Source organism: Chiloscyllium plagiosum, unplaced genomic scaffold (genome assembly GCF_037043375.1).
Source record: "Chiloscyllium plagiosum isolate Xiang-an unplaced genomic scaffold, Cpla_swu_hap1 HiC_scaffold_10, whole genome shotgun sequence".
Taxonomy (NCBI): Eukaryota; Metazoa; Chordata; class Chondrichthyes; order Orectolobiformes; family Hemiscylliidae; genus Chiloscyllium; species Chiloscyllium plagiosum.
In genome coordinates, this window is record NW_028270148.1 from 63115571 (window position 1) to 63259749 (window position 144179).

The 144179-nt window shown below is 40.6% G+C and overlaps 1 protein-coding gene across 3 annotated transcripts; it reads right to left on the reverse strand.

Moving 5' to 3' along the window:
• Nucleotides 1–4268: 4268 nt before the first annotated feature.
• LOC122552885 (EGF-containing fibulin-like extracellular matrix protein 1) lies at nt 4269–113672 on the reverse strand. 3 transcript variants are annotated; one of them, XM_087991399.1, is made up of 11 exons: nt 113166–113672; nt 112519–112606; nt 112145–112193; nt 104780–105025; nt 27351–27473; nt 21765–21884; nt 19114–19233; nt 17855–17974; nt 11602–11725; nt 8126–8318; nt 4269–4891 (listed from the first exon to the last, which is right to left on the reverse strand). In XM_087991399.1, exons 2-11 carry the CDS (start codon nt 112597–112599, stop codon nt 4730–4732), a joined length of 1338 nt encoding a protein of 445 aa, XP_087847525.1. In that variant the 5' UTR covers nt 112600–112606; nt 113166–113672; the 3' UTR covers nt 4269–4729. The 3 variants fall into 3 exon arrangements, with proteins under 3 accessions (XP_087847525.1, XP_043551961.1, XP_043551962.1); XM_043696026.2 differs by lacking the exon at nt 21765–21884 and having other exon boundaries at nt 113166–113671; XM_043696027.2 differs by lacking the exons at nt 21765–21884; nt 27351–27473.
• Nucleotides 113673–144179: the final 30507 nt, after the last annotated feature.

Below are 144179 nucleotides of genomic sequence, written 5' to 3' on the forward strand. Positions count from 1 at the left end.
ACCACTGTAATCCTGACTGTGATCTACATGGACTTCAGCAAGGCGTTCGACAAAGTTCATCATGGTAGACTGGTTAGCAAGGTAGATCTCATGGAATACAGGGAGAACTAGCCATTTGGATACAGAACTGGCTTGAAGGTAGAAGACAGAGGGTGGTGGTGGAGGGTTATTTTTCAGACTGGAGGCCAGTGACCAGTGGAGTGCCATAAGGATTGGTGCTGGGTCCACTGCATTTCATCATTTATGTAAATAATTTGGATGTGAACAAAGAAGATATAGTTTGTAAGTTTGCAGATGACACCAAATTGGAGGTGACGTGGGCAACAAAGAAGGTTACCTCAGAGTACAATGGGATCTGATCAGATGGGCCAATGGGCTGAGGAGTGGCAGATGGAGTTTAATTCAGATAATGTGAAGTGCTGCATTTTGGAAAGGCAAATCAAAGCAGAACTTAAACATTTAACAGTAGGGTCCTGGGGAGTGTTGCTAAACAAAGAGACCTTGGAATGCAGGTTCATAATCCCTTGAAAGTGGAGTCGCAGGTAGATAGGATAGTGAAGAAGGCGTTTGATATGCTTTCCTTTATTAGTGAGAGCATTGAGTATAGGAGTTGGGAGGTTGTGTTGTGGCTGTACAGGACTTTGGTTAGGCCACTTTTGGAATATTTACTGCAGTTCTCGTCTCCCTTCTATCAGAAGGATGTTGTGAAACTTGGAAGGTTCAGAAAAGATTTACAAGGATGTTACCAGGGTTGGAGGATTTGAGCTACAGGGAGAGGCTGAATAAGGTGGGGCTGTTTTCCCTGGAGCATTGGGTGCTGAGTGGTGACCTTATCGAGGTTTATAAAATCATTAGGGGCATGGATAGGATAAATAGACAAGGTCTTTTCCTTGGGGTGGGGGGAGTCCAGAGCTAGAGGGCATAGGTTTAATGTGAGAGGAGAAACATTTAAAGGGACCTAAGAGGCAATGGTTTTACGCAGAGTGTGGTGTGTGTATGGAATGAGCTGCCAGAGGAAGTGGTGGAGACTGGTACAATTACAACATTTAAAAGGTATCTGGATGGATGCATGAATAGGAAGGGTTTAGAGGGATATGGGCCAAGTGCTGGCAGGTGGGACTAGATTAATTTATGATATCTGGTCAGCATGGACGAGTTGGACTGAAGGGTCTGTTTCCATGCTGTGTGCCTCTATGACTCTATGTCTTGATATCACATGGAGCAAATCAAATTGGCTGATGGCTGGTATCTGCAATGCTGGGGACCATTGGAGGAGGGCAAGATCGTAGAATCATAGAATCCTGACAGTGTGGAAGCAGGTCATTCAGCCCATTGAGTTCATACCAACACTGCAAAGAACTTCCAATCCATACCCATCCCCACTACCTTATTCTGCATCCCTGCATTTTCCATGGTTAATCCACCTAGCCTGCACAACTTTAGATACTACAGAACAATTTAGCATTGTCAATCCACCTAAACTGCACATCTTTGGATTGTGGGAAGAAACCAGAGAAAATCTATACAGACTCAAGGAGAATGTGTAAACCCCAAACAGACAATCACCCGAAGATGGAATCAAACCTGGGTCCCTGGCACTGGGGTGCTAACCACTGAGCTGCCCAATGTGGATTATTCCCTTGGTACTTTTGACTGAAGATTTCTATGAATGCTTCAAGCTTATCTTTTGCACTGATGTGTTGGACTCTCCTATCATTCAGAATGGGATATTTGTGGACCCTCTTCTTCCAGTGAGTTGTTTGATTGTCCTCCACTATTTGTGACGATGTGGTGGGACTGCAGGGCTTAGATCTGGTCTGTTGGTTCTGGGATTGCTTAACTCTGCCTATCACTTGCTACTTATACTGTTTGGCACACAAGTGGCCCTGTTTGATAGCTCAACCACATTGACACCTCACTTTTAGGTATGCCTGGTGTGGCTCCTGGCATGCCCTTCTGCAGTCTCCATTGAACCAGGATTGATCCCCTGGGTTAGTGGTATTGGATGAGTGGAGGATATGCCAGGCCATGAGGTTACAGATTGTATTGGAGTATAATTCTGCTGCTGTTGATGGCACACAGTACCTCATGGATGCTCAGTCTTGAGTTACTAGATCTGTTGGAAATCTATCCTGTTTGGCATGGTGATAGTGCCACAAAACACGTGGAGGGTATTCTCAATGTGAAGGTGGGACTTTGTGTTCACGAGAACTCTTACTGATACTGTCATGGACAGATGCATCTCCAGCTGGCAGATTGGTTAGAATGAGGTCAAATATGTTTTTCCCTCATGTTGGCTCACCACCTGCTGCTGACCCAGTCTAGCAGCAATGTCCTTTAGGATCTGACCAGTTCTGTTAGTAGTGTTGCTGCTGAGCCACTCTTTGTGATAGATGTTGGAATTCCCCAGAGTACATTTTATGCCATTTCCATCCTCAATGCTTCTCTATAAGTGTTGTTCAAATGGAGGCATACTGGATCATCAGCTGTGGGACGGTAGTATTCAGCAGGAGGTTTTCCTTGCCCATAACTTGAATCCATGAGATTTCACAGCATCCAGAGTCAGTGTTGAGGACTCTGAGGACAACTCCCTCCTGACTGTATACCACAGTGCTGCCACCTCTGCTGGTTTGTCCTATTGTGTGGGATAGAACTTATCCAGGGATGGGGATTGTCTGGGACATTTCCATGAGTATGACTATTGTCAGGCTGTTGCTTGAGTTGCCTGTGAGACAGCTCTCCTAATTTTGCCACAATCCTCAGACGTTAGTAAAGACGACTTTTCAAGATTGACAGGGCTTTTTCTAAAACTGTCTTTTTCGGTGCCTAGGTAAATGCCAGGTGGTCCGCTTGGTTCCATTTATTTACTGAGACTTCATAGTGATTGTTACAACTGAGTGGTTTGCTAGGCTATTTCAGAGGGCAGTTGAGAGTCAACCACATGCTGTGGGTGTGGAGTCACATGTAGGCCAAACCAGGTGAGAACAGCAGATTTCCTTCCCTGAAGGACATTAGTGAGTTAGATGGATTTTTCTGATAATTGACAATGGTTTCATGGTCACCATTAGACTCCATCTTCCATGGCAGGATTTGAACTTGGGTGCCCAGATCATTACTGGGGTTTCTGGATTAATAGTGGAGTGATAATACCATTAGGTCACCATCTCCCCTGGTTGTGTGACTGCACCAATTGTCACAGCAAGACATGGCTGCGCAAGGCAAAGAATAGCAGGGCAAAGCATGGCATGCATGCTGCTGGTATGTATTCTGATCCAAACTGTGAACTAGGTACCTTTCTCTGTGTGGTTCTAAACACCTGGTTGTCAGTATGCCATGCTAGACCAGAATGACTTGCAGGGCACACTGCCAGTGCACCGGTTGATACTAGAATTGTGGCAATGAAGTCAGTGGAGTACTAATGGCAGTGACTGAAAGGTACATGTAACTGGTGGATTATGCTCTGCTCTGCAGTTTAATCATGGGTAAGATGGAGGGCATTTGGAGGGGACAATGAGTTGACATGGTCAAGAAGTTGCTCAGGTTTCCACGCTGAGTTTCTCCAAGAATTTGTTTGGTAGGTTTAGTAAAATAGCAACAGGAATATGAATAGTTGGGCTCTTAAGACAATATAACAAACAATGAGTGTGAATTGGGTTTTCACCACTGCCTATTGAGAATCGCACCACACTACTTGAAAAAGGCATGAAAGATGCAGTGAGATGATCTCAATGTAGAGGTATCCTTTGCTGAATATTTTGATCGATTCTGTGCAATCGTCCATGTTGCTCAGACTCACGTAAGATTCTTCCCTGGATCTTTGATGCTGGCATCCCCCAAGAGTGGCTTGTCAGTTCCACTTCTCCAGTCTCTAGTGATTTTTCACTTTGTGCCAATACTGGCATATAAGCTCACTGTGATTTGGCAATGCGTTGACCCTGATCCAGATACTCCAATTGGTCCAGTAGCAATGGACATTGAATGGGGTTCTGGTTCTTGTTTTGCTAGTTACACCAGCACAGCAGTACCAAGGATTCTGAGGGCTTACATGGCAAAGGTATTCAATTGCCAAACTACTACCATTTATAGCTATCAAATTTAGAAGTTTAGAAATTTTAGAAGTTGTACAATGACCCCATGATCATTGTTAACAGAAAGTTTATTATTAATAAAATAGCGAAACTTCAACTTGAAGTTGATTGAAGACAGTCAATATATTAACCCTTACAGGAATGAATGTTAATGCAAGAATCAATTTAATTCAAAATTAGTCCTGTTTATGAAATTTTAATGATAAAGGCAAATGCTTTATTATCATAATATTGTAATTTTATTTAGTGGTAGTAAAATTATTTCAAAGAGAAGAACACAATGGGTGGAAGGGGCCATTTCTGTGCTGTAGATCTCTATGACTCTGTGACAACAAATTAATATATGAACTACATTTTATTTGATTAGAAAACAACTTTGTACATCATGATATTAGGTAATTTTGGGCTGGATAGCAGACATTATAGAACTTTATGTAGCTTTAAATATTAATTTGTAATGTATATTCATTTCAGTAAGTTATCTCTACACACAATATTGAAGGCACTTTGTACAAAAAGACAAAAAATACAAATGTGAAAGTTAAACTGAATCATAAAGCAAATTACGTAAACACACCAAAATGTTAATTGCTGTGGTAATCAATGCTTTACTTTGGCTATTCTTGTCAGTATTATATTAACTAAAATGAATAAGGTCCCACTACTATTGTCAACCGCAACACAGAGGAAGTCCGGTAGTTCATTACGGCATTGACTGTTAACATCTCCAAATCCACGATGTACTCCTTTGGTCCTGTTAAAGGCTTCACTAAGACCAGCATTGCACTCACATTGCTTGTTTGCTGCAGGAATACAAAAATGGGAAATAAGCAAACAATAGAGATTATAAAAAAAACTTCACCTTTGAGGAAGCAGCATCTGAAATGGGAGCGTTAAATGGGGTAGAACATCTCTCCAGCTGGTTATCTTGTAAATCTCTGACTATGGGATTCTGCACTTCTATCTGCTCTTCCCCTTCCAGAGGCATTCCTGCAAGGTGGTGTATGGGGTGTGGAGGAGGGCTTTCTGGATAATCATTAGATATAACTCTAGGATTACCAATGGTATTTATGTGTGGAGCTGCAGCCATATGTCACATGAAGTGATGCAACTTAGTGAATACCATTAAGTAGAAGTAAAATTACATTTGAATCCAAGGAGATTAATTTGCATTTGAATTAAGAGGAACCAGCCAGAAATCAGTTGTATCTTTTTTTTTTAAACTCCCTCACTACCGTTAAACAGCAGTAGTGCTTATTTCTCCGCAGCAGCCATGTCATGTTCGACTCAGTGAAGAAAACTTCATTCATATTCCACCATCAGGTAGAAAAGAAACACTCGAGTGGCCAGTGACAAGCAGTGCCCTTCTTTAGGGGCAATGCCTATGTGATCAAAACGTGAAGGGAGGCTAGTGAATAAATCAAAATAGAATTGGAGGGGGAAATAAAGCACTCCAGACATTGTGGCCCCCACCCTTCCCTGAAAGCCTAAAGGGTATTGGTAGACACCGCATGTTCCTTCTCCAGGGATACCTGGGCCCGAACGTAACCATAGAAGAGGGGCAGACAATCGGCCATAATGACCCCCTCCACGGCCTGTTGCCTGGACCTGTTTATGGCCATCCTGGCCAGGCCCAGGAGCAGACCCACGAGGAGGTATCAGTGGTATAATTTTGGATCACAGAAATCTGTGGCACATGCAACCTGTAAAATTTCGATTCAATGTCACTGTATTTCCAGCTTAATGGAAATATCAGAGATTGGCTACTCAACAGTCAACAGCGACAGAAGTACTGGCATGCAAATTATATCCCACCACTGCAGCGTACGACATACCATTACTTAACCAACGTTTTAATAAGCTATTACTGTCTGATAACAATGATGTAGAGGCCAGTGTCACCCGGGTCTCCCAGCCTAAGTGCCAACCTATTTAATGCAGTAAATGCTTTTTAGTATGCAAATCTAGAATTTCAACTACCTTTTAAAGTCAGAACTGTTGCATTATGTGCCTTACATTTGCTCCCATTCCATGAGTGATGCAAACACAAAGTTCAACCGAGTTAAGTATTAGTTTTGTGGGGCTCGGCGTAGAAAGGTTCCATCTCTGGGCTTCACATAAGTACTCCTGGCCACCACTGCTTTGGATCCTTACCCTCAGCAATTGCTTATCCTTTGCTATGCTCTCCTTTTTGGCAGCTGGAGAGACCTAATATTGAGATACCTCAATCTAGTAAATGGCATCAAAATATCCAATTTATGCCCCAGACATTGCAGGGCCAATGTAAAAAAGGTACACCTTCAAACTCCTCACTGCTTCTTGGCTCAGACATAATAGACTTCCCTAGTTTGTTGTTTAAATAAAAAAAATTAATCCTTATGGCCTCAATTTCCACACCGGTTGCCGTCATGTCTTTGGTGGGAGACTAACAGACCCTATGGGGAAATAGTTTGCTTGAAAGCCACATACAAACACATTTGAACAACTTCCCAGTAGGCTGATGGTTGTATGTAGACTACAGAGGCTTTTGTGATTCAACTAGGTGGCTCACCATCATCTTTTCAAAGGTCACTAGGAACAGGCAATGAATGTTGGCCCTGCCAACGATGCCCAATTTAAAAAGCCAATAACAATTAGTAATGCAGTTTCAATATAACATGGAAAATTGGTACAATCCCTGTGACAACTGAGGGCCAATGTATTCATTTTATATTGGCAAGAGTGAGGGCAGAACGTCCATTAGGTTACAGTGACGGGTGGTGAATTCTGGACCCAAATAAACTTAATGGAGGAAAAACCTGAGGGATTTATATGCCAGTATTTTAATTTGATACTTTTAAGACATACTTGGGCCAAAATGTATTCAAGAATTCTGGCAGACTCCCACTGTAGCACTGTGGAATAGGAATAAGGCAAAAGGCTAGAGACCCAGTTTCTGCCACATAAAGTACAGAAAGTATTCCAAGGCCATGGATATTGAGAACAGCCCGGGCCAGGGGTTTGCTTTGCTGATTTTACTCTTGCTTCTTAGAAGATACCAAGTCACTTCCACATGGTGGACTCAGAGGGTTTAGTTGTAGCAAGAGGCTTGCATTGCAAAGGAAAGGTTACAGCCTTATTGTTAATGAAATGCCAGCCTGAGACAGAGGGGCAAACAAGACCTTGGTGGGACTCGGGTTTGGCCCCTGCTTCCACTGGTATCAGAATTTCTGGTTGAGTAAATGGACAGCAGAGTTGTACCTTTATGGAATGGATACCTCAGATTGACTGGTGTCCATGCTGGAGGGAACTGGTGGATGTGATGTGGGAGTAACCACTGAGCAAACAGGGGTGGGTGATGGTCTGAGCTAGATACGTAGATAAAATATAGACAAGGCAATTGTTACAGGTAACTATGTGAGTTCCAAGAGTAAGGGAGTGGCATTGTTGTGAACTTAAAGTAGAAAGTTGTTAGATTCCGGCAGCAGATGGAAATTACACTATTTGTTTAGCCTTCTGAATGAAAATAAAGATAGCACTTTAGTACATTGTTTTTGATGGTAATTTGATTAGAAAAAAAAACACGCTGATTTTCAACAATTTCAATCAAACACCATGGAACTGAAAAAAACCTACTCTTCTGCCATGGTTTGCCCTAAACCTCGCAGGATGGTATTTCAGTGAATGGATCCTCGATGAGCCCCAAACCTGGGAGCTGGCACAGGGATGGACTCTGTTCTGGATCCAAGGCTTTTACTGGGCCCCAGAGAGTACTGCTAAAGATACACTTGGTCAGATCAGGAGTACCTCTATGACATCCGGTGACTGTGTTGTGTGGAACCTCAAAGGAAAGTTGCATTTTTTTTACTAAATTTTAAAACTGTTCTCTCCAGAAAGGGAATGAGAGGAGAACAAATATTTTTTTCTAGGGAGACACATACCCCCAATTTTCCACACTCCATCCTCTCTCCCTTCTTTAATCTAGGACCAGATAGTGATATGTTAACTTCTGGCATCAAAAAAAAAGTAGTTGATAGGGAAATGTAAATATGACTCACCCTCAGATAGAACTCGCCTTCATTTCCAGAGATGATCTGGAAGGTGTTGAATGTATTGGGGTAAACACTTGTTGCTTGAATTTGGAAGATATCAGAGGGGACAGATCTGTCTGATCGAACATTCATGTATTTATACACATAGGAATAAGGCTGGTCACGACAAGCTGCATTTGCTGCTGGGCAGACACAGCGACTGAATTTTAAAAAAGGAAGCAAAACAGACATCATTAAGCATCTTAATACTCAGCATATTCTGCAGTTTTCTAGGAATACTGCTATATGTCTAATTGTTACCTATTGTGGAATTGGGTTATGGTGCAGTATGTCTATACAAATTAAATCAAATATCTATAGTAAACCGTAGTCCCATTTCTAAAATTCCTTCCCTCTCTAAAATCTTTGAACATATTGTCACTTACCAAATCTATGCCCAGTTTTTCCCTAATTCTATATTGGAATACATCCAATTAGGTTGCAGTACTGGAACTACTGCTGTGAAATTCACAAACAAAAAACATTCTTTGTAACAGCGATCATGATAAACTGTCCCTTTTGTCCTTTTCAATTTTTCTGTACTTTTCAGCACATACCATCCTGCTCCAGCACCGCTCCTCTTTGGTCTAGCTAGGTGGCCCTACTCTAGCCTGATTTCATTCTTATATTTAAAGGTTGCCAGAGAGCCCCTGAGAAGGTTTCTTCTAACCCTCTTATACTGTTAGTCCAGAAATGCACCGAGGATCTTGCCATTATTTCAGTTCTGACCTACACACAGATCCTTGATGGTCATATCTGAAGATAAATCAGTTTCCACAGATAGGCCAATGGCACCAGCATGTCTTCAGACTTCACCATTAGCTGATTTGTCAGACAAACTGTCTGACATCTAATTTGGAAAAACAGAACTCTCATCTGTGTTATATTAAAGATACTGAAGTCATTGTCTTTGTTCACCACCACATAACTCTGTTCATTGCCCAGCATTAATACCCCTGGCAAGTTCTTTATTCTGAGGAAGTCCATTTGCAACTGGGTTGCTGTGCTTGACCCTGAGCTGAGTTTTGGATCACATAACTGCATGACGAAGGTCACCTACTTTCAGCACCACAATATCACTCTACTTGAATCCTGCCTCAGCTCACCTGCTGCTGAAACCCTCACCCATACCTTAATCATCTCAAGACTTGGTAATTGGATGCTTTGTTGGTTGTCACCTCACCTTCCACCTGGGAAATAGCATGCTTATCTAAAATCTGATATTGGTATTTAATTCCACTCCAAATCACATTCACTGAGCCTTCACTGGCTCCCCATCGGACTATACCTCAATTTTAACACCTTATCCTTGTTATCGTTGCCCTTCATTACCTGTGTAGCCTTCTCCAGCTTGACAAGCTGGTTTAATCCTGGCTATCCCCATATCCTGATTTTAATTGCAGCCCTGCTTCTGATTGTGTTCTGCAGTTTGATCCTAATCTCCAGAATTACCCTCTGTAACCCTTGCTATTCCTCTCCTTTCAAGGTCTGCTGTTGAACAAGCTTTTGGTTATCTGCCGAGCTGCTTGCTTTCTCCCTCTGTGGCTTGGTATAAAATATATCTTGATTTGGTGGTTTTCATTAAGTTCCTTGGGACATTTTTTTATGCTATATATACCTTATGTATGTAAGTTGTCGCTGAAGAAAGCTATATAGTTCTTCTAAGTGCCAAAAATACACGCTTCCCAATATCACGAGACATAAAGGTACTCACTTATAAGTTGCATTTCATGGTATTTGCTGACAATAATTAGTACAGGTTAGCTCCCTCTCCTCAGTTCTGCTTCTGTTTAAGTCCAGCACTACTGGACCAGACCAAATTTTGCTCCTTAGATGCTGCTTCTGCTGCTAATGGAAGTGATTCTTTAGACTACATACAGTGACTGGGAATCTTTGCAAGGACTGATATTTCTAGCTGTAGTGTGAAGTAACTATACCCTTCTACAAATTGGTAACAGTGTAATCATGGTTCGTTATTGATAGTGCTAAATTGGAATTAAGGAAAAGGAGAAGGGGAAAGTGGATGCTAATGAAGATGGTGAAATGGCTGATAATGAAGTAAGATAGCATTGCAGGAGGGCAAATGGGTGGCCAGAGAAGAGGAAGATTGGGTTGTAATGAAGCCGCAAAGGAAAGGGAAAGGATGGCAATTAAATTTAAAGGGGAGGGAGGGATATGTGAAAGGGATGGAAGGAAACAGAAGTAGGGAGTGATCCATGGTAAGGAGAGTAAAAGAGGGTGAATCTGAAAGGGGGCATGGTTTGGGGTCTGAAGCCACAGATAGGAAACAAGCTACCAATGCTACCTGAGAGAGGGAAAACAGACTGTTTCCCAGAATGGCAGAACTGACAGATGAAGAAAGACTGTATCGACTCGGCTTGTACTTACAGGAATTTAGAAGAACAAGGAGGGATCTCAGAGAAACATACTCAACCCTGATGGGACTAGACAGGCTAGATACGTGAAGAATGTTCCTGACGTTGGGAATGTCCAGAACTAGGGATCACTTAAAAAGAATTTCTTCACTCAGAGTTGTGAACCTGTGGAATTCTCTCCCACAGAAAGATGTTGAGATCAGTTCATTAGATATATTCAAGAGGGAGCTGGGCGTGGCCCTTGCAGCTAAAGGGATCAAGGGGTGTGGAAAGGAGGAGTGGGATACTGAAGTTTCATGATCAGCCATGATCATATTGAAAGGTGGTGCAGATTCAAAGGGCTGAATGATCTACTCATGCACCTGCTTCTATGTTTCTATGTAATCTCAGCATTAGCTTGGAATGGGCAGTAGAAGAGAGCCAGCTTGAAACGTGAAAGTAATCATTGTGAATAGCTTAGAGGGGAGAAAGGGCAAATATAAAGTGGGAACACTGGAGGAGAATCGGAGGTCCTGCTCAAATGGTGATCGACTAGACTGGATAATCTCCATGCAAACTGAATTAGGATAAATGAGGGATTGTTGGCATCATTTTCAGGTCTCACTGATCTCTCAAAAACCTACCCATCAATTTATTCATGTTTATTAAATTAAGAATTTATTAATTGTGAAAGAAAGTGCTAAACATTAATCAGAATGTAATGTTCTTAGGTCAAATATTAAAATGCTTTTGGGGACCTCCTATAAACTCGGTAGAAAAACAAAATTATTTTATATAATAGATATGATACTATATGCAGTTAGGAAAGTTGAAAATTGGTTGGGATTAGCTATGTCCATTTTGATTTAGATAAAATGTGCACTTCAAAAGAGTAAATGCTCACTTGAAGATGTGTTTTGGGATGAAGTAATCATTATCACTTGTTTGTGACACTTACACTATTTCTAAGAAAGTTTATAACTCAACTGATTTTCAAATGTTGGATGTTCACTTTCATCTTAATTTGTTTTTCTCTTGTATCATGAAATCAAGACAGTGTTAAGTGAGTTGAAATCTTTAAATACTCACTTTTCAGACATCTGATTGTAAGGCTCATGGCATGGATTTCGAGGATAACATCTATATCCACCATGATAGTTCCAACACTTCTCTTGTTCCAGACAAGCATTTTCTGTTTCACATTCATTTATATCTATTTAAGGGAAAAAGAAAATTGAAAACTGAAAGTCTCAGCCTGTGGTTGAATTTTTATTCCTGAATTCCAATAAATCCTTGAAATGCTGTAGTGGCAGTGACCATGGGTCAATTGTGAGTTAGCAATTGTTGTAAAGATAATTACTGCAACGACTGAATATAATAAAGACAGGAGCACCCAATTTGGAAACTATGGAACTGATAGTGCTGATTTGTCAGCAAAAAAGAAAAGAATATTTCCTTCACATGTTTTCTCATGCTCTGGGCTATTCTTTACCAGTGATCCATATGGCCTTCACAGCTTCACAATGACGCAACTCCAAAAAGATTGAAGTTCTGACACTTAAATCTTGCTCTATACTCAGTCCCTAGTAAGGATATAGGAAGGAGCGGGCCATTCAATCCATTGAGCATGGCTCATGGCTCATCAGCTGCCTCAATACCGCTGTACTGCATTATCTCCATGTCCCTTGTTGTGATTACAATCCATTTCTGTCCTAAACAACCCTCAAAGATTGAGTTTTCGCAGCCCTCTAGAATTGAGAATTCCAAAGATTTATTACCTTCTAAGTGAATAAAATTCCTCCTTGTCTCAGTCTTAAATGCCCTACAATTTACCTGAGACTATATTCTCTGGTTCAAGACTCATCAGGCAGGGGAAATATCTTATCTATATCCAACCTGTCATGCCTTATAAAAACTTTGTAGGCATCAATGAGATCACCCCTTAATCTTTGAAACTGTTGAGAATACAGGGCCAATTTATTCAATCTCTCCTGATAAGATAATCTGCTGATCCTGTGGCTTAGTCTGTTGTGTTCCCTCTATGGTATTATTTTCTCCTTCAGATAAAGAGATCAAAACCGTACAAAATGTTTTGGGTGCTTTCCGAATTGCTTGCTACACCTACATGCTAGCTTTTAGTGACTTGAGAAAAAGGACACCCAGGTCCATTTGGATATCAACGTTTCTCAGCTTTTCATTAGTTACGAAGTATGCTCTAATTTTTAATCTAAGTGGATAACTTCAGATACACTGTATTTCATATTATATTCCATCTGTGTATGCTTACCCATTCACACAGCCTATCCAAGTCCCATTGAAGTCTCCTTGCATCCCTCACACAATGCATGTTTCCACCTAGTTTCATCTCTTCAGCAAATTTGGAAATTATATTTATTCCTGTCAGTGACATCATTGACATAGAATGTTAACAGCTGTGGACCAAAGAATGATCCTTGTAGTACTCCACTAGTAACAGCCTGCCATTCTTAGAATGGCCCATTTAAGCCTACACTGTTTTCTACCTGTTAACCAATTCTCAATCCATTCCTGTATATGACTCCAATCTTATGTGCCAAATTTGTTTACTAAACTTCAGTGCAGAACCTTATCAAATACCTGGAAATTAAAATACATTGCTGGTTCTCTATTATCTATATTGCAAATAATATCCTCAAAGAACTTCAGTAGGTTTTTCAAACATGATTTCTCTTTCATTAGTCTTTGTTGACTTTGCCAAAACATATCTTTTTTTTTGGTGTTCAGTTATCTCATTCTTTATCACCAATTCTAATATTTTTTCCAATACTAGTGTCAAAATAACAGGTCTGCAGTTCTCTATTTTCTCTCTTCCTCCATTCCTAAATAATGGAGTTACATTTTCTACATTCCAGTCTGCAGGAATCTTTCCATAATCTATAGAATTTTAAAAGATACCCATCAATACATCCATTATCTCTAAAGCCATCTTCTTAACCATACTTGGATGTGGCTCATCCAGTCCATGGACCTTCAATCCATTTTATATTTTGAGGAACACTTCTTTAATGATATTGATTTTATTTGACTACTCATTTTTAACAACAACTCTGATTCCTTAGTGTTTCTGGAAGGTTTACTGTATCTTTTTTCATGAAAACTGACATAAAGTACTTGCTTTGTTTCTCTGCCATTTATGTATTCTCCATTACAAATTCTCCTGCTTCCACTTGCAATGGACCCACATTTGTCTTTGGCAGAAGTGGGTACTGTAGATGCTGGAGATTAGAGTCAAGATTAAAGTGGCGCTGGAAAAGCACAGCAGATCAGGCAGCGTCTTAGGAGCAGGAAAATCGACGTTTCGGGCAAAAGCCCTTCATCAGGAATTCCTGATGAAAGGCTTTAGCCTGAAATGTCAATTTTCCTTCTCCTCAGATGCTGCCTGACCTGCTGTGCTTTTCCAGCACCACTCTAATCTTGATCCACATTTGTCTTTGTTAATCTCTTTTCACATACCTAATGAAGCTTTTACAGTTCACCTTTGTTTCTCATTTTTGTCTTGCATTCATTTCCTCTTTTACCTTTATCAGTTTCTTAGTTATCCTTTGCAGGATTTTAAATTGCTCCCAATCTTCAGGCTTATTGATGTTTTTGGTTACCTAATAAGCCACTTCCTTTGATCCAGTGCTCCGTTGACTTATTTTCTTAGCCATTTGTTCAATGTTCCTGTTGCATGTCTTTTTAAAATTATAGATGCATATAGACATGTTACAGTCCATGTAATACTTACTTAAATATGAACTATTGTCTGTCTCTCAGCAAATCTTTTAGTGTACTTTTCCAATCCACATAATCCACTTGCCTCTTTTAGATTCATGGTTTCCTTTGTTCAGATATTAAGAACCCCATTTCAGAATGAATTATATCACTTGCAATATAAAATTTTATCATACTGTGTTCACTTTTTTCCCAAATGTTCCTTTCAGAAAGATTATCAATTAGCACTTTCTTATTACATATTTGACATGATCTCATCTTTACTACTTTTCTTTATTGTAGAACACATGGAAAAGGATACTGCTTTAAACCAAGAAAACTGTGGAAGGAGATGTAGCAGTTTTAATGCAATTACTGAACCCATTGTCTGTTATATTTATGGTGTACTAAAGAAGGGTCACTGGGCCCAAAATAATAACTTTTCTCACCACAGATACTGTGAGACCTGCTGAGTTTCTCCAGCAGTTTCTGTTTTTGTTTCAGATTTCCAGCATCCGCAGTTCTTTGTTTTATTTTATTATATATTTACACTGTTGCCTTGCTCAAGCAGTGTGGGAGGATTGCTCATCAACACCATGCCTGTGTGTTTCAGGCAGTTTTGCTCAGAGATAGTCTGGTGTCTGAAATCAGGAATGGGTTAGGAATAATCAGCATGACAACAACTCTGAGAGGCTGTTTATCTGCCCAGAAGTCAATGTGTGAACAATACAGGCGCAAAAGGACTCCAGACTCCAAAAGGACTGTAACTCTCTCTCCTTGTGAAGAAGGAATGCAGAATTGGAAGATAGCTAGTTATTCTCACTCTTGATTTGCCCTTGAGCTGCCTCTAACTGGTGAAAAGCTGAACGATTAGTATATCAACTGCCCTTTGCCTTCAGTAAAATACCTAAGAGACTTGGAAAGAAAAAGAGGTGAGATCAGAATGACTCAGAAGAAGCAAAAGGACACCACATTGAACCCTGTGGATTGGTGCAATTGAACCATGTTCTCTTTTTTGTTTTTCTCACCATCCGTAATACCAGAGCTTTTTTTTGTTTGTCGGTGTCCATGTGCCTCCATGTATAAGGATTTAGGAAGGATCAGAATTTAAGTTAAAGTGTTATAAGTTGATAAATTTTACTTTGTTTACCTGTGGTTAGATCTGATTTATTTGTAATAAGTAGTAGTTTCTTGAATGATGTATTCGATGAATTGGCATTTGACAGCAAGTAAAATGAAAGATTTTGAATAATTTAATTAAAATCTTTCACTTTTGTGATCACTGCAGGCTTAGTGGAGCTTAAGTGTCATTATACTTTCCCAAGTTGGTCAGGACATATTACAAGATAACGTTAACATTTTGGAGCATTGATTTTCAGTACTGACTTGAAATCTTGACCCAACGAGGTGTTCTTCAAAGTGCTGTTCCAGAAACCATCCTCCACAGCAACATGATAGATTAGGTTTTGCCAGTCAATATGGAAATTAAAGTTGTCCTTTATTACTTCAAGTGATGCATATCACCATTTTCCCCTCAAAATTCAATGTTTATCAATCTGACAAGAAAGGCTGAGATCCAGGATTTTAATGATCCAACTTCATTTGACTTTCTTTACTCAGTTTCCTTCACAACAGCCATTCAGATTGAGAGACTGATTGACTTCTGTAGAAGAGCCTGACCCACAGGGCTAGGCTGAGGTGTCAATTGCAGAGATGGGTTCACTGACCACAGGAAGAAAAGCAGATCACTGCTGGTTAGTTTGGGATGCTGGGAGTGGAGGTAGCATCCTTTGTGAGGCTGTGCTCAATTTTACAAATACAAATTACTGTTACATTAAACAAGAGCAAAATTCAGCAAATGCAAGAACCCTGAATTATAAATGTATAGTACTCTAAAACACTCAGAGGACTGGCAGCTTATATGGAGCCTGAAACAAATATAGTATTTCTAGTTGATGATCTTTTATTTTTATATGCTTTCTATGTACTAATTTCAACAATTTCAGTCCTTAGTTGTATGGGTCTTTACACTACTGAAAATATAGATGTGGAACACACAGATTGATGGCATGTGGTGTAATAATGTGTCAATGACCATTGTAATGACACTAGTTCATGATAAATATTACAGCATTGAACTAAGAACAGGAAAACATTAATTAAAAGTTACATACTAACACAGCCAACATCTGGAGAGAGAAAAACGAAAGAGTAGTTTGGAATCATTTCGACCATCAGAACTGAAATTAAAATGTGAACAAGACATGTTTTCAATCTTTCTTTCCCCTTAGTTCTCTTTCTGCATCTGATTTAGTTGAACAAACCCTCCTCATTCACCCTCTTCCTCCTTAAACTTTTTGATTCTGAAATTTTATTGTATAATGAGTCACACTGTTGGTTTGATTAGTCACCAATTCTCAGACCTCCCCACTGACCCCAACACACACACACACAGCAACTATCTGGACAAAATGTTTCAAAATAAAATGTCTAACTAATGGGACAGATTGAGAATTTTTCACAATGCACTATCTGGCCCAATTAATATGTTTACAAATTATTTTTAACAAATTCTTTGAAAATTTATTTCTATACTGTTGTACACGATAATGATTCTGAAAGGGTTAATATTGGAAACCACACACAATCTAATTTTGCCATGTTGCCTTGGGTGGGATGACAGAAAATCTTAGGACCTTATGAACTGCAGACTTATATTCAAAGTCTTAATAACAGTACCTAATGAACTAATGTAACTTGTGCTTTTCTGATATCATGCAATAAACTACATCCTGTTAAGACAACAGCATCTTCTTCTTCAGGCATAATTATGGTTGATCCTCAACAATAGAAACCAATCAGTTCTTTGGTCCCAGTCAAAGGAAAGAAGATTGGTGATCTCGTCCTCATACCTACAAATACCACACATATTATTTACAAATTAATCTGATGTGTATATATTTAATGCTATGAAAGAGATGTGATAATTGAAATAGGATGTAATATCAATACCTGAATGATAATCAGTAATAATTTTTTTTAGAAATCAAGAGAGACTTCTTTACTCAAACATCAATTAGAATGAAAAACTTGGTATTGCAAGGAGCAATTGAGGCAAATGTTATATATAGGAAGAAAAGAATAAAACATATTGCTAGTAGAATGATTTGAAGTACAGTGGAATATAAACACAGGTATAGAATAGTTGAGCCAATATTGAGCATAGCTGCTGTAATTCTGATTAATTTGATTAAATAATTTTGTATGGCTTTGAAAAATTTAGCAATTTTGGCTGTTCAGCTTTGTGTTGATTACTCAGTGATAATTAGCAGCTTTTATTGCTGACCTAGTGAATACAATCACTTTTGAGATGTTAGTATTTTGTCAGTTGAACATTAGAATCTACCAGCCTGGTAAGTTAATGTGTAATAAATTATCAAAGCTGATGTTTGACATTTTTAAGGATTTATGGTGTCTTTGAGGTGCACTGCTTTGAGGCAATTATTAGAAGCAAGCTTAATGCAAGTCACAATTTTAGATTTTCAACATCCAAATATGATGTAGCTTTTCCAATATAAGAAAGAAGAAATTGTTGCTTGGGTTACCATACCTTGGCACATCCTGGAACCCAGGAGTTTGTATCCTTCAGGACAGAGGCATGAGTATCGTCCTGGTTCATTTATACATTGGTACTGACACATGTAGCTCGAGTAGGCACATTCATCAACATCTGCCATTATAAAAGATAATTTTATAGCTTGTAAAAAAAAATCATACAATTTGCAGCATAAGTTAATATTTTCTTGCCAATGATGCCTGGACACAAACATTTGCAGAAAATGTCTTTGGAATTTATTGCATGTAATAATTTACATGTAATAATTTATTATGTGTAAATTCTTCAAAATTTCTTGAAACATTGAGAAATACAGTGTGACCAGAATGAGAACTGAATTTATTCATACCAAACTGGCATGGAATATATTCTGTATTTGGATATAGTGAGATCGTTACTATGTACCTAACTATAGTATACATCATCTGGCACTATGTAGTCTTGCAATGGATAACCGAAGTAGAAAATTCCAACTTTCATCAATGACATCTTGGCATTTTAGTAAAGTTTAATCAAAGCAATGAAATATTTAATGAATAACAAAATCATTAATGAACACAAACATGCTGAATTCTGCTAAGTTCCACTTGCAGATACAATGCTTGAGTGCTTATATGGTTACATGGTTATTTATGGATCTTTCCCATAGATGGCGCGTAAAATAACTGTAGTGTCCTTCAGATGCATTAAGTGAATTCCTTGAGCTGTTGGCAATATTGGAAATACAGTTGAATTTTAGTAGCTCTCCAGGGTTAGACTGGGAAGTCTGTTTACCTGCCAGTGCACCATTGTGTCACTGGAGGGAAAAATGGCAGATTACTCTCCTGCCAAAGCCCAATTGAGCTATTCATGTGACCAATTTAGGCCCTCCTTTCATTGTTGATAGCATTTTACAAGTGACTGGTGGACCCTCCACTGCATGGACAAATATCAGGTGATCTCTAGTGGGCTTCTGGCAGGCCCTAAATGGGATATCCTTTTTGACCCATAGAGGGACACCTCCATTGAAAAATAGTTGCACATGGTATCAATGCTTGAGAATCTTCCAAGTGAAGATTCTACCCAATGTCATTGTATATTTAGCGCCAAAATTGGACTCTATGTAATGCGAAATAGCACAAGCAATTTTGTTATTGATTATCAACATTATTAAATGGCCAAAATGATAACATATTAACAAAACAGGAGAAAATAAAACTGTTGCACATTTGTTACAAATTATCCTAAATAATGAAAGAGCATTCACTAATTACCTCTGCATGTAACTTTGTCAGGATTTAACTCATATCCTTGGTCACACTGGCAGATGAATGAACCGACGATATTAAAGCATTGGTGATCACACGGGGCACTTGTCTCACACTCATTAATATCTAAAGGGGAAATGGAAATATATTTAAAACATTAACTCTGTTTCTTTCTCCATAGTTGTTGTCAGACTTGCAGGGTTTCGCCAGCATTTTCTTTGTTTGTTTAATTCCTATCTGTCTAGGTGCTGTTCCAAAATATACCTTGCCTTACATTGAAGCCAAAATTGCTTCAGTATCATGTAAAATATACAACATATATCACAATGGTCTGAATTCTACCTTTACTGCTTCACCAGACATTTGCCGAAGAAACTGTTCTTTACTCACCCACCTCACACGTACAACTGGGCAGGTCACGGCAGCCATCTTTAATAGTGATGTCCCTTTTCTCATTAGGAATATGCATACTATTTTTAAAGGCACATTTACACCGACTGACTTTCAGGCCTTTCATGGAATTCTTTCCTAGTACCTTTATATCCATCCAAGTATAATTTGATTAATATAATTTAAGAAGGCAGTGTAGTTATGAACATGGAGGGTACTGAGTGGACGTTATACCCTCCTTTGATGGTGAGGCAGTGTGACTGATGGGGAGCTTTCCAGTGCAAATGTAATTTCAGATCAAGATGAAAGTCACTCTGGAAAAGCTTGACCTGGAAGTGGCACACCAACGTCAAACAATGCAGTTTACCCATTGAGTAGCATAGTTTCCTTGGATGGTAATGGACTACAGTGGCTTTCAGATCTGGATGAAGTTGCAACCATTGTACATTTTTTTTATGGAGCCACTTGAAGTGACGAAGTATCCTAACAGAGAGGGAACACGATTTGTGGGGGCCATGATAACCGTGCAGAGATTTTAAGCCAATGTTAACATGGACACTTTTATCTAATGTTCCCCTGAGACTTTTTTTTTCTTCAAAGCAGTCAATACTTTACATAAACAGTAGACTTTCATTCCACTTGAGTAAGTTCTGACACTTTTTGAATATTGCAGGAAATTATTACATTTTTCAAAGGATTGCTGACTGTTACATTTGGCACACAAAACCTCTCCACTTTAAATAGAGATTAGCATTCATAACAGTGTACATTCAGACTGGGATACCCTAAAGAGAAAGAAAGCCAAGTGTTAATTTATCCAGTCTATTTATCCAGAACAGTCCACGAGGCACAGTAACAATCTCCAGATTCCCTCAGGTTCTGCCTGAAATATTGTTTCATTTATTTTGATTTTTCCTTAGTAGCACTGAATTGTCAGTTTAAGAAAACAGTTTTTATAGGTGTCCAATGAAAATATCTACTGTAAAGTACAGAATGCAATACAGTAATCAAGGTCAAATCTGTGTTTACTCCTAAAGGAAAAAGCCAAAATCTAAAGATTGACTTGACATCCCTCAGCCAGAGGCAAGTAACAATAAAGCATCTGTTAAGAATGCTCTATGAAGAAGTTTGCTCTTTCCAAATTCTCTTCTGGACTCACTAAGGTTCAGTCTCATAAGCCCTGAGATTCATCCAGGACCTACCCAAATGGCCATGTTTCAGCTAAAAGTGTCGGCACTGGCCCAGATTTTCCTTGGTGCCTCACCTACTCCACCACTTGTGGAAGTACGATGCAGACTCTGTCAATGTGATAACTGGAGTCCCTACTATGCATTTGGTAGAGTTAGGATGACAGAGTGGAAGCAGCTCCCAAGAAATTCTAGACCATTGATCCTTGGTGAACAACATGTTCACAGTGATATGTCTGCCAAATTGTGCCCTGTTAGCACATGTGTATAACAGATGGCACTGAACTGCAGTCAGGAGTGAGGAGTCGAGCTATTTTATTCCATTCTCAGGCCAGTGGTCCTGAGGCTAACTAAAAATGCCGTATTGTCATCCAGCATGAATTAACTGGAATCCAGATTGAACCCCTGGTATTCCAGATCTTTATGGCTCAGTGCCATGACTGGCAATGCAATTACTCAGTAAGCCATCAGGGGAGCTAATTAGAAGTTCTTATTACATTACACTTTTAACATAAAGACAGCTTGTTTCATATGCCTACACGAGAATTTTTTTTTTTAAGTGGAATTACTGGAACACCAAGAATTACTATGACCTGTGGCTTTAGGCCAACCTGGCAAACACAAGTAGGAAAGCATTTCCGTGGGGTATTGCTCACAGTGTAAGAAAGCAGTTCAAAATTACTCTGGTATAGTGACTGCCAGTTTCTAATGATGTCACTATGGAGGTTGAAAGATTCCTTATTGTTGAAGTGACTGAATAAACGTTCAAAGAACAGAACTTCGCCCTAACTTTAGGTTACATGTGAATCAATAGACAGTGTATTCCATTCAACAGTATAAATGGCTGTGTATCTTTACAGAGTGAAGGAGAGGGAGGACCTAGGAGAATTAAAATGAAATATTCTGTAAAACCTTAATTATGTTTTTAAATGTAAGAGAGACACTTTTAAAATAATCTTACGGTAAATGAAAACAGACGGAAAAGCTTCCTTATACTAATACTGAAGTCACTGTAGGTGATTCTTTTATAGTTTTCTGCACGGTATCCTGAAACTTTGAGTAGGAACAGTGGATGCTTACCTCGACATGTGCGATTATTGCTTGCCAGCTGAAAACCTGTGTTGCACTGACAGTAATAGGAACCGGGTGTGTTGACACATCCATGATGGCAATAGGTGACTATGTTACATTCATCAATGTCTGCATAATCATTGAAAAATACATTACACAACTGCTCATATTTAAGAAAATCATTGCCAGACACCCAAAATGATTAATGCCAAGGGCCATTGCCCAATGATGTAATATTATCACAGTAAGGTTGCTTTTCTCCCCCTGTTTAAAGTCATATTTTATTGTTAACACTTGGATCCATTCTGTCTTTAGTAAGTTACCTACTAATCTTCAGCAGAACCCAAAAGCTGCAGTCTGGTAGCAATTTGAATTTGGTTATTTCCTCTTTCATTTCAAACTATATTAGTGCTGAACAAACACATTTATAACAGGGGTATTAGGCCATTGGATTAGTCAGCCCAGCAGCAGCCGTATTGCTAACTATAGATATGATAAAATCATTTTACCAGAGTTTTGAGATGAAATCAGTCACTTCCTCAAGCTATGTTGAAACTTTACATCAGCGTTTATCATTTAATGTTGACATGGCAATTTTCAGAATATGTAAGGCCAATATACACTGACTCACTTTATTGGTTGGCCTTTCTGTTATACTACAGTAATATCTGTGGTGCTTTTTTTTTAATGAACATAGGAACTTGTAACTTAGGAGCCAAGTGCATTTTGCCATTCAATATTGTAATATATTGTGGTCTCAATTCCATTTTCCTGCCTCCTCATCCAACCTGTCAAGTCTCCTCAGGACCTTTTAATGTCTTATTTATAATAGATATAAATCCAAATGTCCAACATTTCCTCATTTGTCTTAGGAATCAGTCAAGTGAACCATCTTGGGCTGCTTTTAATGTAGTTATCTCTTGATGTGATTTTGTAGTGGCTTGCTACATTGAGAGATTTGCTTCCTTCAGTAGACAGTTATAAGTCAACCAAAATGGTATGGGACTAGGTTGGGCAATGTTGCAAAGTTATCTTAAGTAAAGGACAGCAGGGACATATCTGAATTTATTGTTACTAGCTTTTGATTTTAATATTTTCTAAAAATACCCAAATTGTCAAACAGGCATAGCAACATTAAGATATGAGGTTCTATTTTTGTATCCAGTTAGATTTGTGAGGATGAGAAGTTAAAATTTAACAATCTAAAATCTGATTCCAATCTACTTCCCCAATTCCTGGTTTAATTATGTGTGACAGAAGCAGTCCGCAGTTAGGTTGGCCGGCAATTTAAATCATTCAATATATAAGAAGTCTGTTGAGCTCGGACTTAACCTGTTTAAAGGTGTGACTGTGATCAGTTAGGTTTCAGAGACCTGGGGAAACCTCAGAGTGACAAATCAAGTTCATTAACAGCTTTGTAGGAGCAAATTACTGCAGATGCTGGAATCTACACTGAACACAACAAATGCTGGAGATCACAGCAGGTCAGACAATATCCATGGAGACAGAGCAAGCTAATGTTTCCAGTTTAGATTACTTTTCATCAGAGCTAACTCTAACCACCTGATTACTATCTGTGCCTCCCCTTCAACCTTCCCCAATGCAACTTCTCAACTCCTAGCGAGATCAACCATGAAGTATTGAATTGTGGACAATGCTCAATGAGCCGAACAGCTTGCTCCTGCTTGTGTTTCCGATATTCTTGAATTTGTATGTTTTCCGAGCCTCAGGAAACCTGACAGCTGAAAGGAGGTTAGGATTGCTGCATGTAAGTGATAAGTACTTCTTGCCACTACTTTTCGGCTGAGGAGGAGGTGTTCTTTTCCCTAGGACTCATCATCTTCAGTTATTTCCCCCTGCCCTGCAACTATGATCCTCAGCTCACCAGAGGATCTCCATGATACATCAGTTTATTTCCTTCATGCCCTCCCCAGATCCCTTGCTATCTCCTCACTTTCTCCCCCAATCTTGCCTGCCCATCTGACCATGACCCTCGCTCCCTTAAACTTTGTGACTTTTCCAGTGATGCACCCACACCTTCCTTGATCTCTTACTCCCTTCTCTTAACTTCCTAGCATCTAACATACTACCAGCCACCCAACCTGACTAGCTGCAGCCAGAAAGTAGAATGTAAAAACTGTAATTATAGTTCACAGAATCCCTACAGTGTGAAAGCAGGCCATTCAGCCCATCGAGTCTATACTAATCCTCCGAAGAGCATCCCACCCAGACCCAATCCCTATCCTATCCTTGTAACCCTGTATTTCCCTAACACTGAACACTATGGACAATTTAGCATGGCCAAACCACCTAACCTGTACATCTTTGGACTGTGGGAAGAAACCCACAGAGAAACAGGGAGAATGTGCAAACTTAACACCAATAGTCACCCAAAGGTGGAATCAAACCTGGTCCCTGCTGCTGTGAGGCAGCAGTACTCACGACTAAGCCACTGTGCCACCTGGTTCTTACCAAAGAATTTAATAGAAGGGAAATTTGTATTTCTGCAAAAGAAAACCTAGCTATGCTTTCCTTTAAGTTCAGAGCCAGTCTCTGTTCTCTAATAAAAATTCCAAATCTCCATGTGTAATAACGAAGGCGGTCAGCTGGTATGGAATAAAGGTATGTGAGATTGTAGTTTAAAGCTCCAGTGGAGTTATTTATAAACTGTTTGATTTATTAAGCATAATCTCCACTGAGCTTTACAGCACACTGTAGGTCAACTGTTATTCTATACATTCAAAATGCTCTGTCAAAGAGTAAGTGTTGAAATATGAGCTCAAAGAACTGGATAATTTAGTATTTGGAAAGTTGTACTCCTGGATAGATATCTGTTTTGCTTTTGTTGATAACAACATTTCATCGGCAACATTTGTTTGTCATTTGACATACGGAATATGTTGAATGCAATTCTTTTGATTTGAGCTAAGAAGTTAAATTCAGTCCATTTCCAGGAATCTAGATTGTACTGATGATATAATGACAGCTACAACTTGGAAACACTGTATTGAAACATCAATACAATGCACAGCTACTGGTGTGGATAATACTAATTCCATTAGGTTAACTTTATTGTAACAAAATTATTTGATCAATTGAATTTCATTTGATCCTAGGTATTAAATTTGATGATTACTTCCCATTCTACATATTGAAGGATTTAAAATACATACCTGCATGTATGTGCATTAAATTTACATTCTTGAAATAATTTACTTTCAATCAAAAGTTTACCCAAGTGAATTAAAGGATATATTTAATTGAAATCTAATTTATATAAATGAACTGCATTGAAAAATTGGACAAGTACTGATAAATTGGTTATAATTCAGTTAAAGTTAGATTTCAGTAAGGATCTAAGCTGCAAATATTAGAATGTCATATATTAGAGTTGTAGTATAATGTAATGCCTTTTCACCTCTCAGTCTTTATTTGATTCCAGATAAACAGATGCAGTTACATTTTCTTGTCTGTTACTTGCATCTGATTTAGATTTTCTCAATTTAGTTTCCAGCCGATAAAGGTTTTAAATCATTTTATGTATGAAATGGCATGAATTGGCAATCTTGCTTGCCTATTGACTATTGAAATTGACTGTTGCCACACCCCCCTCCCCCCAAATGGTCCAAAAATGCCTGAAACATTTCCAATTGAATCAGGCCCTTTTCTAGGTGTATAGGATCTGTTAATACAGTGTTTTGCTACTTTTCTATGACCCCTCTGGGAAAGAGGGTTGTTCTGCTCAGTCTTCTAGACACAAATGGGGTTCACCTGTAGGCTGCACCAAGAGGGGAATTTGTTTTGATTGAAGGAGAGCCAGAAAAAGTAGGATCCTCCTCCTGACACCACATCATTCCTTACATATGCTGATTGGTTCCCTCCTGCTATTCTCTCCCCTCAACACTTATCAAAACAGCCCTGTCAGTGAAATAGCTGAGAAGCTAGGAAGATACTGGCAACTTGCTACAATTATTTAAATGAGTTCTGAGGATTATGTTTTAAGAATGATAAAAATCTTAAGAGCAAGAAGAACATTTCCAACAAAAGGACTTTACTTTGTCCCACATTTTAGACCTGAATGTTAGTTAGTAAAGAGGGTAGTAAATTGAAAGTCCAGCTGCAACATCTTTACCACTCTATTCTTGCTGAAGTTCTTTTCACTATGATCTGGGAATGGTTTCAGTAACAGGAAAGTAAAGGAGAAGCCTATTTACAACATTCAAATTCAATTCTTGAGCCACACTTAGGATCAGCTGCAGGTCTGGCCCTCAACTGAAAATAAAACTCAAAGCCGAGGGGATCGATCAGTATTTCTTAAAGAATAATTGCAGGCCGATATAAAAAGATTTTGAACTTTGTCACATCTCGCCCAATGCTAACTCTCTGTTACCTGCTTTTCCTTCATTGAAGCCTCATGTCCTACTTGTGTCAAAAGAGGATACATCAGTTTCTCCCCTCCCCCAAGCAGCCTATCAGTACTTGTTCAGTGATAATATTCTATATTTTGGAGAAATTAAAGGAATTTTTTTTTGTAAAACCACTTAACCACGTCAAACTATGAATTCCTAACATTATGTGTAAAATTGCCCATTAATTTATTTCCTAGGCTCCTGTCAAAACAAAAGCACTGAAGTCTGTGTCTCCAAGCAGATTTCTTACAAGCCTCTTGCCAATTTCTTTCAATGTACCTTTCATTACATGTACAGCCTTTTCCTGGCAACTGCATAACCCCTGATTCATCATAAGAATTGCCATTGACAATATGCTTGATAAAATAGCACTCGATATTAGTTAGCAGAAAAGTTACTTAATGAACTTTTAGAAGTCTAGTTAATCAAATCCATGTTTAGATTAGATTTTGGTTGCAATGTGCCACATGGTTCAGGCAGATGTAACTGCTGGTATTTAAAGATAGGTGATAAATGAATTGCAAAATCTCAAAGTTTGACTGGAGAAATAATTGACAGTTATAGATTGCTCTATGCAAACAATCATACGCAGTTCTCTTAATTATTTACAGATTTACTTTTGGATATTTCATATGGTGACAATTTACAATATAATGTAGGATGTTTCTCTATTACTTTAAGGGATCATTGCATTCCAATAGTAGCTATTTATAAATTTGGATTTGAAAGAAATCCTAAGGGTGAAGTTACCTTTGGTGGATGTGAAATCAGGCAGTGGTGAATGAGCCTCCCATTTTATGGAGACCAAGTCTTTGATCAGCTACTGCCAATATTATACCCTCTTTGAAGTTAAATTTTACCCCCTTGATCCTAGCAGAACATTTCTTGGCAAACTAGTAATGTGTATATTAGAGCTTGCCTACACTGACAATTTACTGTTAAAGTTTTGGAAAAAAAAACATGTATTTAATAAAAAAAACTTTTAAACTTGTTATTAGAAGTAATTTTCCAACTTTACAATTTGATTTGATTTTAATGAATGAGCAGAAAATTATGTTATGCAATGTGTCCACACCACCTTCTAGGATGGATTACTCGTGAAATGACACAAAGTTAGGTTACTCGAGAAACTCATAAATCAAAGTAACAACAAAGTATGTTCCAAAAGTAGTTTTACTGTACTTACCCAAACACTGATTTCCACGCTTTTGATAGCCTGGTTTGCAGCGACAAATGAATGACCCTCTTGTGTTTACACAGATTAGTTCTGGCCCACAATTATGACTTCCTAATGCACATTCGTCAATATCTGTTTCAATAAAGTGAAAAAAACCACAAATGCTTGCATTTCTGTAATACTTTTTATGATCATCAGGCATCACGAAGTGTTTTATACTTAATTTAGCACTTTCAAAGTGTAGTCACTGTTGTAGGAAACAACTTGAACACAATAACCCCCGACAGACAATAATGAATAATACCCAGATAAGCTGTTTTTGTCTAAATAAGTATTGGCCTGACAGTCCCCTCATCTCCCTTGAAGCAGTGCTATGGGTTATTTCATGTGCACCTGAGATGAATAGTCAGGCCCTCATTTTAATAGCTCATTCAAAAACCAGCATCTCCACAGTGCAGCATTCCCTCAGACTGGAGTGCCAGTCTTAATTTTTGTGCTCAAGTCCTGGAGTAAAACATGAACCCACAATCTTCTGACTCAAAGGCAAGTGTGCGAACAATTGAGCATTGGCTGAGAGCTGTGTTATGAATCATTTTGCCAAACAGTCTTGGGGTGTGGGTGGGTATCAAACCGACATGCATGCAAGTGAGTCCCTGCTCTTTCATAGACTTAGACTCCAACAAATGATGTTTCATATACTTGTGAATGTTTCCTGACTTAATGTGACTGTCAGATGTGCAGCAGCACTGGCTGCACTGTACTGCTTCATGGCCATCATGGATCTTGTCTTCAGCATCAGTGGTGTTATAATTAGTCTGTATGAATCAGGGCAACACAGTGGCTCAGTGATTAGCACTGCTCCCTCACAGCGCCAGAGACCCACCCTCTGATTTCACCCTCAGCCAACTGTCTCTGTAGAGTTTGCACATTCTCCCCATGTCTGCGGGGTTTCCTCTGAAAACTGAGACTCATCACAAATAATAATCTTTTCTACTGATATAAATATGGGGTTAATATTTGAAGTCCTTAAAGCTTCCACCACCCTAATAGGGAATTCAATCAATCTGTGAACACTTATTGCTCTGTCTATCATCTCGGCAGGCCCTGTGTTGAGGAACAAAACTGAGCTGCTTTGGCAAGGGTGCATGACAGACTTGCCTTCTATATGAAAGAACAGTTATTTGGTTGTCCTGGGGAGAAAACAAATCCCTTGAGATTATTTGGAAGGAGCTTGCTGCATCAAAGTTCAAAGCTGTCTGTTGTACTATACTACTGACTATGGGCTTTCACAGCTTCATTACTGACTTGCCTGCTCCAAAAATCCATCTCATCTGAGACAATTTGTGCCTGGGTCTATATATCTTTCTGTATCTTTAATCCTAGGATGATTTGCCATTTCTTTATATCGCCTGATTAATCTGTGTCCTTTTATGGTCTCTTAATAGCTCTTTTGCGGCCTTTGATCGTTGATCCTAATTACTCTTAATAAATTAGGCCCATTAAATTTGCATGTAATCATGCAGTTTTCTTTCATAAACTTCACTTAAATTATGAGTACACCCTGTATATTAGATCTGTTATGTAGGGAGGAATTTTGTACCAGTGATGGTGAGTATGTTGGCCAATCGCATAGCGGGCAGTTACTCACCATGCTGTTATCTCATGGAGTTGAAGGTCTGGACCAATTATAACCTGTATTTGTACAGGCACCTGCTCCTGTAAGCCAGTGGCATCATTCTACCTGTCTTAGATGACATTCTTGAACTCACACTGTGGCATTATTGCATACATTCCAGACTAGACTGGCAGTATACATTTAACACAGTTGGATGACATGACGATATATTACACTCCATATACATATAACAACTGCTGGTGGCAGCTAGTTGTTACTAAAAGATAAGAACAGCCTTGGCAGACATGAAGATTTTTCAAACTCATCTCTAATCACTTAGGTGAGTTCAGAGCTGAGGCTCACAACCAACGAACTGAACCAAAGTGATCTGATCTGTTCTGAAGGGAAGTAACATCAGCTGAGAAGGAATATTAGTGGGCACTGTCTATCTGTTGATCCACCAATGAAAGCACAATCCCACCAGATTAACAATAAGCTTCAGTGCTAGACCACTGGGAGTTTTGCACATGGTGCAAGTTCCACTCTGGAAGAATTCCTCTGGAAAAGCAGAGTCGGAACTGCAAAAATAGCCCAATCTCTAAGCTGTTGGAGTTCTTTCCGCATCTGACATTAGTCAATTCCACCATTTTGCTTTGTAAGAAACAGCATCAAAGCCACTAAAAAAAACCAAGTGACATCATCTCAATTTCTATTTTGGCACGAGCCCCATAAAAGCCTACCATTTCTAAAGCAGCAAAAAGGGAGAGAAACCAACAACAAATAAAAAGCATAAATTACAATTCAGATTTTTTATATTTAAGGGTGCAGAATTTAAAGAGTGCAGAAATACAACGAAATATGAAAAACAAACTCTGTAATGTGTGGCAATCCATTGAAATCCTGTCAAAGTTTCAGTTATTTCATTGATCAACAAATTGTTGATAAAGGAATGGTAGGTAATCAAACAACTTATTAATTTGGAAACAACAAAGGCTGAAGAGTCAGTTCCTCAAGTATTTCTGATGGTGACTCCAAAAGAGCAAATTAAAGTCTGAGTTAAATTCGCAATACAGAGATTTGTATTCATGTCATACTGGCAACAATCAAATGAAACAATCAATCAGTTGAAATGCAGTTGTTGATGCAAAGGAATGGAATGTGATTTCACTTAGTTCTAAAAGCCTTATGAAATTAGTCATTGCCTCTAAACTCATTAAACCCTAAAGAAAAATATTTCTAGATAAACACAGAATATACCATCAATGAAGCTATTATTAAGGCCAATGGCATAGAGTCATAGAGATGAACAGCATGGAAATAGACCCTTCAGTCCAACCCATCCATGCCGACCAGATATCCCAACCCAATCTCGTCTCACATGCCAGCACCCAGCCCATACCCCTCCAAACCCTTCCTATTCATATATCCATTCAAATGCCTCTTAAATGTTGCAATTGTACCAGCCTCCACCACTTCCTCTGGCAGCTCATTCCATACACGTACCACCCTGTGTGTGAAGAAGTTGCCCCGTAGGTCTCTTATATCTTTCCCCTCTCACCTTAAACCTATGCCCTCTAGTTCTGGACTCCCTGACCCCAGGGAAAAGCCTTTGCATATTTGCCCTATCCATGCCCCTCATAATTTTGTAAACTTCTATAAGGTCACCCCGCAGCCTCCGATGCTCCAGGGAAAACAGCCCCAGCCTGTTCAGCCTCTCCCTATAGCTCAACTCCTCCAACCCTGGCAACATCTTTGTAAATCTTTTCTGAACCCTTTCAAGTTTCACAACATCTTTCTGATAGGAAGGAGACCAGAATTGCACGCAGTATTCCAACAGTGGTCTAACCAATGTCCTGTATAGTTGCAACATGACCTCCCAACTCCTGTACTCAATACTCTGACCAATAAAGGAAAGCAAACCAAACGCCTTCTTCACTATCCTATCTACCTGCGACTACTTTCAAGGAGCTATGAACCTGCACGCCAAGGTCTCTTTGTTCAGCAACACTCCCTAGGACCTTACCATTAAGTGTATAAGTCCTGCTAAGATTTGTTTTCCCAAAATGCAGCACCTCACATTTATCAGAATTAAACTCCATCTGCCACTTCTCAGCCCATTGGCCCATCTGGTCCAGATCCTGTTGTAATCTGAGGTAACCCTCTTCGCTGTCCACTGCAAACTTTTGGTGTCATCTGCAAACTTACTAACTGTACCTCTTATGCTCGCATCCAAATCATTTATGTAAATGACAAAAAGTAGAGGACCCAGCACTGACCTTCAGATCTTCAGCATCTTCAGATATCTGACTCTGTAATAACTATTGCAGTGTCATTAACTTCTAATTATTGTATGAGGTGCAGTTGTCTCATCCACTAAACCGTATCCACTTTTTGTGGCCTATGCAAGCTGTGATCTAGTAGAGATATTGGGTTAAAATGTGCTTCAATGTTCCCAGAGGAATCCATGGTTAAGCACAATGTTCCACAGTGGTGTCTGAAGATGAGCCAATCAAGGATCAATGTCAAGAATGTTTCCAAAGTTCCATCCATGACACACAACGATGTCAGGAGACAGTGAGGTCTCTCAGATACTGGAGATCAAACTTTTTGCTGGAAAAGCACAGCAGGTCAGGCAGCATCCGAGGAGCAGGAAAATCAACATTAAAGACAATCTGTAGTTCCCAGCGGCAAGCAATGGGAATCTATTTTTAATACATTTAATAGGGGCGGCACATGGCTCAGTGGTTAGCACTGCTGCCTCACAGCACCAGGGTCCTAGGTTCAATTCCATCCTCGGGTGACTGTGTGGAGTTTGCACATTCTCCCAGTGTCTACGTGAATTTCCTTCGGGTGCTCCGGTTTCGTCCCACAGTCCAAAGATGTGCAGGCCAGGTGAATTGACCATGCTAAATTGCCCATAGTGTTAAGTGCATTAGTCGGGGGGGGGGGGGGGTGGATTACTCTTCGGAGCATTGGTATGGACTTGTTGGGCCGAAGGGCCTGTTTCCACACTGTAGAGTATCTAATCTAATCTAACAAAAATATTAACATACTCATTAAAACTTAGTCACCAGATTGAACTCAACCAGGGCACCATGGGGAACATATTTGGAATCTCTCAGTTTGCTACACACACACATGCATTAGGAACTTCATCAATGCAGTGCTTAAATACACCAATGATATTGTGCCATTCACAGAGGGCCCTAAGAGCCAGGCAGCCAGACAGTCAGATTTGGTTCCATAGCTGGAATTGATAGCTCCTTGAGAACAGCCATCATCTTTCACTGAAAATAAATCCCAAAAGTGTTACTCACTTCTCAGGATCACCTGTGATTTATGCATTATCAGTCACTCTGAGGTAGAACCACAAGGATGGCTCCTGGGTGACAGGTGATACCCTCCAAAAGAACTGGCTGATGATATCTCTTCAGATCCCACTGGAGAAGTCATATAATGCTTCCCATGCCACAAGGAGAAAGTGAGGACTGCTGGAGATCAGAATCAAGATCTGTTGAACAGCTTCCTCATTTCCCCTCCCCCCACATTATTCCAGTCCCAATCCTTCAACCCAGCACCACCCTCTGGACCTGTCCATCACTCCCCCCTCTAACCTATCACCTTCTCCCTCACCTTCATCCACCTATTGCTTTCTCAGCTACCTTTCCCCAAACCCGATCCCCTCCCATTTATCTCTCAGCCCCGACCCACACGCCTCATTCCTGATGAAGGGCTTATGCCCGAAACTTCGAATCTCCTGCTCCTTGGATGCTGCCAGACCTGCTGTGCTTTTCCAGCACAGACTCCAACTTCCCATGCCACAACAAAAGCAACATCAAAACAAAACCATTGGACTGCTGAAGGTGAGATTCTGCTTTCTAGTCTGCTCAGACAGAACACCATAGTGCTACACAGACCTCCAAGATCACTTGGTCTCCTGCACCATACATAACGGAGCACAAACAGCTCTGAGGCAGATGCTGGTGCGCTTTGTCCTCTCAATGTGCAATGGCTCCTCTCTGACCACAGCAGAAGCAAGGACACTGGAGGGTGGTCTAGATAGCTAAGCCCTTCCTGCCTATCCAATATAAAACCCAGAGCCAGAACGATGGGATGTGTAGACGAAAATGAGGACTGCAGATGTTGGAGATCAGAGTCAAAAAGTGTGGTGCTAGAAAAGCACAGCTGGTCAGGCAGCATCCAAGGAGTAGGAGAATCAACGTTTTGAGCATAAAATCTTCATCAGGAATGTGGAGTGGGCCCAAGGGGGCTGAGAGATAAATGAGAGGGAGGGTGAGGCTGGGGGGGTAGGTAGCTGAGAATGCAATAGGTGGATGGAGGTGGGGGGTGATGGTGATAGGTTAGAATGGAGGATGGAGCAGATAGGTGGGAAGGAAGATGGACAGTTCAAGAGTGTGGTGCTGGGTTGGAGGGTTTGATCTGGGATAAGGTGGGGGGAGGGGAGATGGGGGAAACTGGTGAAATCGACATTGAGTCCCATATGGTTGGGGGGTCCAAGGCGGAAGATGAGATATTTTCCTCCAGTCGTCGGGAAGCTAGGATTTGGTGGTGGAGGCGGCCTAGGACTTGCATGTCCTTGGCGAAGTGGGAGGGTGAGTTGAAGTGATTGGCCACAGGGTAGTGGGGTTGTTTGGTGGGACATTCTCTGAAACATTCCGCAAGTTGGGATATGTATCCAAGGCATATTCAGGCAGCCACTGAATGTTCTGCGAGACCTGGCTTCCTGTGCCAATCACCACCCTCTCCACGGAGGAAGCCACGACAGAACCCTTGGCTTAGATGGGCTCCACAGTTCTTTGCTGAAGACAGTGTATAGCCGTAGGCACCTCAGCCAGATGTTCTCCTGCCATCCACAGTAGGTTTCTTCTGGTTGTATGTAGCAGCCTACCATTGGCACAGCCTTGTCTCCAGGTGCCCTCTCAGTGCCAGAGTCCTCCGCTATCACATTCTCCACCAATTGCTGTGACATTATCAGTGATGTGTTCCCCAGATTGAGAATATAAGTCTAATCACTAATATATTGTCACCATGGAGGGATGATGTATCCTATGAATGTTCTTCTTCTTCAAATATGGTGTTCCAGCTTGTTGGAGACTCTGAGAAATATAAGAATTAGCTTTCTGTTACATATTATCCTATTTTCCATTACATGTACGTATCTTCTCTATGCCTACTTCTTGACACCAGGTTAGAAACAACTCTGTTTTCTTCTGTCGATACTTCAGCCTTGCTGCTCACAACTGAGTGTCCATCTTGCTGTGCAGCCAGTTCGACTGCTGCCTCCTTGTAAGCATGAATGTTTAGAGGACATGACACCCACCCTCGAGTACTCTCTGATGTTTCATGCTCTTTTGTCCTGCACGCAGATATAAAGATTGACCTTTAAAAGCACGCAGACCTACAGCAGCTAATATTACCTCACACAATGATCCGCAAGCATTCTCCTGACACCAGTACAACTGGCTGCAAGACATTCTTTCTACATATTCCGACTGACCTTAAAGCCTGGAACCCAAACATTCGCCTCCTATATCTTTCCATGTGAATTTTTACATTGCTTATTGCTGTATTGCGTGCCACTTTGCACACACATCCTTGCAGAGTGCGGCGAGGCATTGAGCTTTTTACGACATTGAACCCAGTTGTGCTTGTGGCCTTGGTGACTGCTCACTTCCACTGCGAGCTCCATCCAGGCTACCTTGGTCAGATGGGAGAGACTCCTGCTGTCATCTGTCTTTGAAATAAATTGTTTTGACGAATGTTAATATGACATTTATTTACTGTTGGAAACAAAACCATGTTTTTGTGCCACTGTCGTGAGCCAATGGAGGTTTAGGGCATGCTCATGTTTATTTCTTCTGGGGGCTGTAATGTCATCTTGGATACAGAGAAACCTTGGTAGATTCTTTATGATATGATCCATGTGATGTTTGAATATTATTTTGGCTGATCCAAATAATAGTCTGAGGAAATAAAATTTCACTGAATGGTGTTTCTGTGACTCCAGAGCAAGTTTACTAACCATAATCCATACTTGGCATTGAGCTTTAGAAATATACTTGGCTCCTGGGAAGCTCATCCAGTGTATAAATTTTGTACGGGCATCTCTTTGTTGTGATATGTAGCTGACTTGGATCAAAACATACATGTACGGTGCCACTTTTCTTCTAAACAAAATGGACGGGTTGGACCGAAGGGTCTGTTTCCATGCTGTACATGTCTATGACTCTAATAGAGTGTCAAAAGCTGAAGCTGCTGAAAAAGCTCAGCATGTCTGGCAGCATCTATGGAGAGAAATCAGAGTTAACATTTCAGGTCCAGCGACCCTTCCGTGAGTTCTGAGGAAGGATCACCAGATGTGAAACATTAACGCTGATTTCTCTTCACAGATGCTGCTAGACCCGCTGCGCTTTTCCAGCAATTTCTGATTTACAGCATCCATAGTTCTTTTGGCTTTTCTTTAGTAATGGAGTGTCACAAGTCAGTATGATACGTGACTTTGTAGACAATGTTGCTTTATATTATGGAATCCAGTTCCAGGCTGGGTTTGCCTTCAATCTGGATACTGCATTTACAAGGAAGGCCTAGCCTGGGTTGGTCATCAATCTTTCAGGTTGCTGATAAGATCAAACCTAGCTGGGCAAAGATTTTAATTTGTGTTAATAAATATTCAATTTAGCATAGAATGTATGTCGTCCATTTGCTTTACGGTATATTGCTTGGATGTAGTTAAAGGCTTAGGTTTTTCTGATAGTGTTCATATGATGTGTCAATTCAACCACATGTACTGTCTGACTAGGCTATTGCCAGCTATAACATCGCAGTTAGCTCTTGAACTTAATTGACATTGTTGTGTTGAGAGTGTGTTGCTGGAAAAGCACAGCAGGTCAGGCAGCATCCGAGGAGCAGGAAAATCGAATTTAGCAGCATTTAATCCACTGCTAAACTACTTCACGACTTGCAGCTCACTGTCAGGGAATAGCCACTTTGACTCCCACACAATTAAGTATCTGTGGCTGCCTTTTTCACTGCTTATCCGCAGCTTCACTAGATTCTAACCATTGTAATGGACGATCAGAAGGAAAGAGGGGAAGGCAGCAGACACAGAAGTTAGCTTGATGCCATTCTGCCCTAACTCCACATTTGGTTTAGGAAATGCAAATGGATCTAGGCTGCACCTAAAATTCCTGCCCCCAAAAGGCACAAGTTCTGACTTACAGCCTATCCCAACCAAACTATTTTTTGTTGTCAGTCAATTTTTTTCTTCAAATACACAGTCTTATTTTGTATTTTTCTTATTTGGTACCGCATAGTCAAAACTCCAAGACTTAGGTCTGGCTCCGCCCTCTGTAACTGATTCCTCAGCTTCCTGGACCACTGCAATCAGTGAAGATAGACAACATCTCCTTCATGATAATCCTCAACACTGGCGCCCTGCAAGGAGGTGTACTCAGTCCCTCACTGTACTTCCTGTACACTACGGCTGTGGCGCCAAATTTGCTGATGACACCGCATTGTAGGCTGGATATCAAACAATGATCAGTCAGAATACAGGGCTTGGTGTCATGGTGGAATAATAACAAACTTTCTCTCAATTTCAGCAAGACAAAAGAACTGATCATTGACTTCAGGAAGCAAGGGAGGGGACATGCCCCTATCTACATCAATAGAGCTGAGGTGGATACGGTCGAAAGCCTCAAGTTCTGTGGAGTGCCAATAATCAACAATCTGTCCTGGGCCTCCCACGTCAGTGTGATGGTCAAGAAATCACAACAACAATCTTTCTTCCTCAGGAGGCTGAGGAAATTCGGCATGTCCATTTGGATCATCACCAACCTTTACAGATGCACCATAGAAAGCATTCTATATGGATGCATAATAACTTAGTTTGGCATCTGTTATGCCCAGGACTGTAAGAAACTACAGAGAATTGTGTACACAGCCCACACCATCAAGCAAGCCAACCTTCCATCCATGGACATTATCTATACTTCTTGCAGCTGTGGAAAGGCTGCCAACATCATCAAAGACCCCTCCTACCCGGTAGTACTGTGTTCCAACCTTTTCCAGCAGGCAGAAGATACAGAAGCTTAAACACACATACCAACAGTCTCAAGAGCAGCTTCTTCCCCACTGTTATTAGACTGCTGAATAGAACTTTCTAATTTCAAACCTAATGTTGATCTTGCTTTTATGCATCTTATATGCCTCGCTCTGCTGAAACATCTTATGATCTGTATATCCTTGTATGTTATGATCTGCTTGCAAAGCAAAAGTTTTCACCGTACTTAGGTACATTGACAGCAATAAATCAAATCAAATCACAGAGTAGACTAATCAGATTAGATTAGATTAGATTACTTACAGTATGGAAATAGGCCCTTCAGCCCAACAAGTCCACACCGCCCACCGAAGCGCAACCCACCCATACCCCTACATTTACCCCTTACCTAACACTACGGGCAATTTAGCATGGCCAATTCACCTTACCTGCACATCTTTTGGACTGTGGGAGGAAACCGGAGCACCCGGAGGAAACCCACGCAGACACAGGGAGAACGTGCAAACTCCACACAGTCAGTCGCCTGAGGCGGGAATTGAACCCGGGTCTCTGGCGCTGTGAGGCAGCAGTGCTAACCACTGTGCCACCGTGCCGCCCACGGTGTTTCACCAGAATGTGACAGCCTGCTGTAAGGGTTAATATTTCTTTGGAATTTCTCTTCCTTGGATAGGATAGCTGGAGGTCAGGGAATGTTTCCGGAGTAGACACTAAGGGGTCACTTGCTGTGTGTGAAGAAGGTGACAAGGGATGCCATAGCTGGAGTGGCTGGTGCACAAAACATCTGAAGTGCTAGAAGAGATGTGACCAAGATTGTGATTGAGCCTCAATGTTGACATTTGGTTCTAGCTGACAAAATATAGTTTTGCAAGGTTGGAAAATGAAAGGACACTGCAATGCATGTGTGTATACCTGCATGCTAATACCAGTGCCTGTGATTGAGCATTGTGCAGTCAGATTGAGCTATAGTAACTTAAGTCACTAGGAGTAAAAATTATAGGGATGAAATCAGGTATATGTAGGAAGGCAGGATTGAGAATAGGTAGGAAGCAACCTGCGGTTTGAAAAGTTAGATGCACTGTAAAATTGGCTATTAATTTGCTGCTGCCCATGTTACACCACTACCCAAGACCCATTCTTCCCCTTACCTGAAGATAAGAAGGATTTATAACTTTACATGTTGAAGAGATACTCTGCTGAATTATGAGAATGAATGAGACATAAAGATCTTAATGTAAGGCTGCATTATATTATTGTCTATTATAGAATTGTGGAGAAAGTGAGGTCTGCAGATCAGAGCTGAAAATGTGTTGCTGGAAAAACACAGCAGGTCAGGCAGCATCCAGGGAACAGGAGAATCGACGTTTCGGGCATAAGCCCTTCTTCAGGAATCCTGAAGAAGGGCTTATGCCCGAAATGTCGATTCTCCTGTTCCCTGGATGCTGCCTGACCTGCTGCGCTATTATAGAATTGTGTGTTACAACAGTCGTTTCTTTCCACAATGCAACTTTTTCTTTGTTCATGAGAAACTGAGAATTATTCAAATAAACTGGATGGGAAATTTAAGGCTGTCATGATACTGTATCACTTGCATGCTCTGCCCCAGCAAAGTGGCAGAAAATCCTTAACTACAATGTAATTTTAGCCCTCAAGTTAGATTAGAAATACACTATCTGAGCTTTGTGAATTCCTGAAAACAAAACCGCTGACTCAGTCATTCTATAATTCCAGTTATCCTGCCAAGAAATCACTTCGTGGCTTATGTTACGTCAAATCACTGAGTCATGATTACTTTAGAACTATATATATTAGATGTATTGAACATAAGTCAACAGGCTTTTGTTTTGCTCATTTCAGATTTTACAAATGATCTGAACTGAGGCTTTAAGGAAAGATGTGAAACAATGGCTCCAAATTACAAACATTAAGAATTAAAGAACTCTGAGCTTCTTTCTTCATATAGGTCATTTATTTTCCTCAGTTGAGGACGTGGTGCTGGAAAAGCACAGCAGGTCAGGCAGCATCCAAGGAGAGGGAGAAACTGATTCCCGATGAAGGGCTTATGCCTGAAATGTCAATTCTCCTGCTCCACAGATGCTGCCTGACCTGCTGTGCTTTTCCAGCAACACACTCTCAACACTGATCTCCAGCATCTGCAGTCCTCACTATCTCCTAATTTACTTTCCTCACCATGGACACTATCCAGAGGATATACTCAAACTTCTGAGGAAGTCACTAAAATCACAAATAAAAGCCTAAGATGATAAATCTACATGAAACATTTACTTGACCTCCTGACATTCTGAAATTTAGTTAAGCTCAATACACAGCTAACGTTTTTATTATTCCAATAGGACACAAACATTTATGTTTCATTTAGACTTGGAAAAGCTTAAAGACCATCCTAAACAGATAATCATTTATCTCTCCTTCTAAAGAATGAACGAACACACCTGAAATGGTTTACCTGCAAATGTTCTTGTTTATCTATTATTATCTGGAGACATTTTTAACTTGCTTGAATCAAAGAATACATGGGAGAAAAAACAAATAGTATAATACACTTTTATCTCAGACAAATGGATTCTAAATTGATGAATTCAATTTTTAAATTACTGCTGGGTTTAAAACTAGTATTGTCCACTGGTTGCCCACTGTAGAAACCAGTTAATTCACAATCCCAGCACATTAGCTGGGTGACAAGTTAAAGGTTTACTCAAATGTAGTGGTCTGAGATGTGATGAAAGCACATCTGTGTAAGAGAAGCAGCAAGCTGTGTTGGAGAATGATTGTAGTTTCCATAAGGAAATAAGAAGTTATTTCTGAGACCACAAGTAAGTATGAAAGAAAATAAATTTAGGTTTCAGGGCAAGGTTATTGGGCCAACATAGAACATTCTGCAGCACAGTTCAGATGCATTTTCCGATTCCTAGTGTCATGCCAAATTGAACATTCAATTATGAAGTATCAAACTTTGTAACAAGAACAGTGTTTATTTTTAAGATGCTCTTTAGATGAGAAGATCAATGGACAAAACAAACTATTCTTACTGAATATATCACTTTCTGGAAAAGCATCAGTAACAGTTCAGAACTTGGTGCTGAGCTTTCCAATTGCATAACTACATGTACTTTCCATGTTGTGTCAGAAAACAATGGCTGGGAATTTGGGCTCAGTAGACCACCTCTGCAAATTAGTGGAAATATTGTTTTGTATTTATGGAGGTGGGTTCCTAACCTTTTGGAATTTCAAGGAGTGCTGCAGGATACTGACAAAGAAGTCTCTGTTCACTAATACTTTCTGTGAGGTCATGCACTTTGGTAAGAAGAATTAAAAAGCATAGTATTATTTAAATGGAGAGTGACTCCAAGAATGTGTAGTGCACAGAATCTGGGAGTCGTTGTACATGAGTTACAGAAAGTTAGCATACAAGTACAGCAAGTAATTAAGAAAGTAAATGGCATTTTGACCTTTATTGCGAAGGGATTTGGAGTTTAAAAATAGGGAAATCTTATTCCAACTGTACAAGATGTTGGTGTGGCTGTACCTGGGATACTGTTTGCACCTTTTGGTCTCCATATTTGAGACAGGATGCACTGGCATTGGAGGCAGTTTAAAAGACAATTATACAGGTTGGACCTTTATTCATTAGAGTTGAAAAGAATGTGGGGTGATTTTATTGAAACATACAAGATTCTGGGGGACTTGACAGAATACATGTTGAGAAGGTGTTTCCCTCTAGTGGGGGAATCTTGAACAGGGAGATGGTTACAGAATAAGGGGACACTCATTTCAAACCAAGATATGAAAGAATTTCTTCTGTCAAAAAGTAACGAATGTCTGAAATTCTCTATAACAGAACGGTAGAGAGAGAAGATCATTGAAGGTTTTTTTTTTAAAAAAGAGGTAAATAGATTTTTGAAACATCAGTGAGTTCAAAGATATGTCATGAAAGAGGACTTAAGGCCTGGAGCTTATCAGCCACAATCTGTTGAAGACCAGGCTGCCTTGAAGAGCTGAATGGCCTTCTCTTACTCCAATTCTTATGTTCTGATCTCAATTCTGTTTTATCTCCCATTAGGAGAAAGTGAGGACTGCAGATGCTGGAGATCAGAGTCAAAAAGTGTGGCGCTGGAAAAGCACAGCCAGTCAGGCAGCATCTGAGGAGCAGGAGAGTTGACCTTTTGAGCATAAGCTCTTCATCAGATCAGTTCTTCACCCTGATGAGCTTATGCTCAATACTGCTTGACTGGCTGTGCTTTTCCAGCATCACACATTATCCCCCATTGTCCAATCTCTTCCTATCTACATTCATGACTCTTCCAATATCCTCTGTCACTTCAATAGTTTCCATCTTTAGATTAGATTAGATTACATTACAGTGTGGAAACAGGCCCTTCGGCCCAACAAGTCCACACCGACCCGCCGAAGCGTAACCCACCCATACCCCTACATTTACCCCTTACCTAACACTAGGGGCAATTTAGCATGGCCAATTCACCTGACCTGCACATCTTTGGACTGTGGGAGGAAACCAGAGCACCCGGAGACACGGGGAGAATGTGCAAACTCCACACAGTCAGTCGCCTGAGGCGGGAATTGAACCCGGGTCTCTGGCGCTGTGAGGCAGCAGTGCTAACTGCTGTGCCACCGTGCCGCCTACAACCTTTCTGGCCCTAAGTGTTTATTTTTTCACTGGGGCCGTCCAATCCTTCTACATCTCCAATCATCAGCAAAACATTCTAGAGTTCTAGAGCTTGCTGTTTTTTTTCTTGAATGGGGACCGAACCAGTTCTCATCCACAATCACACTCCTCCACTTGACTGAACTTGTTCTCATATTGAACAAATTCCTTTTTAACTCCCATTCACTTTCTCCAAATAAATGGAATAAACCTTTAAGTTTCCTAGCAGTTTCTGACTTCTTGTGGGAAATGTGAATCATTCTTTGTTCCAGTATTATTTAGGCATTACTTCCTGCTCTTGAACTGAACTGGAAAATTTAATTAACTTTGCTTCCAATTACCACTCTTCGCTGGTCCATCTCTGACTTGCCTTTCCTTCTTAGACTTCTTTGTTTCCATTTTTGGGGATAGCCAATTTAGTGGTGAGTCTTGGCTGAGAGCCCAGACATCCATTACTCTCTTGAAACATCAGAGCCTCCACTTGATTGACAGCTCTGACTGTCTGATCTCTGTCAATTTCATACTTATTTACACAAGATTAATAGATTTCAAATACCTGCAGTTTCAGTCTTGAAACTTCAAAGGATTTGGATAATTAACAAAATGATTACCCGTAGCAGAAGAGAGTTAATTTCAACACGGTGGTATGTTTTCCATGAATTCTATTCAAGCGTTTTTTTCTTACACAAACTACTTTCACCATCGAGTTCATTGGTTGGATATTGTGTGTAGTGGGTCAATGGCCAAAGAAGTGCCTTAACCTAGCACAAGACGATAAAGGAGGATTTTTTTAAAAAAAGGATCAATGCTGACATTGGCCGAAAACTTTTGTAGTTTCAAGAAGACTGAGAACAGGAGAAACCACAATCTCCAGCTGTAAATTTCGACATCAGCCATTTGACTAATCCAAGACGAGCAAACTGTTTGAAGCAAGCAGGAGATCAGCATCCTCCTGCGGGAACCACGAAACAGTTTTCACCTATTACAGGGTTGAATGTCTCTTCTATGTATGTACTTCATGCATCATATATAAATTATGGTTAGTTAACTGTTTTAAAATCAGTTATGATTTTGATCGCCTTGTTGAGTAAACTGATTTTGAGACCAAAACCATATAGAGGAGCTCTCCAGAAAAGTGTGTTGTCCTCCCTGAGACCTGTGAGCCTGTGGCAGCCCCTGGACTCTGTGAGCCTGTGGTCACTCTGGGCCCTATGTACCTTTGTCGCTCCTTGACCCTGTGAGCCCAAGGTCATCCCTGGGCCCTGTGAGCACATGGTCATTCCTGGGACCTGTGAGCCTGTGGCAGCCCCTGGACCCTGTAGTCACTCCAGGCCCTGTCAGCCTGTTGTCACCCCGGGCCCTGTCAGCCTGTAGTCACCCCGGACTCCGTCAGCTTGTAGTCACCCTGGGCCCTGTGAACCTGTGCCAGCCCCCGGACCCTGTCAGCCTGTAGTCTCCCCAGGCCCTGTGAGCCTGTAGTCACCCTGGGCCCTGTTAGCCGGTAGTCACCTGGGCCCTGTCTGTCTGTAGTTGTCCTGGGCCCTGTCTGCCTGTAGTCGCCCTGGGCCCTGTCTGCCTGTAGTTGCCCTGGGCCCTGTGAGCCTGTAGTCGCCCTGGGGCCTGTCAGCCTGTGTCGCCCCTGGACCCTGTGAGTATTATGGCCCCTGTTGCTGGCAGTTATCACAGCTAGTGTTTACCTGCCAACCTCCAGGTGACAGGCCACATACAAAGAGCTGGCTGGTTCATTCTGACACCATTTTTGGAAAGTAATTCCCAGTTGTTCCAATTGGATGCTTGCCTCCATACTGTAGGCTGACAAACTTTGTTCCTCGCCCATCCCTGGGAACTTTCCCACTGGCAAGGCAACATCTGGCTGCCATCCTGACATTGTATTCCACACTCATCCCAATTTCCTAGTTCCTCCATCTCCACATCAGAAAATGCAGCCTGCTAATCCCATTTCCCTTGTCACAGATAGTGTCAGATTTGCTGAGTATTTCCCATTTAAATTTGAGATTTCAAGTATCTGCAGTAATTTGTTCTTGTTTTGAAGAGTTCAAAAGAATCAGTTGGCTTGTTTCTTCAGTTATGGGTTCTATTCCTGCATTCTTCTTGGGCGGCAGTAAGACTTGAAAATGGAACAGACTGCAAAGAAGGCAAAAGTGAGCAGAGGGAAACTGAACAGAAGATCCTACGCTCTAAGAATCATGAAGCAATACTTCTCCTACCTCCATCACAGCCAGAAGCAGAATTGGAAAGACCTCAAGTTCACCAAGGAGGCTGCGAGTGATCTTTGCAATCTGAGGCCACAGAACCGGACAGAGGAGGCTGTCGTGATATACATCATTTCTACATCAGTAGATCCTTCAGAGCAGGTCACTTCAGCAACTTCTCTCATTTTCTTTTACTTATTCATTTTGTGGGATGTGGGCATCACTGGCTAGCAAACAATTATTGCTTGGCTCTAGTTGCCCTTGAGAAGGTGGTGATGGGCTGCCTTCTTGAACTACTGTAGTCCACCTGCTGTGGGTTGACCCACAATGCTACTAGGGTGAGAATTCCAGGATATTGACCCAGCGGCAGTGAAAAAATGGTGATATATTTCCAAGTCAGGTGGTGGTGTTCCCATACATCTGCTGTCTTTGTCCTTCCAGATGGAAGTGGTCATGGGTTTGGATGGTGTGGTCTGAGGATCTTTGGTGATTTTCTGCAGTGTATCTTGTAAATAGTACACACTGCTGCTACTGAGTGTCGGTGGAGGAGGGAGTGAATGCTTATGGATGCAGTGCTAATCAAGCGGGCTGCGTTGTCCTGGATGGTGTCAAGTTTCTTGAGTGTTGTTGAAGCAGCACTCATCCAGGCAAATGGGGAGCATTCCATTACACACCTGACTTGTACCTTGTAAATGATGGACAGGCTTTCGGGAGTCAGGAGGTAACTTACTCGCCACAGTATTCATAGCTTCTGACCATCTCTTGTAGTCACTGCGGTTATGTGGCGAGTCCAGTAGAGTTTCTGATCAATGATAACTCCCAGAATGTTAATAGTGAGGGATTCTTTGGTGGTAACACTGTTGAATGTCAAGGGATGGTGTTAGATGATCTCTTATTTGTGATGGTCGTAGCCTGGCATTTGTGTGGCACGAATGTCACTTGCCACTTGTCAGCCCAGGCCTGGATATTATCCAGATCTTGCTTCATTTGTACATAGACTGGTTCAGTGTCTGAGGAGTCATGAATGGTGCTGAATATTTCACAATCAGGGACTATCCCCACTTTTGACCTGATGATGGAGGGAAGGCCTTTGATGAAGCAGTTGAAAGTAGTTGGGCTGTAAATACTACCTGAGGAACTCCTGCAGAGATTCCCTGGACCTGACTTGACTGACCTCCAAGAACCACGATCATCTTGCTATGTCAAGTACGACTCCAACCAGTGGAGAGTTTGCCCCGATTCCCATTGATTCCAGTTTTGCTAGGGCTCCTCGATGCCACACTCCATTGAATGCAGCCTTGATGTCAAGGGCCATCATTCTCACCTCTTCTTTGGAATTCAGCTCCTTTGTCCATGTTTGAACTAAGGCTGTAATCAGATCAGGAGCTGAGCGGCCCTGGCAGAACCTAAACTGGGCTTCACTGAGCAGGTTATTGCTGAGCAGGTGCTGCTTGACAGCACTGTTGATGACACATTCCATCACTTTCCTGATGATTGAGAAAAGACTGGTGGGGTGGTAATTGGCCAGGTTGGATTTGTCCTGCTTTTTTTGCACAGGGCATACCTGGTCAATTTTCCACATTGTCAAGCAGCTGCCAGTGTTGTAACTGTCTGGAACAGCTTGGCTAGGGGAGTGGCAAGTTCTGGAGCACAAGGCTTCAGTACTATTGCTGGAATGTTGTCAGGGCCTCCAACTGTTTCTTGATATCATGTCGAGTGAATCGAATTGGCTGAAGACTGGTATCTGTAATGCTGGGGACCACTGAAGAAGGCTGAGATGGATCATCCACCCGGCACTTCTGGCTGAAGATTGCTGCAAAAGTTTCAGTCTTAGCTATTTGTGGAGTCTCCTCCTTCAGTGAGTTGTTTAAATGTCCACCACCCTTCTTGACTAGATTATGCAGGACTGCAGAGCTTAGATCTGATCCATTGGTTGTGGGATCGATTAGCTCTATCACTTGCTACTTATGCTGTTTGATGTGCAAGTAGTCCTGTTTGGTGACTTCACCAATTTGACACCTCATTTCAGGAATACCTAGTGCTGCTCCTGGCATGCCATCCTGCACTCTCCATTGAACCAGGGTTGATCCCCTGGCTTGATGGTAATGGTTGAGTGGGGGATATGCCAGGCCATGAGTTTGCAGATTGTGCTGGAGTACAGTTCTGCTGCTGTTGATGGCCCACAGCGCCTCATGGATGCCCAATCTTGAGTTGCTAGATCTGTTTGAAGTCTGCCCCATTCAGTGCAGTGATAGTGCCACACAAGACAATATATTCTCAATGTGAAGGTGGGTCTTTGGCTCCACAAGGACAGTATGGTGGTCAGTCTTACCAATACTGTCATAGACAGATACATCTACAGCTGGCAGATTATGAAGGATGAGGAAAAGTATGTTTTTCCCTCTTCTTGGTTCATTCACCACTTGCTGCAGACTCAGTCGAGCAGCTATATCTTTAGGACCCGACCAGCTCAGTCAGTAGTACTGCTGCCTAGCCACTCTTGGATATTGAAATTTCCCACCCAGAGTACATTTTGTGCCCTTGCCATTTTGTGCTTCCTCTAAATGTTGTTCAACATGGAAGAGTACCAATTCATCAGGTGAGGGAGGATGGTATGTGGGAAGCAGCAGGAGGTTTCCATGCCTATGTTTCACCTGAAGCCATGAGACTTCTTGGGGTCCAGAGTCAATGTTGAGGACTCCCAGAGCAACTCCCTCCTGGCTGTATATCACTGCGCTGCCACCTCTGCTAGGTTCATCCTGCTGGTGGGACAGGATATATCCAGGGGTGGTGATGGTGCTATCTGGGACATTGTCTGTAAGGTATGATTTTATGAGTATAACTATGTCAGATTGTTGTTTGATTAGTCTGTGAGACAGCTCTCCCAATTTTGGCACTAGCCCCCAGACGTTAGTAAGGAGGACTTTGCAGGGTTGTCAGGGCTGTTTCTGCTGTTGTCCTTTCTGGTCTTCAGGTCGATGCCAGATGATCCTTCCAGTTTCATTTCTTTGAGATTTTGTAGCAAGTGGTACAACTGAATGGCTTGCTAGGCCATTTCAGAGGGCAACTGAGAACCAACCACATTGCTGTGGGTGTGGAGTTCCATGTAGGCCAGACCAGGTGAGCATGGCAGATTTCTGTCCCTGAAGGACATTAGTGAACCAGATGGGATTTTCTGACAATCAATAATAATTGCATGGTCATCTTTAGATATGTAATTGCAGGTTTATGTTTTTTAAAACTTCAATTCCATCACCTGCTGTGGCGGGATTCAAACCTGGGTCCCCAGATTAATGTTGCAGCATCATAGATTAATAGTATAGCCATAATACCACGAGGCCATTGGCTTCCCAGGGAAGTGAGAGATGCCTATATGAATGTAGAGGGTCTGTGCTAACTTCTCATTGACCAGAGAGAAGCAAGAGGAGAGTTCATGCCTCTGAGAGATTAACGGCATAGTGTGCAATCCACTACAAGCAGGTAGCTATGGGAGCCACTAATGGCGAGATTCTCTATGAGAGCCTCTTGGTGAATGCCCAATAGCCTGGCAGGAGCCTCAACACCTTCATTCTGTGACGTACCCATCAGGAAGAACAAGAGGCTGGATGCTGTTCTCCTGGCACAATACTCCGCCTGTCCAGATGAGAACAGCATGATGACTGCAAGAGAGACAACAGCAAGTGGAGGGGTTGGCATGCTAGTATTGCACTGAGGAAGGACAGCGGGTTAATATACCCCAAAACCATTGGCACTGGGTGATGTGGAATAGTTGAATGCCAGGTTGAGTCTTGCTGACCAGTGAGTGATGAGTGTTTGGTGCAATGTGTTGCATGAGATATTGATGTAGTGGATATAAATGTTTTTTTAAGCTGCATTCCTGAGTGACTTTTTTTGGCACTGCTGCTGGATCCTCGGGCCCAGACCCAGACTCTCCAAAACAAACCTGGCTGGCCACCTGCTCCATTCCCTTCTAAGGATGCATCTTGAAGGCCTCCCTTCTCCTGTAGGAACAATCTCAAATCCTTTCAAATTCCTGACTAATAATTCTGGTGTCATATCAGAAATCCCATGATTACTCTCTTTTGTCTGTTGCTTTATATTCTGCACTTCTGCTTCTGTACAAGGCATGCCCAATCTGCAGCAGCTCTAGTAGGTTGTCCTTAAGAGATTCAGGCTGTCAATATGCTGGATGGCACAAAGGCTTTGAGGTTAGCACAGCTGCCTCACAGTGCCAGGGACCTGGGTTAGATTTCAATCATGGGCGACTCTTTGGAAAGTTTGCATATTCTCCCCATGACTGTGTGGGTTTCCTTTGGGTGCTCTAGTTTCTTCCCACAGTCCAAAGATATACAGTTAAGGTGGATTGGCCATGTTAAAATGCCCCATATTGTCTAGGAATGTGTACTAGTTGGATTTGCTATGGGGATTGTGGGATTATAGGGAAGGGGGGCTTTGGGTTGGATACTCTTAGGAGGGTCAGTATGGGCTTGATGGGCATAGGGATTCTATGTGTCCTTAATTACACATGCTGCTGGGTCTCTTGTTGAGTATACAGTTAGTCAGCAGCATGACCTGTGAAATGAAGATGAGAGACAGCATGGACATGCAGCTTGTTTCAGTGGAACTGGGTATGGGGTGAGAGTGCATTGTGATGCATGTACCAAAATGAAGCTTTTTCACTCTTCTTTTAAATGCTTGCAATGACAAAGAATGCTCCATCATGTCTCCAATGCAGATGCTGCACTTTCAACAAACACTTGGAGGTATAAGAGAACAACTTACCTTTAATTATCTTCTTTGCAGAGAAATATTTGACTTCAAATTATTTACCCTTTAAGATTGCTCTGTTAAACTCAGCACCTTGGTAGCATGGCAACGTTAACCACTAAGGTAAACTTTGCTACCTCACTGTGCAGCATGTTAGCACACTGTAATGTGAGTTGAGATTAATTTACGATAAAAAGGAAATGTTACAAATCCTGAATATATATACTTTTTAATTACTGTTTATCATATAGAAACATTTATATGTATATATGCCTATATGTTTGTGTGTACACAAGGTAGGAAATAAATAGTGATCTGAAAATTCCATCTATATAGAATTCCTCATATATATTATAAAATTATTCTTTGTTTCCTGGAGCAACACGCACAAAGCAAGAATTATGTAATGTTGGAAGAGTGCCATAGCTGGAGCCTGCAGTCTGGGTAAACAAATCCTCTGGATAATGGGCAAGTGTAACTTCCAGTTAACAAACCAAATTGGAACTTCAATAGATAGTATTTGACAGGGTGAGCTCTGAATGTCATCAACAGCAAACACAGGGAGCAATTTAGGGAAAGGAAAATCCAGCAAATCTCTCAGATACAACTTTTCTTAAACATAAGCACTCCTTAATCCTCATCAAATGTTTTAGTGAGCATAGGTCGACAACACATACTGTCAAGAAAAAAAAGACCTAGTGTACCAGAAACAATACCCAGATTTGTAAGGTCTATGTGTTTTAGTTCTGAAACAGGAGTCTGAGGAATTAAACAGCAACGTTGTCAAAATAATTATTTTCCTTCAAACATTGTGTAACAGTTTCTTGACCTGAGAATTTGACAGTTTGAACAGTTGAATTATACCTAAAAGTGTAGAAGTTTTTTGCAGAATTTGAAATAGTTTATGCTTCATAACAAAGACATGGTAGTTAACAAATGCTTATTTGGAAGACATCAATAAAAAGCCATCCAGGAGGAGTAACAGGGCAATGAAGAACTAGCAGAGCATTGTCTGGGATCTGCTGTTAGTTGACTAGTGCAACGGCAGAGGAACTTTCCTTAAACTTGCATCAGCAAATTTTGCAGCATCATCTACTTAGAACCGCAGCTTAATGAATTCAGAGTTGGGAATGATGCTGAGCTCATCCACTGAGATCATCATAAAACCTGTTTAAAGAGGTGATACAGTTGTTTGTGAACTGGCCACCATCTTGCAGAAGTTGAATCACAACTCTCAGACATCCTCCCTTATCTCCTTTCAACCACAACTTCATCACTGAATGTCAACAATATATTATGTTTATATAGCACTTTTAACACTGTATATGTACCCAGACTCTTTCCAGGAGGGTGTCAAACAAAAATTAACATTCAGTCACATATTAGATGGTTAATGCTTGGCCAAAGAGGTAGGTATTAAGGGCTTTGTTCTTAAAGAGGAAAGCATGGTATAGAGTTGAAGAGTCAGTTCCCAAGTCACCTGAGATCAATGACACAGGAGTAATGGCTGAACAAATTTTATAGTAACCTAGAACAGAGTTTGGATGTTCTGAAGTCGAGGGTAGAATGTTGGAAGGATTATTTCCCATATTATTACTGACCTCTCTTTTCTGGAAATATTCCCATCCCATTGTATTGTCTACAATATCATAATCCTGCAACACAACAATGCATTTCTATCTCCTTCCTAGAAACCACAAACAGGCTTGCCCTGGTAGATTTATTGTTTCAGTTTGGTTGTATTCTATGGAACTAATTTCTTCCTATTTTGACTATTTCTTCCTCTCTTCTCCAGTCTCTTCCCACCTACATCCATGGCTCTTCTAAGAGCCTACAATATTTTCACAGTTTCCAGCCTGCTAGCTCTAACTGTTTCCTTCTTCCCCTGAAGGTCCATTCTATTGAGACGTCCACTCCCCACCAGGGACATCTAAGGAGTACCTGCCTCTTTAATGAATAAGATCTGACCAGTGGCCATCCACTGCCACCTCCTCCACTTGGTTGAATTTGTTTATACATGACTTCACTCTCTTCCTCCAAATAAAAGCTGCCGTTAGTGAAATCTGTATTGGTGCTGGCTACATATACCTTTTCATATGATCTGTGGAACATTCTTTGTTCTGTTCCTACTCAGGATGGCCTCCCTCTGCTCTTTCTCTGGAATATTGATGACTCTAATGGTATTGAGACCTGCTGACTGGTAAACTGGAAAACATCATCAACAATTCATCCTATTTCAAACTCTCCCACACAGTCATATTGTGAATTTCAGACTCTTTCTTGCTTTTCCTTTCTCTCGTGCTTTTTCTGGAATTCAGCTATCAACAATATCCATTATAATCCTAATGACTGTCTCAGTTACATTGACTACACTACCTTCCACCTGGCTTGTAGCCTGTGGCATATGAAGGTGATTCACAGAGGCAGAGTTAGAGTCATACAGCACAGAAATAGACCCCTTGGTCCATGCTGACCATAATCCTAAACTAAACTAAACTAGTCTCACCTGCTTGCACTTGGCCCATATCCTTCCAAATGTTTCATATTCATGTACTTTTTCAAATGTCTTATAAACATTGTAACTGTGCCAGCAAACACCACATCCTCTGGAAGTTCATTCTGCACATGAACCACTCTGTGTAAAATAACTTGCCTCCCTCTGATGTCTTTTTTTTTTTAAATTTTGCTCCTCTCACCTTAAAAATGGGCCCCATTCTTGAAACCTCCCACTGTAGGAAAAAGACACCTGCCATCCACCTTATCTATGCCCTTTATTATTACAAACCTCCTATAAGGTCAACTTCCTAAACCTCAGTGAAAAAGGTCCCAGCTTGTCCAGCCTCTCCTTATAACTTAAACCCTCCATTCCTGGCAACATCCTGCATCCTAAACTCCACCTGCCACTCTTCGGCCCACTGACCCAATCGATCAAGTAACTTTAGATAACCTTCTTCACTGTATGTTCTTCACTTCCATATTCACGCATGCGATGCCAGTGAACTTATTGCGGCTCTGATTCTAGGTCCTTATGGCTTGACCCCTGGCATTACCCATGATAGCTGCTGGTCTTATTGCCTTCTAAGAGTTTTTGGTGGGCCCCTGCAGTAGATATAACATCTCTCCTTTCAGCTCCCCAACAACCTAAGTTTCCAATATACTTTTGGGATATGTTGGGAGCTCGCACACTGCCATGTTATGCCATAATTCACTCTTCTTTTTGTTTATACTGTCTTCTATAATCATTTCCAGCAACAACACCAGTCAGATTAAAGCTTCCCTTTAAAAAGTGCAGCCTAGTTTTCAGGAGTGCAGGCTATCTTGAACTCGTGCTGATTTCTCTCGATTTTATGACCCCGGTGGAGTTATGCAACCACTCATCTTAGAGCTAGTAGTACCCTACAATTATCTGAAGGAGGCAGCACTAAGTGGCCACAGTATTCTGAGTTCTGAAGAGTCATGCAGGACTCTAAGGTAACACTGTTTTTCTCTCCACAGATGCTGTCAGACCTGCTGAGTTTCTGTTTGAATTTGAAAGTACCTTGGATTTGTTTTCTGTGAAGATTAGGCTCTGAAATTTTAAATGGAGAGCATTCCTGTTCCTCTTTCATGGGCATTTCCACTTTGGTATCAGGAAATAGAGCACTACTTCCTTCTCCATACTATGCAACACCAAACAATGTTGCAAAACATTTTTGGACCAGAGATGCACTCCTCATTAAACTGTTAGTGAAGAATGTTAAGAGGTTACACCAAAACAGCAAGCTCCTTGTCAGTGGTGGGTTTAATGTTGAGAATGTGTACTGAATAAAATATGCGAGCTGAGCCCGCAAGATTTGATGGGTCTGGTTAACAAATTGGGAAAGAATCATCTGTATACTCAGATTCGAATAGGGTTACGCATTTGTTTGTTTGCCTTGCTTAGTTATTTTGTTTTACAGTAGAACAGTATCCTGTAAATTGGAGTAAAGCCACTGCATTGGAATGGAGTTCTCAGATGACAGAATGGAGACATTGGCCTGGATTTTAATGGAAGCCACAGAGACTCCAAAATGGTGGCCTGGACTTGGAAGCCCTGGAAAATCCCAACTTTACCAGGAGGGAAGGTCAGGTAGGTGTGGGTGAGTGGATGACGGGTTTTGATATCTGATTAACATGGTGGAAACCCAACTTAGCTTGGTCATTTGAACTCAGTGCTAAGTTTAAAGATACCCCATTTTTGCTACAGCAAGGGCCTCAACCTTTAGCATGACGTAAACCCAGGCAAATAGTGCGGTGAAGAAGGCATATGGCGTACTGGCTTTTATTGGTAGAGGAATTGAGTTCCGGAGTCCAGAGGTCATGTTGCAGTTGTATAAGACTCTGGTGCGGCCACATCTGGAGTATTGTGTGCAATTTTGGTCGCCATACTATAGGAAGGATGTGGAGGCACTGGAACGGGTGCAGAGGAGGTTTACCAGGATGTTGCCTGGTATGGTAGGAAGATCGTATGAGGAAAGGCTGAGGCACTTGGGGTTGTTTTCATTGGAGGAAAGAAGGTTTAGGGGTGACTTGATAGAGGTGTACAAGATGATTAGGGGTTTAGATAGGGTCGACAGTGAGAATCTCTTTCCACGTATGGAGTCAGCTATTACAAGGGGGCATAGCTTTAAATTAAGGGGGGGATAGGTATAGGACAGATGTTAGGGGTAGGTTCTTTACTCAGCGAGTCGTGAGTTCATGGAATGCCCTGCCAGTAGCAGTGGTGGACTCTCCCTCATTATGGCATTTAAGCGGGCATTGGATAGGCATATGGAGGATAGTCGGCTAGTGTAGGTTAGGTGGGCTTGGATCGGTGCAACATCGAGGGCCGAAGGGCCTGTACTGCGCTGTATTCTTCTATGTTCTATGTTCTATGTTCTAAACAAACATTCAGAGAAGTAGTAAAAGGATGGATAGCATTTCTTGAACAATCAAGTTGTCCGGTTATTTACATATGCAACCTTTTAAATGTGAGAGTCAAGATATAATGCCCAAAAAAGTTACAATTGCTGTTGATAATATAATCCCAATACTATCATTCCATTATTATTAATGCTTGGTTGCTTTACAACCTATCAATACTTCAGTTAGGGTACTGTTTCACATTTTGATGGACAGCTCCAAGAAATTATTAAATGATTAATTACATTTGTTTTGTACCTGTCACTTGATTTTATTAGAGGTTTGGTGTTTGAGGATCTTTCATTTGCCCTTTAATGAATGAGAGTGTTTTAATGTAATGTGGGCTGTAATGGATGTTTAAGCCTATAATTTATTTCATCTCAACAAAGTTCCTGAGGTTTGACTTATAGTGAACATTAGGCAAATTGAGAGAAGAAATGAGGGCAAAATGAATTTCCAACTTGAAATGGAGGTATAAGGGACCATGGGGTGGATGGGGCAAGTGTTGGCATTAAGCTGGCATAATAGCTAGACGAGCTAATGATGTCAGTGATGAGACTACAGGGACTAATATTCAACAAAGCAAATGAGACAAAGTCCAAGATAACCAAGATGGGCCTTTTTAACAGACCACCTCAGTAGCCAGCAGTCCCTGTGGCCTCCTCTGATCTGCTTCTGTGGAGGGGGGGGGGCACGCCCGATTCTATCCTACACCATACTTCCCTCCAACCCCCGAAAATAAAGATCCTCACATTTGACATTTAGCTGAGAATTGCTGGAAGATGGAGTAGCGAGACAGAGATTTTCCCAACTTGCAGTATCTAACTCAGGAGTGAACATCTGGTTGACTACATTTGTGGATAAACCCCATCAATCTAATATCCCACAGACACTGGAGGAGTCGTTCTAATCCACTTCACCTTGAACACTAATTTACAAAAAATGGAAAATGCAAAGATTTAGGTTTTCAATAAAACACAGATGAGATGTTCGTATTCATGAGGAATGAATTACATACTCGATTAAATTTATATAATTATTGTTTTCAAGATTAGCTTAAGGATAAGTTTGGTGTATGCTTTTAATCAACCCATTGTCACCATGTCTCCATGGTATGATGCTACATTCGGAACAGAATCTTTTATGGAATAGTTGCCTCCAGCACTTCATGTGTAACCTGATGTAACATTTTCCACAAGATAGTTAAAACTCATAATTCCTCCTCCTTTAGAAAGATGATTTAAATTTTAAGTTAGCTGCAGTTTTTGAATTTTCAATTAACATGAGATTTGTGCAGTTAGCTTCACAAATTACTAGGATACCGATAAATAAAGAAAGAAAAAAGGTCACATTATAAGGTCATAAACTAATCTATAAGCTACATCTGCTTCTCCTTATTCTTAAATTATTCAAAATGGCATCAAATTGTGGCAACAAATGAAAGCTTTTCACTATATTTTGTTGTATTCTGACTATAAAATGCATGTGACAATATCATTCATTCATTAACAATCTGTCATTTTTATTTATAAATTTATTTCAGTCTTTATCGTAGGTGGATAATAATTGGTTCATTCTATGCTTTTTCGTTGAGTATTTTCAATTATAACCAGGTGGCTCAGTTGGTAACACATTTGCCTCTGAATTATATAAAAAGTTCCAGAAGGGCTTTTGTAGTGCCATGGTCATGTCCCTGCCTCTGCACCAGGAGGCCCAGATTTGTGTCGCACCTACTCCAGGAGTGTATAATCTCTGTAGTGGTTCAGTAGAAAATGTATATGAAGTTGCAGGCTGAAGTTCCATTGTAGGGTTTTAAGAACAAAAATCAAGGTTGACGTTCTAGCACAGAACTATGGAGAATTGCACTGTCTGATATGCAATGGGTCTTTTAAATTGAGGTCCCTTCTGGCTGCTTCCATCTATAAAAGATCCAGTAGCACAATTTTGAAGAAAAGCAGGGCAGTTATCCTCAGTTTCTTGGCCAATATTTGTCCCTCAATCAGCATCACAAAAAGTAGATAATCTGGTCATTATCATCTTGCTGTTTGTGGGAATTAGGGTTAGTACACTTTAAAAAAATATTTAACTGTGTGTAAAACATCACTGGTGATCAGTATCAACACTGTACAAGTGCAATTATTTATCTTGCATTTCTTAAATAAGCAAGACACAGAGAAGCCTTTAGACTACACCAGCTTAGGAACTTTCTCTGTTCTCTGTAATAAAAAAGGTACATTAAGCTTGAAGTAAATCGGTGTTTTTCTTTTCTTCAACAGTTGCTATAAGCTGTGACATTTAATTGATATGTCAGAGATATTTTATAGGTGAAACAGCCACACTGTGCCTCTTGTAAACCAGTCGGAGCATCCAGGGAAGGACTGAGAAGCAAACTGACCAGCACAAGAATTGTTGGAGTCATCTTAGCAATCCAAGAACCAGTGAACTGCTTTACCTCTCTGTTCCTAACCTGTTTGATTTTGTTTATGTGTTTGTTTGTTTGTTTGTTTGTATTTGTGTAAGGGAGAGCTTTAATTAGTAGACTTACTTGCCACAGTTCGTAAATAGCTAATTTATAGCTAGAGTCTAATTAGTGGGCGGCACGGTGGCACAGTGGTTAGCACTGCTGCCTCACAGCGCCAGAGACCCGGGTTCAATTCCCGCCTCAGGTGACTGACTGTGTGGAGTTTGCACGTTCTCCCCGTGTCTGCGTGGGTTTCCTCCGGGTGCTCCGATTTCCTCCCATAGTCCAAAGATGTGCAGGTCAGGTGAATTGGCCATGCTAAATTGTCCATAGTGTTAGGTAAGGGGTAAATGTAGGGGTATGGGTGGGTTGCGCTTCGGCGGGGCAGTGTGGACTTGTTGGGCCGAAGGGCCTGTTTCCACATTGTAAGTAATCTAATCTAATCTAATTTATAATAAACAGTCATGTTGTTACGTACAGAAACCTGGTCCATACTTTATCAACCTGGATTCAAAGCACGGGTAATTAGGGGGATTTTGAATACTTTTTACAATCTTTAACTTTTGTGACTTTGGAAACAGCATTTCACTACCCCTTAGATTTACAAAGTGTGGGACATGGGAATTTGTTCAGGAATGTAAAAGGATAATTCAGCTTAGGTGTTACAGAGGCAAGGTAATGCTTCATCAGCAGAGGCAATGTACAGTTGGGCAATATTACAGACTAAAACTAGGTTATCTTAGTTATTTGAAGAAGGTGTAGTTGCATGCTTATGTCAAATATGTGAACATTGTTGTTCAGCCTCTGTCAATTGCCAAGGAAATGGATAGAGTCACTGGTTAAGGAATAGAGGAGAACTTAAGTGCAGGCTTCTATCTTTATTTAGTTGGAGGAAATTTCAGTTTATCCAGTACTGGATGGCACACAAGCAATCTGATGATTTAGAGAGAGGAGGGGCTGAATGAGGTATTTGTGAGATAAAGCTGAAAATAGTCAGTACACACATTGAATGCCATACTGTGTTCTTACAAGATGTTGCCAAGGCCAGCGTGCAGACAAGAAATTGGAGAGGTAAAGGGTAGATCCAGAATTAATGATTTGAGAGTGGGAAGAGTATTCATCGTTAGTGATTCTTCAGTTATTAATGGATTGGTAAAAAGGTATCAGATAAGTGTAGTCCCATCTATCTGGAGAGCTGTTGGGTTAGGAAAATATGATTAACCATACTGAAGGTTCAAGACAGATTAAGAAGCAAGAGGAGGGATAACTTATTTTTCTCACAGTCACAAAGGACGCCACTTGTGATTTTTATAAAACATTTGGTACTGCATGGGAATAAGAATGCAAACTTGCTCGAGGAAAGATAGGCATGAATTTTGGAAGTGACAGCAAACTTACGGACTGGAGAGACAAAATGGAGGCTGCGGGGACAGAAAGCTTAAGGGTTGGTTTTTGAACAGAAGGATGATGAGGGACTACATGAAGGACAAGGGAACGGTGCCTAAACAGCCAGAACTATTATGGAGGTCACAGATGATTTTTTTGACTCCATTGCACTCAATAAGTATATGCTCAGATCCAAATAAAATAAGGAACGTGAAAGTCATGCCAAATCAAGACAAGGATGATTTTTGAAGATATCTAGGTCTCTTTAATTTCTTGCCATTGTAAATTCCCAATTACGCCTAAAAGTCTTCACTCCTAATTGTTAGAGGATTTACCTCTCCTATAGAACCGGGGAAAGGAATGCAGTCACTGGCTAAGGAACAGAGGAGAATTTAAGCTGTTGGCTTCCACCTTCCCAATATTTAGTTCTTCGAAGCACTGAAACATTCTCTATCATTGCATAAGGTTGTAATTTTATGACCCTAGGAAGACAACTACCCAGAGACAGATGCTTCACAGAAAGGTCTGAGAGTACGGATACTACAAAGGCCAAACACCTTGCTTTTGCTTCTGTATACAGCACAATTTAACTAATCAAACACTGAGCAGGAAACATTAGTTTCATTTTCTGGAATCATGCATTTTCACACCCATCTATTCAGCAAGAAATTTATGCTAGAGATCAACCACAAGTCACTGGAGATGACTTTGGTGAAAGCCATTGACAATGCATGATCAACATTGCAGTGCCTCCTGATAAAGATCCAAGTCTATGAGCGTGAGATTAGGCACAAACTTCATAGTCACATTGGATACTTAGCAGCCAGCTATCCTGGTGAAAACAGAAGATATCTCCTTGGATCTGCAATTTGACTTCATTGACATCAAACTTTAAGAAGTTTTCCAAATTGAGCTCATGCATTTTACACAACAACAATGCCAACATCCATGGGAAGATACAGAAAGGGATTCCACACACAGTAATGATGGAAAAATATTATTGAAGAATAGTCAGATTCAATTCAGCAAGTCCACCAACATGAGAGTATATTGGCCTTTTTGGAATGAACTAAGTATCTCCCTAAGAGTCATTTTTAAAGGAAGACGTCATCATACTAGAATCTTTGTGAGATGATATTCTCAACAACTTCATCACTCTCAAACAGGCATAGACTAGACAAGACAACCTGCAAGAAAATCAGTACATTGGCTGGATATCACTAGTAGCAACATCCAAGTCCCTGTTAAGTTTTCAAGGACATCTATCAAGTTAGTACAAGGAATTATTGATAGCACATGAAATCCTTTCCCATCCTTGGTTCAAAATTGTATTTGACCTTTTTCATGTCCATGGAATGATTACATCTATGATTAAAGTGCCCAGTCATTCATCAATTCCGCGTTAATCAAGTACAAGTGTCTCATACACACACTTATCTCTATATTTATTCAGGGGGAATCATTAAGGACAATGGTCTGAAACCTAGTGGTGAGCCATTCCAGGGCCTGAATGGGAAATGGAGTAATGATCACACTACTTTTTCTTCACATTATTCCAGGTCCAATGGTCTAGATGAATGCATGGTCACAAATCTGATCCTCAAATGCAGACGAACCAAGCAAGGTCTACACATTGCAATGTTACACTTGGGAATATCACCTCTGAGTGCAATCATTTCATCATTGGCAGAGCTCATGTTTGGCAGATCAATGCATACCATCTACTGACTCATACCTAAAGTATTCTTTTTTGACGTGAGAGAAATTTATAAATCTGTAAGAGAAGATGACAAACATGCGTGATAAAATTGTGAATACAGAATTCTCAAAATTACAAGTGGGACCAGAAGTTCCTTTCAGGGTCGCTTAGAGCTTGCATTACAACCAGCCAAGGTGACAGTAACGTGCTCTGAGTTGCAATCTTATGAGGTCGATGCACACATGGGCACAACAGTGTAAAAGAACAGAGGACAGATCAAGTCTGTCCCAGTTCCTGAACTACCTCCTGGTCCTGTTGCATTTTGTACAAAATCCCAAACATAAACAGGAATGACAGATAATATCGATGATGACTGGGGGGTAATCAAGAACATCTCCAGAAAACATCACAATTACAAGACCTGGACATGTTGGCAAATTACCTATACATTATAAAGATTCATAGGCTGAATTGTTATTGTAAATAGTTAAAAGTTTCTTTTGTTGCACATCTTGACTTCAAGAGAGTTCACCCTAAGGACTTCGGGTGCAGTGTGTATGCAATGTTATGGCTGTCTGATAGTTCATTTGCTGTAGGCATGAAAACTGCAGATACGTATACAAAACACAGAAAAGAAGGGTTGCTGCAATGTCTGCTTCCTAGCTTGCAATGTATTTCACTGTACAATATACATTAATGCTTTGGGTAAACAATTCATAATTATAATTAACATGACATGCATTTAAGGGGAGATTTGTTACACACTTGAGGGTGAAGGAAGTAAGAAATCAGGTGAGGAGCAGTAATTGGTTTGGGAGTATAAATATTGAGCATTTGGGTCAAGTGACTTACAGTGTAAACCATTTTTTAATCTAACATATTTATTACATCTTAAATAGAATAACACCTCCATTAAACTAACAATGTTGGAGGGATATTTTAAGCCTTGGAGTTTTTTATTTTATCACACAGTGATTATTCCTCATCAGTGTGAGCCTGATTTCCTGATATGTGCTTCCATGTGTTGGCAATCAACCATGGAAACTGTCTAACTTCAGAATCCTCTCCGCACTCAGCTAAAGAAAGTGATTTTGCTGTTCCCATGCTGATCCCAACATTGGAATGAACTCCAGGTTGGAAAACCATAAGTTGTTGTGGAGGGATATCAAATGTGCTTTTCTTGGAGGCAGCCAACTAAGAAGCAGGTTCTAGGACCTCCATCCAGTTAGGCAGTTACAATCAGTGAAGCTCAAGATTATGGTGGCTGGCTACCAATGAAAGACTCCTGTCCATTAGCAGGAGTGACCATGGAGGCAATTCCTGAAGAAAGGACAGGTAATAGGAAATACACAAGATTCCATGAAGTGACTGGAAGAGTATAGCAACTGCTTGTGGTAGATTACCTTTGTGAATTACCACAATACAAACACACAAAATAAAAGCAGAAGTAGGCAAATCAGCTCATCAAACCTGGTCCACTATTTGTATTCCAAGAGAGGTGAATACATTGCATTCTTCCTTGTCAGAGCTGCATAGGTGGAGTGAGCACATGGCACCTGGGGCAACTTGTAATCCTGAAGCTATCTTTCACTGATCATACTCATTTCATTTTGCAATCTATCCACCCTTCAGGCACTCTGCCTCTTTCCTGATGAAGGGCTTTTGCCCGAAACGTTGATTTCCCTGCTCCTCGGATGCTGCCTGAACTGCTGTGCTTTTCCAGCACCACTCTAATCCAGAATCTGGTTTCCAGCATCTGCAGTCATTGTTTTTACCTTGCAGATCATATATGTCAATTCTTGGATGTGCCATGAAAGGGAAGGGATTCCACTGCCTCAATGTCTGGTGTATGACTGAAATCAACAGGTCATGCAAGACACTGCTTAGTTACCCAGCAGTAACCACATGTTCACCATGCCATCTAAATTTCAACCATCACATAAAACTAGAGAGTGGCTACTGGACAATGTAGGTTATCTATTGACCACTTGGCTCGTGACTCTGGTGCAGAACCCACAGCCACATGGAAAGTGTGAATGAAATGAAAGCTATGCTTCCACACCATCTTTCACTGAAAAGATCATTGTGGTGCTTGTGTAACACATCCATTGCTTACACAGCACTGCAGGAGCCCAGCAGCTCTCCCCAGAGTTTCTGCCATGATTCACGATAGTCTGCTGCACTCTGCAAAGCCACCATTACGAAAGTTCAGCCATTGGCATAATGGATGCAGTGTGCAGCTAAAGGGGAGGAGGGAAAACATGAACAGAGTAGCAGGAAAGGAGGAGACTACCAACACTACGATCATCTCATCTACCAATCAGCTGTACCAATCAGCTCAACTTCAATTCCACGTTAACCAACAATCCTACACCTTATCATCCTGTTATTGAAAACGACTGTGTGTCCTCATTGACACACTGCTAAAGGGCACCACAAAATTCCAAGTGAAATTTGTATGTCAAATCATCCAATATTCCATACATCATCATCCTTGTACCTTTCTTCTCTTGTCTTAACTGTCTAAATGCTACCCCTTGCAACATGGATGGTATAGATTATTGTCTATCCACGAGGCTGTCTTTGAGCAGTACTAGGACTCAAGAGCCTGTCTTTATACTGCATCACAGCAGTATAGAGAGAACCAGTGAGGGCTTTCTGGCTGGCAGGCACAAGCAGGGATACTGACAGAGTGGCAGTGTGGGTGGACGAAAGTTGTCATCTTGACAGAACAGAACAGTTTGATTCTCCATGAAACTCAGGCGACCTGCCCAGGCCACTCATATCTCAGCAAGGAAGGACAGATTGCTGGACTGTCAGCACACATCAAAAACCTCTTTGAATGTTGATATTCACAGCAAAGATGGTAGCTGTCTGAGGTGGGTATGGCAAAATCGAAAAGTGTGGCACTGGAAAGGTATAGCAGATCAGGCAGCATCCAAGAAGCAGGAGAGTCGACATTTCGGGCATAATCCCTTCAACAGGACATATGCCCAAAATGTCAACTCACCTGCTCCTCAGATGCTGCCTGACCTGCTGTGCTTTTCCAGTGCTACACTTTTCAACTTTGACTCTCCAGCATCTGCAGTCCTCACTTTCTCGCAGTATGGCAAAAATTGATCTTGCATGATTGCAGTTCGAGTTTCTGCTGTTGGAGAGTTTTTGCTTCTGAAGCAATGGAAGGTGAGACATTGGTCACGGAGTTGCTCACTCCTAGTAAAACTGCTAGACACTCCCAGTAAGTACAGGTTGGTTGATTAACACCTGTGAAAGGTAAGGATTTCAAAAGAACACTGAAGGATAAAAACCAATAGACGCTTGGAGAGGCTTGAGTTTTTGAGTTTCTTACAATGCTGCATCCAGGTCAAGGAGCTGGGTTCCTGGCATTGACACCACAGCTAGCTGGTTTCACTACTTTCTGAGAGTTCACCTGGAGGACATCTCGCCTTCTCTGCATTTCCCTGACCAAGTCACCAAGGCTGCCAATTTGAAGCCCATTTCTGCAACTTTATACCATTCTGGTGTCTGCCTCACACAAAAGAATCTTTTGCAACTACCTCCTGTCGCTCTTCCCTGTTTAGGGGGACGTTAAATATTCCTGTGCAACTTGAGTTTATGGTAGTTTCACATGATCCCAGGGCACCTTGCTGAGTATGCAGCCTTTCAACTGTATTTTCAGAATAGGGTTGTACAACTCGAATTATTAAAATTTTGCAGGCAGCTCAAAAAGGCATACACTGTGTGCATTGGAAGCAATAGGTGTGGTTAATCATAGTGTGCCGTCTGCACCCATTTTGAAGTCTTATTGAATTTTGCCAACATGATAAGGCATTGTAGGATTGCTTAACCAAACTATTTCTTTAAAGGATTAAATTTTAACCAATGGATGCTCAATAGAATTAAGCCTTGCAAATAAAAAAAATACATCTGATTTTTTTTGCCTTCAGAGACATGACTTTGGTCACATTTCTAAAGATTGTTAAATGGTATGGAATACATAGGCTCTTAATTTTATCAGGGATTCATCTCAATTTTGCTATAGAAATGAAAAGTAAGACATTGTTGTCCCGGTGCAGTTGGCAAGGGTTACTGCTCTCTGCCCAAACAAGATTATTATTTTACTACATGCTAGTTACTGCCAAATTCCTTTTTGCTAAGTCATCACAAAACTGTAAGCTCAGAAGCATAAGTTATGGTTGGCAAAATCCCACAAACAAAATTCTAAATATATCAGTAATCCCAAGCTGTACTGCAGTTATTTTTTCTTAAGTATTAAGAACTCTATCATATGAACAATAACTGAATGCTATTATGGACTTGCCTAAATACACATTACCACTTGTTATAAATCTATTGCCTTGTCAATAGCTTTATTTATTTTCAATGCAGTTTCAAGCCAAAGGTATCAATCACATCATCCATCTCTTGGCACATAATTTTCCCCTCTCTGTCATGAACAATGACAAGTAAGGCCTCAAAACACACAATGAGTGGAAAGGTTCAGAATTTTGACTTTGAGAAGTATTTTTGTGACATCCCCCTCAATCTATATTAGCGACTTTAGAATCTTGTCATTCAGTGCATTTGTATCTCATCAAAACCCCTAGTTCTCGTTTCCAATTCTCCTCTTCCTCCCTGAGAAACTAGATGATGCAAATTCCTGACATGCATGTCAGAGCCGGTACCTTGTGGCTTGTCCCAACCATCACCGAAAATGTTTCTTCACAGCCACTGCCCTCCTTGACACTTCATCCACATATATCCGTAAACCATCAGCCTCACCACATTATCAAACCTGTTCGTACAGTGACTCCCACACCACTTCAACCCTTAAACGACCACTTAAAAGCTCAATGACATGAGCTTCCGACCTGACATGCATTTGTCAGGTTGCCTTATGTGCAGGGACATAAACATCTCATGTGTCTACATACGAAGCAACATAGGGCGGAGAATTCTTTGTTTCTTCTCACTCTCTCTGCACTAACCTGGAGGCTGCTAGTCTCTGTCTATTTCACATGTCTGTCTTTAGTGTACACTCACTGACTTTAGCACTGATTCACAGGCTGTCAGCCTGTGTGTGTGTGTGTGTTCCATTGCTTTCTTAGTGCCAGTTTATAGCCCAACAGGTTTATATAACCTGGTTTGAGAGATTTTTAACTTGGTCCACCCCAATCTAACACCAGCTCTTCCACATGGCTTTGAAAGGGTGGACGCTAGGAAATTGTTTCCGTTAGGCGAGGAGAGTAGGACCCGTGTAAGGCCTTAATTCCTTGTAACATCAAGAATTTATGAATCTCAATGACAAGAGGCCTTACTTGACAGAGGCGGGAAAATTATGTGCCAAGAGATGGATGATGTGATTGATACCTTTGGCTTGAAACAGCCTTAGAATTAGAGGGGGTAAATTCAGAACAGAAATGCGGAGACATTTCTTCAGCCAGAGAGTGGTGGGCCTGTGGAATTCAATGCCACGGAGTGCAGTGGAGGCCGGGACGCTAAATGTCTTCAAGGCAGAGATTGATAAATTCTTGATGTCACAAGGAATGAAGGGCTACGGGGAGAATGCGGATAAGTGGAGTTGAAATGCCCATCAGCCATGATTGAATGGTGGAGTGGACTCAATGGGCTGAATAGCCTTACTTCCACTCCTATGTCTTATGGTCTTATCTTGCTTTCTTAGCACACAGGGCCTTCATTGCTCAGTCACAGCTTTCCACCCTCTGTGGCTTTTATCACAGAGAGACAGGCTGCTTGTCATTGGTGGAGAACACTTAATACTCATTGGGGTGGGCATTTTAACGTACATCACCATGTAATATCTATTCCACACCAGCAGCATGTAACAGCAGCTTCCACAGCAAACAGACTGCGTGCGCTCCCAGTAAATGGTCATATCTGAAAGTCAACAGGGAAACAAGTCTTAGGAGAGTGAAGGAGAATTACAGACTGTCAGAGAGTACTCCCACAGTCAGCCAAAGGACTTGTCTGATTAAGGTCCAAGGTTTCGGCTGTGATCAATCAGGTATTTGATCCTACCGGAATCTGTCGATGTATGCCCTTGAAATCCAGGATTTTTGTCATGTTCAGTCTTGCAGCTCAACTGCAGCCAGTGTGGGGATTTAGGCAGGTCAGTTAGGGTGCAGGAGAGATATCCGTCTGGGAGATAGGCCAATGTTTTCCTTTTATGTGACACAGGAAGGGATTGAATATATTATAAGTGAATAAAAGTGCAGTTAACAGTGATGCAGCAGCAGTAATGAGGTGTCCCTGGTAAGCGGGTAGGAAATGCAGAGGTCAGCAAGAGTTTGGGAGAATAAGATGGGTGAGAGGAGCATGTAGTTGCAGAATTCGAGTGAGTGGTGGACTTGTAAATATGAGGCAGTGCAGTGAAGATGGTGGCACATTCTTGTGTGGGGCATGGAGGATGACTAGCCTTCTTCCTGTACATTGGGTGTCCCACTTCACCTGGAACACAGCACTGATCCAGGCTGCAATTTGTCCCCAGACTAGCTTGGTCTGGTGCCATGGCCTCCTGTGACAATCTGCATTAAGGAGGACTGTCTTCCTCTCCATGAACCATCCACTAAAAGCTCCAGGTCCCTGTTTGCAAAGTGGGGAGTGAACTTTCCTATCCTTTGAGTCATGCCGTTGGTGACCAGCCAAGGACCTCAGTATGGGGGGGGCAGTTCCAAGCTTGCAGCACTTTATCTAGTCCCAATGGCACAGCCAGGCCTCATGATTCCCCAAAAATGATGCCCAAGTGCCCAACTGCATAATTAAAAAAGCAGAAGATAGAGAGAGTGAAGTCACTCCGTGCCATGGCGAACTGGGTATCATGAACCTCCTGCGAAAGGAGTCTTCAATTGAAATTGGGAAAATTCTGCCCTTGCTTTTTTACTTTCTGGTGTTTTTAACAGAAAGCTATTTAAAATTTCAACATAGAGACAATATAGAGACAAATTATATGAATTTCTGGGGGTTAACACAAAATAAAATGTACTGTAAGTGACAGAATTACGAACTTGAACAACAGAAGCCATTGGGTACCATCATAGCAAACCTGGCCTATAGGGAAAAGTAAAAGAATCTCATACGTAAGAGCAAAACCAAAGTACTGCATTGGAAGTACAAGGTTTTTGGGATGGCTTTATGTAATCAGATAGATTTTGATGATCATATCAATTAATCAAGAACTTTTCTATGTTGCATTATCTTCCACTCATTCCCAAAACTGTCCCTAGGAAATGGTGAATCAGGGTAATTTGGCATGAGCCTGGCATTGTTTGGGATCATAGGTGCCAACTCCCAAATTGCCCACAGGGTGGGAGTAATTCCGACCTAGAGAGCACCAACATTTCCTGAAACATCCAATCAGGGAGAGATCTGCTGGAGTTCTTCATCCAATCAAAGGTTGCTAGTCCTTATGCCTGCTGCGAATTAGCTTGTTGTAAACCTATCAGCATAAAATGTGGGAGGCAAGGGATCTCCAAACAGACAAAAAGGGAGAAGGCGAGTGATAGTTGTGAGCCCTGGGCTGGAGGCCAGGTGGAGCAGGTGCAAGGGGCATGCGTCTGGGAAGGGGTGTGTGTGTGTGTGTGTGTGTGTGTGTTTTGCTTGAAGGAGGGGTCACCCTCATTCCCATCCAGCTTTGCTCTCTATTTCTCCTACATGTGTGGCCAAAGAAACTTTGGTGTAGTTCCCCATTGGGAATACATTCATATTCCCCATTCAATGTCTCTCACTGTAATAGTGCAGCTGCATCATTGTAATTTCCAGGATACTGCTATCTCTTCCACTTATTTTTCCCATTAGATTGAGGATTCTACACACATCTTTAATTTCTGGCATCCTCTCTCACCTTTTCTATTCACAGCTGATATTTTTTGATGTCTCACATTAAGTTTATTATCACTTTCCTGCAGCTCTGGCTCCAGAGTTCAAATATTTGTCAGCAACATGTCCTCAGTATAACACAAAACAGCACAGGAACAGGCCTTTGGCCCACCAAACCTGTGCCAATTCCTAATCCTTATTTGGACCCATTACATATGACCCATACGTGGTTTCTATTCCCTCTGTTCGCCTCCCATTCATGTGTCTATCAAGACACATCTTAAACATTGCTAATGTGCCTGCTTTCACCACCTCCACTGGCAGCATATTCCAGGCACCCATGACTGTCTGTGTGAAAAACTTCCTCGCACTTTTCCCTGAAACTTGCCCCCTCTCATCTTGAACCCGTGCCTTCATATAGTTGACCTTATCATCCTGCGATAAAGCTTCTGACTATCCACCCTATCTATGCAATTCATAATTTTGTAGATCCCTCAGCCTCTGTCTTTCCAGTAAAAACAATCTGGGTTTATCCAACCTCTTTATAACTAAAACCCTCCAGCCCAGGCAACATCCTGGGAATTCTTCTCTGCCCCCTCTCCAAAGATTCCATGTCCTTCTGGTAGTGTGGTGACCAGAACGGCATGCACTATTCCAAAAGTGGTCTAGCTAAAGTTTCATACAGCTGTAACATAACTTGCCAACTTTTATACTCGATACCCTGACTGATGAAGGCAAGTGGGCTGTATAGCTTCTTGATCACCTTATCCACCTGTGTAGCCACTTTCAGGGGTCCAGATCCTTCCATATGAGACAAAAAAAACTGCAGGTGCTGGGAGTCAAGGTAGACAAGCTGGATGCTGGAAGAACACAGCAAGCCAGGCAGTATCAGGAGGTGGAGAAATCAACATTTTGGGTTGAACCCTTCTTCAGAATCCCTCTATGTAAATGTCTGAAGGGTTCTGCCATTCATTGTATTATTCACATCTGAATTTGATCTTCCAAAACGCATCACCTCACGTTTGTCCAGGTTAATCTCCATCAGCCATTTCTCTGCCCAAATCTGCAATCTATCTATATCCCACTGTATCCTCCTCAAAAAATTTAATCAAGTTGGTGAGACATGACCTTCCTTGCACAAACCTGTACTGCCTATCTCTAACAAATCCATTTGCTTCCAGGTGTGAATAAATCCTGTCTCTCAGTATCTTCTCCAATAGCTTTCCCCACCACTGACATCACGCTCACCGGCCTGTAAATACTAGGATTCACTACTTGAAGAATTTAGATTTTTAGCTCTTGGACCTTTTCTCCATCAATAGTGGGGGGGGGGGGGGGGGGGGGGAGAAGACTGGAAATGAAATCCATCTGCTCCGAAAATGTTATAACAATTATGAATGTCTTCTTCAAATCTTTCTTTTTCACTCCCCTCTGTTTCCATCACACTTACCTCACCACACCTCCACACCTATGACTGCTGATTTAAACATACTATTCCCACACCCATTAAAACTGAATTCAAAATAGTTCTTGTTTTGCTCACAGTTAACTAATTAAGCCCAATACCTCTTTAAAAAGGGCAATTGATAAGTGCAATGCACTTTTCTGCATTCTGTCATCTCACAGACCATTACAGTTACTTGTTTTGAAATTTTTAAAATATTTACATTCTTGCGTTCAGTGGTCCAATAGAGGTTTTCTTCATCCCTGGTGGTCTTTTGGTAGTTTAATGCCAATGAACATGCAGCTGCTGGAGGTGGCAATCGAGAGAAAATGTGATATCTCACACTCAAAAGAACTATAGCCGGCCTAGGTATGAATGATAACTTGTTTTAATATACTCATTCCTTAATAGGTTAATGTTATGAAACATTGACAGCATTATGGTGGCAATCCTTTCTTGATGTGCGCTACTGGGAATCATTATTTTGTTTGTTGAACATATGAATTTTAGGACTGCATTGGTTCAAGTAGAACCACTGGTCTGATGTCTAATACTGCCATTAATCAAATTCAAAAAGGTTTGAGGAAGTTATTAAATCTAATGGTCAGTCTACATTAACGTACAGCACCACTTTTTTGAATTTAAAGTTTATAAATATGTAGAAAGTTTTATTTATCAAATTTATCTGGGATCTGTGGGCTTGTACAACAGTGAACTACCTTTGACCATGATCCATGCAACTTTTGTTTTATGGATTCTCTGGTTTGATGATTTTTGTATCGACTTTAACTTGTTTTGAAACCTTTGATACCTTCATAATAGTTGTTGAGTCTGCAGCATAAAATTGGCCATAATTAAGTATTGATTTACTTTAATCTGACCATTTATTCCAAAAACTGCAAAAATGACTCATGTGAGAATGTGAAATGTGAAACCAGTAGAATAGGAATGCACTTTCATTTGTGGAAGGCTTTAACATCCCCCCAGCGATTGTACATGTTATAACTGAGTGGATTGTAAGGCTGTGAATGGAAAAAATCTACAGCTCAATTTCTCAACACTCACATCCTTAACCGGACAAACACAAAACTATACCACAATACCAGAAAATTATTTTTAAAAACTCTTATTGCTTTTCAGCAATGTACACATTCGCAATTAATGTCTATTTCCTTCAAATAAAACTGTACATATTTTTATTTGCAGCTGTACTTACAATAGTATTCTATTTTCTGATTAAAAAGAAAGTAGTTTTCCTTCCCTTATTGATGAAAACAAATGCTTGCCCCAAACCCTATGACTTGAGATTACATTTTTGTGGAATTGGACCTATTCCAGAGATCTTCTAGCAGGACTCTGATGTGAAACTCGTGCATCTGTGTCCAACCAATTCCATTTTTGCTGGTAGGATGAAGGGATGAGGCATGAATCTCACAAGCTACAAATCAAAACTTAGCAGGATGATTTAAAATTATTACTGAGTTTAATCAGACCTCATTTTGCTATTCCAAAGGCCTTAATCCATATTTTGGGACTCAACATTTGTAGACTAGATGTAAGTGCTCTTCTAAAGCAGATACATCTGTACAAGTGTCAAGCTCTGAAGTGATTTAAATGCCTGCCCTATAAAAACAAACAAATATAGGCTAAAGTACTGTAGAGCTCAGTGCTGGCATTTTCAAAGGCTGTTATTACAGCTGAGGTCATTATGAATGCTTTGTTGAGTTGTCAACGTTTTAAAACCACAGACCTCACTCAGCAGGTTGCTGAGTTCACATTTTGATTGATAGCTTAAAGTGGTTATTAAATGACTAGCTAACAGTTATGTAACAGAAATTTGCCTGATTTTTTTAAATTAACAGATTAAACTCTTGATAGGGAATTTAAAATCTTTGAAAAGATTCCATGAAATGGATTTTTTTCTGCATAAAATGTATGAGAGTAACAACTCTATTTGAATGTTAAAAATAAACATTTTTTTCATTTACACCACATTTCTTAGGTTTGCCAAATGAGTTGAGTAGCTATGGGGATGACATTAGGCATGAGATGGTATGGAGTTGTCATGGAGGAGTCATAAGGAGTGAGGGCTGGGGTGTCTAAAGGTTCTGAAATAACTATGACAAAGTCTTGGAGAACTAAGGTGGCCCTGTCAACTAGCCTCTGTATTCATGACCTGTGTGGCCCCATATAGTCTGTTTTCAGGATCAGCAGGCCCACTCTAGCCCCTACTTCCCAGTACTGAAAATTGGTCATAATAGGGATCTTCAACCAGAACACCCCAGTAGCAAAACTCCAGTCCTGGATCTCCAAAAAAAAAAAAATTTTAGTACAAATAATTGTAAGGAGATAGTAATGTATTGGTAATGTCACTAGGCTAGCAATCCAGAACACCAACCTAATGGTCTAGAGACATGTGATCAAATTTCATTCTAGCAGGTGATGAAATTTAAATTCAACAACAAAAGTCTGGTATTAAAAAACTTGATTAATGGCCACTTGTAATCACTGTTGGTTGCTGATCTAGTTCATTGACAGGAAAGCTGCCAACTTTACCTGGACTGGACTTCATCTGACTCTAGACTCTCAAAATGTGGTTGCCTCTTGACAGTCCACTGGACAGTGAGCATTAGGTAATAAATGTTGATGCCGACCATCCCATGAACAAATATTTTAAAAATTGCTTATCATTTCAAACACAGAACATAAACACTGATTCTATTCTGTTCATTTAAATTCACAAGTAGCCTCTATCTGCAACAAGTGTGGAAATACAGGTTCCCAATTATGCAGCAAATAGAAAACAAATATAACTAGCTCAATACCTGTATTTTTTTTTCTGGGTCCTTCAGTTAACTAGCCGAAAGGTGAAACATATCCCCTTGTGTTTGAAGTACATTACATTGCTACGTAGCGCTATGTCAAAAGTATGATGAACAATAATTTACAGCCAAATTGCTGAGGAAATGAGAAATGAGCGTGACATGCCTTTCATCATGCTTTACAAATTCACACATGTATTTATCCAAGCTGCCCCACTACTCCTGAGCCTGCTTGCCTTTCATTTGAATGTGTTTTATCAGCCCCCAGACAGGCGATTAAATGGAATCTTATATAATAGTCAATCAATTTGAAGTGAAAATGCAGAACTATCATCTATTACTCTCCTACTTTAGATATTTTCTGATCAACTTGTTTAGAGATGTTATTACACACCTCTGGAACAGGTGGGACTTGAACTCCAGCCTCCAGGTTCAGAAGTAGGGACACTACCACTGCATCACAAGAGCCCACAGTCTCCTGCTTTAATCACAGCTGGATCAGCCAATAATGGGACACTTGCTATTATGAAACCAACTGAGAATCAAAATGTTCGTCTGCACTGGATGGATTTAGATCTATAGTGGCAAGCAAGCTGCAAGAGAAGAGAATACAGATTTAAAGCAACAAAGGATTCTCTGTTCATACAACAGGAACAAGGAACATTAGAAGTTGGTTTGCTGTTACATCAACAGATGTGTGCACTCATGGAAAAAGACAGGAGAGTTCAAAGGATTTTCTACTGCTGGAATGTACAGACTTGACATGATTACCTAAGCATGTACAGGTTGTTATAACCGACTAAACTTTGTGGTGTTGATAACCCACCATTCAGGATCACTTTTCAAACTAATTCTCCTGCTGTATATCATACTTAACTTAAAAACGTGGTAAGCCTGATTATAATACCTGTTTCCCAGTTTAAGCGCTTAAGAAGGAATTTGACTTTCTGCTGGCATTCAGATTTCCAAGCAAATTGAAATCAATCCTCTGACTAATTCCAAACACATTTGTTGTGACAGAGACAGCATTTATTGTCCATCTGTTGTAGATTATGGGTTGTTAAGAGTCATTTATATAATACAAACTGGAATCATGATTGATATGGATGGCATATTTCCTAATGAATCATTACAATTTTTATTTATCTTCAATTTTTTTCTTTGTTTATTTCTGAATTTAGTTTCACAAGTTGTGAACTGTTTTGATAACTTCTAATATACCATGGACAATATTCTCCCCCACCAGCTTATTGTTAAAAGGTACAAGTAAAATCATATGTATCTGAGCTGTAGTCAGTCATTGGTTAAATGTTGGATACAATTGTGACTGCCAAAAACTCTACATTCAAAGTGAACGAGAAAATAAATTATTTTTATCTTATGTTTTTGTCTATTATAGAAAGAGTGACAGCAGGAACAATATTTTGAAAAATAATTACTCATGCCAATGTGTTTTCTAAGTTTTCAAAAATTGCAAGCAACTAAAGTTCTGGCTAATGGATCCTTCATATAGTATTAATATAGTGCAGTGTACTCGTATCATTTGTTATTGTTCATTTATTTGCATTACATTCATCCAATCTTTAATACAAAACATGAGATGATTAATGTTTCACTTTATAGCCCACCCATAATAATCTTTAATCACTTGAAATTGATGTTTCTGCACATGATTTTGGTGAGGTGGATAATGCAATATAGTGGAGAGATTTGCATTAATTTATATTTTTTGCAAGCCACATTAAAGGCAGGTGCAAACATATTTCAAAATCAATTAGACAAATGATAATGTGCTCTAACACTGATTTTGTATTATAAATTACATTTGATATTATCTGAGCATTTTTAATAACAATTTGATATAGTTTCCAGCCAAGCATGATTCATCAAAATATTCAGAGCCAAATCTAGCAAAATGTATGGTTCCTGCATAAAGTTAGAACAAGTAACAACTGTAGAAGCTTATAAATTTTCTGGATCACTTCAATTTTTTTTGTAGAATGTCCTGGAAAAAAAAAATTCTTTGTTTTTGTGATATTCATTTCTTACAAATATTGAATTAAGGAATGATACATTGCAAATAGTTGAAGTCATTTCTAAAATAAGAGCTGGTTTGCTCATTAACTACTTTTGCTGCTATCAAAAATACATTTATTCATATCTGGGATTAGTAAAATATTTCCACAGTACTTCACAAGGTTTTATGTTTACAAAATGCTGTTATCTCTCAGCACATTGGAATGTTATCCAATCATGCACATGTAATGTCTTATAACGGCTGACCTGATTTCTTATGAGAGAATGCCAACCATTCACAGCAGATTAGAACATTAATCATTGCTTTCCATGCATTAGTAAGAAAAGGTATAACAATAAATTCAGTTATTAATTGAAATGTAAATGTGGAAGCCTGGATTGGCTATTCCATTACCGTTGATGGCTAGTTATTTGGCGATGGAAAGCATCATAGTCAAGCTCAATTTTGTACTCATCAGATTCCACACACACAAACCTTATGGCAGGAATTGCTGGATATTAATCCATTTAGAATCTCTTGCTGATTTTACCTCCCCATAGAGAAATGAGGCTTTAACCAAATAAAACATCTCAAATTTCACTTTGTTTAGACAACTCAGTGGTGTATGTTAAGCAAAAATGGGAATTGCTTCATGGATGGCTCCACAAGGCCATACGCAGTAGGAATAGGAGTAGGCTACTTGGCCCCTTGAGCCTGCTCACCAGTTAATTGGATTGTGGCTGATCCAGCTTTCTGTATACCCACTATTCTGCATTTTTCTTGATCTCTCTACTGATCAAGAATCTATCTTAGCCCCGAATGTGCACAAGACTCTTGCCCCACAATTGTCTGTTGCAAGGAGTTCCAAAAAATCCACTCACCTGAGTCTTAAATTGGCACCCCTTTATTTTGAGACTATGTCCTCTGGTTCTCAACTCTCCCAAGAGATAAAACATCCTTTCAGTATTTACCTTGTCCAGGACCTTCAGAAACGTGTATGCTTCAATTAGGTCACCTCTCATTCTTCTAGAGTCCAATGAGTAGAGTCCCAACCTGGTTAAGTTTTGCTCATGAGACAATCCCTCCATACCAGGGATCATCTCAGTAAACCTAATGTGAACTGCCAATGAAATTATATCTTTTGCTAAATAAGAAAACCAAAATTGCTCACAGAGCTTCAGAAATTGACTTAATGGCAGGAGACAGAATGGAGGCCTGTGACTAGCTGTGTTCCACAAGGATTGGTTCTAGGTCCTCTTTTGTTTGTTATTTATATAAATAATTTGGATGAGAATATAGAAGGCATGGTTAGTAAGTTTGCAGATGACACCAAAATTGGTGGTATAGTGAACAATGAAGAAGGTATTCTCAGATTACAAAGGGATCTTCATCAAATGGGTCAATGGGCTGAGAAATGACAGATAGAGTTCAATCTGGATACTTGTGAGGTATTGCAGGTTAGTAGAACAAACAAGGATAGGGCTTATACAATTAATGGTAGAGGCTTGGGTAGTGTTTTAGGGGTGCAGGTACATAAGTTGGCGTCACATATAGACAGGGTGGTTAAAAAGACATTTGGCACGCTTGCCTTCATTGCTCAGTCCTTTGAGTATAGGAGTTGGGAAGTCACGTTGAGGTTGTACAGGACATTTGTGAGGTCTCTTCTGGAATACTGTGTCCGTTGTGGTCGCCCAGTTGTAGGAAAGATATTATTAAGCCAGAGCAGGTTCAGAAGAGATTTACCCAAATGTTGCCAGGTATGGAAGGTTTGAGTTACAAAGATTACGACTTTTTTTTTACTGGAGTGTAGGAGGTTGAAAGACGATTTGATAGAAGTTTATAAAATAATGAGGGGTATAGAGTTAATGGTAGTTGTTTTTTCCCTGGGATGGGGGGGGGGAGCAGTTTCAGACTAGGGGGACACATTTTTAAGGTGAGAAGAGACATCATTAAAAAAAAACGTAAGAGGCAAACGTTTTACACAGAGGGTGGTTCATGTGTGGAATGAACTTCCTGAGAAGGTGATAGATACAGGTACAATTACAACATTGAAAAGACATTTGGATAGATACATGAATAGGAAAGATTTGGAGGGATATGGGTCAGGAGCAGGCAGGTGGGACTAGTTTAGTTTGGGATTATGTTTGGCATGGACTGGTTGGACCGAAGGGTCTGTTCCGTGCTTTATGACTCTGTGATCCCATCAATACCTTGTGTAGTTGCATTAAGGCCTCCCTACTCTTATACTCCAACTTCCTTGAAATATGGGCCATTTATTCTATAAGCCTTCCTGATTGTCTGCTACACCCATGTTCTAGAGTTCTTGTTTGGTGCAGAATATCTGCAAGTCTCTTTGTACTGCGCCTTTCTGCAGTTTTCCTACATTTAGGTGACAATGTGAAAATTTAAGAGGTTGATACCGGGAAATGAGGTACAAAGAGGTTTAGGAGAAAAGGTGATGAGTTGGGATGAAAAAGATCAGACCTTATGGATTGACTGGTTAGTATCTGCTCCTGTAAGGGGTAAGCCTGGAATCTGTTGCAATGGGGCAGCAGGACTGCTGTCCCTTACACAAAATATATATTACTGTTGTCTGTGTGATAGACCGTAAGAATAAGGATGACTGTGCTCTTCGTAAGAGAATGAATGTGGAATCTTCTAACCCTTAACTCTTTCACATGTTGGCCCAGAACACAGCGTAAAATCAGGCCTCTTGTTTCTAACCAATTATATTCAGCACAAAGTAATGTGGAAAATCTAAGACATACTGATAACTTTATGAACTTTTCCCTATATAAAATGTAGGAATGTGAGAGAATTTAGCAAAATGTACATTTTTAAAACTTTACTTCATACATTCTCCTCAGATTTAGTACTAAAATTCACACTTGTGAACAAATATGATAATATTTGACCAATACATAAGTAACTCGTAGGCCCCAGAACTGAATTTCAGCTCACTGGATATACTCGAGTTTAGAAAGCAGAGATGAAACATTTTGCATAAAATATCAACAAAAGAATTAGTTGCAATCAATACAAATAAGTTAAGAAAAGAAACAAAGATAAAAGATGGATTTATTGTAAAAGAAAGAATATTAAAATCGTCTCAAATTAATAGTCAATGTCCAACAAGATCTGACACATACACAGTAATCATAACATTGTGTATAAAATTGATATTACTGGATCAGCTTTGAATGAGATAACCTCACAATCTTCAAAACCCTCAAGAACACAGGCAGAGTTTGCCTAAACTCCCTTAATAGGATAGTTCCATCATTCCCGGAATAGATATGGTGAACCTGTTGCACTCTCTCTATGGGAATATCCTTCCTAAGGTAAGGGAGTAAAACTGGACAGAGTACTTCAGATGCAGTCTAACCAATATTTTATACAATTGAAGACAGACATTATGACTCCTGTACTCAAATCCACAATGGTAAAGGCCAACATACCATTATCCTTCCTAATTACCTGCTATATCTGCATGTTAGCCTTTAGTGGCTTATTGATAAAGACATCCAGGTCCTTTTGTATGTTTACACTATCTAACCTCTTGCCATTTAACAGATATTCTGTACATCCTTTCCTCCAATCACATTTTTCCACATTATATTCCAAGTGCCATATTCTTGCTCACTCTGCGTCTGTCCAAGTTCTCTTGATGCCACTATGTACCTTCTCCATAGCACGTTTCCAGTCAGCTTGGTGTCATGCATGAACTTACAGCAATGAAGAAGCTACTCTCCTGCGCCCACCTGGGAGAAAATTCAAAGCTGTCAGACAATCTCGAGGAGAGACAGAGAGCACAGGCAATTGGGATGTCTCTGTGGCCAAGCTGGCTGATCCAGTTTAGGGGCTGAGAAGGAGAGAGCAGAGTGCAGTGTAACTGGGGAAATACTTTAGGGGTACCTCTGGATACCAGAGAACAAAACTGAGTATCTATCCCCTTGCCTGGTCATCAGTCTGCCAACTTTCATCTGGCAATCTAGATACTTGGGTCTAGCCTATCCCCCTTTTGTATGAACAGCTAAAGCAAGTCTATAGCTCACTATGTTATGGATTTGCTGCCAGCATCATCTTCATGTGTAGGGATCTACAAGGTCTGCTCCGTTTAGTTTGGTGCAGAAAAGCACTTACAGGTCTAACTAGAAGCTACTATTGTATTGAACAAGTAGCTGTTTATTGCTGGCAAGCAACCAGATAGGTTACATTGAGAAGACAGACATTGTTACAGAGATTATGAGGAGGACCAGGAGGTCTTACTGCTGAGGTATTAAGCTGTTCTACCCACAAATCCACATGATATCACCATAACTGTGTTGTGCTTAAGGCATTCCTCAGTATGAACATTTTCAGACAATTACATACTAAGAAAACACCTTCCACAATTAAAATACTAGTGAAGGCAGGGAAGAGCATTTAAATCATCAATAATTGGTCATTTAAAAATCTTGACTGACCAATGTGTGAGCAGGGAGGAGAAAGTGAGGACTGCAGATGCTGGAGATCAGAGTCAAAAAGTCTGGAACTTGAAAAGCATAGTATGTCAGGCAACATCTGAGAAGCAGGACAGTTGACATTTCAGGCATAAGCTCCTCTTCCTGCACCTCGGATGCTGCTTGATTGGCTGTGCTTTTCCAGCACCACACTTTTTAAATGTGTGAGCAGGCTGCTTGCTACTAATAAAAAATGACAGAAGGTTGGGCAGTATGCATATGCCATGAGACACTGCCACTACAAAGGCACCCATTAGTAAGGTTCTACAAGGGTCCACTTGCTGCCCCGCCCCTCCCCCAACAAGGCTGTAATATTCTGACCTGTCCTTCCATTTACAAAATATATTTTGTGATAACCTTTTCAACTTGCCCTGTCATTGTTAAGTATTTTGTATGTTAAACCTCCTCCTGGCTTCTCTGCTGCAGCTGCACCCCCTTTAAAATTGCATCATTTAATTTCTGTTGCCTGTCCACATTTTTCCCTCCAAAAATGTAATCATTCACATTTCTTGTTGTGAAATTTCAGCTGCCATAGTTGTACCCATTTGAACAGTCTGCTACCTCTGTTTCACTATATTCCTGTAATTCAGTAAGGATTTTGACAAGGTTTCACACGGCAGACTGGTTAAGAAGTTCCAGCCCATGGAATCCAGGGCAATTTGGCAAACTGAATCCAAAATTGGTAGCGGCAGGAAGCAGAGGGTGATACTAGCAGTGTTTTTGAGACTGGATGCCTGTATCCAGAGAAAACCACAGAGTTTGGTGCTGGGTCCCTTGTTGTTTGTTGTGTGCATGTGTGATCCTGATACTGAAGGTAAGACGTACAATCAGTAAGTTCACAGATGACATGAATTTCAGTGGTGAGGTATTAGCGAAGAGGAAACAGGATGATACAGACAAGTTGGTCAGATAGGCTGAACAATGGCAAATGGCTTTTAATCCTGAAAAGTGAGGAATGATGCATTTTGGGAGGACCAACAAAGCAAGGAAATATACATTGAATAATAGAACACGAGGAAGCACAGAGGATCAGTAGGACTTGAGTGTGCTTGTTCATAGATTCTTGAAGGCAGAGGATAAGATAAAGGTACATAAAACATATAGGATACTTGCTTTTTGTAGTCAAGGCACTGAATACAAGAACAAGGAGGTTATGGCGGAGCTGTGTATAGAATTAGGCCATTGGTCAGCACACTATAGGAAAGATGTGATTGCACTAGAGACAGTGTAGAGGAGACTCACCAGGTTGTTATCTGCTATGATGAGAGACTAGATAGGCTGAGGTTATTTTCCTTCAGGCAGGGAAGGCGGAGAAAGGGATCTGATTGAAGTGTACAAAAGTCTGAGTGGCACAAACAGGGTAGATAGGGATAAACATTTCCCCTTCATAGAGTGGTTAATAATAAGGGGATACAGTTTTTTTAAGGGAGGGAGCAGGAGATTTTTTTCACCATGATGGTTGTGGGTTTCTGGAACTCAGCACCTAACAGGGTGATAGATGCAAGAACCTGCAAGACATTGAAGAACTATTTTAATGAGCACTTGAAATGCCAACGCATACAAGGCTATAAAGAAAGTGTTGGAAAATGGGAATAGAATAGATGGTTGTTTGATGAACCGAAGGGCTTACTTTGAAAGTGGACATTTTATAGCCAACTTCAGATAGTTAATATATACCAAAAGTAACAAGGATGCCATTCCAATCCCAGAAGAACACCACTGTATACTTAACACTGATCTGATAAACAATATTTCACCAATAATCTACATTAAAAATGTTTCAGAAATTATTACACACAAATCAATCCAAGCTACTGGAACTTCCTTAAAACTATTGCTGGCCTCTACATCTTCCTGAAATATATTAGCTCCATCCAGAAGTGGCAAATTCCCAATAATTGAGGGCATTAAGATAGTGGCATAATTATACAAATTAGGTTCACTCAGAAATTACCTTGATCTCGACCAAGTTCTTGTTGGGCGCTAACAAATTATGGCCCATCATTTTCATATGCAGAACATTGCTTAAATGGGATATATATAACATTGTGCAAGAAAAATCTTCAGAAATCCATTGTATAGCACATCAAAGGCAATTTCTAGGTTATAGAATGAGTGGTTTCATGTCATGCAGCAAAGATTAATTATAGTTCACTTATGCCTGTCAGCATGAAAACTGTGGGAATTGGCAGATGAAAATTCCTTCAGTCGTATACTCTTCTTATCCTTTATCAGAGAATCCCTTCTCATTATTATGTAAATGAATCAATTTGCATAACTGCAAAACATCATTTACCACATTCTAGTTAGCATTGGTCTGTTTCAGTTGAATTTTTTCTTCCAAATCTGGAATAACGATCACTCTGGATACATTCATGCCTGTATTTCTGATTTCTAGAAGTACTTACGCATTATCTTTGTCCTTATCTTTATATCAGGCAACTCTTTTGGATTTTCAGTAAGCTCTTAGTTAATCTCTCACTGTTCACTCAGACATTTTGATGAATATATCACCATTCCTGCATTTCTTTATTTGTTCATGAGATGTTGAAGTCACTGTAAAGGCAGTATTTGCTGCCCATGCCCAATGTCCCTTGAGAATGATGGGGTATGAGTTGCCTTCCTGAACCCCTGCAATCTACGTGGTGTGGGTGCATCTACAGAGCTGATAAGCAAGGTAGTTCTAGGACTTTGATCCAGTGAAACTAAAGGAACAATGAAATAGTTCCGAATCAGATGGTGAGAAATTTGGAAGTAAGCTCCACATTGCTGCATCTGGTGCCTTTTTCTTTCTATGTGGTAGAGGTTGTAATTTGGAAAGCACTGTTGAAGGAGGATTAGCGAGTGTTGTCAGTGTGTGCTTGTAGTGGAGGTTGATGGCCCATCAAATAGGTTGCTATGTTCTAGATGATGTCAAGTTTTGAGTATTGTTGGACCTGTCCTTATCAAGGTAAGAGAGGTATGCATTGTTCTCCTGACTTGTAGATGGTTGACAGGCTTCCAGCAGTCAGTAGGACAGTTGCTTGTTGCAGAATTCTCAGCCTCTGACCTGCTCTTGTAATCACTGTATTTATTTGGTTGTTCAAGTTCAGCTTCTCGTTAATGGTAACCCTCAGGGTATTGAAAGTGATAGGTTCAGAAATGGCAATGTTGCTGAATGTCAAGGGGAGACTTTAGATGATCTCATATTGGAGATTATCATTACATGCCACTTTTGCAACATGAATGTTACTTTTTGCTCAGCAGCCCAAGCCTCAATGTTGTCCATGCTTTGATGTAAACAGACATGGATTACCTCTTTCCCTGAGGAGTCCTAAGTGACACTGGACATTGTCTGCTGACAACTGTGCATCGTCATTTCTGCCCTATGATGGAAGGAAGATAAAGGACCTAAAGATAGCTGGGTCTAGGGAGCCACATGGAAGAACACCTGTAGCAGTATCCTTAGGCTGAGGTTCCAACAGCCTTCTATCAGCACTACCACCAGGTTTGACACCAACCAGTGAAGAAATTTCTCTCAAACCCCTATTTGGGTTACACACTTTGGGATCATTTTATTATAGAGTACTAAGAAAACCTTAAAATTTGTGATGAGTCACATGAAGTGTTAAGTGCTAGCGAACTATGATTATTCCAATTGTGACATGACTGCCTTCTACCAGTACTGCATATTGTTGTTGAGTTATGGTTAGATTAGATTAGATTAGATTCCCTACAGTGTGGAAACAGGCCCTTCGGCCCAAACAGTCCACACTGACCCTCCGAAGAGTAACCCACCCAGACCCATTTCCCTCTGGCTAATGCACCTGACACTATGGGCAATTTAGAATGACCAATTCACCTGACCTGCACATCTTTGGATTGTGGGAGGAAACTGGAGCACCCAAAGGAAACCCACGCAGACACGGGGAGAATGTGCAAACTCCACACAGACATTCGCCCTAGGCTGGAATCAAACCTGGGACCCTGGTGCCGTGAGGCAGCAGTGCTAACCACTGAGCCACTATGCCGCCCTCAAACCATATCAAACCATAAAACTGCCAGTAGAACCTGGATGACTTGGAAATTCCTTTTGCTCAACAATAGAAAATCTCAAGCCAGTCTTTCTTCCTACTTTCACCAACCTCCATGGTTACTTCCTCAACCTGACTACCAGAGTGATCATTTTATGCTATGATGACACAATTTTACTTCAATACCAACACTGCCACATCTCTAACAATAGCTTGCTTCATCCTATAGCCCTGACATCCATTTCTGATATCCTTGTCTTTGCTTTTATCATATCAAACTTTTATTTCTAAAATGCTTTGACAGCTGCCTTTCTACTCCCATCATTCATAAATTTCTGTTTGTTCAAAACTTAATGAGCCAAGACCATTCTGGCACAAAATCACATACCTGTCACTCAATTCTGTACATTTTGAGTGAGAATCTATGGTGTAGGGAGCCAAAGCTATTCTTGATTCCAATGATCCCCAGTTCTGTACTCTTTGGTAATCTTTCCTAGCCAATGCTTTTTATTCTTACATATGCAGAGTGCTTGGTGTAGAGTAGTCTTTTCCACTGTCTTTCAGCATTTATATCTCCGACTTTAGAATTGTCTTTTGCTCATTCTGCTAACTGACTTTATTCAGATCTTCAAAAGCTTTTGTAACACCTATCTTTTCAAATATGCTTCAATATGTTATATAGAATTACTTATTTACACTTCAGTTTCAATCTCTTCCTCAAATCCCCAACACTACAACCTCCTCAAAAACAGACTCGTGTACAGTGCTTGTGATCTACTGTTGGCCATAAACAACATACTTACACAAAAGGCTATTTTCATTGACATGAATCAGATCAGGAAGAGTGGGCCAGCATGTCCCTGAACGAGCAGTCACTGTAGAATACTGACAAGGGAGGGGAAAGAAATGGGTGTCTGGTAGTGGCATACTACAGGAGGTAGTGGAAATGGCAGCTTATGATCCTTTCGATGTGGCTGCTGTAGAATGGAAAATGAGACCCTACTGGTGTCGTGGGTGGGTACAGAAGATGTGAGGGCTGAAGTGTGGGAGATGGGTTGGGCATGGCTGAGGTTCCTGTCAATCATGGTGGCAGGAATCCTCAGTTTAAGGAGAAAGGTGGACATTTCAGAGGCCCCCTTGTGGAAGCTGGCACCATCAGAACAGATGCAGTGCAGAAACTGAGAGAATGCAATGGCATTTTTAGGAAGCAGGATGTGAAGATGTAATGGTGGTCCCCTCCTCCTCCACTTCTCATGCCTCCTCACAACCCCACAGCACTGACCACGGCAATCTCAGGTGGTATTTTACCTGCCTGTATACCTTCTCCCTCCTCACCATCCAAGGCTCCAGGCACACTTTCCAGGTGAAGCAGCTATTTACCTGCAATCACTCAGTCTAGTCTATTGCATTTGCTGGTCACAATGCCGTCTCCTCCAGAATGGAGAGATGAACATGTGTCCTATTGGCAAAAATGATCCAGTGTTTCTGACTACCTGCCACTTCAACACACCACCCTGTTCCCTGACCAACGTTTCTGTATTGGGCTTGCTGCAGTGCTCCAACAACGCTCAGGGCAAGCTGGATGTACAGCACCTCATTTTTCACTTGGAGACCCTACAGGTTTCTGGCCTCAATGTTGAGTTCAATCATTTTAGGTCCTGAACACCTTCCCCCACTATCCGTACGCCAGGCCTTGTCAGCATATGGGCTGCTATCACAACCAACCCATTGTCAGCTATTGATTCTCGCAGGATGAATTTTACCCATTCCTTCATCTGTCTAACTGCTGTTCTTTCTCTCGCTGGGCTCCAACTCCACCTATCATTTACTCCTCCTCTTTCACCCAATCCAATCTTCAGCTTATATACCAATCTTTTCCTAGCCACAAATTAGTTCTGAAGAAGGGTCAGTGGATCTGAAACATTAATTCTGTTTTCTCCCCATGGATGCTGCCAGACCTGCTGAGTTTCTCCAGCAATTTCTGTTTTTGTTTCAGATTTCCGGCATCTGCAGTTCTTTAGCTTTTGTTTAGTAATGAAGCCTGTGGGTATAATGTGGATTACCTCATGGAGGTGAACCTGAATACTAAATAGAATATAGCAAACAGAAGGAATAGAGGGGAAAAAAAACTACCAAGTCTGTTCCATATCACGTAAATTAAAGTTCACATTCACAAAACATGCTTATTTAATTCCTGATGAGTAAGATTAAAAACTAGTGCAACGATCACCTGGAATGCATTACAAACAAATGTAGGCTGCAGTCAGGAAGCTTTACTTAATTTCACCTTGAAATTAATATTTGTTGACAGAATATAAATCAAGGATAGCTTATTTTATTTTTAATTAGTCAGTACAGGTTTACCTTTTGCTGCTGACTTCACAGTAAATTAGCCTTGTGTGTAGAATCTTGAGACTGATCCAAAATCTACCAGATATTCTATTGACTAATATCCTGCATGAACTTGCGAGGTATTTGTTCTTTTTTATATATGAGCTATTGAGGATGGGGTGGGTTGATTAGTTAGTAAGAATGCTCCCGGCAGATTGGGTAGCTGTCTCTATTCACCTCCCAAAGGTTCTCAGATCTTTTATATAGATGAGCTGTGAGATGTTAATTGGAAAAGAATCAAATCGACATAACCAGGATAAATAATATGTCAACACCACCAAGAAACCTGAGCAACATCTGACATCCAACAACTTGTACATCAGCTGCTTGCATCAATTCAGCTCAAATCTGCAACATCACAAGACCTTTCTATAACAGTTTGTGTATTATCTGTGCATCATAATCTTTATCTCGACTTAATGATTCCAGCTAGATTAGATTTCAGTTCACACCCCTCAAACTGATAGGTATTCCGAAACTAGTTTGTAAACCCGACACCAAGAGTTATACAGACCTAAAGAAAATCCTGGATCAAAGTGATTCAATATTATTTTAGGCGTAGTTGTGATTTTGGGTTTAAGAGGGTGGGGCTGTGCTTTTTAATCACTGAGCTGGTAATCTGTAAAATATTATATTCATCAGTGATTCATGTCCATCAAGAGCCTGGAACTTCTGATTTTCATTGTTGCTAATATTAACTTAGACCATCTAGTTAGCTACCTCCATTGCTTCCCTTCCTTGGCCCTATTAATTCTATTACCCCAAGTTCTAGACTTGAAACAGTATGTTTCCCTTGTTTCACTCTGCTCATTTTCCCCATGGAATTCACATGCACCCTTTCCTGTTTAACTGCTCGCTTGACATCCAGCTTTGGATGAGCGACAATATCCTCCAGATATGTTCTTTGGCTTCTGCCACACCCTCTGTAACTTTGCCACTGATTCCAAGTCCTTCGCTGGCCACAGTCCAGGGCTGAAGTATACAGCCTTGGCATTGTACACAATCCTGACTTAAGGTTTCAATGCTATATCACTATATCCTAAAGATTGCTAAACTCCAACTCCACAACATGTCTGATTGTACCCCTACATCCACTCTTTGGCTGCTGAAATCTTCATCCATGCTTTTAACAACCCTAGACCAAACTATTTCAATGCTTTCCTGGATGCCTCCTACGACAGGAGAGAACTATTTGCAATTATTCTTTTGAGTTAATATTTTGTATGTTAACCCCACTCTTGGCTTCTCTACCCCTACACTCATTAAAACTGCATAACTTAATTCCTATTGCCTGTCCTTATTCTTCATTCCAAAAATATAATAATTCACATTTCTCTATTGTTTTAATCGCTTTTGTCAATGTGTTCCAATGATGTTGAAATGTGAAAGCCATGATTTCACGCTTGTGACTTTATTTTCTTGTTTTCATTCACCTTCGTAATTTTTACAGCTAGTCTTAGAATCATAGAGATGTACAGCACGGAAACAGACCATTCAGTCCAACTTGTCCATACCGACTAGATAAACTAACCTAATCTAGTTCCATTTGCCAGCACTTGGCCCTTAGCCCTCTAAACCCTTCCTATTCATATATCCATCCAGATGCCTTTTACATGTTGTAATTGTACCGGCCACCACCACTTCCTCCGGCAGCTCATTCCAGACATGCACCACCCTCTGCATGAAAAAGTTGCCTCATAGGTCTCTTTTATATCCCAATATTTAATCAATTAAACAAAGCTAATCAAAGCAAAAATTGCACTCTGCAGTCACTGGTACAACCATCTGCCATGTCATATTATTGATCTGCTTATTCCTATTCCACAGTTGGCAGATGAGATAATAAAATAATGAAATTGGGCCATTTTCAAATAGGTTAGTGGGAATTGTGGAATCAGGATGAACAGTACCTCACTGAGACTAACAAGTATGCCTCCTTAAATAATAAACCATTTGAATGATCCACAAAATTCATTTCTTAACCATTATATCCAGTCAGTCCTAGGAATTTGTGCAGAATTTCAAGGTGGGTTATCAAGGGCAAGGGCTGTAGTGGGCAAGTTAGTGAGGGCAATTGTGGGGATTAGAGGTGCAATGCGAGAATGCAGAAGGACAACACTGTGATGGGGAGGGGCAACTCAACATGTAATTAGGTGGAGATGATATTGCATTACAGAAAATGGATTACTACAGAGGGGATTAGTGATGGTGCCCACCACCTTGGCTTTAACAGTGTTTGCCAATGTTAAACTGGAGTTAATGTTGGGAGATTAGACTTAAGTGAAAGAGTTAAGTAAAAATGTATAGAAGCTCAAAACTGATGGGGTCAACAGGGAGGGGAAGGAAGACAGAAACATAAAGGTACGGGAAGTGGGGGTAGGGAGCTTTGAGTGAGCGACTGAAGTGTGACCTATGTTGCATCTTCAACTGAAATCATACTGCACAATGGAAATGGAGAAGTAGTTGCATCCACAACTGGAATGGGTGGAGTAATCCTTTTATTAATGCCCAAGGATGGTGACTGCACTTGTGAGAGATGTGAGGTCCTTAAAGTGGCAATTGCATTAATCAAACAATTGCATGTCACAGGTTTAAGGCATCCGTAATCATAGAATTCTGCACATGAAATGTGCTATGTAATGAACCAGACTTTATAAAAAAATCTTAAAGGGAACACTTAGGAAGCAGCGATCATAATATGGTAGAGTTCAGTCTGCAGTTTGAAAGAGAGAAGGCAAAATCAGATGTAATGGTGTTACAGTTAAATAAAGGTAATTATGAAGGCATGAGAGAGGAACTGACGAAAATAGACTGGAAGCAGAGCCTAGCAGGGAAGACAGTAGAGCAAAAATGGCAGGGAGTTTGTGGGTATAATTGAGGACACCGTATAGAGGTTCATCCCCAAGAAAAGAAAGATTATCCAGGGAGGGATTAGACAGCCATGGCTGACAAAGGAAGTCAGGAAATGTATTAAAGAAAAAGAGAGATCCTATAAAGTGGCCAAGAGCACTGGGAAATCAGAAGATTGGGAAGGCTACAAAAACAAACAGAGGATAACAAAGACAGAAATAAGGAAGGAGAGGATCAAATATGAAGGTAGGCTAGCCAGTAATATTAGAAATGATAGTAAAAGTTTCTTTCAATACATAAGAAACAAATGACAGGCAAAAGTAGACTTTGGGCCACTTCAAACTGATGCTGGAAGCCTAGTGATGGGAGATAAGGAAATAGCTAGAGAACTTAACAAGTACTTTGCGTCAGTCTTCACAGTGGAAGACATGAGTAATATCCCAACAATTAAAGGGAGTCAGAGGGCTGAGTTGAGTATGGTTGCGATTACAAAAGAGAAAGTGCTAGAAAAGCTAAAAGGTCTTAAAATTGATAAATCTCCTGGTCCCGATGGGCTACATCCTAGAGTTCTGAGGGAGGTGGCTGAGGAAATAGCGGAGGTGTTGGTTGAGATATTTCAAAAGTCACTGGAGTCAGGGAAAGTCCCGGATGATTGGAAGATCGATGTTGTAACCCCGTTGTTCAAGAAAGGATCAAGACAAAAGATGGAAAATTATAGGCCAATTAGCCTAACCCCAGTTGTTGGTAAAATTCTAGAATCCATCATTAAGGATGAGGTTTCTAAATTCTTGGAAGAGCAGGGTCAGATTAGAACAAGTCAACATGGATTTAGTAAGGGGAGGTCATGCCTGACAAACCTGTTGGAATTCTTTGAAGAGGTGGCAAGTAGGTTAGACCAGGGAAACCCAGTGGATGTTGTCTATCTAGACTTCCAAAAGGCCTTTGATAAGGTGCCACACGGGAGGCTGCTGAGCAAGGTGAGGGCCCATAGTGTTTGAGGTGAGGTACTGGTTTGGATTGAGGATTGGCTGTCTGACAGAAGGCAGAGAGTTGGGATAAAAGGTTCTTTTTCGGAATGGCAGCCGGTGACAAGCGGTGTCTCGCAGGGTTCAGTGTTGGGGCCGCAGCTGTTCACGTTATATATTAATGATCTGGATGAAGGGACTGGGGGCATTCTAGCGAAGTTTGCCGATGATACGAAGTTAGCTGGACAGGCAGATAGTACTGAGAAAGTGGGGAGGCTGCAGAAGGATATAGACAGTTTGGGAGAGTGGTCCAGGAAATGGCTGATGGAATTCAATATGAGCAAATGCGAGGTCTTGTACTTTGGAAAAAAGAACACAAGCATGGACTACTTTCTAAATGGTGAGAAAATTCATAAAGCCAAAGTACAAAGGGATCTGGGAGTGCGAGTCAAGGATTCTCTAAAGGTAAACATGCAGGTTGAGGTGAGTAAGAAAGCAAATACAATGTTGTCATTTATCTCAAGATGGTTGGAATATAAAAGCACCGTTGTGCTACTGAGACTTTATAAAGCTCTGGTTAGGTCCCATTTGGAGTACTGTGTCCAGTTTTGGTCCCCACACCTCAGGAAGGACATACTGGCACTGGAGCGTGTCCAGCGGAGATTCACACTGATGATCCCTGGAATGGTAGGTCTAACATACGAGGAATGGCTGAGGATCCTGGGATTGTATTCATTGGAGTCTAGAAGATTAAGGGGAGATCTAATAGAAACTTACAAGATAATACATGGCTTGGAGAGGGTGGACGCTAGGAAATTGTTTCCATTAGGCAAGGATACTAGCACCCGTGGACACAGCCTTAGAATTAGAGGGGGTAAATTCAGAACAGAAATGTGGAGACATTTCTTCAGCCAGAGAGTGATGGGCCTGTGGAATTCATTGCCGCGGAGTGCAGTGGAGGCCGGGATGCCAAATGTCTTCAAGGCAGAGATTGATAAATTCTTGATGTCACAAGGAATTAAGAGCTACGGGGAGAATGTGGGTAAGTGGAGTTGAAATGCCCATCAGCCATGATTGAATGGCGGAGTGGACTCGATGGGTCGAATGGCCTTACTTCCACTCCGATGTCTTATGGAAACATATGCAGTTAATAACTATGTTGAATGTAAATCCTGGTCACAAACAACCCTGAACATTACAGATTGATCACATTCATCTCTGTGAGGAAATAATCACAGCCAACATTTAAAGTGTCATTTGTGGGCCACAATTCACAAAGACAATCCAAGGTATGACACTGCACAAGGAATTGGAGCTGATTTCCCCTTACTGTGAACTGTAAGCATTTAACAACATACTTTTATTTGTAATGGTTCGTTCTTGGTTGATGTGGGGCGCCCATGTTTCAGTAATCCTACTGCACGTAGAATCTCCTACCATACCAATGTGACATGGTAAAGCTGCATTCATCATAATAAGGTCCACTTGTCAATATCTATGTAGAAGCATTCCGTGGTTCTCCTTGTCAGAGTCCTCCATGTCCCACTGTTTCAAGGATGATGATAAAGTTATCATTTGTGGGTGATGTGAATACTGATTACTTACATTACTAAAGAACCTGTTCCATTTCTGATATTCCCCACACAGATTCAATATCCATCCACAGCAGGGGCTATTGTTACTGTGGTCACAGCACAACAAAGGTGCAGAGAAACTGAGGGGCAAAAAATGCACAAGTCCAAGACCAGAGATTGCCAAAGAGACTCCACATGAAGATGTTGCAGCTGAAGGCTCCTCCCACCTCAAAGGCAACTCAATGCCATTTCTTTCAAATGACACCTTACTACTACAGACTGAGAATCCCCTGTGACACTGTCAGCAAACTATGTTACCTGCTGGAGCAGGACTGTCAGACTGAACGGAATGGCAGCTATCCTGCCCTCATGGCCAAGGTGAGAGTGCGCTCCATTTTTATGCAACTGACCATTTACTGACCATTCCAACTGGCAATACTATTTGGGATCTATCAAACCACAAATGTATCAAGGCTTTTATTGAAGCAATTTGTGTCAGATTACACCACTTCATCTTGTCTGCCCATGATGAGGTCAGTGCTACAGCTCAGACAGTAAGCCTTCCGAACAGGGAAAGCTTTCACCAGGTGTTATACATTGTACACACATTGAGTTGAGAGCATCGTATCATAACTTGGCAGAATTTATCAATAGAAAAGACTTCATCCAGTAAATGCACAAGTCATTTCTGATCATCTTAGAGGGTTGCACCAAATAAGAACTCAGAGGAGTAGGCCAGCTGGCCCATCGAGCCTGCTCCGCCATTCAATAAGATCATGGCTGATCTTTCGTGGACTCAGCTCCATTTACCCATTTGCTCACCCTAACCCTTGATTCCTTTCCTGTTCAAAAATCTATCTTTGCCTTAAAAACATTCAATGAGATAGTCTCAATTATTTCACTGCTCAGGGAATTCCACAGATTCACAATCCTGAAGAGGTCCCTCCTCAACTCAGTCCTAAACCTGCTTCCCCTTATTTTGAAGCTATGCCTCCTACTTCTAGTTTCACCTGCCAGTGGAAACAACCTCCCTGCTTCTATCCCATTTATTCTCTTCCAAAATGACACCCCCACACCCATCCTTGCCATTCTAAATTCCAGTGAGTACAGTCCCAGTGTACTTAATCTTTCCTGATAAGGCAACCTTCTCAATTCTCAAATCAACCTAGTGACCCTCCTCTGCACCCTCTCAGGGCCAGTACATCCTTTCTCACGTAAGGAGGCCAAAACTGTGCACAGTACTCTAGGTGCGGTCTCCCAATCACCTTATACAGCTGTAGTGTAACTTCCCTGTTTTTAAAATGCCATCCCTTTAGTAATGAAAGATAATATTCCGTCTCCCTTAATTACCTGCTGCACGTGCAAACCAACTTTTAGTGATTCATGCACAAGAACACCAAGGTCCCTCTGCATAGCAGCTTGGTGCAGTTTTTCACTATTTAAATAACGGCCCATTATGAGGTTATTCCTGCTGAAATGGATGACCTCACATTTATCAACATTGTACTCTATCTACCAGATGCTTGCCCACTCACTTAACTTATCTATATCCATCCGTAGACTTTCAGTGTCCTCTGCACACTTTGCTCTACCACTTATTTTACGGTCATCTGCAAACTTTGACACATTCACTTGGTCCCCAACTCCAAATCATCTATGTAAATTGTGGTCCCAATACTGATCCCTGATCGCCAACCAGAAAAACACCCGTTTCTCTCCACTCTGCTTTCTGTTAGTTAACCAATCTTCTATTCATGCTAATACATTATCTATAATGCTGTGCATCTTTATCTTATACAGCAATATTTTGCACGGCACCTTGTTAAGTGCCTTCTGATAATCCAGGTACATCTGTTCCTCTGGTTCCCCACTGTCCACTACACTCACCCATGTCCTCAAAGAATTCCAGTAAATTAGTTAAACAAGACCTGCTTTTCATGAACCCATGCTATGCCTGCCTTGTGGAATACCCTGGAATCTACCTTGATGTCTATGTCCTTGATAACTCTCAACCTCCTTTTTCATTTCAAGACCTGGATGCCTATGAGGAAAGCTGCTGATGAAGAGGGCTACCCTTTGTAACCATGGCTGATGACTCCATTGCACAATCCCCTGACTGAGGCTGAGCACAGATATAGCAGAATCCATTCTTCCACCAGGGCCATGGTGCAGCAGACAACAGGCCTCATGGAGATGAGGTTCTTACACTTGGATCTGTCTGAGGTGATCTTACAGTACAGCTCTGTCACAATATGCCACATAACCCATGCAGGTTGTGCTCTGCACACTTCAGCAGCCAAAGAGGGGATGTGATGGACACTAAAGAACTGAGAGCATGGCAGCAAACTGAAGAGGAAGACGAAGACTTGGAGCAAGAGGAACACCACCTTTAGGCAGTAAGAGAGATTGGAAGGAGTCAGAGGACTTAATTGTCAGCCAGTTCCAAAGGACAAGAGTTTGGTGAGTTTGTTTTTTTTGACTATAAATGTTTTGTTACATGAAAGCTCCTATTTATTTCCAGAAGGAAATACAGTTTTATTTTTGTTAGTTTCTTCTTTGTTTTACTTGTTGATCAATGAAACTTAATGTTTAAAACTATTTTGAAGGCTTTCCAATATCTGATCTCCCACAATACAGGAGATGTTTATGCTGAGATGGGCATTAGGGAAAAGAGTAGTTGTTCCTGTAACAGGGTTTTAACATGGTATGGTACAAAGTTGGAGTAGTCTGTGTATTTTTATTTCTTGTAGCTGCATTTATTAAAACAGCAGATATTTATGAAATGAGATTCTGTTTCCAATACTGAGCCACCTATATGCCCTCAGATGCAGTTCCTTCTTGTTTCTCCCCAATTGCAAGTATTGTGAAGGACTACTCACAGTTGGCAGCAATTAACTTGGTTCAGAACTGGGTTTTAAATACGAGCCAGTGGCAGGAATCTCAACGTCACGGCAACGACAAATATGTCTACCATTGACAATTTACTGAGTTGCATGGGTGATACAGGTGTGATGCACACATAATGCGGTGAGCAACAGAGGGTTGTGTGAAGTAACTTGCCAGAGGTCACGGAAAGACACCCTTAATTAAAATCCCTTAAGTTGTCACTTTGCCAGTATTTAGTCAAATTCAGGCCATTCTCTCCATTTGTAATTAAATTAGTGTCAATTTCCAACTTTGATGCCTGAGCAGTAAATTATTTGGATAACAACTGAGTGATTTGATAACGTGGTGGGAGTTTTCTACACCACATTATTACCCAGATGATGCTGTGTCCCATGTTATTTGTAAATGATTAGGGCTGGAGTTTGGAAGAAGTTAACGATTCTATTATTTACATTAAAACAGTGATTACACTTGAAAAGTATGAAATGGCCGTAAAGTCCTCAAGTTGTGAAAAGAGTTATAAAAATACATTGTGTACTTTAGCTAATAATGTATAGCAGCCATAAATGCCCTAAACATTTTCCCGTGTAGATGTTAAGTTTAAAAAAAGAACCAAAGAACTGCAGATGCTGGAAATCAGATGCAAATACAAAAATCACTGGAAAAACAGTGAAAAACAGATCTGGCAGTATCTGTGCAGAGAAAACAGAATTAATGTTTTGTATCCATGTTTTGCTGCTTATTAAATACAAGGACTACCTTTGCTTTCTCTAATTTTCAGGTACTACTCCAGTTTTTGAGGAGCTCTGCAAAATATCAAAGCATCATTAATTTCCTGCTTTTTATATAAATGACTTTAACATGTATCCAGTGTGGCCGCAGAAGCTCTGTGGATACTTTATACTTCCAGTTTCTGCATAACTTATTATTTGGCAACTTCTGAATGTGCTATTGCTGCACCCAGGGGTATCCAAGATATAGTCTAGAGCCAATATGTGCTGTGAAAATCTGGCTCTTGTGTCATTGTCAATTTTTTAATATTTATATTTCTTGTCCAGCCATTTATCTCAGTTGAATTTTATGCATCTGCAAGTTTTTAAACACTGATTTACTTGAAATAATACATTTAATAGATTACTTCACAGAATTTTATTCATAAAAAAATAGATATCAGCTGAAGGAGGACATATACGGGGGAGAGTGACTAATACCTTGGTCAAAAAATTGAATTTTAAGCATTGTGTTAAAAGAGAGAAAACTACAGAGATGAAGAAATCTAGGATGGGAATTCCAGATCCTAAAGCCCAGGTAGTATAAAGTCAGAGAGAATACACAAGAGGAAAGAGTCAGAGGAGGTGTAAAACAATGAGGAGAGTTAAATATAATGAAGAGCATTTTAAACTGGAGTCACTGAAAGACCAGGAACTAATATGGGTCAACAAAGAGGTCAAGGGTAAAGGTACTGTGAGACAGGATCAGATAACAGTGCTCTGTCCGAGTTGAGGTTTTACAGAGGGTTGTGAATGGCAGACATGCATGATGTTTTCAGCTGGATAGGGGAAGAAACAGAGAGGCAGCTGATATTATAGATGTGGAAGTAGTCAGTTATTGCAAGTGAGGGTTTAAAGATCCATTCTGAACACAGCTTCTTCATATGTAGAGAAATCCCAAGATATGCATAGCATCAGAAACGTGAATGTCAGTTCTATATATAGTTGCCAGAGTTCTGTGATGTGCACTTAATATGATGTATGAAGACAAAATCCCAAGTACTCATTGCTTCTTTAAATGCTGACATGATCCCTAGGAGGATACTCAATGGGGTGCTGCAACCATTAGGTCAGTGGTAGAGCTCCCACTCTTAGTTAGATAACACATGAATGAGTGGGGCAGTGGCTCAGTGATTAGCACTGCTGCCTCACAGCACCAGCATTCCATTCCAGCCTCAGGTGACTGTGTAGTTTGCACATTCTCCCCCTGGCTGCATGTGTCTTGTCTGGGTGCTCCAGTTTTCTCCCATAGCCCAAAGATGTACAAGTTAGGTGGATTGGCCATGCTAAATTTCCCATAGTGTCCAGGGATGTGCAGGCTAGGTGGATTAACCATTGGAATGCAGGCTTACAGAGATAGGATGGGGGTATGGATCTGGATGGGATGCTCTTTGGAGGGTCGGTGTGGATTCAATAGGCTGAGTAGCCTGCTTCTACACTAGTGATTCTAAGATTGCAGAATTGTCATGTTGGTCAGAACTAGATTTTGACTTTGTATTGAAACTATAGCTGAAATATAAAAGTCAAGTCATATGCATTTCTATGCTCCCTGGTCATATTTAATTACTGGTTGTAACCCATGCTTAGCATATGAGCTGAAAATTTGTGATTGACATTTTATTTTCGATTCTGAGCCCCGCAGTGCCATTGTGCAATGGTCAATATTACTATGGAGGCAAATTGGCATTAATTTCAGCAAATGTTATTTCACCACTGTTTTAACTGAAGGGAGGTGAGCTACGATACTTAGCTGTTCAGTATTTTTGGTGAGGATCTCTGCTGAGTAGCAGAAATTAGCAGCAATTATGCATGGGTCAGGTAATAGCATAACTCAAATCATAATTTCCTGAAATTACTGTACTTTAATAATAGCGTACACTGTAGATGAACCAATACATTGGCTGAGGCTTTGAGTAAATTCAAGCCTCATGTGCAGGTTGGAACCCTGTAATAATTCTGTCAAGCAGCAGTCTTGATGGAAAGAAGAAAATTACTACATTGGGGACCATAGCAATCAATAGCATAGCATGCTTCATAGACTGAAGACATTTTTAAAAAATTTAAAAGTCTTTACAAACGTACACTTGCTTGGGCTTTTAAAATTCAAATTCTAGTATTTATTCCATAGCAGTATTATTCTCTAGGAACGTTGTGCAGTGCTGTTAAGGTACAGACAATGTGAAAACAAGATCTGACATATTTCTGTAATTTGCATTCCAATCTTACTGCCCACACTGACTCAAAGATTGAATGTGCTGGGCATTTACAGCAAAATGTTGCTCTTGGCAGAGAGCTGACAGAAAGATTAGCCTCCTGAAATTCTCTACTCACCTGCTGCCATGTTTCTTATCTTCTTTCATAATTATTTATTGAAGTATTTGGTTCAATCTTGTTTATTCATTTTGAAATGCTTCATTTCAAAACATTCATAACAGCATTACATTGACTGAATTTTCTTCTGCTATATTTTGTACTATTCAATAATTTTGTTTCACATTTTTCATGGGATGTTTCCTATCTTTAACAGGTAGAACTTAAAGATGGCAGATTTCCTTCCCAATGGGAGTTTACAGCAATTAATGATCATTTCAATTTTGGATTTTCTTTCAAAGAATTTAAGTTTCACAATTTTACATAGGGGGATTTGAACCAATGTCACTAAAGCACTCATCCAGTGACATTATTATTGTGCCACCATCACTCGCATCCTTGTGGGGCTAAATGTACACACGCAAAACCTTGCACCACAATCATTTTTTTTTAAACGATGTCAATTTAAATTATTACCATGTTATTTAGCACCAGGTTACCATCCAGATTTAGTAGACAGCTGTTCATAAATTCAATGTAGACACCAGAGAACATTGTGAATCGATTTCAAATTTCACCTTTGCTGCTGGTGTCCTCAGTTAGTCTTTGTGTTCATATGAGTTACCTCAAGAATGGATGTTTCACGGTCTTTAATTTTACTGTTGACTAATTAAATAGATTTTTGTCAGATTGACACTGGTTTTCTGGGACAATCCATACCCTTTTCATTTATGCAGCACCTATTTTACAAGGTTCATACTGAAAGTGAAAGAGTATTATTGCATCTAATCTTGTGTTTTGTCCTAGTAAGTTAAGACAGCAAATCTATTCTTCAGTATAGAGAAGATATGAATACAGATGAAGAATATATAGATTTGATTTGACAGTTTGTGCACTATGACCTTGTGTATATACCTGTGGGAATCAGAAAGGGATAGAAAGGGTTTCATAAAATACATTTGTAACATATTATCTCAGAATGTTTTAAGAATGCACATTGCTGCTCTCCTTTAGCAGATGAAATATATGGAGAATGAAAGTTAAATATTAAAATAAATATGTTCATCCTTGAAGAAAATCAAATAACTTACCTGTGATAATGTCTCAAAAAGGTAAGAAAACTGAGTACAGAACAACCTTGATTATCCAAACCAGAAGGGTGGGGAGTATTTCATCTGGATAACTGATTGTTCGGATAAGGATAACGCTCTTATGGCACCTTGAGATCTTGTTTGGATAATCCGAAATTTGGATAATCGACGTTTGGATAACTGAGATGGTTATGTATACAGTCATGTGCCAAAATCTAGTCCTGTTCCATAAGAATTCTAATTATTTTAACAAGTGTGATGTTGAAACATATAATAATTATTGTATATGTGACTCATACTCCAGTGACCCTATTTATCTGGCTAATTTGACTGTGATTAATGTGGTCATACAAACAAGTTCTGACTGTGTAATACACACGGGAGCTTCCATTAATCTCTGTATAAAATATCTCCAGATTTCTCAATGATGTCAGCATTAAAGTGTCCTTAGGGCCCAATGTTGATCACGCAATTGTTCTTCAACTACAATTCTTGCATAAAAAAATTTCAAAAACATCAAGCTAAAGAATCCAAGCTCTAGATTAGAAAAGAAACAGCAAGCATCTGCAGGAAATTATTAATTAACTGATTGTCATTTTATAAATTTAGAAAACAAATGGAAATCTATACATTTTAGTTAGTTTTAACCTGACCGTTTTAATTTAATATGAACAGAAGTTCACTTTCCAGTCCATTGATCTACCCTGCCATGAACGATTATTATCAGGAACATAAAATACTTTAACCATATATATTATTATATTTTGAAACTTCAATACCCATTTCAAATGATTTCCATTGTCTTGCATGCCTATTAGAACATTAACAATGATAATTTTATTCCACACAGTTAACATTGTCTGAACATCAGCTATTTTGTGGTGCACTAAAGAACTAAAGTGTAAGGCTCACCAGAAAAACCCACCATTAAAATCAAGCAGTTACAAATAATTAAGAATAATTCTGAGTTTTTTTTTTGATATTCATTCAAGTATGAACATATTTTTGTTCAATTGGTGCACACTGCTAACATCCACAAGGTGAAAAGCTGTTCAACTTGGCCATGGGAAAGCACTGAGTTAGCACAGCAAGTTGATACTAAAGCATCCAGATTAATAAATGAATTTGTACTGAAGACAATTTAGCTCTTTGAAATTTCAATCTCAGCTACTCATTCAAGTTCACCCTATCACTTTTATCCTTTTAACTAACATAATCATCTAATATGGTTTGAAGGGATACCTGAAATCAAATGGAACTAAGGAATAGGTGATGGACATATTAAAGGTTAAGTATGTGTTAATTAGGTAAATAATTATGGGGAGTTAGTAACCAATAGTGAGGGTTTCATAGAGTATGGTTAATTGAAGCGAAGCACCCACTAAAAGTTTGGACTTGGATAGAGTTTAAAAACAAGGGTATTTTAGTGTATAATATCTTCAGAAAGTTAATATTAACTACAAATTATTTATGCCCAAAATACTCTTGTATAATCCTATTATCACCTATATGGTTTTGGCCTGGCTATTTGCATTTGGGGATTCTGTTCACTTTGTGAAGTAGTTCCAGAGTTTTGCATTTTCCACATTTTGGTGAGTTGTTTGGCATTGCTTCAATGTATTTGACTGGATCTGGAACTGGACTCTTTGAAACAGATTGCCAGTAAATGGCTTCCAACAGAAGAATGATGACAAGCCAAATTTTTTCCAGATCACTCTATTTGAGGTGTGGTTGACAGCTGATTCTATGACTATTTTTTTCCATTAATACAAGGATCCCCTAGTGCTCAAATCCCATTTTAATCCTATATATAGAATTATTGAAATTACAGTTCAGAAGAAGGGAATTTAAGCTATCAAACTAATGTTAGTGCTAGCTCTTGAGCTCGAGTTGTCTGTTTTGAAACCAGTTGCCCTGCCCTTCCCACTGTCCTCTGTTTCTAAATATTCTTATTTGTTACAAATTCATGTCTATTGTAAACACCTTGATTTTGTGACATAAGTTACTCCTATACTGTTTCAGAATGTATTACGATATATAAAGTTGATATTACCTTTTATCTACTTACACAACTTTGCACCTTTGGTTATGCTATTTCATGTAATACTGGTATCATTAATAACAGTAGACAATAGGTGCAGGAGTAGGCCATTCTGCCCTTCGAGCCTACACCACCATTCAATATGATCATGGCTGATCATCCTTAATCAGTATCCTGTTCCTGCCTTATCTCCATAACCCTTGATTCCACTATCCTTAAGAGCTCTATCCAACTCTTTCTTAAATGAATCCAGAGACTGGGTTTCCACTGCCCTCTGGGGCAGAGCATTCCACACAGCCACCACTCTCTGGGTGAAGAAGTTTCTCTTCATCTCTGTCCTAAATGGTCTACCCCGTATTTTTAAGCTGTGTCCTCTGGTTCGGCACTCGCACATCAGCGGAAACATGTTTCCTGCCTCCAGAGTGTCCAATCCTTTAATAATCTTATATGTCTCAATCATATCCCCTTTCAGTCTTCTAAACTCAAGGGTATACAAGCCCAGTCACTCCAGTCTTTCAGCGTAAGGTAGTCCTGCCATTCCAGGAATTAACCTCGTGAACCTACGCTGCACTCCCTCAATAGCCAGAATGTCTTTCCTCAAATTTGGAGACCAGAACTGCACACAATACTCCAGGTGTGGTCTCACCAGGGCCCTGTACAGCTGCAGAAGAACCTCTTTGCTTCTATACTCAATCCCTCTTGTTATGAAGGCCAGCATGCTATTAACCTTCTTCACTACCTGCTGTACCTGCATGCTTACATTCATTGACTGGTGTACAAGAACACCCAGATCTCTCTGTACTGCCCCTTTACCTAAATTGATTCCATTTAGGTAGTAATCTGCCTTCCTGTTCTTGCCACCAAAGTGGATAGCCATACATTTTTCCACATTAAACTGCATCTGACCACTCACCTAACCTGTCCAGGTCACCCTGTAATCTCTTAACATCCTCCTCACATTTCACCCTGCCACCCAGCTTAGTATCATCAGCAAATTTGCTAATGTTATTATTAATACCATCTTCTATATCATTAATATATATTGTAAAAAGCTGCGGTCCCAGCGCTGATCCCTGCGGTACCCCACTGGTCACTGCCTGCCATTCCGAAATGGAGCCGTTTATCACTACATGTAGTGTGCACTTTTTCTCTCAAACTGTTCATCCAAGCGTACCTGCATTATGTACTTTAGCTGATCTCAACCCTATTTTTGACATTTTGGAGTACATTTGGGATGGTGTTCAAGTAACATTCAAAGATACTTCACAAGTGTCTTCCAAACAGACAAAAGGTTGTTCTGCATTGAATCCAGTACAAAGAAACAATGATTAAAAACATGGGGATGAATTTATAATGACAAATACATTAATCAGAAATGCACATCAGGCAATCATAGAACATTTCTGACAACTTCCCATAAAATAATTTTTAACAGCATTCACAACAGGTAAACAAAATTTCACTTAGTACAATTTTGTGAAGTTATTCCATTCTACAACTTCCAGTTCAGCGAAAGGTGCTCTGTAATACTTACAGGGCTCATGACTCAGAACTGTGGAAATAAACATCTTATTTCTGCAGTTATCCACTGTAAGGTCTTTAGAGAGTTGAACAGTGATATGGAGAATTAGTTAATGGGTTTTCAGAGCTAAAAAGGGAATTTTGAGGAGGATTGGCAAGGTATTTCAGAAAAGAAGCTGTAATATACTATCAGGCGATTGTGCTGTGAGGTCTTGTCCTACTGTTCCTGTTTCTGAGTGAGAACTGTGGATTCAAGGCTTACCCTAGAATTTGCTGGCCAAGAAAGGTGTCCATAATGTGGCCAAACAGATGGAACCTGCAAATCTTTCCAGTTTATCCCAATGGCAGTGGAATAAGAATAGTAAGATCTGCAGATTCAAACCTGTTAATGTAATTGGTCTTGTGCACTCGCAAAGAAAGTGGTATTGAAAGCGACAGACTCTTTTATATACTGCTCAATTTGTTTTCTCTATTGACTTCAACACAGTTATATCACAAACACAGGAACAAAGGTTTGAATGTTCTGTAATTTTTCCTCTTCCACTGAAGTTAAAAAGAGAAAGTGAAAAATTCATTACGGACATTCTGCTGTTACACTTTAATTTTTATATCCATTGCCATTAAATGGTACTCCTGGCAGGAACAACTTCCTTTGCCAACTTGACAGAGTTACTTTTTTGAACCATGGCAACCTACATGGTGAAGGTACAGCCACACAGTGTGGTTTGGGACCAAGTTCCAGAATTTTGACAAAGGAATAGCCACGTCAGTATGGTATACGTCTTGGAGAAGAACATGCAGGTAATGTGTTCTCTTGTGTCTATTCCTTTACCTTCGTCCTTCTAAGTGGTAGTGTTTGTAAGTTCAGAAGGCGCTATCAAAAGTGTTGTTGAGTTGCCGCAGTGGATCTTGTAATGGCACACGCTGCTACCACCATGTGCTGGATATTGAGGGAGTGTATCATGTGGTGGCTATGCGGCCAGTCAAGTGGGCTTCTTTGTCCTGGATGGTGTCAGAGTTTTTTGAATGTTATTGGGGTTTTTTTTTTTAGGGAAATGGAGAGTCTTCCATCACACTCCTGCCTTGTGCCTTATTGATATTGGACTGGCTTTGGGGAGACAGGAGTTGAGTTGCTGTCTCCAGAATTCCCAGCAACTCATAGCCACAGTATTAGTGGTCTGAATTTTGTGGCAAGGCTCATGTTTCTATTGAAGTGGGAGTTGCTTCTGTTTGGGAGGAGTTCATGCTAGTGAATGCAATTTAGCTGCAGCAATTATTCAGTCTGAAGTGACCAATTAATTGCTGGAAGCTGTGAGAGAATCTAATCAACTCCCCTTGACATTGATCAGAGTCACCATCAACATTCCAAGTATTAGCATTGACCAGATACACCAATATAAATCCTGTGGCTACTAGAGTAATTCAGAGACTGGGAATTTTATAGGGTATAATCCATCTGATTCTCCAATGCCTCACCACTTACAAAAGTTAGGAATGTGACAGGATACTCTTCATTTGACTGGATGAGTGCTGATCCACAAACCCAAGAGGCTTGACACCATCTAAGTCAAGGCAATCCACTTGATCAGCACCCCATCCAACATCTTCAAAATTCACTCTCTCCATCACCAACGCACATTGGCAGTATGATCTACCATCTATAATATGCACTGCAGCATCTCACTACAGCACCTTCCAAAAACATAACTACTACCATCTGGAAGGACAATGGGAACACCACCAGCCAGTTCCCCTCCAAGTCGCAAACCACCCTTACTTGGAACGACATCATGGTTCCTTCACTGATACTGGGTCAAAGCTTAGAACTTCCTAACAGCACTGTGGGTGGTCTATATCAGACAAAACAGCAGCAATACAAGATTGTGGCTCACTAACTCAAGGAAAATTAGAGCTGAGCAATAAATGCTAGCTTTAAAGTGATGCTCACACCCCATGAAAATATTTTCAAAAAGCTGTTCAGTCCCTTGAACCTGTTTTTGCATTCAGTGAGATCAATACTCACCTATGCTATAATTCCACATACCTGCCTTTGTCAATATTCCATACAGTCAGTTCTTCTTTAACACAGTGGTTGTGTTTTTGTGCAACACCACGTAACAGAAAAATCACGGTTTAGAAATAGCACTTAAAGTATTGGCACACATTTTAAGTTTTTACATTTTAGAAACAATGTCCCCACTTTGTCAATCACGTTAGTGAATTCGTGTTAATGATAAATGTGTTAAAGAGGAACAACCTGTACCTTTTATTAATAAAAAACCAATTAATGACCAATCCAGCATCAGTTGACATTTGTTGAAGAGAGTTCCAAGCTTCTCCCACCCTTTACATGAAGAAATATTTCCAAATTTCACTCTGGAAAGATCTGGCTTTGATTTGTTGACTGTACTCCCAATGCTGTGAAAATGTTTCATTGGTTGTAAAGCACTTTGGAATATCTTGTGTATGTGAAAAGGTGTCACACAAATGAAAGTCTTTTTTACTGAAGGCCTTTATAACTTTCTGACAGTGTGGTGCCCAGAGCTGGACATGCAATGAATGCCAGTTCTAGTTGGCACAAAGAGCATGCATGCATGAAGTAACCCTCAACGTAATTACGAAGTGATGGTTTAATGCTAGGGTTAGGCAACTGAGCCAGTCTCTGAAATCTGCTGGAAATTTCCATTGGAAGTGTCATACAGGAGTTTGTGACAAAATGCTTCCTTGGCTGCTGGCCATTTGTTACACATGCCTTACAATGGTCAATGGCCTCCCTGCCTGAGTAAGAGCCTTACAATGGTCAATGGCCTCCCTGCCTGAGTAAGAGCCTTACAATGGTCAATGGCCTCCCTGCCCGAGTAAGAGCCTTTTCTGGAGCTGAGAGACTGTGGACAGGGGCTGGTACTATAAATGCTCTGGTTCCCCTGTTCCTTCTGAACTCTCTCACCACCTTCTTGTCCAGTTCCAGCATCCAAGCACAGGCCTCCTGGTTTGTGGAAAGCCCTCTCCCTGAACAGCATAGTGACTAGGGACAGCTGTGCAATGAGCAGATACTGCCGAGGAAGGGAAGCTCCTGTTAGTGAGCCCCAACGTCCACCTCAGTCACAGCCTCTTCTTCCCCATCACTCCCAGCCTCCTCCTCAACTTCAACCAATGCAAAAGGGAGCAACATTAGCAGCTCATGTGCAATCCCGATGGCCCCATTGGGACTGTCCTTGAATACGCTGCTCCTGAGGTCACGGAGCAAGGAACATGTGGTCATCTGATGTGCACGTACAGATGCATCCTGGAATGCGGATGTCAACTGTGCACACTCACTAACATCTACAGCTAGCTGATGTCATGGCCCACATCTGCACATGCACAGAAGCCATTTGATATTTTGGATAGTCACTCCAGACACTAATCCAGTTGGAATCTGACCCGTTCCTGTAAAGATTTTATTCAACCTCTTTGCATTTTACTCTGACACTATTTATAAAACCAAGAATTCCATATGCTTTAACAGTCCTCTTAAACGGTCTTGCTACCTTCTAAGACTTTTGCACCTAATTATATAGAAACAGAGTATTTTGTACTTTCAAGTAAATTATGCCAGTGCAACTAAACCCTGATGTACAATGCACATGGTTCAACACTGCTTCAGCATTCTTTTGGAAAAAAAAAGTCCTTCAGTTTTTTGGCATTTCATTTCTCTCTTGTGTTTTTGCTTTTCAAAAGTACTTTTTATCTCTTTACTTCCCTCTTTTTTGCCTCTGATTTTTTTTCATGATCAGCAAAAGGTAAAGTCAGTTATGATTCAGAAAATTTCAAAGCAACTCATCTCGTTAAGGTAGATTTTCTGTCAGGTCCAGTCTATTCATAAAAATGATCTCCCCTCTCTTTTTCATGATTCAGGCCAAGGAACTATTGTAGCCAAGAGTATGAGTGACCAGCTTCCAGGCCTCCTTCAATGCAGCATGTGATGAGCTGTTTTGGAACTGAGTGGTTCTCTCAAATGATTCTCCTCCCTTACAACTCTGGCTGAACTCTTTGCAACAGCAGCATTCACAGGATTGGAAATTAGTTTCAGAGAGGCTATGGGTTCAAACCATATTCCAGTACATAACCATCATCTGACATTTCTTACTGATCCACTGCACTATTTTTACTTGCATAGAACTCTTCACTGTATTAACATGTACAATATTGTTTGGAAAACACAGGGAACATTCTGAAAGACATCAGAAGTGACACTGGCTGACTTCCCTGCTTGAACTCTATATTCTGCTGGAGACTCACGGATCAAGTACTCTGAGTTTTCCAAGTGGCGAGAGAACATGAAGCATTAAAAGAGCTTCCAAACCAGTATGAAACAGAACAAAAAGATAAAAACTCAGTAAAAATAAATCAGTCTACTGACTGGAATACAAATAAACCAGTTTGTACTCTAATTACAAATCTTTTGTTTTTGCAACAGAGGGAAAACATATAAATAATTATACATGTCCACTGAGTATTATGCAAGAAAGTGCAAATACTGCTGTTAATGTTTGTATCCCAGGAACAATTAAAATCAAGTTACTGAGCTGCTGTCTTACCTTTACATTGGTTTTGTTCATTAAATGCAAACCCATATGGACATCGATGCGGCTGTAAGTGAGGGAAAATTGCATACGACTGTTGAGTGGGAACAGGAGCACGACCAGGAACAGCAGGAGGAGCCGTCGTCACATTGTTCAGGAAAACAACAGCTGTTTTAGGCAGGCATAAGTATCCTCCATAATGATTTATACATTTCATTTCTCCCTTGCAAGCATCTGGGATGGTCTCACATTCATCAATATCTGATAACCAACAAAATGTTTACTTAACAGAGAAAAGTGGACAGAGCAGTCACTAATGGGTCAGATTTTGTTGGCATGTCCTGTTCAACAGATTTGATTCATCAAGATTAGACTTTAATCGTATTTTACCCTACAAATTTGTTTGAAATATGAGCTGATGACAGTATAGCAGAACCAACAGGTCATCTCGGGCCTGAGTGTGTAACAGGACTAACAATGTGTCTCCATAGCCAATGGGATCAGACAATTAAGGAAGAAACAGAGGAAGGACTCAAAGAGGTTTGCTGTTCCATCAAATTGGGTACAGAAAGAGTACAAGAACTATTGCAACATGAAAAATGTACAACAGAGAAGGAGGCCATTCAGCCAAGGGGGTCTGTTCTGTCTGAAAAAAAAAGTAACCAGTGTAGTCCCACTTTGCCACTTTTGATCTGTATCCCAGAACAGTACAGAGTTCCAATTACACATCCAAGATTGTTTTATGTATTAAGAGTTCCTACATGATGTGGCTTTCAAGCAGAGAGTTCCAGGCCATCCTACCGTCCGGTGAATTTTTTTCTCACATCCACTCTAATCCTTCTGCCCATTATTTTAAGCCTAGACATCTTGGTTATTGGTCTCTCTGCTATGGAACTAGCTCCTAGGCCCCTCATAAATTCAACTCTTTTTTCCCTTAGCCTCCTTTGTTCAAAAGAGAACAAATTCAAACTATCCAACCTCACTTCATAGCTAAGATTGTCTTGTCCTGGCAACATCCATGGTGACCAGAGCTATACACAATTCGCTGGCAGTAACATAAATAGTGTCCTACAGCATAGCCTCCCTATTCATATTCTATGCCATAAGTAAAAATTGGAAGTACACTTTTTTTCAACTATTTTATCCAATTTAACCTGCTCAGTTATCATCAGCAATCTGTGGGCCTACATTCTAAGATCCTTCTGTAACTCTACACTTACTCAGTACATCACTTGTGATTTTGATCAGCGCTGATTCAGTACTGTGGCTGTGGCCAAAGCTTATATAAAAGGATACTGACATGGGAAAGATGGTTAAGATTTGGGAGGACTTGGGATGAATTTCAGACAACATGCTCAAGGACTTCTGAGGAAAGGGAGATTGGAAATAGGGCAGTAGTTTGCAAGGATAGTGGGACCCTGTGCTGAAATAAAAGCAAATTACTGCAGATGCTGGATATCTGAAACCAAAAGAGAAAATGTTCGAAAATCTCAGCAGGTCTGGCAGCATCTGTAAGGAAAGAAAAGAGCTGACGTTTCGAGTCTAACTGACCCTTTGTCAAAGTTTTGAGAAAGGGTCGGTTAGACTCAAAACGTCAGCTCTTTTCTCTCCTTACAGATGCTGCCAGACCTGCTGAGATTTTCCAGCATTTTCTCTCTTTGGGTTGGGGACCCTGTGTTGGTTTGGTTTTGTGGACAGTATTTGACAATGTTAAATTTGAAAAGATGGACAACACTTGAGAGAGAGAGTGAATGGGAGCAGCTAACATGGGATTCAGGAGGGCATATATTAGGTGGATATCAGTTCAGTGGAAGGAAGTAAACCTCATGCTCAAGATAAACTCAAAGAAGGAGGACAGAGGAGTGAATCTAAAGAAAGATGCAAGTTCAGGGCTAACATAGCAAAGAAATGACTGCATTTTGCCAAGAGATTTGTCAAGTTAGCTGTGGGAGGAAGGGACCTGGCCAAGATCGGATGGTCTTAATCTTAGCAGCAAGGAGATCTTTGAGCTCCTCACATATATCTTTTAAGGTGAGAGTGAGGGACAGGGGAGAAGGGTTTAAGAAGACAGCTAGCAGTCACAAAAAGAAACGGGAGGTGGAACACTGAGCAGTTTAACATGTGACAGCAAGACCAGGTAGTGTTTAAGTGTCCAGCCAGATCTCTCAATGAATGGCTTACCCACCTGTTGCCTTTCAAATCTATCCGTTTGGACTTAAATGGGCAGACACCAGGTCCATACATGGAGGAACAGTCAAAGAGACACAAATGGTTTTATTGGGAGATAGGTGGAAGCGAGGCTGTAGCTCTATTGACCGTACCCTCAACTTGCCCTGCCACCTTTAATAATTTATGTACATATAGACCCATATCCTTCTGCTCCTGCACCTGCACCTCCTTTAGAACTTTACCCTTTGTTCATATTATCTCTCTGCCTTTTTCCTATCCATATGAAATATTTCACACTTCTTTGCAGTTCACAATGCTTCCACATTTTGCATCATCCACGAATTTTGAAATTATGCACAATTATGCACTGTTCTCAATTTCCTGTCACACAGCCAATTTTATAACAATGTTGTCACCACCTCTGTTATTCCATAAGTTCTAACTTGGCCCACCAGTCTGTGCACTTTTTAAAATGCCTTCTGGAAGTCTACGTTCACCAAATCAGCAGCATTTTCCCTCATCTGCCCTCCCTCTCTACTACCTCAAAAATCTCAAGCATATTGGTTAAATATGATTTGTGTTCAGCAGGTCAATGCTGGTTTTATTTAATTAGCCTGTTTTTGTCCAAGTGACCATTAATTGTGTCCCAAATTTTCATTTCAAAATGTTTCCCTAACTCCAAGTTTAAACTGAGTGACCTGCGGTTTCTGGGCATATATATAAAATTCTTTTCTGAAGAAGAGTGCAAACATTTGTAATACTGCAGAACTCTGGCATCATGCTGGTACCGAAGGAAGATTGAAAAATGATGGCTTGTGGCTTTGCAATTTTATACTCTTGTTTGTTTTAATATCTTTGGATGTGTCTCATCCGGTCTCTGTCACTTTATCAACTTTAAGCAGAGATGGACCATCCAACAACTCATCAATTTTGAACTGTTTAGATATCACATTCTACTCTGGTGCCTCCAACAAGTCATCCTTTTTCTTCAACCAAGGATTCCCCTCACTGTGCTTCACAGGGCCCTCAGCCATGTTGGACCCATCTTCCACTCCACTAGAACAATGACAGGGATCCCCTTATCCTCACTTTCAACCCCAGCTGTATCTGCATTCAAAGGATCGTCCTCTGCCATTTCTGATACCCCCATCAGGATATCATTACCAACCACATCATCCCCTCCACTCCACTGTCAATATTCCACAGGAACTGATCCCTCTGTGACACCTTTGTCCACTCCTCCATCACTTCTAACATTTCCTTACACCCATGCACCTTTGAATGCAATCACAGAGGATGTAACACTTGCTCTTTTATTTTCTCCCTCCTCTATGCCCAAGGCCGGAACATACGTTCCAGGTGATAAAGCATTTTACCTATATTTTTTCTAATTTAGTCTACAGCATTTGCCACTCACAATGTGGCCTTGCTTACACTGGCAAGGCTAAGCACAGACTGATGACTGTTCTGTGAAACATCTCTGCTCTGTCATAACAATGACCCCAGCTTTCCAGTTACTTGACATTTCAATAAACCATCCTGCTCTCACGCTAACATTTCCATCCTAGGCCTCCAATGGTGTTTCAATGAAGTTCAGTATCATCAGGAGGAACCACTCATTTCCATGTAAACACTTTACAGCCTCTACAGCTCAAGATTGAATTCAGCAACTTCACAACATGATTGCTGTCCTTCATTTTGGCTTTGTTTTCAACAAGGCAGACCCATTTTCTCTCTTTAATACCTGTTTACATCTTGATTCCTCCTTTACTTACTATTGGAAAGCTTGCCTTCCTATGCATCCTATGTATGCCCCTCATAATCTTGTGCATTTCTATCAGATCCTCTCTCAACCTTTGCTGCTCCAAGTAAAACAACCCTAGCCGAGCCGATCTTTCCTCATAGCTCAGATCCTCCAGCCCAAGCAGCATCCTGGCAAATCTCTGCATCCTCTCCAGTGCAATCATATCCTTTCTATAATGCGATAACCAGAAGTGCAAGCAGTATTCCAGTTGTGGCCTAATTAGTATTTTATATGGTTCCAGCATAACCTCCCTACTCTTTTGTTCTACACCTCAGCCAATAAAGACAAGTATCCCATCAGTCCTCTTAACCACCTTATATATCTGCTGTGTTGCCTTCAGGGATCTGTGAAAATGCGTACACCGGTCCCTGATCTTCAGTATTTTACACCATTTTTGTGTAATCCCTGGCTGTAGCCCTTCCCCGAGTTCATTACCTCACACTTTCTTGGGTTGATTTCAACTTGCCATTCCTCTGCCCAGTCTGTTGATATCCTTCAAGAGATTACAGCTAGCCTTCTCTCTATTTACCATCCTACCTATTTTTCGTATCATCTATGAAACTCTTCATCATACCCTCTACATTTAAGTCTAAGCCATGAATATACACCACAAACAGCAAGGGCTGCAGTGCTGTGAATACTCACAGAAACATCCCTTCCTTCCTGCCTGTCAGTCAATTTGGATCCAATGTTACATCTTACATGTGCGACAAGCCTGGCATGAAGGACCTTACCAACTGCCTTGTTAAAGTCCACGTTGGCCACATCAAATATATTACCTTCATCATCATTCTTGGTTGCCATCTCAAAATATTCAATCAAATTTTTCAAACATGATCCTCACTTAACAACTCCATGCTGGCTATCCATGATGATTAATCTGTCTCTCTCCAAGTGCTGACATATTCTGTACTTTAAGAATTATTTCTGAAAGCTTCCCCAGTACTAAGATTAGACTGACTGGTCTGTAATTTTCTGGTCAATCCCCTTCTCCCTTGTCTAATAATTGGGCAATGTTAGCAGTGATCGAGTCCTCTGACAACTCATCTACAGCCTGAGATGATCTGAAAATTACTGCCAGGGCCCTTAATGTCTTCTCCCTTGCCTCCCTCAACAGTCTGGATTACATCTAATCTGGCTCTGCAGTTTTATCCACTTTTAAGACTACTAAACATGGTAAAATTCTCTCCCTCTCTGCTAAGTTATTCAAATATTTCATAGACCTCCACCCTAACATCTATACCTGCATCTCCTTTTCCATTCTGAAGACTGATGCAAAGTATTCAGTCAGGACTGTGGCTGTGTCTTCCAAATTTACACAAAGATTAGCTCTATGGACTCTAATGAGTCCTACTCCTTCCCAATTTATTCATATCTTTTTACATATTTAGAAACGTTGCTTTGTAGTGCACTCTCTCTATTTTTCTAAATTTTCTTTTTTAAGTTTCCACATACATTTTTTAAACTTTTATGGGGCCTGCGTTATTCTACCCTCAGTAACTCCCTTAAGCTTCTCTTATTTTCTTAATTCTAAACTTTATACCCCTTGCCATCCAAGGCACTCTAATCTTGGTCCCATTCTTGGTCTGTCTGGGAACATATTTGCCCTGTACTCTCCCTAATTTCTTTGAAAATCTCTTTCTTTTTGTTCTCTTACATCTTTCTAATTTGTTGGTGGCCTATAAAGAAAGCAATGTAATCGGAACTTTAGTGCTCCCTAGTTCTAGCCAAGTAATTTCTGTCTTTAATCTCACTGGGATATCTGCTTTCCCCAGAGATACAACTTTCTCTGGCATTCCTTCCCCATCGTTCCTGAGTACAAGGTATTTTTAATATATATCCACCATTTCTTGAACTAGATTTCCATTATCACTCAACACCATATTCCCACAAGATTATCTACACCTGCAATTCACCACACTATGCATTCAAGAACCTGAACAATATTACTACTTTAGAAATTATTACATTCTCTTTATGCTGTAATCACTTAATACTTTACTGGTTGCTACTCCACTGTTTCTCCCAATATTCTATGCAGCTTGAGACTCCTCTCTAATATTATTTCCTGATTCTCCTGCTATGGTCATGTTAATTTAAATCCTCCTCAATAGCACTAGCAAAATGCACTAGGAAATTGGTCCTGGTTTAGCTTAGCTACAACCTGTTTGACATATATAGTTCTCATATCTCACATTTCTGGTCCCAATGTCCAACCATTTTCTTTGTAGAAACATATTTGTTCAGATTTGTATCTACCTCCTACTCAAATGCTTTCCACTGGTTTGGCGCTGATTTACTTTCAGGTAACTGCTTCCACACATTTGTCAAAAGTACATCCAGCTTGGTAAAATTGCAGTTTCCCTGATTTAAAAGTCAAGTTCTTGACTTATCTTTGCTACTTTCTATAATACTCAATATAGTGGAATTATTAACTCTTGTCACTAAAGTGCATTCCTACTGATATACCTCACCTAACCAGTTTCATTTCTTAATATTGATTTTGCAATGCTACTTCTCTGTTGAACTGACTATGAACTGGTGACAAATTGTTGGGAACTTTTGATTTCAGTGCATTGTTTTCTTTAGAGAGCTTTGATACATCTCATGGTCAGGAAAATTGCTATACAAATGCAAATATCTTTCTTACTTTAAAGAAATGTAGGAATGAAAGCTCAACATTCCTGGTGTCTGGAATAGTGAGGGTATGTGTCTATTTTTATCTTTTTATTAATTTGAAAAAGTGGTACTTTTAAAATCTAATAATGCAATTTCCACCTGAAAAGGGATGAGATTCCACACAATTATTTTCATTCTGGGTAAGAGAAGTTAATTAGCAATCATGAAGTAACTAAGAGGATATTTATGTTGTTGCACACCAACTTGACTTCCTGTTGCACTGTTAAGTGGACAACTTATATGCAACTACAGCAACTTCATGAGAGTTGTCCAGACGTTAGTTGCAAACTCTTATAAACATGGAACTAACAGCAGAGTGACTTACATTGTCAGAAATTGCTAGCCAATTTGCAATTCCTGTACATCTTACTTTAAATTGCTGGCTAATTTATGCATTAATCATAAAATGCTCCATTCAGATTGTGCTATTATTTCAACAAAATCTGACCCATAATCATTGTTCTCAAGCAGAAATGACAATTTTCAAAAAGTATACTGAATATACTGCTCCAATTATTGCTCTATTCAGTGCATTTATTAAAATGGGTTACAATTGCTAGTTCTGAAATCTAATCGACATTTTATGTCAGAGAATGTTGAAACCATTCTGAAGTTGTTACTATCAAAATAAACATAGAACATCCTGAAGAAAATACATGGTAAATTATGACAATTAAATAAATGTAGACAGAAAAATATCTACCCTATTTCCAAGTTCATGGTCTCACCTCTGCACTGCTGTCTTTCAGGATCCCATTGATAACCATCTGTACACTGCTGTAAGAACATAAGGACAAGGAGGGATTTCAAAGTGCAGCATAGTTTCTTTATTAAGAGGAAAATAATATTGCGCAACAGAGTAGAAAAACATAAGTGACTGCCACCATCTAATTCAGTAAGAAGCAACTGCTATCATTAAAAATGATGTTGTTTCTTCAATTACAAGCAACTAAGTAAATATCATTGCAGATTAACACATTAAAACAACAGTATTTAGGGTTGAATTTATTATTGTTAATAATGAATGCTCATAAACCAAATTATAATGGAATCTTATGTAGTGCTGAATTATCAGCCTGCTCAGTTCTTGGTGGCATCTTACCGTATAGGTGATGGTTTCATCGATCTCCTGTGACCTTATGGTATGGAAAATAAATGCAACCAGCAGACACCATTGCAACATCTTGTATCTGGACAATAATAATATGCAATCTCTATTATTGTTAATAAAAGCAAGTTCTAATGTGCTTTTCAATTCATTTACATTTATCATTCAACAACTGAACATAAAGAGCTGTTTTGCACTGGTGTACTGGAATGAGTTCAAGTTTAAAGTAAAACATTTTTACAAGTCTTGACAGGCAACAGTGCATTATGAGGAGAAATAAAGTATTTATGCAATTATAGATTCTTCTACACATGTTTTCAATTAAATCTATTAATTTACATTTCATTGACTCTGAAAATACTTAATGACTTGATGGCTACTTCACCTAAAAGGAAATTCTCTCCATCTCTAAACATTTAAATTCCCACCTATCTTTGTTATCTTATTCACTTAACCCTATATGTATAAAAAGCCATTGCAACAGTTCAAGTACGTCATAAATGAGAGGCTAGTAAATATCCTACAATGAACATGAATAAAGCAGTTTTAAATGATGAGGTACAAAATTGTAACTCAGAATTCAATATTTGTTTATCTCTTTCTTTATAGAAGCGGCATGTACATAAATAAAATGACGTTACCTTTAAAGAAAATAGGTCTTCACAAATCTCCTGGTCAACTTTGACTTTTTTTATATCACTTGCTGGAAGAGCAGTGTTGAGTGTGTGAGTTGTAGTAATTGTGAAGAAATTGTGAGGAGGTTCAGCGGCAGTTATGTTGCTCCCTCTACAGGCTCACAGGCTAATCACCAGCCCCGACTTAATAGAGGAAGAGCAAAAAACAAACAACTTCAAGACCAGTGCAGAGGGGTGTCACCACAACTGCAGCACTGCCAGGTTGTATAGTCGCTCTGCAGTCCTACAGGCGGGACTCAGTCATGCGACAGCCAAGTAAGATTGTATCTAACAGTTACACACTAGCGGGTTGTTCAGGAAAGGAGCAGCTGATTGCGAAGTAAAATACTCCTCCAGATCTGAAGATTTCATCATGCACAGTTACTTTGAAACATAAACAACAAAAAATTGCAATGTGTGGGTTTTTTAAAAAAAAAATTTGATTCAAACTAGAATACATGTAAAGATAAACTCTCAAGGCAGTTTACTGAGCATACAAACATGCGCCTTATAATTACTTCCTAGAATAATACAATGATGCTACAGTGACTGGACAAGTTTTCAAGACGTTGTAAGAGCCCAGGCAGGCATGCAGCTCTGCTAACGGCCTCAGTTTGCGCTGTTCATAGACTTCGGGAGCCAAAAACAACACGGAATATGAGCACAGCGTGTGGGCATTTACTCCGGGAAAGTTTTGCTCACGTGTCTTAGACAAGCAATGAATTTTTTAAAAAACAAACAGATAAATAAACATACGGTGACCGCACGTACCGCCAAACACATGCATCCGGACCCCTCAAAGGTCCCTTCCTACGAATAGTCAGTTTAAACTTCCAATGGGCAATTCACCGAGAATATGTCTCCAACTCTCGCTGGAGTTGGAGACTTGGGGAAACAAAAGTTATGTCTCACCCCTGGGTAACTGTGCAACTGACTGAAATAATTTAAAAAAATGTTGAAGGACAGGATGAGGTGTATAGCCAAAATTAGTATTCTTTCTATCAGTGCACCGAGTGGGAGGAACACATTAAATGAGCTGCACGGACAGATTCAAATTGGAAACTGTGATATGGTAACCATTACAGAGACATGGCTGCGGATGTTCAGGACTGGGAACGAAAGGTACCATGTTATAAGGTTAATAGCAGGGATAGACAAAAGCAACAGAGGTGGAGTAGCATTACTGATAAAAAAATCAGAATCACTTCGAAGGTGAGGGAGGATACAATGTAAAGAAAGCACCCAGTGGAGACCTTATGGGCGGAATTGAGGAACCACAAAGAATCTAAAACCACGATAGGTGTCATATATAGACCAGATTCTGGATTGGTGGTACTGGAAAAGCACAGCAGTTCAGGCAGCATCCGAGGAGCAGTAAAATCGACGTTTCGGGCAAAAGCCCTTCATCAGGAATACAGGCAGAGTGCATGAAGGGTGGAGAGATGGTAGCAGCTCAGAAATGCTATATTGTATAAGACAATGATGGGGTAAAGGTAGTATGGATTAAGAGTTAATCTTAACACATACAAATACTGCCAGAAACATTTATTTCTAGAATGTGTCTGGGATAGTTTCCTAGGGCAATATGTTTTGGATGCAACAAGCACTATTGGATCTAGTAGCCTGATTTAATTAGTGACTGTTGTTTGCCAGCATTTGGAAGGTTAAGGAGTGATCTACTCGAGGTTTTCAGGGTATAAACGGGGAAAGACAGATTAGATAAAGATAAACTAAATCCACTGGATGAAGATTCTAGAATTAAGTCTCAAAATTAGAGTCAGGCCATTCAGGAGAGATGTTAGCAAGCACTTCTACCCGTAAAGGATTTATGAAGGTTTGACACTCACTTCCTAAGAGAGTGGTGGATGCTAATTTAGTTGTGAAATTTAAATCTGGGATAGACTTTTTTTATTTAAGCAAGGGTATCAAGGGATATAGGCCCAAGACAGGAGTTATGTCACAGTTCATCCATGACATTATTTATGGCAGAGCAGGCTCGAAGGGCTGAATGGTTTTCTGTTCCTATGTTTCCCCTTTCCAACATGCAGTCATACATAGAGTCATAGCCATAGAGATGTACAGAACGGAAACAGATCCTTCGGTCTAACTCATCCATGCCGACCAGATATCCCAACCTAATCTAGTCCCATTTGCCAGCTCTCGGCCCATGTCCCCCTAAACCCTTCCTATTCATATACCCATCCAGATGCTTTTAAATGCTGTAATTGTACCGGTTTCTATCACTTCCATTGGTAGTTCATTCCATACACATATGGCCCTCTGCGTGAAAAGGTTGCCCCTCATGATTTTATAAACCTCTATAAGATCATCCCTCAGCCTCAATGCTCCAGGGAAAACAGCTTTAGCCTATTCAGCCTCTCCCCATAGCTCAAATCCACCAACTCTGGCAACATCCTTGTAAATCTTTTCTGAACCCTTTCAAGTTTCACAACATCCAAGGAGACCAGAATTACACGCAATATTCCAAAAGTGGCCCAACCAAAGTCCTGTACAGCTCCAACACGACCTCCCAACTCGTATGCTCAATGCTCTGACCAATAAGGAAAGCATACCAAATGCCGCCTTCACTATCCTATCTACCTGCGACTACTTTCAAGGAGCTATGAACTTACACTCCAAGATGTCTTTGTTCCCCAAACTCCCTAGAACCTTACCATTAAGTGTATAAGTCCTGCTCTGATTCCACGCCATCAGTCGGTGAAACTTTCTATGTATCATTTGTCTCATGGGTTTGGCAATCTCTGAATGTCACTGTTCTTTTACTGAAAGAAAGCCCCTCATTATTTTCAATGGTTTGATGTTTATGAGTGACAAAGGACTCTTGTTTTTGGAATCAAACATAAGGATAATAAACGAATCTTGCTTTTATCAAAATATGATAATATTTAGTTTATTAGATCAAGTCAGAAGGCTTGGTCTTGGAAGAAGAGGTGTTGAAAGTCAATGTTTGAACATATTATAAAGAAAAAAAGAAAATGTATGACTGAGAATGCATGGTGGAAACTAATGACCTGGAAGAGCATAGGTAATGCAAAGTCTAATAACCTGCAAAAAACATTGTATTCCCAGCACTGAATTTTAACACAGCAATTGTTATTTACCTAAAATATATTAGTTTTGCTATAATTTCACATTAAGTTATAGACCTCCATCTAGTGGCAACAATGAGACAAATGATTTTGTTCTTGCATTACCATAGCTCATAGTTCTAATGTCAAATGGAAGTGCCAGTGATAATTCTGTCTCGTACATTTAATGAGTGTCAGAAAGATAGTGAAGTAAAATTAAATTTTGTGCATTAAAAAAGTTGAATCTGAAAGATAAAAGACAATTTTAGCGACCAATAGGTGACAAAAAAAATATTATGACCAAATGAGAAGAATTAACTGGTTTTCTGCTATTCACCTCCTTGGTTGGGCACTGTAAAAAAATGAGTTCTTTTTGCATGAGGCTATACTTCTTTCCTCAATTAAAAACATTGTTTGCACTGTGTTTCACCATGAGCAATAAGGAGCCAATTAACAATGTTTGCTTGAGCAATTGAAAAAAAATCACTATCAGAACAAAGGAATATAGATGTGCAATGTCAAGAGGCCTAGGTTCAGTTATGTCAGTGTTTAGATTAGATTACATGACATTACATTGTGGAAACAGGCCCTTCGGCCCAACAAGTTCACACCGACCTGCCGAAGCGCAACCCACCCATACCCCTACATTTACCCCTTACCTAACACTACGGGCAATTTAGCATGGCCAATTCACCTGACCTGCACATCTTTGGACTGTGGGAGGAAACCCACACAGACACGGGGATGAGATTTTAAAGATTGATTGTCTACCTTTGTCACCATGGCGAATCTTTGTGGTTAGAAGGTATGACATTTACAGTTTTAAGCAATAATATTGAACATGTGAAATATGTAAGTGAATGGCAAGTTTTGAGAAGATTTGTAGTTCAGGTTGAGGTTCTGGATGTAAGTTTGCTTGCTGAGCTGGAAGGTTCATTTTCAGATGTTTAGTCAACATACTAGGTAACATCTTCAGTGAGCCGCCAGTGAAACACTGGTGTTAGTGACCTGTTTTCTATTTATGTGTTTAGGTTTCCTTGGGTTGGTGATATCATTTCTTGTGGTGATGTCATTTGATGTAGTGATGCCATTTCCTGTTGTTCTCTTAGAGCACGGTAAATGGGGTCCAAGTTGATGTGTTTGTTGATAGAGTTCCAGTTGGAATGCCATGCTCCTTAGAATTCTGGTGTGTGTCTCTGTTTGGCTTGTCCTAGCGTGGAAGTGTTGTCCTTCCTCATCTATATGTAAGGATACTAGTGAGAGTGGCTCATGTATTTCAAAACGTGTCCAGAAACCCTAGCCACTCTCGCCTACATCAAAGACATCTCAGAAATGACTGCCAGACTACTCAGACCTCTTGGCATCATGGTAACCCACAAACACACCAACACACTAAAACAGCAGCTAATGAACTTAAAAGACCCCATACCATCAACAATCAAAACTAATGTCATTTACAAAATACTTTGCAAGAACTGTAACAAATCCTACATTGGACAAGCAGACAGAAAACTTAGCCACCAGGATACATGAACATCAACTAGCCACAAAATGACATGACCCACTCTCACTTTATCCTTACATACAGATGGGGAAGGACACCACTTCGACTGGGATAACACATCCATCCTAGGACAAGCCTAACAAAGACACACACGGGAATTCCTGGAAGCATGGCATTCCAACTGGAACTCTTTCACAAACACCAACTGGGCCCCATTTACCACCCTCTGACAAAAGAACAGGAAATGACATCGTCACAGCAAATGACATCACCAACCCAAGGAAACCTAAACAAATAAATGGAAAGCGGGTCACTAACACCAGTGTTTCACCGGAGGCTCATTGATGACATTACCTAGTATGGTGACAAAACATCTGAAAACGAATCTTCCAGCTCAGCGAGCAAACTAACATCCACATAAGTGCATATCTGAATAAAGTATGTAGAAGGTAACTTCTATAATATGGTTCATAATTTATTATGTTTTGGGGAGGTGAGTTGTAAAGTGGAGAAATGATGAATAGCTTTTATAAATCTATATTCTTTGTGTGTTTGTGTGTGTTTAGAAGAGAGGGGCATAGTTTTAGTTTAATTCTTGAGTAAGTGATTGCCTGAAAGTTTGATGATACAAACATTTTTACAGAGGGTTTATGATCTTGGAATGGAACCTGAGGTGAATGGTTCAGTGCATTAGAAACAAGGCTATGGGAAAAATCCTGCTGTTGCTGAATCCTGCTGTATCACAGAAAGACAGGTTGTTCAGAAGGGCAGGCAGTGTTGCAGGTTCAGTTGAAAAAAAACAAATAGTATAATTCAACTGTCTCCAATGAAGTCAAGTCTGGGGAAACAATCCTCAGTGGCTTAGAACAAAACTCCAGAAGCAGAAAGCTGCTGGAAGCTAGACGTATACAAATCTCATGCGTTTTCTCTGAGTGTGCTTTAAAGTCAATAAGTCCAGTAACCAATTACAGTCATGTCAACCGAACAAGAAATTTCACAGTGGAAGCAGGGTGATCCTTCACTAGGATTTGAATGCCTGTAAGCTTGCCACTGAGAGTTATGTGTTGAATCTTTATTTCTGATATTTGTCGTAAGATTGTTTCAAACAGCTATTTCAAAGCTAGTGCTTCCAAATAAACCTGTTAGACTATAACCTGGTGTTGTGTGATTTTTAACTTTGTCCAACACCGGCACTTCCAAATCATCAAATAGTTATGGTAAAGTGTAACATAGTTTATATGTTTTTTTATTTTTGTGGATAATAATTTTGTTGTTCTTTTGTTAAGTTACATTGACAGCCTCTTATGAATATGGTAAACAAGTAGCAGGAATAAAACTATGTTGTGTCAAACTGATTGTCCACTTTACCAACAGCTGGCACTTTAACATTAGAGATTATTGAAAATGATTGAATAAAATAATAAAAAGAGAAATACAGAATCAAATGTATAAATGTTAAACTGACAAAGGAGGTAGCATTGTTAATTTAATGGATCCAATGCCAATTTGGAATTGAGAATCCATTCTGAGCCTAATAAAAGTCCAAATATGTTAAGGCTTTAAGGAGGAAGACCGTTTCTCAAATATTCCCCCAGCATTCTGAAGTTGTGGAATTACTTGATAAAGTAGGATGGCAAGATCTCTGGGCCAGAAGGTTCCTATTTGTGTGAATATTAATTAATGCAGACTATCCTCACAGCAGAATTACCAAAAACATATTTTGTTTTGCTTTGAGGGAATGCAAAAATATTTGATGAATGTACATTTTTGCAGGTATCAAGATTGACCAGTAGTGTTTGGGCAAATGCTGTTTGCTTTTACAAATGTAGAAAATAGATGCAGGAGTAGGCCATTTGGCCCTTTGCACAACCATTCAATATGATCATGGCCGATGTTTCTGTATAGAAGGCATCTCACTTTGACACTCAACTTCCCACGAATAGTGTTACTGCTACAGTAAGATACACTCAGAGTTCACAATGAACAGCTGAATGCACATGAGCTATCCCTCATTGTGAACATATGCAGCAAAAGCAAAGATTTTCAATTTAGCTGTTCTTATAAAGCCATGACAGTGTGGAATTCCCTTTCTCAGTCTATTGTGATTCCTGCATGTGACTGATCTCTTTCAAAGCATGAATAGTCATTCATTGAATGATTTATTACAATAGTATGTTGATGCTTAAAGTTCACCCAGTTAACATACTCTTAACACCATGCTTCCATTAGATCCCTGAAATTTTCCTTAGGCCCTATTCCATAATGCAGCAACCAAATATAATTGTGAACTCTCATATGCAACAGTAGAAAATAGTTAAGTATTTATGAAAAAAAATTCTGAAATGTTGGGAAAATACACTGCATATCATGTCAAAATTCAAATTTCTTAGGAGGAGGGAATGTTTGGATCTTGTATTGCTTGATCAAACTGATCTGTAGATTACACATCCTTAAAATTGCCATTATACCATTGAGATTAAAGAAAACATCATGAGAGTACCTAAGATATATCAGCTTAAAATATATCAAGAAAGTAAGACCAGAGAACATGAGGAACAAGTCTTGAAATGTAATTTAAAATTGATATCAAATGAGATGTTCCTGAGAGAGTAAAAATATTTGCCATACAGAAGGTAATCCAGGGGAAAACATTGGCTTTATTCAAGCACAAGTCACTGCCTCAATGAAGATGTAACATATTACAAGAATGAACTTTGATAGACAACATTTTTTTCACATCCTGAAATTTTCTTATTTTTATGATGTCACCAAATATATGAGCAGAAATTACAATGACATTAAAATATACTAACACCTGTCTCAAATTAACACTTGCTGGAAATTGATGCAAGCATTATTGCCAGTTGGAAACTTTCCTTTTAGGTTATTCAAAATACAGTTCATGTTGAGAGGAATGTGCATTAGAAGTATGAGTTTTTGAACCATAGGCGTTCAATATAGTACACATAACAGACTTGTGAGGAAAGTGATATGTCATGGAATAAAAAGGACAATGGCAATGTGGATGTAAAATTGGCTGAGACATGTTAAACGGAGAATAATTGTTAATTTTTTTTTTGGTTAGAGGAAGGTTTACAGTGGCGTTCCCCAAGAGGTTGATTTTGGGACCCTTTCGTTCCCTCATGTTTTGGATTTGGATCTTGGTGTGAAGGGAACAATTTCAGAGTTTGTGGATGGTAGAAAACTTGGAAGAATCATAAAGTGCAAGGAAGACTTTGTAGATTTTTAAAAAGACATTGAAAAGTTGGTGGAGAGGGCAGTTAGGTGGCAGATGAAGTTGAATGCATGGAAATGTGAGATATTGCGTCTTGGTACAGAGAAGATGGAGAGACAGTGTAAAAGAAAGGGTACCATTCTAACGGTTCTGCAGGAGCAGAGAGTCCTGGTCCATATATATACAAGTCATTTAAGGTGGCAGCAAAGGTAAAAAGAACTTTTAAAAAACATACAGAATCTACACCTCAATGAGTCAGGTATAGAGTGAAAGGGCAAAGAGGTTGGGCTGAATCTATTTGGGCACTCGTTAGGCCTCAGCTGGTGAATTTTGTACAGTTCTGGGCTTCATACTCTGGGAAGGATGTGAATGCATTGGAGAAGTGCAGAAGAGATTTATCAGGAGTGGCTGTAGGGATAAGAAATGTCAGAAATGAGGAAAGATCAGAGAATTTTCAGCACTGTTTTCCTTCGAGGGGAGAAGGCTGATGGGAGATTTGATGGACGTTTTCAAAACCGTGAGTAGAAAGGGAGAAACTGCTTCCACTCGTAAAAGGGTTGAGAACAGAGGGCATAGTTTTAAAGTGTTTTGAAAATGGAGCAAATGGAAGATTATCCTCATAGTACTCAGATACACCATCGTGACACCAACAGCTTCTCCATCTCCAAAATGCAGAGTTCAAGATCCACCAACTGTTGGTACTTTCTGTACAGTTCGTTGTCCAGGATGTGCACTGCACTTGATTGAGGTGCTTTGCCGTACTTCCATTTATTAGACCATTGACTAATGTAACAGAAGTAAACCTTAATGAAGCTTCAACAGAAACCGTAGCTAATTAATCAACTCCTTCATTCTGCTGACATCACTTGATGTGGTTTTTAAATCCCCCTCCCTAACATAATCTCTTACATAATTGTTCTAGGCTTGCATTTTGAATGTATTTCACTTTCAGTATTTTTAAACTCTAGATTAAGTCATAGGTAAGTTAACTAACATATTTTATCTAACTTTTATTATCCATATATCTGATTTTCATATAATGAAACATTTGAAATCCTCTAATGCTACAATCTGTGCTTAGCAAATTTAATGGGTGGAAACATTTTTCTTCTCTCTGAGTAATTATTTATTTCTTTGCTGCTCATTTATTTAGCTCCACTTACCTTCAGGTGTATTGTTTGATCTGGAAAGTTGAAGAAAACAATGCAGGCCTAGATCGTTTTAGGGTTTTCTAATAATTCAAGTTGCATGGAGCAACATTTTCAAATAGCCTCAGTGATCGCATTTTGCAGTAAATGAACTGCAACAACTGGCAAAGCACTTCATACTGAAAAGAACTTGATGGATGAGAGAAGGAAAAGTTGGCAACACTACAGGAAACTGGAAGGCGGGTGACCAGAGTGTTCGGTAAAGTTGCCAATATCAATGCCTAGATGACCAAAATGGTCTCCTGTTTGGCGCGAGTCTTTGAGTAGTTCCCAGTGAGTGAGCTAAAACAAATATTCAGCGGTGGTAGAGGCATAGCATGTATGACAATGGAATCTTTCTCTCATTTTAACAATTTATGCTAAGGTAAGCACCAGAAGTTTGTAACTCTCACAGTTCCAGTGTAAAATTGACAAGAGCAGAAACACTTATTGATCTTTATTACAAATCTTTGTTAGGTGCTGCGATCGGTATTTTCTTTTTTGCATTTTAAAGATGCCTTGTAGGCAAGTCGGTGCTAACCATGCTTAGGGTCAGAGCAGTCTCGCCTCTGAGTTACATTAGTCTGGGTTCAAACTCCACTCCAAGACACAAGCCCAAAGGTTGAGGGCACTCCAGTGGAGTATTGAGGAAGTGTTGTGCTGTTGGAAGGGTCATGTTTTAAATTATCTGTCCTCAAAGGTGGTGTAGAGGATCCTATGCTGTTACTTCAAAGAAAAGCATCACAGTTATCTCCTGTCCAATGTATACCCCTCAATCAACACCAGACAAATGTATGATCTGGTCATGATCTTGTTGCTTTTTCTGAGGGATTTATACAAACTGACAGCTGCAATTCCTAGTTTACGAGTAAATACAGTCAGAAATATGTTGTGGTTGTAAAGTGCTTTGACACCTGGTGGAAAGTGTGATGAAAATGCAAATCCTTTTTCTTCTTCCTACTCTCAGAAGGACAGTTTTGTTGTTTTGATAGCCCCACCCCATATCCTAAAGGACTTTACTTGCCTGGGATTGTTTCTGTGACTCTGGAGGGATCTCCTACCAATTGGATTGAGCTCACGATAGCCGTATGGCTGAAATGTTTCAACTAAAGGGAGGAAGAAGTTCCTTTAGTTATAGCTCCATAAATATTTTCCATTATAGTATAGACACCAGCATAACACCCCACTGCAGATGTTGCAGGCATGTGGAAACTACAGGAGACAAGCATTCACATTGTTTCAAAGGAACCAACCAGACACCTTGATCTGAATTACTGGAGCCTGGGTGGCAACTTAGGATTTCTTCATGTCATTGTTGTAGAAACAAGCCAGACCTGGTCAAGAACAAAGTAGTCATCTGTTGTATGTAATAATGGAGCTTATATCACTTTGGAAATAACCCATATTAATAGAGTAAATTGCCTTTGTCATTTTGACATGACTGTTTAAATGCTGTCTATTGGGTGATGAAGGATTGCATTTATAGACCGTTTTTCACATTATCAAGATGTCAAAGTGCTTCACAGCCAATTGGTTAGCTTTGAAAGGTAGTACACATATTAAATAGGCAAATGTAATAGCCACAATAGAACAAGGTACCAGAAAAAAATGGCATCATCAACCAGCTCACTGGGTTTTTGTGATGATGGTCAAAAGGCAAAGTTGACCCAGATATCAGAAGAAATGTTCTGCTCCTTAAGCGATGGTAAGGGATCTAATATGTCTTCCTGAATAAATTTATAGGAGCTCAATTTTATCATCTCATCCAAGCAACAATATTTCCAACATGGAAGTACTACTTTGGCACTTCAGAAAGTGTTCAATATATGTTATATGAAGGGATAGGACTAAGACCAGGGAGAAGCTCAGTGACAGAGATGCAACCATTGAAACAAGCCAACACTTAACACCACAGAAATTCATTCATGTACTCCTTCAAAGAATATCTTTCTTAAACATATCTTTGAGTGACACCTTAATAGGTCTGTATAATTGCTACTGGATAAAGTTGAATGTGTGTTGTCCTCCCAGATGTGTAATGTTATTTGTAAATCTTGTTTGGATTCATTTTTATCTACTGATTTTCTGCCTACTCAAGCATTGTCTTGATATCATCTTGCAGTCAACAGCCATCCTCTTCACTAACAACTACCCAGCCAATCTTTGTGCCATCTGCAAATTATCAAATCATTTCTTCTATGTTTAAATCTAAATCATTAATATATACCATAAATGGCAAGGGACCCAACCTTGAGCCCTGTGGAACTTAAACTAATTTCCAGTTACAAAAACGTTAATTTATCATTACCCTTTGCTTCCTGTCGCTTGATTCAATTTTAAATCAAATTTGTCACATTCCTGATATCGCAAGAGCTTTAGTTTTTTATGACCAGTCTGCCATGTGAGACCTTGTCAAGTGTCTTACTAAAATCCATGTTGACAACATTCAAATCATGACCGTCAACAATCCTCCTAGTTACATTCTCAAAAACTTCAAATAGGTTAGTGAGATATGACCTCCTCTTATCAAAACTATGCCAACTATTCCTGATTGGAATGATTGTAACCAGGTGGATCTTGGTGACTATGAGATCCTTGATTGGGGCTGTTAACATGGGCCAATCAGAAAGTCCTCCCCGACCAATATAAAAAGGGGACCAACACCCTGGAGTTGTTCAGGGAGAGGTGGGCGCCGCAGGGAGTGGAGTGCATCATTTCTCCCTCCAACTCTATTTTGATTTAGTCCCTACCCTCCCCTTCACTGTTTTGATCACACAGCACTGCCCTTTGATGTGAAGGGCAGTGCTTGTCACTGGCCACCCGGGTGTTTTCCTATCTTCCTGGTGGTGGAAATTGAATAAAGATTGGTGCACTTTGTGTCTTTCACTGTGTCTCACACCTGCACACACACACCATGGGTGCTGGGGATAAAATAAGCACTACCGCACTTAGGCGGTAGTGTGGGGGTTAAAAAAGAAGAAAAAGGAAAAAAAAAAAAAAAATCCCCCCCGGCCTCTCTGGGAATAAAAAAGAAAAAAAAAAAGAAAAAAAAAAATATAAAAAGGGGACCAACACCCTGGAGTTGTTCAGGGAGAGGTGGGCGCCGCAGGGAGTGGAGTGCATCATTTCTCCCTCCAACTCTATTTTGATTTAGTCCCTACCCTCCCCTTCACTGTTTTGATCACACAGCACTGCCCTTTGATGTGAAGGGCAGTGCTTGTCACTGGCCACCCGGGTGTTTTCCTATCTTCCTGGTGGTGGAAATTGAATAAAGATTGGTGCACTTTGTGTCTTTCACTGTGTCTCACACCTGCACACGCACACCATGGGTGCTGGGGATAAAATAAGCACTACCGCACTTAGGTGGTAGTGTGGGGGTTAAAAAAAATAAATAAATAAAAAGGGGACCAACACCCTGGAGTTGTTCAGGGAGAGGTGGGCGCCGCAGGGAGTGGAGTGCATCATTTCTCCCTCCAATTCTATTTTGATTTAGTCCCTACCCTCCCCTTCACTGTTTTGATCACACAGCACTGCCCTTTGATGTGAAGGGCAGTGTTTGTCACTGGCCACCCGGGTGTTTTCCTATCTTCCTGGTGGTGGAAATTGAATAAAGATTCGTGCACTTTGTGTCTTCCACTGTGTCTCACACCTGCACACACACACACCATGGGTGCTGGGGAAAAAAATAAGCACTACCGCACTTAGGTGGTAGTGTGGGGGTTAAAGAAGAAAAAAAAAGAAAAAAAAATATAAAAAGGGGACTCTGATGGTAGAGTAGAGAAGAAAAAAAATAGATAGGAGTGTCAGAGGTTCTGTGCACTCTGAGAGCTGGCTCTGAGGGAGCTGGATCAGTGTGAGTGAAAGACTCTTCACTTTTCTGTATAGGAGAGAGGAGAGGAGAGGAACTTCTGAACAGAAAAAAGAAAATAAACAGGGGATATCACTGGGCAGTTAATCCAGAGATTCAGATGTTCTGGGGACCTGTTCAATCCTGCCGTGGCAAATAGTGAAATTTGAATTCAATAAATATCTGGAATTAAGAATCTACTGACAACTATGTGCCGATTAATGGAAAAACCCATCTGGTTCACTAATGTCCTTTAGGGAAGAAAACTAACATCCTTATCTGGTCTGAGACAAAAAAAAACAGATGCTGGAATCCAAGGTAGACAAGCAGGAGACAGGAGAACACAGCAAGTCAGCCAATATCAGGAATGTTGACTTCTTCACCTCCTGATGCTGCCTGCCTTGCTGTGTTCTTCCAGCCTCCTGCATGTCATCCTTACCTGGTATGGCCTACATGTGACTCCAGACCCACAACAATGTGGTTGACTCAACTGCCCTTTGGGCAATTAGCTTTGGGCAATAACTACTGTCTAGCCAGTGATGTCCTCATCCTGTGAATGAATAAAGAAAAAGCAATATAACCAGGGGATTTAGACTCTCTTCAGTTCAGGGGACTGACTCAGAGCTGGCTGGTCACACCCAGTATATTGTGCACAGGTAAATAATGGTGATGGGATACTGGCTTCAGTGCAGTTATTTCACTGATAAATGCCTTTCTAAGTAACAGTTTCTTAGTATTGATTGTAGTAATTCGATGACCACTGAGGTCAACTGACTGGCCTACAATTATTTGATCTATAGCACATTGTTGAATAATGGTACACCATTTGTAGAACTCCGGTCCTCTGGTACCTTGCCTGACTCTAGTTGGGATTGGAAAATCATCCTCAGTCCATCTGCTATATCCTATCTGGCATCCTTTATTGGCTTAGGATACACAATCAAAGAAGTCAGTCCCTCCAGTTCTTTGTGCCTGCACTTATTTAGCCACCTGTAAATTTCATCTAAAAGTGAGGGACTTCAAGTGCATTTAAACACACTGCTTTTGATGCGTGAAAAGTTTAGCTAGGCTGGCTGCCTACCTGTTTGCAGTCATCACTGCTGGTATGCTTTGATCTGACAGTAAGGAAAGGAGAAATTCCCATCACACTGATTATGTGAATTTTGTATGCCATTTGCTTTATACTCAATGGAGAAGGCAAAAAATTAGGCTAATATGAAGACTGTAATCCATATTGGGGTGTTCATAACAATAGATCTGTTAAGTTTAAATAAAATAATGTCCGAAGGAGTAGACAGAGATAGGCACTACATCTCCCTCCATCTCAGTCATAGAATAACAGCCCAAATCTTATGATTTGTTCATTATTATAATTTTGGCACTCAATACATGCATTTTCTCTTGCTCTGTGAAAAGGATTACTTCTTTATGCAAATCCTTGTCCCAGAGAACTGAATCATGATTTTCACAAAATACCTGCTGCTGTGAATAAGCAACTCTTTTTACGTTGATCTTGGAACTCCCTAGCAACTGGACTAAAAGTTGCTGGACATCGTCAACTTTGTCAAATGAAGTGTAATAGGAAATTGCATTGATCAGAACCAGCAAGCACAGCAGATTTCACACTATTAGAAAATTATGCTTGCTGATGCTATTCAGAAACGATACTATTTGGAATTACGGTGTACTTTCCACTGTTTTACATCTGTGTCATAAAAATTATGCATCAGTTGGCTAATCCTTCACTTCACCAAGTCACCCAGCCTGACAACTGACATGAACTGAATAAAAAATAAACCATTCAGGAAGATGTATATGCCAAGTGTATGATCCCAGCTGATTTTGACTCTGGATTTGTCACTTCCTAGAGTAAAACCTGGCTTGATAGACCCTAACTTTGTTCTTTATCCACTATGGAGGTCAATGTTTGAACACATTCACAAGAATTTGCAAATATATGCAGAAAAATTCACCCAATCAGGAAAGGTTCTGATTTACCTGGATGGAAGAGGGAAACAGGGAATATCCTATTGAGTACTAACAGTTCTGGATTCTTTTGTCTCAACTTGACTATGTATGCTTGATGGTAATTCCCTCCATAAGGGTGAATGTATACAATGTGGACTGCAGTAGTTCAAGAAGGCAGCTCACCACCACCTTCTCAAGAGCAACTAAGGACGGGCAATAAATTCTGTTCCAGCCAGTGTAGCCCATGTCCCACAAGTGAATAAAAAATAAAAATCAGCAGCAACCAAGTTGAGACACAGTTGCACTTCTATTTTTACCCCATAGAGTGTTCGGAAGCTTCTTTATGATCTCCCTTGCCTTGGCATCTCGAGAAGTGACATATCATCAAGGTTTCACATTGACAGCAGCAGAATTGCTTGCCTAGCCCTCTGACCATTACTTCCTCACTCAGTGCACTTTGCTGTAACCTCTGGTGCATTTCCTTGCCACCCTTGAGACTGCATTCCTTTGAGACATTGCCACAATTAACATATTCAAAGCTGATTGTTGGTTTGAGAGTCCTACACTCTGAGAGGATTCCTGCACTGTTTACCTTTTTCTAGCCTTTCCACTGGCTGCCCACTTATTATTCTCAACTGATCTGCCTGCGGGATGACCACCACCAGGAAACTTGATCCAGTCAGGAGATATTCAGTCACCTGTATTACCTGCAGTGACTTCAGTTGCCAATCAAGCCGAGGTGCCTTCAGCATGAATTTGAGCAGTTGGAAGCACTTCCTGCACATTTCTGGGACACTTGAAGCCTCTTGAAGTACCTATTTGAAGCTGCATATTTTTTCTTTATTATTCAGTTGCAAATTGTGGACAACATTTATTGATTGTCACTAACTACCCTTGAGAAGCTGGGGTTGAGATACCTCCTCGAACTGTTGCAGTCTACCAGCTGTAGGTGTACCCACAGTGCTGTTAGGATGTGAGTTACAGGAATTTGACCCAGTGATGATGAAGGAATAGTGAGTTATTGTCAAGTCCAGATGTGCATGACTGGGAGGGGGACTTGCAGTGGTGATGTTCCCATGTACCTACTATACTGTCTTTCTCAATGACAGAGATCACGGGTTTGGAAGGTGCTGTTGAAGGAGTCGTGGTGAGTTACTGCAGTGCATCTTGTAGATGGTTTACACTGCTGACACTGTGTATGAGTGGTAAAGGCAGTGAATGTTGAAAATGATAGATTGAGTGTCAATCAAGTAGGCAGCATTGTCCAAGATAGTATTGTGCTTCTTGAGTGCTGTTGGAGCTGCACTCATCCAGGCAAGTGGAAAATATTCCATCACACTCCTGACTCATGCCTTGTAAGTAGTGGTCAGTCATTGGAGAGTTGGGAAATGAGTTCCCACAGAATTCCCAGGCTCTGACCTATACTTGGATATAAATGGTTAGTCTAGTTGAGCTTCTGGTCAATGGTAACCTGAGGATGTTGATAGTCTTTGGTAAAATCATTGAATGTCAAGGGGCAATAATTAGATCCTCTCTTGTTAGAGATTGTCATTGCTTGGCAAATTGCTGTCTATGGGACACAGATGTTCCTCCATTATAGTTACAAATTTTTAAAAAATCTGAGATATATGCTAATTATTTATGTAATAGCTGTTAGCAAGGTCTAAAGTAAATTGTTACTTTTCTAGTCCCTCCTTAAAGAAAACTATCAAAGATTAATTGTTTACTTAAATTTAGTAGGAACTGTAGAGACATTAAATGCAAAGAAACTAAATATCGGCTAGTTGCATACTTTATATAATTATCGCAAAATCCTCAGGTATTGCGGTTTCACTACTTTTCAGTTAAGTTGAAGGGACCCCGTTCCTCCTGACTACCATCACCTATTTCTCACTTACCATACTATTTATCATCCATTCCAATTGCAAATTACCCAGCTCCATCTCCAGGCTTTCTGCCCAAATCCAGATTTTACAATTGTCAAGTTGATCGATATACAAAATAAATAAAAGTATTCACAAGCCATAATGCAAGTGATACATATATTTCAGTCTAGAACATCTGCTAATTTCATTTAGGTCAAGTGCTACGTTCTGTTTTGGAATGCAGCAATTGCTGGCAATAATTAACTTGATAATGTTACTGAAGAAACCACTCGTGGTCATCAAGCAATTATTCCCAATTGCATTTTGTGGAAAGCAAAATGGAAGTAAAACACATTAGCACACATCGATAAATTATTCTGTCTTACAGTAGTTTGGAAGCCAGAGACATTTTTACAGATAGCAGTGAAGTAATTTTGCATTTTGCTTGACATCCACAGCTGCCATTATAATGCATTAACTTTACTTTTCATTGTACACAATGCTGACCCTGAAAATACATGATGAAGAGATGTAGAATAGCATTTATATCCCAAAAGCTATGACTGGAATCGCAAATAAGCTTTAATTCACAGAGATGTAATATACATTGTATTCCATTACTTCACTTGCATATTCTCTTTATATCTCAAATTAAGTATGAATTTGTACAGTTCAGTGCTTCATAATATTGATATCAGGACTCAAGGTGCCTGACTAAAACTTATTCCCTTTTATGTACTCCAAAGGAACAGGCAAATGAAGGTGAAATACAGATCATCCAAGAACTAATTGAATGGTGGAAAAGACTGGAGGCTCTCAATGACTGAGTTCTCTCTCTTTTGCCAAGGGATTTGCAACTGCCGTGCATTGCACACTGTGCCTTCACCTTTCCTTCTTAGGTTTGGTTGCGATCCAGACTAAGTAGGATGGTAGTCTCCTACACACGACCACAGAACTGTAACCATGCACCCACTCAGAATATTTCATGCAGGTTTCCTAAATAATCACCTATGCTTGACCATTTAAAAAAAAATTAAAGGGTCTGAACCCTTTAAATTCTTACATGTATAGATCATGCAGGACAAAAGATATTAGCAGGAATGTTGGTCTGTGCTATTCAAAAGTAGTGGCTATAAATACAAAATAAACATTAATGGTCTGTTCATTGCATTATTAAGGTTAAGAATACACAGATGAAGGACATTGATTGATTAAGTGCCTTGAGCACATATGAAGAGAGATTTTCGAGATCCTGATTGTTGGTTAGAGAAAAGGCAGAAAGTTGTAATGTTGGATTCTGTCAAGAAATCTAGAAATAAGTAAAGAAATTGACATCTGGATTCTTACTTCACCATTTGTATTCAGAATGAATTAACTCAACTACTAGTAGATTCAATTGGAAACTCAGGATAAACTTCTTTATCCAGTGTGGTTAGAATGTGGAACTTGCTGCCACAAGGAGTAGTTAAGGTGGATAGCATAGAAGTATTTAAATAAATACATAAATAGAAGATTATATTGACAGGGTTTATGAAAAATGTTGAAAGGAGGCTCGTGGAGAGTAAAAGATAGAATAGATTTGTTGGGCTAAATTGCATATTTATGTGCTGTACATTCTATATTTTTAAAAAAAAAACAAAAGTTAGATGTAAATTTTAACTCTAAGGTCAAAAATTCCTCAGAGTTGTATCCACTCTGATTTATGATTTAACCAGGCTTTCTGCTTCACTTCTCACAGGAGCAGTGGGAACAGTTCTGAGGAATTTATCAACCTAGCAATGAACTAAATAGACACATGGCGGCCATTCCTTCAGCAAAAATACATTTGACTTCAAAGGAACCAAAGTTAAAAGTTAAGTTATGATATTTGTGAGAAAAATGTCATTTCTGAAGGCAGTCATCCGAAATTAACAAACTTTCATCTCTCAATATTCGACAGAACTTTGAAATTAGATTTAAAGAACAATCCTTCTAATGCAGCATAGACATAGTGAGGTGACTTCTTGAATATATATGTCAAGAAATGGAGGTGCAAACAGACCATGCAATGATATGTGTCTATCCAAGATTTAAGTAACTTAGCTCAACCACTGAATTTCATGACCAAATTGTAGAACTGTAAATAGTATTTACAAGTGAACCAGGTGTGAGTTCCGGATGGTCTGGGTGTGCAAACATATTCTTTGGAATATTCCTTCCGAAAAACAGTTTCATTAAAGTGAAATTCAATTGCCTATTGATGAAGCTAATAATCCAGAATCTTCTCCATCAAAACATCATGATATTTAATGGATTATTTAAGAATCCAAGATGTGGGATTGTGAAAGATGTAGAATCAAAAACAGAAGGGTTTTTTTGGCAATTGTTGTCGTGAGTGCAATCTTTCTACTGTAAGAAACGTTGTTATGGACATGGCAGTGATCTGCAAGGTATTAAGGGTGCCACGGTGGCTCAGTGGTTAGCGCTGCTGCCTCACAGCGCCAGGGATCTAGGTTCGATTCCAACCTCGGGCAAGTGTCTGTGTGGAGTCTGTACATTCTCCCCGTGTCTTTGTGGGTTCCTCAAGGTGCCTGGGTTTCCTCTCACAATCCAAAGTATGTAGGTTAGGTGAATTGGCCTTGCTAAATTGCCCATAGTGTTCAGGGATGTGTAGGCTAGGTGCAATAGTCAGGGGTAAATATAAGATAGGGGAATGGGTCTGGGTGGGTTACTCTTTGGAGAGTTGGTATGGACTTGTTGGGCTGAAGGGCCTGTTTCCACGCTGTAGAGAATCTAGTCTCATATACACAAGAATGTAAATTGAAGGATTGGTTGAGTGATTGCAGTTCATAAATTGAGGCATCATTATTTGTGTGTATTGATTGAACTGGAATGAAGCAGAGTACTGATGTTTGCAAGTTATCGGTGGTGCAATAAACTGTTAAAAGACTACCAAGGAATATTGAGTTGTGAGCCTTGACCATTTTCTCCAGCTGGTTTGGATAAGACTTTAAAATTAAGAGTCCAAGATGGTACCCACTTGCAATCTTAGTTTCAATCAACACTGCAATGTAATTCTTTTCATATAAAATTATCAGTTTTCATTGTGAAATACTTTCCATGGATTAGGAAAATGATTTGTCATATTGTTTCCTTCAATCCCAATTTATTTTGTTTAAAAATATAATTGCATGGATTCTTTTGAATGCAACCTTGAACATAGAATTTTTGCCAAGAGACTTTTTCATTGTGAGAGTAAGGGCACAGCTTTTAGAATGGAATCCCCTTAATTGCTGAAATTTAGTCCAATCGGGGAGGAAGATATTGAATAAAGTTTGTGGAAAATTAGAGTTTCCCAGGATTAAATAGCTCACTGAGCAAGTCATTGCTCAGGCTGACACGCATAACAGATGGTGATGCCTGTTAAACTGGCTACTGTGAGCAGAGTAAGGGCAAAGAGAAAATCAGAGGGAAAGACTGGAGGAGTAAAATTATTCATAACATTGACATGATTTCCCTGATGACTTAATTTCAGTGTTGCAGCCTGACTGACTTTAAGTGACTTCTCATGAAATATATAATAAAAGTTGGGTATCAGTGCATGGGCTAGTGATCACATGGGCAAGTGATAATGGTTGCAGGTCTTTGTAAAGTAGGTACCTGTCCATTGAGGACCTCATACAAGTTCTCCTGCCTTCTCCTTGGTGGTGGTAAAAATGGTTAGTTGGACTCATCGTTTATATCAGCTGTCTGACTTGCCTTTGCTCCATGCTCTACCAATATTCCTTCTTCTCCATGATAATTGTGTGCAAGGGGTATTACATGCATAAGAAGTGTTATTAAGATGCACTCGCTGTTGGTGAAGAGTGTGGAGTGACGGGTAACATTCCTCTGTAAACCCACACTTATAAAAACAGCACAAAACAAATCCAGGACTGTGTTGTCAGAATATCAACAACAAAAACCTACTCATGTCTTCAAACACTGAAGTTCTCTACGATCTTCAGGCTTTCAAATCTGTCTGCCTCAGCTGATCTTGGTAACAAGAATATTTTATAATTCTGAGTTGAACATAGCTCCAGTGCTGTGTGAATAATAATGCAGGAAACACTAGTCCCGATGGCACTGCCTCTCACCTTTTAATTTATTTAAAATAGCTTGCTTGGGATTCAGGAGTAGCTCTGGGAAGAGGCCAAAAAGCACAAAGTACAGAAGACTTTTTTTCTGATATTTTCTAACAGTTTGCAAGCATTCACGTAAGTACATTTATAATTCTATGGGATCACCACTCTGCAGCAGAAGCTGCGAATCTACTACTTTTCTGAACTATTCCCTGAATTATACATGTTTCAAGGTAGGTGGTTAGGAAATTTCCAATGGAGTCTTTCAGCCCTGGGGTGATGCCCAACCTCAGGGAAGCAGTTGTTATTTAGGGAGCAGCTTCCAGCAGCCTTTCTTTTCCAATATCAGGAGACACTGGTCTATATCTGACATTAGTTTTTAGAGTGGGCCATATGGACATTTTCCCAAAACATAAGAGTGTGGGAAATAGGAACAGCAGTGGGCTATTTGACCCCTCAAGCCTTTTTTGTCACTTAGTCGGATAATGACTGATCCAACATTCTTCACATCTACTTTCCTGCCTCTTCCCCGAAACCCTTGATTCCCCTACTGATCAAGAATCTATCGATCACAGCTTTAAATATAAACAAGAACTCTGCCCCCACAGTTCTCTGTGGCAAGGAGTTCCAAAGACTCACAACCCTCCAGAGAAGAAATTCCTCCTCATCTCAGTCTTAAATTGATACCCTGTTATTCTGAGACCATACTGCCTGCTCCTTGTCTGTCCCGTGTGGGGGAGCAATAGAGCCATGGAGTCATACAGCACGAAAGCAGACCCTTTGGTCCAATTTATCCATGCTGACCAAATTTCCCATGCTAACTAGTCCCATTTTCCTCCATTTGACCCATATCATTCCAAACCTTTCCTAATCATGTACCTGTCAAATTATATTTTAAATGTTGTACCTGTATCTGCATTGACCACTTCCTTTGGCAGTTCATTCCATATATACACCACCCTGTGTGTGGAAAAGATGCCCATCAGGTCCCTTTTAAATCTTTTTCCTCTCATCTTAAAATTTCTCTTGTTTCAAAATCCCCAACCCTAGGGAAGAAGGAAAAAGGGCTTTTACAACAAATCAGATGAAGGTGAGGAACCTATTGATTTTGGACTAGTAATCCCACCATGGCAAATGGTGACATCTGTTTTCAATTCAATAAAAAAACTGGAATTATATATCGAGAAACTTAGGGTAGGGAACTACCATTCTTACCTACATGTGGTGCACCAAAATCTAATGAAAGAAAAAGAGAAAAAAAATGTCCTTTTTTCAACAAAAAGAAGTCAACATTCAAAGGATTTTTGGGATGAGAATCAAATTTCCACGATTCAATTTGCATTCAAGTCTAATGAAAAGACCAAGCTGATATGCTTTCTCAGAGGTAGGGACACTACCGCTGTGCTACAATTGCCCAAGAAATAATTAACAATGTACCAACAAGAATGGCTTTCAATTTCCTGTATGCAGAGCACTATAGATTAGTAGGTCACCTTAACCACATGATCATACACCAGAGTAGGTATTTTGCTTCAAATCAATTTGTTTAGATGTGTCATGACACATATGTGGAACAGGTGAGATTTGAACCTGTACCTTCTCGGCCAGAGGGTAGGACACTACCACTGTGCCACTGGATTTTCTGCAAGGTCATTCTCTCCTTCCTAAGGTGCAGTAGTTGGAGTACACCTGCTAACCAGGGCACTGTGTGACTAAAATATGACTTGAATAGGCAGTTAAAAAGTGGCAGAGAGACAGAAAGCAAGAGATTCGGGAAGAAAAAGCTTCCAAGGCATAAGGTAACAGCTGAATATTTCCTGAACTTAAGAAAATGGATGCAGTGATGCAAAACAATGCAAAATTCACATTGTTAGAGTGTAGGCCTTCCAAATTTAGTTTTTGCAATATCTGCCTGTTTGGATGAGGAGAGAAGTCAATAAAAGACTCTTATCGATTGGGTAATTGAATATGAGCATCTGGATTTGAGACAGGGTAGCAGCGTACAAGAGCTTGACTTCAGCAGCATGCAGAGGAGAGACCATGTTTTGAGACCAGAATAAGAAGTGAGTGTGAGGAGTTAATATCACTTGTGTGGAAGTGGGATGTTCTGATAATGGATAGGACATGAATTTCAAAGATTTCCTCTTCTTCCCTTTCATCCCTCCAACCAACCCTTCCTTCCAGCTACTAACTGGATTCATGCCTCCCATCAACCAACCAGGGTGTACCCGCCATCTTTATTCACCTATCACTCCCCCTCTCTTTATCTGTAGCTCCCCCTACCCCCACCTCCATTCCTGAAGAAGGATTATACCCTATGCATTGATTTCTTCACCTCCGGATACTGCCTAGCTTGCTTTTTCTTCCAGCCCTCTGCTTGTCTCCAATGCAATGGTAGCTTTCATTGAATAAGAGGACCAGAACTGCTCACTTTCATTGAATAAGAGGTCCAGGTGTGGTCTCACCAGCACCTTGTACAATCGCAGTAAGGATTTCCATACTCTTATACTCCAGCTCCTTAGTGGGAGACCTAAGAGAGAAAGGTGACAGCTAGTGCAGTCCAATAGTTAGTGAATGGGTTTACTCATGCTGCTGGTTGGTCTCATTCCATTGAGGTTTTTGAAGCTTCCGGACAGTATCCTTTGAAGCAATGACACCTTAGATTCCAGAGGAAGTGCTGGATGTCTTGAAACACATAAAGGTGGATAAATCCCCAGGACCTGATCAGGTGTACCCTAGAACTCTGTGGGAAGCTAAGAGAAGTGACTGCTGGGCGTCTTGCTGAGATATTTATATCATCGATAGTCACAGGTGAGGTGCTGGAAGACTGGAGGTTGGCTAACTTGGTGCCACTGTTTAAGAAGGGTGGTAAGGACAAGCCAGGGAACTATAGACCAATGAGCCTGACGTCGGTGGTGGGCAAGTTGTTGGAGGGAATCCTGAGGGACAGGATGTACATGTATTTGGAAAGGCAAGGACTGATTAGGGATAGTCAGCATGGCTTTGAACATGGGAATTCATGTCTCACAAATTTGATTGAGTTTTTTGAGGAAGTAACAAAGAGGATTGATGATGGCAGCGGTAGATATGATCCATATGGACTTCAGTAAGGCGTTCGACAAGGTTCCTCATGGGAGACTGATTAGCAAGGTTAGATCTCATGGAAGACAGGGAGTACTAGCCATTTGGATACAGAACTGGCTCAAAGGTAGAAGACAGAAGGTGTTGGTGGAGGGTTGTTTTTCAGACTGGAGGCCTGTGACCAGTGGAGTGCCAGAAGGATCGGTGCTGGGTCCTCTACTTTTAGTCATTTACATAAATGATTTGAATGTGAGCATAAGAGGTACAGTTAGTAAGTTTGCAGATGACACCAAAATTGGAGACGCAGTGGACAGCGAAGAGGGTTACCTCAGGTTACAACAGGATCTTGACCAAATGGGCCAATGGGGTGAGAAGTGGCAGATGGAGTTTAATTTAGATAAATGCGAGTTGCTGCATTTTGGGAAAGCAAATCTTAGCAGGACTTATACACTTAATGTTAAGGTCCTAGGGAGTGTTGCTGAACAAAGAGACCTTGGAGTGCAGGTTCATAGCTCCTTGAAAGTGGAGTTGCAGGTAGATAGGATAGTGAAGAAGGCGTTTGGCGGAGTGGGAGGGGGAGTTAAAGTGTTCAGCCACGGGCAGTTGGGTTGGTTGGTGCGGGTGTCCCAGAGGTGTTCTCTGAAATGTTCCGCAAGTAGGCGGCCTGTCTCCCCAATGTATAGGAGGCCACATCGGGTGCAGCAGATGCAGTAAATGATGTGTGTGGAGGTGCAGGTGAATTTCTGATGCGAGACAGGCCGCCTACTTGCGAAACGTTTCAGAGAACACCTCTGGGACACCTGCACCAACCAACCCAACCGCCCCGTGGCTGAACACTTTAACTCCCCCTCCCACTCCGCCAAGGACATGCAGGTCCTTGACCTCCTCCATCGCCAGACCATGGCAACACGACGCCTGGAGGAAGAGCAACTCATCTTCCGCCTAGGAACCCTCCAACCACAAGGGATGAATGCCAATTTCTCCAGCTTCCTCATTTCCCCTCCCCCCACCTTTTCTCAGTCCCAACCCTCAGACTCAGCACCGTCTTCTTGACCTGCAATCTTCTTCCTGAACTCTCCGGCCCCACCCCCTCTCCAGCCTATCACCCGCAACCTTAACCTCCTTCCATCTATTGCATTCCCAACACCCCTCCCCCAAGTCCCTCCTCCCTACCTTTTATCTTAGCCTGCTTGGCACACCCTCCTCATTCCTGACGAAGGGTTTATGCCCGAAACGTTGATTCTCCTTCTCCTTTGATGCTGCCTGACCTGCTGCACTTTTCCAGCAACACATTTTTAAGCTCTGATCCCCAGCATCTACAGTCCTCACTTTCTCCTCCTTGAGGTTGAATTGTCAGCTTTTGCAACATCCTTTCAAACAATCTGATTGTTTTCTTATGAGGTTGCCTCTCCTCAATGCCCAATGGTCAAGTTATTCCTGCATTGAATTCAATCCAGAGGTACATCAGATGATTTGTAACACGGTTTCCCTCATTGAGACCTTTTCCTTTTGATATCTTGCACTTTATACTGCTGAAAGGTTATTGCCACTTTTATTTGGCTATTGTGTTTTAAAGACTGTGTCAGCATTGAAATTTCTTCCTTCCCAGCAGTAGTAATCCTATCAACAGCAGTGCTACTGCTCCAAACCTGGTCTATGTAGCAAATAAGGACCATGGAAGTCAAGATTAATGGGTTAGTATCAGATCCACATGGGCAGGTAGTGATGCCTCTCCACTGCTAACCTGCCAGTAGGAGTGGAATGCAACCCAAAATGTTGTGATTAACTCTGGATGGGAAAACTTCAACTTAGGAGTTTCAGATGTCTGGTAAATTGGCAATACAACTACTTTTTATGCAATTTCCTAGTCCAGTAAAAATAATTAGAAAACACTTTGTATAAACTGTGCCTTAAAAACCATTAGTGTGTAAAATATACAGTATACACATTGAAAGTATAATATTTTATAGCTGCAGTTCACCTGAATTCACTTGAAAAAGCAATTGTTTAACTTGCTGTTATTCACGGCATTCCGACCTGTAAGGTTTAGATGAGAAGGGTTGAATTTTGCATTTATTTTGGCAAAGTTGTTTTTGGCGTGATTCATTGTGGGTGGTCTATGTTAGTCCAAGTCACCTTTGTTCACTCTTTAGCTCATTAATTATGCAACAGGCCTCCAAGGTGCCTGGCTCATGGAATCATGTGGAAGGAGAGGTGGAAGCATTTGGTACTACTGGACTTTGTGATATTCACAATGTTGGTGCCTCTACCCCTGAACCGGGAGAGACCTGGGTTCACATCCCATCTATCCCATAGGTGGGTAATAACATCTCTGAACAGGTTGATTAGAAAAATAGGTTAAGACCCAGTTCCACAGCATTTGAGAGCTGGAAAGCCAGGAACTGTTCTAACACTGTGGTCTTTGCACCATTGGAAACTAGAAAATAGTGCAATAAGGGAAGATGGAAGCCATGGTGGATGGGATGGCAGTGCTGTTTTCTCGAGACTGTCAAATTGGCAATGTCCGCAGACATAGCCAACATGGACACGGACAGCAGCCTCAGTCAGTGCAGTGTCCCCGGTGAAATGTGACACTCGGCTGTTAATGACCTTCTTCTATACTCTGCAAAGTTAAGTGTAATCATTTTTTTCTCTTCTATCTTATGCACAGGGCAAGGACTAATCACTCTGACTCTGCCACTTCTAACATCACGTTTCTAAGCTCATGGACTATAACTGTCACTATTGCACTATTACATGGAGTGTTCTCGGATGTGCATGGTAAAATAGGGCTGAATCAGCACAGCTTCATCAAAATGAGGTCATGGCTGACAAATCTGTTAGAATTCTTTGAGGAGGTATTTAACCAATTAGACAAAGGAGAGCGAGTGGGCCTGATCTATTTGGACTTCTAGAAGGCCTTTGACAAGATGCCACATGAGAAACTGCTAAATAGGGCAAGAGTCCATGCTGTTAGGGGCAAAGCACTTGCAAGGATAGAGGATTGACTGATGGGCAGAAAGCAGACAGGGGGGATAATGGTGTCTTTTTCAGGATGGCAGCCAGTGACTGGAGAGTTCTGCAGAGGTCAGTATTACAACTATTCATGTTACAGCATGCTTACCTTCATCGGTCAGAGTATTGAGTACGGAGTTGGGATGTCATGTTACAGCTGTACAAAAGATTGGTAAGGCCACATTTGGAGTACTGCATGCAATTCTGGTTGTCCTGCTGTTGGAAGGATGTCATTAAACTGGAAAGCATCCAAACATTTGACAAGGATGTTGCTGGCACTGGAGGGTTTGAGTTATAAAGGGAGGTTGGATTGGCTGGGACTTGTTTTCCTGTGGCATAGGAAGCTGAGGGGGTGACCTTATAAAGGTTTAAAAAATCATGAGGGGCGTAGATATGATGAATAGCCAAGGTTTTTTCTCCCCCAGGGTTGGGGTGTTCAAATCCAGAGGGCATAGGTTTAAAGTAAGACGGGAAAGATTTAAAAGAGACCTGAGGGGCATCTTTTTCAGACAGGAGATGGTAAGCATATAGAATGAGCTGCCAGAGGAAGTGGTAGAGGTGAATACATTTATAATATTTAAATGACAGTTGGAGAGGTTTATAGATAGGAACATGTTAGAGGGATATGAACCCAATGTAAACAAATGGGACTAGTTCAGTTTCGGAATTCTGGTTGGTATAGACTAGTTGGGCTGAAAGGTCTGTTACTGTGTATCATGACACTATGCCTCTATGACTTTAATGATCCAGAAGGAACTGAGGGCATTGTGGTTAAGTTGTAGGTGATACAAAGATAGGTGGAAAGAAGGGTAGTGTTGAGAAAGTGGAGAAAACTTCAGATGGATTTGGACAGACTAGGAGAGTGGGCAAAGAAATGACAGAGCTGAAAATGTGTTGCTGGAAAGGCGCAGCAGGTCAGGCAGCATCCAAAGAACAGGAGAGTCGACGTTTCGGGCATGAGCCCTTCTTCAGGAATGAGGAAAGTGTGTCCAGCAGGCTAATATAAAAGGTAGGGAGGAGGGACTTGGGGGAGGGGCGTTGGAAATGCAATAGGTGGAGGGAGGTCAAGGTGAGGGTGATAGGCCGGAGTGGGGTGGGGGCGGAGAGGTCAGGAAGAAGATTGCAGGTTAGGAAGGCGGTGCTGAGTTCGAGGGATTTGACTGAGACAAGGTGGGGGGAGGGGAAATGAGGAAACTGGAGAAATCTGAGTTTATCCCTTGTGGTTGGAGGGTTCCCAGGCGGAAGATGAGGCGCCCTTCCTCCAACCGTCGTGTTGCCATGGTCTGGCGATGGAGGAGTCCAAGGACCTGCATGTCCTTGGTGGAGTGAGAGGGGGAGTTGAAGTGTTGAGCCACGGGGTGGTTGGGTTGGTTGGTCCGGGTGTCCCAGAGGTGTTCACTGAAACGTTTCGCAAGTAGACGGCCTGTCTCCCCAATATAGAGGAGGCCACATCGGGTGCAGCGGATGCAATAGATGATGTGTGTGGAGGTGCAGGTGAATTTGTGGCGGATATGGAAGTGTCCCTTGGGGCCTTAGAGGGAAGTAAGGGGGGAGATGTGGGCGCAAGTTTTGCATTTCTTGCGGTTGCAGGGGAAGGTGCCGGGAGTGGAGGTTGGGTTGGTGGGGGGTGTGGACCTGACGAGGGAGTCACAGAGGGAGTGGTCTTTTCGGAATGCTGATAGGGGAGGGGAGGGGAATATATCCCTGGTGGTGGGGTCCGTTTGAAGGTGGCGGAAATGACGGCAGATGATACGCTGTACATGGAGGTTGGTGGGGTGGTAGGTGAGGACCAGTGGGGTTCTGCCTTGGTGGCGGTTGGAGGGGCGAGGCTCAAGGGCGGAGGAGCGGGAAGTGGAAGAGATGCGGTGGAGGGCATCGTCGACCACGTCTGGGGGGGAAATTGCGGTCCTTGAAGAAGGAGGCCATCTGGGTTGTACGGTTTTGGAACTGGTCCTCTTGGGAGCAGATGCAGCGGAGACGAAGGAATTGGGAATATGGGATGGCGTTTTTACAGGGGGCAGGGTGGGAGGAGGTGTAGTCCTGGTAGCTGTGGGAGTCGGTCGGTTTATAGTAAATGTCCGTGTTGATTCAGTCGCCCGAGATAGAAATGGAAACGTCTAGGAAGGGGAGGGAGGAGTCTGAGACGGTCCAGGTGAATTTGAGGTCGGGGTGGAAGGTGTTGGTAAAGTGGATGAACTGTTCAACCTCCTCGTGGGAGCACGAGGCAGCACCAATACAGTCATCGATGTAGTGGAGGAAAAGGTGGGGGGTGGTGCCAGTGTAGCTGCGGAAGATGGACTGTTCCACATATCCTACGAAGAGGCAGGCATAGCTGGGGCCCATGCAGGTGCCCATGGCTACTCCTTTGGTTTGGAGGAAGTGGGAGGATTGGAAAGAGAAGTTGTTCAGGGTGAGGACCAGTTCAGTCAGTCGAAGGAGGGTGTCAGTGGAAGGGTACTGGTTGGTACGGCAGGAAAGGAAGAAGCGGAGGGCTTTGAGTCCTTCGTGATGGGGGGTGGAGGTGTACAGGGACTGGATGTCCATGGTGAAGATAAGGCGTTGGGGACCGGGGAAGCGAAAATCATGGAGGAGGTGGAGGGCGTGGGTGGTGTCCCGAATGTAGGTGGGGAGTTCTTGGACTAAGGGGGACAGGACCGTGTAGAGGTATGCAGAGATGAGTTCGGTGGGGCAGGAGCAGGCTGAGACAATGGGTCGGCCGGGGCAGTCAGGTTTGTGGATTTTGGACAGGAGGTAGAAACGGGCGGTGCGGGGTTGTGGGACTATGAGGTTGGAGGCGGTGGATGGGAGATCCCCGAGGTGATGAGGTTATGGATGGTCTGGGAGATGATGGTTTGGTGGTTGGAGGTGGGGTCATGGTCAAGTGGACAGTAGGAGGAGGTGTCCGCGAGCTGGCGTTTAGCCTCAGCAGTGTAAAGGTTGGTGCGCCAAACTACTACCATGCCTCCCTTGTCTGCTGGTTTGATAGTGAGGTTGGGGTTGGAACAGAGGGAGTGGAGGGCTGCACATTCCGAGGGTGAGAGGTTGGAGTGGGTGAGAGGGGTGGAGAAGTTGAGGCGGAAATGACAGATGTAATACAAAGTGGGAAGGTATGAGGTTATGGTCAGAAAAGTAGATGTGCAGACTGTTTTCTAAATAGGGAAAGGCTTCAGAAATCTGAAACACAATGGGATTTGGGAGTTCTAGTTGAGGATTCTTTTGAGGTTAACATGCAGGTTCAAGGATGTTCTGTAAGACCATATAAGGCTTTGGTCAGACTGCATTTGGAATATTCTGAGCAGTTTTGGGCCCTGTATCTAAAGAAGAATGTTCTGGCATTGGAAGGGTTCCAGAGGAGATATCCAAGTTTGATCCCAGATGTTATAAAGGTGTAAGTGTGTACTGTACCTTTAAGAGAGATTGAAAGCTGGCAAGGACTGACTGAAAGCACAGAGCGTGCTGAACAATCAAAAATGTAACAATTGGTTGTGAAACAAATAGCGAGAGCTGTGTTGCCATGGTACACAACAAATTTGAATTTGGCCAATCAGTTTAAATTATGCCCCAAGATGACAAAATCCAGTCGAATTTGAATTTTATTGTTTTGACATCACACCAACGGGATGGTCCAATATTTTGTGGTATATAAAATCAGGTATTTTGAATAATAGGGGAGAATGGCAAAGAGCAGCCAAGTACCAACAGACTGCTAACAAAATAGCTCTCTGAAAGGGACCTGTCCATAGGATTTGTGCAGCAGAAGACCAAAGAAAAGGCGACCCAGAAAAATCTACAGACGAAAGTCTACAACAGAGAATCGACACAGCTGGCTGGTTTTGAAACATGATTTTTTTGCAAATCTTAATTGGGATTTTATCAGACCAGTATCGTAGAGTAGGAGATGAAAGATAGGTTTAAGAGAAATGAGTTGTAAATACAGAGGAACCTTGATGATCCAAAGGACATGGACAGGGAGTATTTCGCTTGGTTAATCGAATTCCAGATAATCAAATGCCGGATAACATAGTTTAGCCAAGCATTGGGACCCTGCAATCTTGCTGGATAATCTGATATTCGGATAATGGAATGCTGG

Excerpts from the sequence above, each read along its gene's own strand:
- LOC122552885 (XM_087991399.1), bottom strand. The coding sequence starts at position 112,599 with ATGTTGCAATGGTGTCTGCTGGTTGCATTTATTTTCCATACCATAAGG. Across the intron at positions 27,474-104,779 it reads TGAACAAAACCAATGTAAAG|ATATTGACGAATGTGCATTA; the intron begins GTAAGACAGCAG and ends TTATTGAAACAG. Across the intron at positions 4,892-8,125 it reads AAGGCGAGTTCTATCTGAGG|CAAACAAGCAATGTGAGTGC; the intron begins GTGAGTCATATT and ends GTATTCCTGCAG.